At 38.7% G+C, this 144,179-nt stretch overlaps 4 protein-coding genes across 8 annotated transcripts; 2 read left to right on the top strand and 2 right to left on the bottom strand.

Moving 5' to 3' along the window:
- The first annotated feature begins 10,492 nt into the window (after positions 1-10,492).
- On the top strand, positions 10,493-24,375 carry NMU (neuromedin U). Of its 2 annotated transcripts, XM_021555851.2 has the most exons (10): positions 10,493-10,649; positions 13,571-13,629; positions 16,870-16,917; positions 17,016-17,075; positions 17,655-17,684; positions 17,790-17,840; positions 19,841-19,915; positions 22,046-22,099; positions 23,408-23,447; positions 24,043-24,375. In XM_021555851.2, the coding sequence occupies exons 1-9, from the start codon at positions 10,508-10,510 to the stop codon at positions 23,441-23,443; spliced, it is 555 nt and encodes a 184-aa protein (XP_021411526.1). In that variant the 5' UTR covers positions 10,493-10,507; the 3' UTR covers positions 23,444-23,447; positions 24,043-24,375. The 2 variants fall into 2 exon arrangements, with proteins under 2 accessions (XP_021411526.1, XP_077638703.1); XM_077782577.1 differs by lacking the exon at positions 19,841-19,915.
- An 8,537-nt stretch (positions 24,376-32,912) lies between these two features.
- On the top strand, positions 32,913-97,088 carry CLOCK (clock circadian regulator). 4 transcript variants are annotated; one of them, XM_021530535.3, is made up of 24 exons: positions 32,913-33,023; positions 43,057-43,158; positions 45,259-45,345; positions 61,017-61,128; positions 63,390-63,480; positions 65,193-65,252; positions 65,668-65,816; positions 69,906-69,997; positions 71,328-71,417; positions 72,718-72,838; positions 74,244-74,357; positions 76,786-76,904; positions 80,596-80,678; positions 80,902-81,008; positions 81,452-81,599; positions 81,813-81,888; positions 82,785-82,926; positions 83,248-83,348; positions 84,245-84,334; positions 86,594-86,752; positions 87,994-88,152; positions 89,200-89,411; positions 89,700-89,976; positions 91,562-97,088. In XM_021530535.3, the coding sequence occupies exons 5-24, from the start codon at positions 63,461-63,463 to the stop codon at positions 91,736-91,738; spliced, it is 2,496 nt and encodes an 831-aa protein (XP_021386210.1). In that variant the 5' UTR covers positions 32,913-33,023; positions 43,057-43,158; positions 45,259-45,345; positions 61,017-61,128; positions 63,390-63,460; the 3' UTR covers positions 91,739-97,088. The 4 variants fall into 4 exon arrangements, with proteins under 4 accessions (XP_021386210.1, XP_021386123.1, XP_021386040.1 ...); XM_021530448.3 differs by having other exon boundaries at positions 32,914-33,023; positions 86,606-86,752; positions 87,946-88,152; XM_021530365.3 differs by having other exon boundaries at positions 32,915-33,023; positions 43,057-43,149; positions 87,946-88,152.
- Positions 97,089-101,076: 3,988 nt separating this feature from the next.
- TMEM165 (transmembrane protein 165) lies at positions 101,077-110,351 on the bottom strand. The gene is made up of 6 exons (XM_021555838.3): positions 110,181-110,351; positions 108,395-108,620; positions 105,873-106,048; positions 105,086-105,268; positions 102,880-102,985; positions 101,077-101,954 (listed from the first exon to the last, which is right to left on the bottom strand). Exons 1-6 carry the CDS (start codon positions 110,349-110,351, stop codon positions 101,878-101,880), a joined length of 939 nt encoding a protein of 312 aa, XP_021411513.1. The 3' UTR covers positions 101,077-101,877.
- An 878-nt stretch (positions 110,352-111,229) lies between these two features.
- Positions 111,230-117,913, bottom strand: SRD5A3 (steroid 5 alpha-reductase 3). The gene is made up of 5 exons (XM_031504747.1): positions 117,705-117,913; positions 114,747-114,898; positions 114,168-114,362; positions 112,970-113,092; positions 111,230-112,557 (listed from the first exon to the last, which is right to left on the bottom strand). The coding sequence occupies exons 1-5, from the start codon at positions 117,911-117,913 to the stop codon at positions 112,298-112,300; spliced, it is 939 nt and encodes a 312-aa protein (XP_031360607.1). The 3' UTR covers positions 111,230-112,297.
- Between the last annotated feature and the right edge of the window lie 26,266 nt (positions 117,914-144,179).

Here is a 144,179-nt window from a genome sequence, read left to right as displayed (position 1 = left end):
ACTTCTTGAATAGCATTATAACGCATATTGTTATAGCCTCAATTTCCAACCATTATTCCCCACAGGTGTTACATATCTGAAAATACAACTGAAGTATAAAAGCTCATTTTAAACTCCTACATCACAATCCTACTGCTTTTTAAATGGCTAGAACACAGCATTATATTCAAGTTCCTCGGGTTTGGACTGTAATCATCCCACTGTCTCCTTGACAACGTAAGGAACATCAAGCAATTCAGAAAAGGAGAGTCACAGTGCAAAAGGTTGCAGCCCTTATAAAAGACATTCCAAAGACTGATCTACCCAGAGAAGAGACATCAACTCATAGTTGACTTTTAGTATCAGCTGACTTCAGGAAGATTATTTTTCAAATTTTTTTTCTGTGGGATGGAGATTATGTAAAAGTAACCTGATCACCTGATATGTCTGCAGCAGCAAAAGAAGAAAGATGTGCTTTTACATTGTTACTGAAAGATTAGAAATACTTATAAGTAATTAGACATAGTGAGAAAGTGATAGATTGGTTTGAGACTTTAACCAAATTTTTCATGCTTCCTGAGTACACTCATTTCTAAGATTGTTCTTTTTCTGAACAAAGTTTGTATTCAGATGGTGAAAATCTTTATGTAATGCCCATTGGGGAGGTTTAGATTGAATATTAGGGAGAGTTTCTTCACTGAATATATTTCTGAGCACTGGAACAAGCTGCTTAGGGAAGTGATGGAGTCACAATCCCCAGAGGTATTTAAAAGCAGTGTGGATGGGGCACATAGGGACATGGTTTAGTGCTGGGTTAACATTGGTCTCAGTCTCAAAGATCTTTTCCTAAGTGATTCTGTGTATTGTAATCCAGATTGAATCAGGACTGATAAACTGAAAAAGACATAGAGGCTGAAAAAACATCTTCAATCTTCTATCTACCATGTAAGTGAAATGATTTGCAGGTACAGGAGGGTGCAGTTGTGGACATGTCAAAGAGTCATACATAGCTGGAGACATGTCAAGGAATCCCAGAGAAAAGACTTGTATGTTTGGGGCTGCAGGAAGGGAAACTGCCACAATAGAGGAAAAGGTGGGAAAAAATAAAAATCAAACAAAAGAACATTTATTTTCAAACAATAAATGTATCATAAAACAGTATCCTTAGTTTTAGAATATTCTTCTATTTGTTGCACAGGCATAACATATATATTACAGCTGCTTTATGACAGTAACCAATTCAGATTTTTAAACAGGAGGAAAGAGTGAGTCACCCACAGTATATGGAATTAAGCCTATATAAGCATTAAGACTAAGTGTCCTTTAGCTAGGAAAGACTCTAAGTCTGTCTAACACACAGAGCATTTACAATATTTCAGTTCTTTAATCTGGAAATGCGCAGTTTGATTTGAATAAATTCAAAATGTCTGGGGTGTGTTACTTTTTGTGGAAGATGATATCCCAGCTCCCACTTCTGAATCGAACTTTAAGAAGACAGAAAAATTACCACTTCAATCTCAAAACAGGAGAAAAGATTAAGACAGAAAGCTTTGAAATCATGCCATCCCTGTTGGGCGGGAGGGAGGGAGGAAAGGAAGGAAGGAAGGAAGGAAGGAAGGAAGGAAGGAAGGAAGGAAGGAAGGAAGGAAGGAAGGAGGGAGGGAGGGAGGAAGGCAGGAAGGAAGGCAGGAAGGAAGGCAGGAAGGAAGGAAGGAAGGAAGGAAGGAAGGAAGGAAGGAAGGAAGGAAGGTTGGGGGGAGGTTTTGATCCCTTATTCCTTTTTTTGCCTGTTATAGCTAAGTAATGTAGAGTGTGTGTGGTGGTTCATGGACTTCTCTTGTAGTTGATAGAGGAAGGGTATAAGCTTCTACATTTTAAAACCAAGACAAGGCATTCAAACCACACTGGCTGTCCTTGTTGGCCGTTGATGAATAATTTCTACTCTGTTCTCTGTTCTTGGGAGAAGTAGGTAACACATCCTCTGTTTTACCTTCCTTCTTGGGGCACACCAGGAGTGGTTAATCTCTTTAAGTACCTGTTCCTGTAGAAGTACTATCCTCCACAAATATTTTTGTCCACAGCACTGGAAAGTTTCAGAGGAACATAGTCAGAAAAGGAGGCAGGGCATGGCATTGTGTTCTTCAATGAAAACAGAAACAGTCTGGGCAATTGGACTGGGGAATATTTCCATGTAATTTCTGTGGGCTCTCACTTTCATCATCGAAAAATATTACTTCTCATTTGAATTTGGGTTATCATGTTGCGTGATCCTGCACAGGGTGATGACTGCATAATAAAAAGTCAATTTCATAATACAGGGCAGTTCACCCTTTGGCTGCCCATGCCTTCATATATCTGCCCAGGACTTTGTTCAGCTTTGAGTCACATGCTTAAACTCTAGTTTAAGGTGTCAGAGCTGGTGCTGGCCATTAAGGAAAGCCATTCCTGATGTTCGTTGCTTTGCTGCATCAGATCCAAAATTTCTGCTGCTATTTGGCAGGAAGATGGAGAAAAACCTCTGTATGCAACACAGAATATTGTATATGCAATATTCTTTGTAGAAAATTCTGCAAAACATCTGTTCTACCAAAAAAAAAAAGGCACAAAAATTCTATATGCAGCAATAAATACTGTATATAGATACAGAGAAAAACTCTGCATAGATTATTATATATAGAGTTCAGCCCTAAGCCACCAGGCTGTAAGATTACCTGGAGCTAAACTTCACCTAGTGTAATTTCATATAAGTCCCCTGAAACCTGTCCATAGCATAACCGTGTGGTTCATTCAACAAAGCACCTGAACTTTTTTTTTCCTTTTAATATTTTTCAAAATCAGAAGATTCAGATCGTTTGTCACAAGGAACTATCACCAGGAGCTGTCAGGTCATGTATGTCTAGAAAAATGCCTAGTGAAATGTTAGCTTTCCAACCCTGACATACACTGCAGCTGTAGCTTTAGAATAAAAATTTCCAGAACAGAATATGTTAACGATTGGCTCAGTCTCATTTTAAAGTTAGTGTAGCTCCATTAGTTCTCTTTTTCACCTGTGACAAACCAGAGAAACAGAGCAGTAGATGCTCTTTCCTAAGGGACTGACAGACTGAAAAACCACTGTACATACTCTATACCTGTCATTCAAATGGAAATTGTATTTCCATTTAAAAGTCTATTACTTTATTAGAGTGCAATAAATGTGTTTTCATTAGTTGTGATCTCCGGTCTCTGTCTTTCACTTCTAATGTGTTTTCTTTGGTGACATTTTTTTCTTGTCAGGGAAAGGTCGTGACATTTCAAGGTGTTCACTTCCTGAAGCATGACTTCTTCAAGTAATGAGATGCAGCTGACCTGTCAGTAAAAATCTGCCACAGTGAAAACAAGCCTGGCAAAAGCAGAGCTCAGAAGCACCAACTCAAGGTCACTCCTGATGGAGCTGATGGCTGCCCATGTTCTCTGTGTTATTAGAAGACTGCCCAGAAAGGACAAAACCCCCAGGAATATGTGTCACTGAGTGCTGTTATTATTTGAACCTCTGTTTTCAAGCATCCCCTTAATTTGCATAGTGATTCAAGATCAGGCAAACTTTGTTTCATTTAAACCTGAAATCATGTTAACTTTAAATGTCAAAAATTGTTGTAAAGAAATTTTGGTTCCTTAATGAGTATAAATAGATTTCAGACTGCGTATGAAGTGACCTGACTGAAATTCTTAGGCCTTTTTACCATGGTTGTTGCTCAGGAGTGCAACTGAAAACTTTAATCTCAAAGGGAAGTCTCTTCAATGCTGTAATCTCAGAGGGAAGTTTCTTTAATGCTGGCATCTCCAGAATGTAAATCAAAAGTAGATTTGGGCCTGACTGAAATAGTTGGTTGTTTTCTGCCCCAATTTTCTTGTTGTAGAAAAGTTGTATATAGTTTTTATTCTGATTTAACAGTGCTTTGCATTCTCTTTTCACCTGGGAAGGACTATGTTACATTATTCTACAAAAACATGCTCAGCCCAGGGTGAGTCTGAAAATAACCTTCACACGTCCCCTTTGTGCCAATAGATGCAGAAATTATAAACTATCTTCTGGAGAGAGGAGTGTGGTCTAGCCTTTTTAACTCCTAGACAATGTGCTTTCTAGTAATATTTGTTAAATAACCCTTTCTGATAATTTCATCATGTCTCCTCAAGAAAGGACAACATTTTACCAAGTATTTATTTTTGCCTATTATGCAGAATTATGTATTTCAGCCTTCTTCCATTTTAGGGGCTGTGCTTTAGGCTCATAATTTTTCTTTTCATAAATTGCTGTCAGTTTTCAGCCCATTTGAAAAAAAAAGTCTGTATTTTTAAGCATTAACTTCTTGAATTGATTTATTCTTTTTATTGGACTTATTTATTCTTTTTATTGGACTTCCCAACTTTGTTATTTTATTTGAGTTGTTCTGTCATACTTGATTTCTGCAGCGTTCATAGATCATATTCACCAACAGAAACAAATTGCTTTTTAAAATCTGATATCATCAGTAAAACTGGATGTTTTTTATAGTGTTATAATGTATATATTTGAGGATTTCTTTTGTCTGGGAAGACAGCAATATGAAATCAGAATTAAAAGAATTTAGGAATGATAATTTCATTTGTGTTGACTGATTTTTTTCTTGAAGAATATGACAGTGTCATGCTCCTCCTTAAAGACAATTAAAACTAGTTTGTCCTAAATTTCTAAGTGCATTTAAAAAATTCTCCAAAAACAAAACCATGTCTTTCTCCTGGCATTAATCAATTTTTAGCCTATTACAATATGTTAAAACATTAAGTTACTATACTTTTTATAGCCCTTGTGGACCCACTTCCATTATAAGAATAAGAAATAGTGATCCTACTCACTCCAGGGCTGTCATTTGAGATGGAGAGTGCAAGAGTGGTGCAAACAGTTGGGTTTTATTTGCTGTTATGGGGAGAGCTGTATTACTACTGTATTACTACTGCTCACTCATAGCAGTAGTAATGACCTGTATTATTCATCATTTGCAAATGTTTCTTCCTGATAAGTAGCATTTTTATAAGGAAAGTGACCTTCAGTTTTTTCCTGGAAATAACTGTGTGACCCATCATGTACTATGAGCTGCCAGATTTATAATGAGAGGGTTTTCAACAAAATCTGGAAGGAGTAGGCAAGGATGCTGAACTGATCATCAGTGATATATTTGATCAATCTGCACAGAAAACAATTCCATTTTTAAGATAATAAAGAATGTGGTGTGTGTAAAACATTTGTGTAATTCCTAAGTTGCAGTTTATTATTTATTGTAAAGCCATTGAAAAGTTTGCGTGTCTGATAATGGTGTCTCAGATTAGACACCTTACAAAGCCCTCCTTATGATAGACTCCAAAAAACACAAAAGTAGGAAAAGAGAAATTTCTTTAGTTTTGAGGGGAAAGACCCCACTGATGGGTTTTGGCATTCTTCTGCATTCACTGGTTGGTACAATGAAAAAAAAAATAGTTGCATGCAGGCCTTGTACAAGAGTAATAGCCTGCACAATAAGGTGCCTTGCTGATTAACCCACTGTAAGAGCAGCTCTGAGGTGCTGGGATAAGAATGAGGGGATTGGTAGAATTGGGGTTTTGTTTATGATTATTTAGTCATAACAAAATCTATGAATTTATCTTCATTTTCTGCTCTATTAATAAATACAATTTCTAAGTAAATCTGACATGAGCCAAGTGCTCTGGTCTTAGGAAGACAGTGAGCAGATGAACAGGACAAACAACAGACTACTGGGATTCCATTGCTTCACAGTCTGGCAGAGAATCTCTGAACGATTCAAACTGGAAGACACTCAAAGGATTTTAGTCCAAATTTTTCCAAATTATTTCCTTTTGGTCTTTTCCTTCAAACTCTCAAGCAAGTGCTTACATGTTGCATCCATGCAAAGAAATTCCTGCAGCTGGCATTAGTTGTACCTCACTAGGAAGCTGAGAGGAAACTTTTGGTGAAGTACTAGAGTTTAGACAGTGTACCAAATTTAGACCTGGATTATATTTTTTTTTTCTGGAGCCAATGACAATTCAAAACTTTTGGCAAAATATGAACTTTATAAACCAAATTTTCAGGATTCCTTCCTTTCTGCTGGATTTATGTGCATATTGTGGAAAAATTACACAAAACCATTGTGAGGTCATGATATGAGTTTGTCTCTCATTACAAGATAAATGATCCCATTGTAAGCCCAACTCATCTCACAGGAGTGTGGAAGGGAAAATGACATTTTCTAAGTGTTGTTACTCATCTCCTTTCACTCTCTATTTTCTTGCTTAAGGTCTTTTCAGTTAATAAAACCTCTAGATTCTGAAAGCAATATTGAGGAGAGAAAAGTTGAGATGAGAGTATCTTGAAGATTAGCCTTTTTCAAAAAAAAATTGTGCGACTATACTTCTTACATAGTAATTATAGTAGATAATTATTCCTTTCTTTTGAACAGAATTTTTTTTTTCTACAATCATCAGGACTTCATAAAACAATAATCTCTTCTGTTTCTAGTCCCATGCTTGTATAGAATAAATAATGAATGCTGGTGGAAAATATGGAAAATGGTGTGAGTTTGGTGGAGAAAGGTTTATCATCTGTTTATGGCCTGTTCTCATTCATTTATGACCTGTTCCACTTTTAAAACAAACTCAAGTCCATAAAAATTGCACATTTATTCTGGGTATTCACAGGTAGTCATAATTTTTGAAAGATTAGCATGTTTTTTCTGAATTTAGTTACTGTCATCAGATTTTCTTTAGTCATTAAAGGTTTCAGTCATCTCTCTTTTACACCAGGAATTTTTTATGCAAAATATTCTGTAACTCTTGAAGAGAGCTCTGAACATTTGCTGTAATCAGTCCCATCACTGTTCCCTAGTGGAGTCTCTCAGCACAGTGGCTGGGTTTTCTGTCCTCATTTCCAGTAGTTCAGGCAAGATCTAGTTCATTAGAGGGTCATTTATGTTTTACTTATTCATAAAGGAAGAGCTGAGGCATCATCTTAGATAAAGTATAAAAGGAATTTTTTGAGAAAATACAGGGTCTATCATGCCCAATATGACTTGGGTTTTGTTGTTTGCGTTCTATTTGTAGGGAGACATCCCTAAAGACTACTACTGACTGATTGTCTCTTTGTGTTAGGCCAACACTGTAATAAAAGCTCATTTAGAGATGCTTATTCTTCAATTGAGACTCCAGTGACTTTTCTTTATGGATCTTTTTCTGTTCTGACACAAACTCTCTATTCATTATTACCAATAAAAGGAGAAAATACCTTGAAGGAGAACAGTATCTGAGCAGCCATTAATTAGTTTTTGAGACTTTCTTACACAAAATTTAATTCTCTAGAACATAAAAAAGGCAATTTGCCCATTGTACAGAAGGACTAACAAGCTATTAATGGACCCATCTGAAGTTGTGAGAAGCATCCTCATGCTTGCACACAGCGAGCCATTTCAAGCACTCTCCAGTAAGTTTGAAATACATTGATGAAGAAAATGCAGTATGGATAAAAGCACTCAGAGTGCTTGTGTTCAGATGTAGGAAGAATGATTTCTCACCATTTTTATTAAATTAAAGTCATAGAAAAACCAGCATGCATTGACCTCTTCAGAGGCAGCACGTGCATGCATGCAGCAAGGGGATTCAGTGACATACCTCCTGACCCTGCCTTTGCACAAACAGGGAAGATGATGTTTTCACATACTCAGCTCTTTGATTTCCTTTCCACTAGCCATAATTAGCATTTATTCAAACAACATTAGAATGAGCATAAATATTTCAAAGAAGCTAATTACAGCATCCAAAACATCCTCTAAGCTATTCGTTTAATGAGGATATGTTTTGTTCCCGCAATAGTGTAACATTAATTTCATCAAGCTATTAAACAAAACAAAACCAGATACAATAAAGAAAGATGTATTTTTTCTCCTGTTTACAAGAATGCTTACTTGAATTTTGGTGAGTTCCTTGAATAAAGGTGACTGTCATAAACCATACAAGCTTCCTATAAACTCAGATTCAAGCTTGGTGATGTTGCTCTGTCAAAATTTGCAGCAATTTCAGTAGAAATATTATTTTGGTATAATATATAGTCTGACCTTAGTGCAAATATACATTTTTGTTAGACGTTATATTGTTTTTTCTAATATATTACAAGGAGGATTATAACTATTCCCAAATCAGATTACCTTACCCACGTATCAGGAAATGCAATTTTTTTCTTTTAATGGTAATTGGAGGACCAGAAGTTTTCTACCTGGAAATTTTTTTCCATAATCTTCAAAATCTCCTGATATGTTTTTGTGCAAGTGGTCTCAGCAAAATTTTTCAGTTTCCAGTATTAAAACACACTATGCAAAAATGCAGCTTCTGGGCTAATCAAAAACCTTTCACCTGACACTAGTTTAATTCAAGATCTTTTCTTCAGTATTCTTAAAACACTCTGCACCATTCAACAGGTGCAGAATATTTACAGGTATCCTGTACTCTAATCATAATAGATTGTAATTTATTTTACTTCACCATCTATTAAATATTTAACAAGACTGTAATAATTAAAATGCATAACAAATTAAATCCTTCCTTAGGCTAAAGCTTGGGACACTGATTCATGCAGCTGAGTCAAGATAGATTGGGGAGATATCATTCAGGACTGATGAATTTATGATCATTTTATCAAATAAATATGTTCTGCTTTTATTAATGAAAAACCAGAACTCAATGCAATACCTCAATTAAAACTATTAAAAAAAAAAACCCTTTTAATTACGTAGCTATAAATACAACCATATATGCAAAATACAGGCTTCTTCAGTTTATATGCTGCTCTGATAACTGGCTCTCCATTGACACGGGGATTAGCTCTGTCCACAGACATATAAAGGAAAGCTTTGCTACTGAATCTGAGAGAGAAGATGCTTCTATTACTAAAAGAATTTTACAGCATCTTATCATGCTGCTTGGCAATGCTTTTGCAATTCTGATGGCCTATCAAAGTATCCAGGGTGGCAGAGCCCACTTTTTTCACATACATCTGATAAAGGTGAAGGAAAAGAGCAGAGACCAATGCTATGGCTATAAATCAAAGTTTTGCTTTGTTTCACAGTAACCACAAGTGCTCTTGTCAGGCAGATTTACCCCACCACATACTATTTAGCCCCCCAGTCAAAACCCACTGAAATGGTAAAAAAGAACTGCAAGTTGTTACAGAAAATGACAACCTCTACTATTGCGCTATTGCCTCATTGCTGGACTGTGATGTACTAATTTCCTTAGGAAACAATGCAACCAAGAGAAAAAAATATGAATGTAAAAAGAAGGGAAAACAAATCATAAAGATAGACTCTAAACTGGGATCTCCCATCCGGGAACCATCTCTGTAGCATCGGAGCAGCGCCTCAGCTGCGCAGGACCTTCCTGGAGCACATGGGAGAAAGCAGAGACAGTCAGACATGTGCCACACTTCCAAGTCAGACCTTGCTGCTGGGCTCGGTGTGAGGAACAGGTCAGCACCAGCATGAGCATCTTGCTCACTCTTGGCAGCGGTGATCATCACTTGTTGGATCTGACAGCAGGAGGAACGGCAGACTTGGGTAACCACTCTGGTAAGCCAGACCTTGCTGAGCTTCAGAGATGGCTGGACTAAACTGCCCGAGTGCCTTAACAGATCTGGAGACTGTGTACTTTTGACTGTCATCGATTGTCAGTCATTCTTTCATTATCTACAGGCACAAATAACAATTGGACCAAGGTCCGCAGCTGCATTATAAGTAAAATACCTTGCTAAGCACAGTATTAAGATTTTAACAGCTAAATATTACCATATGCTGAGTTCTGTTTCATGGTGTGGCATTGTGTGTATTGAAGGCATAGGAAAAGTCTGGAGGCAGTCACACCTTTGAAGCCGGGGAGTCTCCAGAAAATGTAGTGACCAGTCAGCAGAGACAGAGGGGTGCCCTTCCCCAGAGCCACCGACAGCTTCTCCCACATGCAAGCTTCACGAAGCTTACTGCTAAGTTCAGCCAGCTGGGGGCAAATCAGCTAGAAGGCTCGATTTACCCGCTTTAAATCACGCCTCTTCTCCCCCGCGCATCGGGCTGGGTCGGTGTCTGAGCACCCTTCGCCGCCCCGTCTCATCGCTCGGAACGCCCAGGGCAGTGCGGGAGCGCTACCTGCCGCGCCAGCCGCCGCGGCTCCCGCCGGGCTCCGGGGGACTAGCCGCGGCTTTCTTTGTTGAGGAGGGGCTTTGCTAAAGGGCGTGGAGCCTGGCCAGCGCCTCGGCTCCGTGCCGAGCAGGGACCCCGCGGCACGGCGCGGGCTCCAGCGGCGCAGCGGCGGGGCGGAGCGGGCTGAGTCACCCGGCGCCGGCCCCGGGGGGAGCGGGCAGCCCTCCGAGCCGGGCTGGGGCTGGGCCACGTGTCGGGGGGATTTAAAAAGTTGGGGCAGGGAGCGAGGCCATGCCCAGAAGAGCGGCTGGCAGAGCGGCGGCGGCGGGAGCTCGGCGGACATGGGACCCCTGTGCCACCCTCGGCCCGCCGCGGCCGCCCCCGGGCGCAGCCCGCGGCAGGCAGCGGACGGCGCGGCGCTGCCCGGCTCCCCGCTGCTGCTCCTCTGCCTTCTCCTCGCTTCCTCCGTTTCTGCTTGCAGAGGTGAGGCTCGTCCCGCTCGCAATCCCGTCCTGGCCGCCAGCTCTGCCCATTATCGGGGAGCAGGGTGCCCGCAGCCTGCCAGCCTTGCGGGGCAGCCCCTGGGCGCTGCTCCGGGGATGGGTCTGGGGGCTTCTTCCCGTGTCCCGGCAGGGTTACCCTGTCCTGGCAAAACACTCCAGCACCTTGGGAAACGAGGGCTTTTGTTGAAAGAGATGTAATTTTAAGTATTATTTACTCTGATTTTAAAAGGTAAGAAAAGACATGGGACAACATGTGTCACAAAATTGCAGGACAAATTAGGACCCTCTGTCACTCATTCCAACCTATAAATATCGCTATATTTATCAGGTGAGGAATCCTGAAAGTTGCTATTTTTGTAGCAGGGGGCTCTTGTGAAACATCCAACGGACTGTTTAACAAACCATACTCTCTTTTCGACTCTATTTTCCCACCTCAGATAGATTAGCTGCTTACAGCTTGTAAAGTAATGTAACAAAACGCCGTGCAAGGACCATTTCTATTTTGTTTGTATTTCATTTGTGTGATTTGCTTTAGTTGTGAGGGTTTTTTTCCTGCTTTGTTGTTTTTTGTTTTTTGTTTTTTTGTTTTTTTGTTTTTTGTTTTTTTGTTTTTTGTTTTTTTTTAATATCAATAACCAAAGAAATCTAATGGCAGCATACTTAATATGTTAAAAAGAAGTTCGGAAGATGTGGAAGAGCAGAGGGAAGGAAGAGGAGCACAATGGAGGGCAGTGGCACAGAGTATTTCACTGTTCTCACACAAATGATTGCAGGAGCTTGTTTAGGGATGCAGTGGAGGGAAGAGAAAATGTAAGAAGATGTGAGTCCCAGGCTGCGCATCTGGCATTCTACTGCCTTGAAATAAACTGAATTTTTTAAAGATGGCAGAATTGAAGGATAGGACAGCAAATGTGCTGTTGACAATGTTGATTTTGTAGAAAGATTTCCTCCTCTGTGTTCCCTTTAAATAGGATTCTTTTCTTCAATAGCACATGCTTCTCTTCTCTTTTCTTCTCTTCTCTTCTCTTCTCTTCTCTTCTCTTCTCTTCTCTTCTCTTCTCTTCTCTTCTCTTCTCTTCTCTTCTCTTCTCTTCTTTCTCTTCTCTTTCTTGCCTTCTTTCCCCCCCCCCCCCCCCAATTCTCCCTATGGTTTTGTGCTGTATATTGAAAAAAAACCTTAATATTTCACTGTGTGTGCTGATGTGGAAATGAATGAAGTCCTGTAGGTACTGCAGCCCTGTTCTGAATGGGGTGATGAAGGAACACTGTTCAGTCTTTGGAGGAACACAGTCCTAGGTTCACAAAATAGATGGGATTTCTTATGAAATAAAAATTTCTGAATATGTAGAGTAGGGTAAAGGAAAGTGAGGAGTGGGAAATAGTTTATCTTCTCTGTCCAGAAGTTTATGCTACAGGCCAAAAAAATGGAGAAAGTTATAATACTCAGGCTTTCCTGCTTGTTGCCCTAAGGTTTACTAATGCATGCAAATGAATTTCTTTAGGTCTCCCTGAAAATCCTTGGGAGCCAGTCAATTGCAGAATTGGTGTTCAGAGATAGGCAGGCAATGCTCTGATGGGGAAGGTGTGCTAATTTGAAAAGATTGCCCTGTCCCACTCTTTTAACTAGGATACTAATCTCAGCTAGTGCTCCAGTTTGAATACACTAATTTAAGAGCAGAAGACAACGTAAGACAACTGTAGCACCTTTAATTTATTTGGCATTTTTCTTTGAAATGAAACAAATAATTGGAAATCAGTTTCCTTGTTATGTGAACAACTCAGAGATTTTTTTAAAAATAACATTTCTATATAGTGTGAAATTAAGATCCCCTCTAATTCTTTCTTGGGGCAAAGCAAGCATCCATAAAAATTGGTTGCCTCAAGTCTGTGCCAGTACAAAAATGTGGTTTTGAAATTCATCCCATTCCATTAATGTCTGGAACTAACTACTGTTGTGATTATTGTTATCAGGGGTAAATGTAAAACAAATAACATGATGGCATTTATTCCCTGCTCCCTGGACACTCTAGCTAGGTCTAGAGGTCCAGCACCAGTTTTCCTCTCATGGGAGTTACAGCACATCCCCTCACTGACATCACTGCGTGGTGTGTGACAGACTCACAATTTGGTGATGATCATTTCTGTTATTTACAGAGACTCTAACAGTACACTGCTATCAGAAATACACTGCCAGGTAAAATAGCAATGTGGTAAGAGGGACATTCTGGACATTGAGCTGGAAGGGATACTGGGACAGTGACTTCCATGTCTACAGCCTGGGTGGGTAGAGATAGAGAAAGGAGATCCCCCAAGTTAAGCACAGCTTCACTGCATTTTTATGCAATTAAGAACACATTTAATGTACTAAGGGACAAGCTTTTCCACATCGTATATTCAAGACAGAGGAAACGAATCCAGTTACAGATGAACTGTCTATCACCTTGTCAAAACATGTTCATATCATGGGCACTATTTATATGCAATCGTACATTACGTAGTGCATGTTCAATTCTGCAGCTGTAGCATACAAGAAGGCAAGAAGTAGAGTCCAGATCTTCAACTCACAGTGCATGCACTGGAGGTGAGCAGAGCTCTCAGAAAGCTCAAGGTAGTAGGAACTGGAATGTGATTTTCTGAGTAGGTCTCAGTGAGGCCTAAGTAACCTCCACACAGTTTATTGTTATTATGTGAATGCCCATATCTGCTGTGAATTGTGAAAAAGCATCCTGTTGTGTTGCTGAAATAGAGCAGGCAAAAGCCACAGAGCACCCAGGTCACAGACTTCCTTGGGCCAAGCAGCTCTCGGCCTCTGCAGTTAATAATTGTGCTAGGTACATCTGATGTGGGACACACAAATGACCTTTGCTGTACAGCATTGCTAAGCACAGTTTGTGCTTCCAGGTGCACCAATGCCATCCCAAGCACTCACATCAGATGAGGATATGCAGCTGTTGAAAGAGGTAAGCATCATCTGCCATGTGGTATCCTCACATTTCTTCTCTGCCCATGCTTGCTACAGTCCCACCTCTCTATCCAGTCTTTCTCTTGCACGGAGTTCAGCTGTATTTTCTTCCACTACGTCTTCCTGTATGTCTCCTATCCTGGCATCAGCAAAGAGGTGAAATATTTATTTTTCCAGGTATTCTGAACAGTTGCTTCAGGAGGATGTTGGTACTAAGTGCTGAGATGTCATTCTGAGAGGAGACTGTCTTGTCTCAATGGAGAGCTATATTTGATAACTGTCAATGACCAGGCAGACACTGTCCCTGGAAGCATCACAGTGTCCCTCACATCTGGTAGCTTTATAGTCTGTACGTGATACTCAGGAATTGTTTCAACTCATCCAATCTTCTTGCATCCTCTGTTCTGCACACAAGGTTGGGACACTGTTCAATCCTATCCTAGCCTCTCAATGTACTAGGTAAAGGACAATGTACTGTGTCAATTAGCCCCTCTAACATTTGGCTACTGATGGTATCATAACTTCCACTGTCGTCTCTGAAATGAAAGTTTGTTGAGTGTGACGCATGTGTTAACACAGGCTCTTCCCTGCCCTTTTGGAACAGATGGAGTGGCAGGGCATAATATGTGGAGAGGGTTTATCCTGCAACTTGCATGCCCTGGTGTTGCTGCAACTGTCAACTGTTGTGTTGACATTTAATTTAGTAGCTTTTGATAACATTGGAAAATAAGTGACTCATCAAGGGGGCAGATACAGAGAGTAAATTTCTTCTGATTGGGACAATTATAGGAGACTGTCATCTCCCCACAGCTCCTATTGGACATGGTGACTCAAAACCTAACCTATTCTAGACTGGCACTTGAATGTTCCTAGTGATGCTTATCACCCAGGAAAAAAATGGTCTCTTGGGATGTAAGATCCTGATAACTATAAGGGGTTTTTGAAAATTAGTTATTTACATTCTGTATTAAAAAAGCTATTTTATACATTTCTGCATGTCTTGATAAGATTTGCTAGCTGTAAGATTTGTCCTTGTGGTACCTGGAAGCGAAGATAAAGGTCCTGTAGATTTCAATGAAGAAAATGGTATGCATAAGATACTCATTTTTTTTTTTGATTTTGTAACAGAAGCAATATAAAACTTACTACTAGAACTAGGATTATGCTGGACTGGAAAGGGTCTAAAGAAAGAGAATTAGATATACAGTCACATACCCTAAATCAGCATAATTACTCACTCATACTAGGTCACTGGGGTTTCATAATGTGCAAGTAAGTAATAATTCTTCCCTCTTTGCTACTTTACTAGTAGATCACTGATGAGAAACCCTGCCTCTAAATAAAACTAGTATGTTCCAGGAATGGCTTTGGGTTTATAAATTTGAGAACTTTGTAACTAAGTATTTTGTTTCATTACTTGTCTCTTACTTCCTTTTGTTTCTTTATGTTAATTAAGCAACCCCAAGCAACTTGCAATCTTCTACCCTCAGGCCGCATTTCTGAGACAGGAAAGAAAATTTTGGAGAAGAAGCATAAAAGACAGAAAATACAAATTTTTTAAAAAGTACTTAACAGAAATTGTGGCTTTTCCTCAGCCCTTGCTTTGTCTGTGAAGGTTTTAGCTGAAAGATACCATTGTGTTGAACACAAAGCAGTATTTGGCTTGTTCTGCTACTGAATTACAGTAGATCCCTGTGTCAAGTAAATAAACAAATAAAAACCAAGCCCAAACAGTCCCCAAGAGGAAACAGCCCTTTTTTTAACACAAGCTTCCAAAATTACTTCAGCTTGATTTTATTTCATTCATTGCTGACTTTTTCCTCTACACTTTCTTACCCTGAAACTAGTGAAGCTGAACTAATACACTCAAACACGTGCAAGATGAAGGAAAAAGTGAACAGAGAGGATGTGTTAGCAACAAAACCTATTTGAAAAGGGAATCCTGTTATTAGTTTTAGCTATTAGTTTTTCCACTATGTCTGCTAATGCTTTCTCATAGATTGTCTCTGGAGAAATGAATCATCTCCTGCTCTGAAGTGCTCAGATAAGCATTATTTTTTTTAATTTCTTTTTTCCTTTAATGTTTTCTTTGCTAATGCATGTTGCTTAGTGCTTTCTTTCTATAAAAAAAATTCAAGAACAATTGCATTGCCTGCTCTATCAAAAAAAACCCCAAAAGCCACTATGTTTTTTATGCAGCCTGTGAACAACTTGAGTGGCAAAGATTTTTTTTTTATCTAACACTACCAAATATTACATGGAAAAAAAATAGCATGTACTGATGGAGGTCACTATGATACAACTTTGAAGTTACTTAAAAAAATTGTAAGTTGCTTTTTGTCATCATTATTAAACTGTGCAACTTCAGTTGCAGTGCTGGGGACTTTTCCTTACAGAATACTCTGAGCTTTCAGTGCTGGTAATATTAGTTCCCTGAACTCAAATACCTTTTATTCAATTTCTTATTCCTCCCCTATTAATAACTCTACTAAAAATTAGTCAGTATTACATTATTCTTTCATCTTGGAAAGGGGACAGGAGGATATAATTGATACAAGGTTATGAACCGCAGGGAGAGGATGGGTAGGAAGCACTTGTTTGGTACTTCTTCCAAGAAAAGATCATGACAGCACTGAATGAAAAGAGCTTTGAAAAGACTGCTGAAGACAAATAGTAGTGGTGTTTCACACAGTGTTTTGGAAATTTCTGGCACAAATTGAGTGGTGTGCATAAGATGTGCCAGCTCATATCATAATTACTCAAGGGATGCATGTGCCATATGCTTGTAGGGATGCTGTAATCCAATTGAAAGAGTTGTGTTTGAGGATTGATCCTTGAATCCTTTGCCTTAGTTTTGTCACTTTCTTCACAGTTGTGTATAATTCAAAGACATTGCAGAAGAGATTCAAGTTCATAGTTCAGGCCCCAGATGCTTACAATCATAACTTAAAATATGTCTTAGTCTGAGAAGTTTGCGCTTAAGAGGGGTATGTCACAGATGTATATGTTTGTTCAGGTCAAGCAAGTATAAGTTTGTTGCTGTTGTTTTCTTTTCTTTCATGGTTAAGGCACTTTCCCCCTTTGAATGCAAGGTATTTAATGAATGGACCTATAAGGATGCCTTACAGTAGGCAAGCTTCCCATGCCATTAGCTGCATTTAGCTTTTTCTGAAAATATGCATATTTCACTTGTTTTTATTAATCTGACTTCCTAAAAAACCTGTGTGAACCCTTACAGATAGATGATGCATGTTCTGCTTACCTGTCCACAGATTCTCAGCCTCAGGTGAGTCAGACAGAGGTTACTCTACTCTTTGGATACTGTTTGTTATATATAGTAGAATTGGAAGTGTGATACATAAGTTCCCGTTTTCTTTGCATTAGGTATCCAGTACACTGGAAGAACTTTGTTTTTTGATCATGGGATTTCTCCAGAAACCACAGGTAACACACGCTTTGTGTGTGTTAGCATTGCTTACCTAGACTGCTTAGCATTTTTGAAGCCTGATCTCTCACTGTGCCATTGTCTACAATGAATTCTGAGGACCCAGTATGCAAAGTGTCATTCAGCACTGGAATTACTTCTATCAGTTTTTACTCTGAAATGCCATGTGCCAGAATGTAACATCTTGTAAAGACAACAGGAATACATCAATGTTTGGAAAATTATCTCCAGGTTGAGTACAAGGTGTTAGGTGTTTTTATTGCTCTAGATTAGAAAAACTATGAATTCTCAACAGACAAAGAAATTTACCCAATGAAGAAATGTACTCAGGAGAGTCTGGGGATGAACAAGGGAACATCTCCTAAACACATCTAACTCTTCTAGAGCAGAGTAATCAATGCTCTCTATAGAGTTTGAAATGATTAGTTAGATTGATATGCAAAGACATATAATACACCCGCCAAGGAAGAAGGATATTTCAACCTAGTGCTGAAAAGATTATGTATTTAATCAAAATTATCCATCGTTCTTTTTATTTTAATGAATAAAAGTCTTTTTACCAACTATTATTCCCACAGGATTTAGATGAGAAAGACAACACCAAAAGGGTAAGATGTCTATATATGTCCTACAATCACTAAAAAAAGGCAAGAAAATCATGGAACTCTTGCCCTGCTTTGTAGTAAAACCCCACTTTTAATTTTTTTGAACAGTTCTTATTTCATTATTCTAAGACTCATGACTCGGGCAACTCAGACGTCATGGTAAGTGGCATAGCACCTCCTTATGAGTGAGTACATGTGTGCTTGCATACAAAACCAAGGCAATATTCCTTTTTGCAGTAGTCTCTCCAGCTGTATAGCAAGCTCAGGGCTGGGAGTTGCATGTTTACAGTACAGAAGGTGTTTTAATAATATAGGAGAGAATGATCAGTACTGTACAGATGTGGGAAAAAAATCTAACAAACTCAATAAATCATTCATGGAATTCCAAGTGAATCTTAATCTTGCAGTTTTAAATTTTAAGAATGACATCAAATACTTTTTTCAGGTATTGGAACATAGCACATTCAGTGATACAATGTGCACTTACAGGACCTGAGAACATGACCATAACTATTACATACTCTTGAAAGCATTTTTATTAATTTTTAATTAAACTATATTAATTTGCACATGTCATAAATATATAGAGGCAAAATAGTATTTAAGTCTCACTTGAACTTTGGATTATATTTTGAATGAAAAATATAGTTTAAACCATGGCCAAGAATTGTTGCTCAAAAAGTATTCTCATAAACCAACAAGCCAAGTACATGATCCATTCTCACTTCCGAAGTGCAAACATATTCTGTTATCTGTGTGCATCTATGGGCCATAAGATTTTGAGAGAGTTAAACATATTCATATTTTCTTGTTTCTTACCAATCATTCTTACATGCCAATGCCCATTTCTGCCTTGTTCTTTACATTTTTCCAGAAATATGTGGTGTATTTCCTAGAAAATGACATTGCTTATATTGGTGTCAATGTTTTCATGCTACAGCTGCTTTGGATGCTTTAATGGTAATTAAGACACAGTGAAAAAAGCTATTTCTGTTGCTGCTCCTGCTCAAAAGTTTACTGCATTCCACTGCGCCACCATCCTGAATACCTTTGCTGCTGCTCCCAGAGATTACCATTCTCTCACTTTTGGTTTCGCTGTTAAGATGACAATTTTCTAGCCATTTTCAGAGATACTTAGGTGAGGTCCATCATTCCTCAGATTTTTAAGCTCTCTCCACTGGCTGCAAGACACAGCCCAAGTGGACAGCTGGGATGTTCAATAACTACTTCAATCACCTCAGATTTCTACATTTTTTAGGTATTATGATCCCATATTGCTTACCTTAGGCAACTAGCACAAAATTGGCTACAAAGAAACAAATTATTTTTGCCTATTAAGTCCAATAACACTTTGGTAACTCTAGTTACTCCATATATTACAATTCTCAGAAGTATTGTAGTAAAAATGCATTTTTTTAAAAAAATACATTTATATGAGTTTAAGGTTTAAATTGGCTAATGGAACACAGGTTTTTTTATAATTTATTTCTTCCTGAGGACCTCTCTCCAAAATCCCACATAGCTGTGTTTTTTCAAGGTGAGTACTTTGCACACAGTGCCACTGTGCATAATTAGGCTGTCTGCAAGCTTAAAGTCTTGTTGAACAAAAGGAATTTCATTATTAGAGCTTAGATAGAATGACCAGTGTAATGGTTACAAATGTCTCTTGAGAATGGATTTCTACTGTACACTGTCATGTAGCAAAAAATACAGGGGTTTTTGTTGCCATCTATTTTGAAGTAAAATAAACTTCTCAGTACAACAGGGGTTGAAGCTGCTAACTTCCATTGTAGAAAATTCTAGAAGTGTTAGTAGGAACACTGTGTGGAAATATTCTCAGTACCACTCATAGAGACTGAACAAAGTCTGAGTAATTCCAGGAGTCTGTAAAGGGTTCTGAACTTTCAATTAGTAAAGGTGAGGATACATAGCTTTTCCCTCCATCACTCTGTGTAGTGTAAATATAAATGTTGATTTCTGTTTGTTGTCAAGTCAAAACATAAAAAAAAAAGTTTTCAATTAATAAGTTTCTCAAGTCTTCAGTCCTTTATTGGTCCATGCTTGGTCCACGAGACAATATTGCAGAAAGAGACATTTTTTTTGCATCATAAGGACCAAATTTCACTGTTGCTCATGTATGTGTGTTCGTGTCCTCTCAGTCATCTGTCCTGCATCCTTTACTGCAACTCGTTCCTCACCTTAATGAGAGAAGACTGAAGAGATACAAACTGGACGTATGTAAACTGAAAATCTGCATGCTTATGTTCTTATGCTTTGTGATTCATTAGCTTTTCTAAACATGCCCTTGTAGACCTTTCTGCTTATATGTTTTGGTTGGACTACCCAAATCTCGATGTCACACAATGTGCTTCAGGAAGGATCATCTTGTTGCTGATCTTTTTTCTTCCTCATATTGGGAAGAAAAACAGAACCTGCTGTAAATAAACACACCCACCTCTCTCCCTGACTAGATAAGGAACTGAAAAGGTGGATGGGTGAAGGAGAAAACATGCTCTATTAAATTCATTTTTTCTCTCCAATTTGAAACAGCACCAGATTTTTTCACGGCTTTGATTCCTCTTGAGCTACAGCCTGCCTGATAGGATATGATCCAAGAAAGAAGACTCAAGCATTATTTGGGCTAGTCAATATAAGAGACTGGGCAAAATGTCTTCTAAAGGGCAGGCATTAAAATAAAACTCTAAGTAATCATACATCTTCATTAATACATTTATTTCTGTATACATATATACATGCAGGTTTGTGAACAAACTTGTGTATTTATTACGGCAGTTTTAACATCTGCAAACCCTTAGTAATTTAGAAGGCAGGTGTTACAAAAATTGCAGATTGTTCGCTTCAGCTGTTTACATAATACCAAACTTCTGGTATGAACTTCAACAAGAACACGTAATCCTTAAGGAGGGTATGGTTGTAAGAGGAAAATGACATTAACATAAATCACAATTTTTCACTCATAGTTTTACTCTTGACTACTTTTCTGTTCTGGATGAATTTCTTAATCTTGCAACAGCTGCCTATTTTGTTCCTGTTTTCAGTTTTTTTCACACATTGAATAGAAGAAGTAGAAAATATTACATATGAATACCATAAGACTCAAATAGCAATGTACAGAAAAATTTTTACCCTTTTGAAATATAAAAAATTATAGTAGTGATCAGATTATAAATCCAAGATGGATGTTTCAAATGCAGATAATGCTAGCATGAGAAGGACAATAGAAATAAAAATCATACAGATGTTCTGTGTACAGTAAGAAATTGAGTACAATGCTATATGTGATGAACTGAAGTCAGAATTAAAATCAGTTCTCTAAAATAATGTATAGTTAAAACTCTACTTCCTTTGAAAGCTTCCCTGGATTGAACCTGCTTCTGTAGTTTGGAAATGATGGGAGTCATCCTGTTTTACACAATTGTCACAGCATTAGAAGAGAGCAGATGTGATTCCTTTCTATGACACTTCACCTTCTGATATTTACCCAAGAGATCACAGCACCCCAATTTTTAGTTGAGAAATACCCCCATTGCTAAATAAAAGCCCTCTTCATTTTAATGTTCTGGTAAGCATAATATTGAGACTATTTTATTTCTCAAATTTCTTGTCTCCCCACCTGCAGGACAGACATATCACTCCTCTCTGATACCAACAGAAGCAAATAAAACACTGTGATTAAGCTTATGTGTTCTCTAATCATGAAGGTCTCATTAAAGCAACTGGATACCTCATGCTTTGTACTTGTTACATTTAAATAGAATTTCTATTTTCTTCATCATTTGTTAGCCTCCTTGCTATATGATCACTAGGCAGCTGTTTCACCCTGAGTGCAGTATGGGCAAGATAGACTATCCCAAGTACTGCTCTTTGGGTGTTATTGTGAGAGGCATGGCTATGGTACATCTTTGGGAACAGTCTGGCATCTCATTCCTGGGAGAAGCCCAAGTATTTCTGATATTTAAACTTTGTAATTTTTGTCCTCCTGCAAGATGCAAAAAGCAACTCTGTCTGCAGAGATGGCTATCATGAAGACATTCTTGTTGTGCCTGGGTAATGAACCCTGGAAAATCAGAGGCAAAGGCTGTTCATCATTCCTAGTACCACTCAAAAGCAATCTCACCTGACCTAAATCTTCAAGTGGAATTTGGCTCCATTCATAGGTTCTCTTCTATTTCTATATGACAACATAAACTTTGTGTTACTGACATGGAGAAATGCACATAAAGCATTTAAGGAGTAAGACTGCATGTAGCACTGAAGAAATATTTTTTATATATACATAAATAACCTCTCTGTATGTACTAATTTACAGCTGTAGATATAATTTAAAATATTTTTTTCTTCAGGAAGAACTCCAAGGACCTGGAGGGATTCAAAGCAGAGGCTACTTCTTCTACAGGGTATATATATTTTTTTCTTTTTGTTACGTGGTGGAAGTTAAAAAAAAAAAAGGATAGAAATAACCAAATTATAGAAGGAATTACTGTGATTAAGGATACTTTTTTCAGTTAGACCATTCCACCCTACAGTACATCTCCAGGTCCACTCCTGACATTTCCTTGTATTAAAATTGTAGGAATTTTTTAAAAAGCATATTCCTAGGTTTGTGTGTATATGATACCATTCTATGCCTTAAGAAGTCATTGGTTATTTCATATCTATTTGTCAGAGAAAGTTCTAGAAAATATGGCATCTTGGAAAATCTTTGTAAAGCATTGTTCAACAGGGTATGTTTGCACATGATATAAATATGATCCCATGCTTACACACTGTGCTAGGTCTGACTTTACCATTTTCCTTCTGTTTTGACCAGTAAGGTATGAAACTAGATACAGAAATTCTCATGAGACTGACTCCACTATGTTCATCTTGTACACCATAGAGCCTTTTTACTTCACTTTAGCAAAATTGAGAAGGTGGCATGTCAGAAGTTTGAATAGTTCTCTTGATTTTGGTTAGTATTTCTACTTAAATAAGAAAGAGGCTGATGGCTTTAAATAAAAGTCTGGCTAGGGCTGTATTTGATGATCTTAAAGGTCTTTTTTCAAACTAAATTATTCTATAATTCAAATGAAAACACCACAGATTTGTATAGTTACATTTCTTATGTATCAGGCTTGGATCCTTAGAATTGTTATGACTGGCCGAAGTTATGGGTAATATTAACATTGGTGCATTCATGCTTCCAGAGTAAAAGACAAATCCTTTTTAAGTCCAGGAAGAAATTTTTTATCAGCTTTAGTCCCTGTAAGACGCCGCAGTGAAAGGAGAGAAAGTCCTTGCTTATATCAAAGAATACAGTCTAAAAAGAAAATCATTGAGGGTGTCATGTATTTGTTTGTAAATAGCAACAAGCACTTATAATGTAATAATTATAACAGTCAGAAAACACATTTTAAGAAAATGCAAAAAGAATAAGTGAAGTCACTCTTGAAGTGACTTCTTATGGCTTTCTCCGCTATATAAAATCATACAAGATGGAAAATTCATTCTTCAAATCAATATGCAGTAAATTTTAGTATGTAATTCTCCTCCAGAGGTAGATACAGATTACACAATAACTTATCTTAGGTATGTCTTTGACAACAATTATAACGATACTACTGAGAAATTCACTAATTTCTATATACACCAAGTTGTTTAGAGCTTTGTTACTAAATCCTGTCAGTTTTACAGAATATATAACTTACTGAATATTTGTCTTTCAGCCACGTAATGGAAGGAGATCAGTGGATTTCCGCTAAGGAGGTATGTATTTATTTAATGCTTTTGATCATGATCTATATGTAAATTAGTTCATTTTTATCTAAATAGACCATGATATTTTTGTTCAGAAGTTGTCACAGAAAGCCTTTAACTGTGTAATCAGCTTAGATTTCCACCCACAAACTTTCCCCAGATGTGTTAAATACACTTAGATATATTAATTACACTTACCTTCATACGAAGTGAACAGAAGCTGTAGGTATTCAGTTCCCAGAACAGAGAGCACAGAGGTGTTTCAGGCAGCAAGAAATGGAAAATATCCCAAGTTTGTAAACAATTTGGAAAGTACTGATGATGACAAGTAAGTCTAAGAAAGAACTGAGTCAACTACATGTCAAAAGAATGCTGAGAAGTAAACTGACATCCTGAATGTAATTCCCTAATCTCACAAAGATAAAAAAGCTCACTCTGAAACCGAGTGCAACTTCAAGATTTCATTTCAATGCCTGCAACTATTTGGAGAGATGTAAAAATGTAGACCAATATGTTTTCTAATGTATTTTATTCTGCCATAATTTTCAAGTCTTATATCAACTTAGAGTCATATCAACAGCTAATACTCTATCTTATTTTTCAGGATTATAGATTCCTGATTTAGAACTAAAACTGCAGGAATGCTGAGTACATGGACATACTGTTTTCCTTACAGTAATTATTTGTCATTAATGTACAATTAGAAATCACTCAAATGTAAATATTCTTAAACCAGATTATGTTAAGAAGGTCTTTACTATCTTGATTATATTAAAAGCATATTAAAATTATTTGTTTCCTAGTGTTATGATGTTTGCAACCACATGTAATTCAACTGTAAAAGAGTCATTGCTTGCTAGCAACAGACATTGCCTCTGTTAAGTAAATTTTCCCTTCTAAATAAAGGCCCTCAGCCAGACAGTTGTTTTAATGAGAATGTTTGCAATCAAGACTACTGTGCTTTTTCCAGAATATGTTGTGATTTGTGTGTTTCACCATCTGGGAAAAAAAAAAAAAAGATAATCTCTTTTGCCTTAATAAAAGGAACCTGAACAAGTTGCATCTTTTGAAGAAATATTGTGACTTTGATTCAACTAAAATATAATGGCATGCTTTTCTAGCTGTTAAGAACGCAGATGCACCATGGTTTTCATTTAGAAGAAGACTTAATTGGAACTGGGGTCACAATTCACTTGAAAATTCAAGTGCTTTTGATGGAGATTGAAAGAAACTCTACGCAGAAGCATAAGTTAGCCTTACAATCTTCCCAGCTTACCTCACCGAGTTTATTTTCACAACAAAATTTTGTTAAATTATGTTGTTGAGGTTGTAATTATATTGAAAGTGACTAATCATTCAGAACTAGATGATAAAAGTCCCTTCCAACCCAAACCATTCCGTGCTTCTATGACTCAGTTTAGAAGTGGGCTGAAGTTTTTAACATTGTATTGGCAGGTCATGGTTTGAATTGGCCTCAGCATTACTACTCCTACTTTTGCACTTTTGGATGAGCAATAAAACTTCAGAAGGTAGCTGGAAAAATTATGGCCTCAGAGGAAGCCAGATTGAGAAGAACTTTTCCTCTTCTTGTCCACTTGTTTTTGCTCTTCATTTTAATAATTAACATTTCTTAAAATAACATTCGTTCAATATTTATAATTTAATTTTAATTATTTTCACTTGGTTGCTTTAAAAAGGATTCTGAATTAAACATACAATGCATACAGGTGTAGTGAGAGGTATCTATCCAGATTAGCAGTGCACATGTCACTATTGTCTATGTACATGCTCCTAAAAAAATAAACTCAGAATCTTTTGAATAGTAATGTCTGCTGACTGACACAACTGCCTTCTTTCACTTTCCACTCTTTTGCCATCAGATAGCACCCACATTACTGTCCTACTTCTTCCTGATTGCCAGTGGCACAGAGAAACAGTTTACACCATATTTTGCTTTGATGTTCTGTTAGAGCAAAATTATTTACTCTGAAATCTGGATATTTAAAAGAAAGTGTTGAACAGGCCACCGTGGAAACCACTGTTACATATCCTCAGTGGAGCTGAAGATACACTGGGCCACAGTGTGTTTGGAGGTGTGCTATGTTTGAAGTGTTACAGTCTCAACATTTGTCCAAATTACACAAGTAGGGCTCATTCTCTTTCTGCCTGATTAAAAGGTACCCCACACTCTGCCTCACCAAAGACAACTCTGCCACACTAAAGACACTTTCTGTCAGTCTTTAGGACTTTGTGCAATGACGATAAATATTCACATAAAGAAGTTCTGAATCCCATTTTCTCTCTCCTGTTTTGGATAGTTTTCTGTGCATTTCAAGCCAGAAAGAATGTACAATTGGTTGTGGGTATCCCTTTTCTCTCATGTGCACAAGAAAAAGAGGAAAAACAATACCTTGTCATGCATGGTTCCAGTTTTGTGATAGATAATGTTTTGCATATGGGATACATGCCCCCCATATGAGGGTGGCATGCCATTAAAGAAGAAAACTGTATTTTAGTACTGGAATCAAACTGTTCAAAATTTTTAATTGATGAAGTAATTAATTTGACTATTATGAGCAAAATACTTTTTTTCTTCTAGCATAGCACTCATTTCTGGTACAATATGGTTTCTAAATATACTACTGTAATAAAATGCAATTTCTTATTAATTACTATAGTAATTACTATAGTTTCACTATATAATACACTAAAATTGTTGTGCTGTAGTGGTGGTAGCTGCAGAACCACAGCATCACAGAACGGGTCAGGCTGGGAGGGAAACGGGGTCATCAGGTCCAGCACCCTTGCTCCAGCAGGGTCACTCCAGAGCACATGGCACAGGATTGTATCTGGCCAGTTCTTGACTATCACCAGTGAGGGACACTCCACAACCTCTCTGGGCAATCTGAGAGCACAGCCAGCCACACAGTAAAGAAGTTCTTCCTCACATTCAAGTGGAACTTCCTGTGCATCAGTTTCTTTCCATTGTCTCTTCTGCTATTGCTTGGCCCCCTGACAAGAACTTGGCTTGGTTCCATCCTCTGACATGCTCCCTGCTGACACTTAGAGACATTGATGAGGTTCTGTCAACAGGTCCCCTCTGAGTTTTCTCCTCTTGAGCCTGACCACGCCCATTGCCTCAGCCTTTCCTCATAAGAGAGATACTCCAGTCAATAAACTTGTGTGGTTGTAAAAGCCAGCTGTGGATCCCTAATAAACAGCTATTGTGTTTGGTTTGCTTCTTATTCAAGGTAGATTTTAATGACTTATCTATTTCATACTTCAAGAAAATGTTAATTTGAAGTTTATATTGAAGGAAAGCTCAGGGGAGTCTATAAATACCTGAATGGAGGGTATAAAGTGAACAGAACCAAGTTGTTTCCAGTGGTGCCCTACGACAGGACCAGAAGACATGGGCACAAACTGAAACGCTGGAGGCTCCCTCTGAATACCAGAAAACAATTTTTTTACTGTTACTTTTTTTACTGAGGGAAAACAACTGAAATGTTGCATAGGCTTCTTCCGTGGTGATGTTCCAAAGCTGTCTGGACATGGACAGTCTGCCCAAGGTTGATGCTACTTGAGCTGGAGGGTTGACTCAGGTGACCTCCCTTCCAAGCCCAGCCAGGCTACAATTCTGGAAATCTGTGATACACAGCACACTGTTCTTAGGCACAACCGTGACACAATCAACCTCATTCAACTATTTAATAGGACTAAACTGATCATTTTACTTACAGTAGCAGAGTCTATTTGCTTATGAATTTGGGTTCAGAAAACTTTGGCACCTTATAGCGACTTCAGCAATTGTTGTTAATACCAGACATTCACATGTATATTTTTGTACATATTTAACAAGTTTCTCTGCTGAGTTCTGCCCAGCATTGTATTGTAACTAAGAAAAATGAGGCATGCAGTTTACACAAAATAAAAAAGCTAATGTGATCAAAATATTTCCTCTGTCTAGATTCTACCCGTACTTACTGCTGATGAATTTTTAAAATTACTAAAATAATTCTAGGACTAACACACTGTATCTAGTAATGTACTCTCAGAAAAAGAAAATAATTAACATAAATATGTGGGAGTTGTGAACCAAAACTATAATGCATTGTTCCTAGAGTATAATAACATTGTACATTTATTATTTCTTTTTTATTTTTGGTGAAAAGCACTTCCACAGTGGCTTTCAGTTCCTGTAATTAACAGCTGCTTTTAGTTCAACAAGTTTCATTATTTTATTTTCCACCTTGCAAGTATTTTTATAGACAAAGACTGCCATCTACTGACGTTACATTTGAGTTTTCATTGATTATTTTACAACTGTTTTTTTAACTGCCAGCAGAGGTACTGTAATTCCTCCTTAAACTAATCTCATATTCAGAATCACACAAATATTTAGTACCTGCTCTAATGTTTTCTTGTTTCATCTCAAATGATAAATGCTTGTACAATTTGTTTGTTACTCAAGTTTCACAAATCTGATACTGATGAATTAAGAAAATTAATTCTGGTGTTATATTATTGAACAAAGATTGGCATAGATACCTTTCTAGCTCTAAAATGTTGACTGTGAGCCCAAGAATTACTCAAATAATTTAAGTAATTGCGTTGCACTAGATATTATTGTAAAATGCATGTAAAATGTTGCAAAGATGCCTATTATTATTTTTACTCTCTAATTAAGCAGCAGCTCTTGCAGGAATGGAAATGTCTTCAGAGGAAGCAAAAGTATGTGAAGCTAAGAGAAAGTTGTGGAAAGCAGTATGTGAAAGAAGTTTACAAATGCTCCAGAGGATGTTTGGGCTATGATTAATCTTTATTGGTCAAGGTAATTACATTCTTGCATAAGATGTAGAATACTTCAACACAAAGAACTGAACTAGCACTTTTTAAAAAATCTAGAAAAATTAAATAAGAGTGGCTAATGAAATAGCAATTTCTTAGAAACAATGGAATCATAGCGCATCTGACCTACTCGATTTGTTAATTCACTTTGTGAGAGTTAATTGTTCACTTTTGTTCAAATACATGGAAGATTTCTTTTGCTGTGCATGTTTATCACCATGTATGTAACCTTACTGAGAGCTCTGGGTTTCACTAAGAAAGTGGTGTCCATTGTTTTCACTTTCTTTTCTCAGCAGGAGTGGTCTAACAGGATTATTCTACCTTTATTTCTCCTTTGACGTGAACAAATCAAAAGCCCATCAGAAAAAGTCTCAGTTACGTAAACTGAGGAAAGCTGGGGGACTTGTTAATTTATCGATGGCCCTGTAAATTCTCAGATGGTAGCAGAAGTTGTGACAGGATGCAGCAGAAATGTCAAAGGACTCCCATGATTGGTTCTGTGTATGTTAGCAATTCTATCAGATGTTTTTGAAAAACACTGAGAATTAGTACAGAATGTATAATCATATTTTAGATTCAGACCAGTTTTAGATTCAGCCTGGTTAGAAACTCTCCTTTCTCTCTGACTGAACTGAGAATACCCATACAGTTTTATCTTTTCCTTCAAGTATTTTGGGAGGGGGTTTCTTCTCAATTGTCAGGAATCAAATATTTTTTCCAGGAGCAAAAGGAATAGGACAACCAAATGAAATTGTTAGAATTACAGTAATTTAAATTTCAAGATCTGAAGAGAGAAACCAGTGGCCTTTCTTGATTTTAATTTGATTTATATAATGGAGAAGCAATTCTATATTTTACCATTGCATAAATAAGAGCCTCTGAGGAAATTTGTAATCCCTTAGGAATGAGTATCCACAAAAATCCTCATGACAAAACTGGATCACCTGCCTTTGACCTCCAAGGTCCACAGGCCACGCCAGCTGATTTAACTTCAGTCAGATTCAAAAGATCCTAATTGCTCAAAGGCCTGGAGGGGAACAAAAAATCCCTGTTGGTTTTGGCATTTTCTGTGTCCGTGTTTTCTTCATTTCCTGGTTGATTTTTGGGGTTTATATAGATTGTATTTTAAATAGTAACTATGAAAATAATGAACATGGTAAGACATGCTAAAAATAAAAATATACAAAGGTTTCCCCGATGTTACTTAGGGAATGGAGAAGTATTTAGATGTTAAATTAAAATCTAGTTTAAATAAAGTAGAATGTATGTTACAGATTCAAAAACATTATTTAAATTCTACAATGGACAAAATCAGTTTTAAAAACTTAGTGAGGAATGAAACTGAGGTACAGTGCCTGAAGTGTCTGGTAGCTTTACTAACATATTTCTTAGACTGTGCCTGCTATGTTTTTTTACTTCAACAGCTCTTTAAATCATAATGATCTTGGAAGAAGCTAAATAAAATTTGTCCTGCAATTCTTATAACAAATTAAAGTAGAAGCAGACTATAGGATAGAAGACTTGTGCTCTTCAAATGCTTTAATAACTTCAGTTATTTTACACATCATTTACACCACAACTGTCATTATATTTCCTTATTCTTTTTCAGTATCCCAATGTGTTTACTGGTTAATGAACACCTCAAACTGCTGGCCTGAAAGTTTCCAGAAGGCAAGTTTCTCAAAGCCATTGTAAACTGCTGCACTCAGAATTACAAGGTGTTTAGCCACAGTATTTGTATATAAACTGGTGAAATACAAGGCAGGTTCATTGGGATAGCTAAACAAGGGGGAGGAGATCTAAAGTCCACTTCTTAAAAGTTGAAAAGGTATTTGATTATTTTTGAAGGGAAAAAAGAATCTGAAAAAAAGGCAAATAACTTGCATAAGATTTACATAATTCTGTGGTAAGAATATTGCCTAGGCACGGTATTTTGCAATTTCATGGTAAGATATTTTACTGAGATAAAAACATGTATTGCTTGAAAAAAAATTAATTAAGATCATGTGTTCTGACATAAGTTAGTTCAAATACGGTTTTCTACCCCTTTGGTAAGCCTATTGGTGGATACCTACTGGCAGATACCACTGCTGGAAGCTTTTATTTTCCAGATTCAGAGATAACTAGTAGAAGCATTTCAGAGACAACGGCTTATGTGCCGTTATCTGCCACTTCAAACTAGAACGCTAGCTAGTAGTTTTAAATGTAAATAGGTCATCAGGGACTTTAGATACGACTGCACAGTCCCTTCAAGTATCAAAGTTGGCTGCTATAAAAGCAGCATTGCTTCCTCTCAGCTGCCAGCCTCCCTCCCACTACTGTGGCTGCTGCAAGGGACAGTGTGTGACAGTGGAAGCAGATGCAACAGGAAAAGAGCCAAACATCCCCCTTTGGTGACCCTGCCTTTGTTCAACCAAAGTGATCACACGGTTGTAATAAAAGCCATCAGATGTGACAAAGCAGCAGCAAAATCCAAGGTAATCTGCAGGTTAAAACCAGATGTTTCTGGTACTGAGTCATTTACACTGTTTGGCAGAAAAGGCTCCAGGAATATTAGCCAACCCTGCTTTGCAAGGGTTATGTGGATTGTGACAGGATTTCAAGTTAACATCCGCTCATTTTAGTATTCTGGAGTGATGTGAAATTTAGTTTTGGTACCAGTTTCCTATAAGAGATCCTCTTTTGAACAGGCCAGTGTGGATCAAAAAGGAGCACACTAAGCAGGTGGTCATTCTGTGGCTCTGAAGTACATTATGCAGGACAGCAATGGCATTTCTCTAGGAAATACGGCTATTAGTTAATGGAAGTGCATTGGAAATGTCTCCATTTCCAGCTCAATGGAGTCCAACCGTTCACCAATTCACAAAAGATCTGCTGCTCCTAATTTGGCATTGTTTAAAAGTTGTGTTTGCTTTCACAGTCTGTGAGTGAACCACAACTACCATTACACAGCAAAGCCACACTGATGGCAAGAGCAGAGCAATAGTATTTCTAGAAGAATAGTTCATAAAACCACCACACCATCTCTAAGCTGTTCTGCTCCTTCAGGATCCTACAAAATACTGCCAAAAGAAAAGCAGCATTAAAAAAATGACCTTGCTTAGGCCACAGCTTTGGCAGAAAATGCAAATGTGCATCATCTCCACAGCTGTGTTGCTTGTTTTGATCTTGTCAAAGAATAATTTGTCACTGCAACATTGCAGTGAGTAGGTGTTATGCTCCTATTCATGCAAGGTGTGAAGAGATAGTGCAGCACCCCTTCTTCTGAAGAATTACCACTGCTTATTAAAGATCTTCTGGAAAATTCAATAGATACAGCGCAAAGTTATTTGTAGCCTCCTGGTTTCTTTGCCATATTCTAGTTCTGATAAATAAGCATTTTTGGTGAAAATATTCCTGCATTTTTTCCTTGATATTCCAATCCTACCCTATTGTCTCTACTACATTTTATCATAAGTGTTATCCTTTGTGCATAAGATAGTATAATTATCTTTCCTTATGCCACATTTTCCTCAACTGAAAGCTAAAATTAGAGTATTGTGAATCAGAAACAAAAATAAACAGTTTTGCTAATGTTTTTCAGAATTCTTCCAGTGGAAAAGCTTATGGTCAGCTCTTTGGGAGCTTTACTGGTAAAGAAGCTCCTGTCCCTACAGTATCTTTGCACTAGACTTTGGTCACGATTGTGAATCAAATGGGGAAACTGAACTACCTGAAAAGTAACCCAGAAAGAAATCCATGACAATTTGCAGTCAAGTTCTTTATTTTATTCTAGACATAAACACGAATTAAACTTATACAGATACTTTTAAATACATTGCTATTCAGATACCAATTAAAAAATAAAATCCTTTTAACTGTGAGAAAAAAATTTGGATTACTTACACAATTTTACTTCTAAGCGTTTTATATTACAAAAAACGACTCGCCACAATGTTTTGCTGCAGGCATAGCAGGTTTATATTTAAATATTATGGAACTGTATTAAAAGCCTCGTACGTACAAAAGGGTTGAGGCAAACACGTCTGGTCTCTGCCGCTCTGGGAATTTCTCCGCTTTATGCACAGGAAAGAACAAACCACGGACCTCCGCTGGGACGGGTTCGTTGAACCCCTAAATACCTCGGGACGCATTTCCCGGACAGGACCCGGGATGTCGCTCGTTCCGCTTTCGGAACACGCGTGCGACGGCGTTCTGCGCCGGGTTCACGGTGCCGGCGGGGAAGCGGCTGCGTTCAGCGAGCCCGTTCCGCGGGCTCGGCGGGCGGCGCCCCGTCCGCCGCCATTTCCCGCGCCCCGGGGTGAGGCCAGGCGAGGTGAGCCGAGGTCAAGGAGGCGCGCGCCCACCGCGCCTGCGCGGCGCGCGCAGCCCTCCCCCGCCCCCCCGCGCGCCAGGCGAGGCGCGCGCGCAGAGCGGGGATCGCCGCCCCGCCGTGCCGTTCCTGCGCACGCGCGGCGGAGGCGGCGGCGGCGGCCCCGGGCTGCCGCGGGTTGCAGTACGCGCCGGCGCACGCGCGGTGGCGCGAGGCGCCGCGGCGGCCGGCGGCGGTGGGGGCTCGGCGGCGCAGGCGCGGTGGTGTCGGGGGGACTCCCGGGCCCGGGTGCTGCCGTGCCGCCGCCGGAGGAGCGGGAGCAGCAGGTTCAGTCAGGCAGTGCCGGCGGGCGGCGGGCGCGGGGCTGCGCGCGTGGAGCGGCGCTCGCCGGGGCAGGCAGGCGGGCAGCGGCAGCGCGGGGCCAGGTGAGCAGCGAGCGCGGCGCGGGGCGGTGCGGGCGGACCCGCCGGGGCCCGGTGTGCGCTGGCGAGGGGAAGGCGGGGGCGCGGCGCGGAGGAAGTTTGACAGCGCCGGCGTGTGTCTCCCGCCGCGAACCGGGGGGCGGGAGTGCAGCGGCTGCCCTTGGGCGGGCACGGCCGCGGCCGGGGGCGGGGGGCGCTCGCGGGGCACCCGCTAGGCCCGGTGACCCACTTTGCTCCTGTCACAACTCCGGGGCGCGGCGGGAGCGCCGCCCGCCTGGCCCCGCGCCCGCGGACCGGGCCGGGCGGGCGCGGGACTCCCCGGCATCCCGCGGGCCGGGCTGCGCCGGGCCGAGCAGGGCTGCGGGCGGCGCCTCCCCCCGCGGCCCCTGCGCCGCCGCTCCGCGGGGCGGTTCGTCCCGCGGGAGCCGGGGGGCGCGCCCGGGCCCGCCGCCCCACGCGCGGGGGAGGTTCCGGCGGCGGCCCCGCAGCGCGGGTGTTGACACGGCGGGCGGGCGGCGGTCGGTGCCCGCCCGGCCCCGGGCCCTCCCCGCGGCGGGACAGCTCCGCGGGGCCTCGGGCTCCGGGCGGTGGCGAGAGCGTGCCCCGCGCTCTCCCTGCGGCAGGTGGGCTGCAGCTGCGGGGTTACGTATGCACTTCGTAGGCTTTTAATTTTCCCTTTGTTTTTGGGTTACGATAACTTTATTGCGATAACCGCAACGTGTTCACGCTCGTAAAACCTGAGGGATTCTCAGTATACCCCGGTCCTTTTTCGAGTTACTGCGGCCTTAAAGTCAGTCTCTTTAATGCTCCGTGCATGCAGGTGTGAAATACGAGCAGCGAGGGACTGGAAATCCATGGTACTTCAGTTTTGTGTTTGGGTTAAGTTGGATCACGATTTTTCGTTGGTTTCAATTTCAAGTTCCAGATATTTTAGGCCTCGGTATAAATTGGAAATGTTTGGTTTTTTTCCATGGGGAGTAGTGCTTGTGAACTAATCAAATATATTTGCAGTAAGATTTTTGTATACCTGTTTTCATATGCTAAAGAGATAACCTACCAAGAGGCATAGGGGAAATCAGGTATGGTTTTGGCTGGAATATGTAACTCTATGTAGACGCAGAGTGGCCGATCATAGAACCTGATGCTCTAAATCCTTAAAGTAGGTATTTTTACTTCAATGACTGGTTGACAAGCAGTGCTTTTGGTGGCAGTATTGACTTGACCTGGTCTGCCTCTTCCTTGCTCCAGCTGCACCAGCACAACGGTTCTTGGAAATCGGTCCTGTAACTAGCTTGAGGAAATGATCCAGGTTAAAATTGACTACCTAGGTTTTGTGTTTTTGTTTTTTCTTTTTAACGTGGTTATAGTTAACCTATATAATTTCTCTGGCTAACAGGTGTAACAGGAGGCAAGAGGATTGTTTAAGCAAATACTCTAGAGAAAGAAGTACTTGAGAAATACAGCTCGACTGTGGTAGTCCTGGCAAAGTTCAGTATGAACAGTTGCAGTTGTTTCACAATGTTCAGTTTTACAGAAATAATATTGACTTTGTTTATAAATATCTGTGGGATTTGGGCCTGTTATTTGAAAATGGACAGCATTTGATTGTTGTAATAGGGAGATTCTAGTTGAAAGTAATTTTGCTTTTAATTTTTTTTATAAGTTAAACTATTAATTTTCATATGTATCCACTTAAGACACTTTCTCAAACTTGCTACAGATGCTGCTTTCAGATTACCAGACAAAATGTATTTGGTTTAGGTTTTTGTAGAATATGGCAAGTTTATCTGAGAATTTTGTTGGTAAGGCAAGGGTTACTGCTTCTTAACAAACAATTCAAACAGGGAAAAAAACCCCAAACTTCCGGGTTGATATTTAATAGTTTCAGGTGCCATTCAGCCATGTCTTGTTTTTTATTTCTTCCGCTTCATGCTCTTACATGGAAAAGTTTTAACACATTTAGGTAAAATAAAAGAATGTGAGGAAAGGAGTATGTTTTTGTTACTAATGCTCTTCTAAGGACCTCCAAACCTCTGCTGTAGGTAGCTTTGCTCTCTTTGTACTAAGCAATTTTAAAACTCAGTGGTAATTACCTTAAATTTTATTTGCAGTGTTGGTTAATTAGCTTCTTGGTATAGAATTTCATGGAAGTCATGAATCTTTGTGGTTGGATTGGTCTTGTAAAATAAATTGTTGCTTTTAAGAGCTTTAGGCTTTTGCTTTCCCTCCCCCCGCCCCGATTTTAAATTTCTGAGAAAAGTTGAAGGTATTAAGTGATAGTAGAGGTATTGCCCCTCACCTTCTCCACATGTTCTTTATATTAAATGTTTTTCAACTTGGAAAGTTGTGGGGTTTTTTTTATTAAAAACAAATAAACTTGTATTGAAAAGTTTTGTGAATCAAAAATGCAGTTTTCTTTACTAGGTAATTTCCTCATTTGAAAGGAGCTTCTTTTTTATCTACGCTTTCCTTCAGGAGATACATATAATTTGTTGTCAGTGCCTCATGGTTTCAGCCTAGTTTTATAATGAAGACTATGGATAGCTCTCCTCTTGAAGTAGAAAATTATCATCCTAATACAGTTTTTAATACAAAATATAATTCAGAAGAATTGGAATTACAGCTGAAAGGTGCCTTTTCATCACACTGTCATGAATTAGTTTTGCTCGAGACAAAGACTTTGGTAGATCTCTGAAGTGAAGAAAAGTTTATTTTAGTGTTTCAGCCTTTTGAAAGCACTAGCTTCTCTATGAGCACTGCAAACTGAAGGCTGAGTGTGAAAGCAGGTGTAGAACTGTTTCTGAGGATTATGAGGTGATGTTAGTAGGTACTGGCATAGCAAAGTCAGTAGTGATTGTTCCTGCCATTCTTAATTTCTGTTTATTTACTTTGCAAAGTATATTTAACCTTTCAGTGTTAATGAACTGGTTCACCACTGAAGGGGTGGCACAAGATCAGGAGTCACCAGGCTGTTGGAGGAGCAGTAGCTGGTTTTGAGTAGCTTTATCTCTAGAGGACAAAAAAAGTGTGAGACTACAGATAGTTGCCAAACCATTCAACTGTTTCTCTCATCTTAAGCTAATACTGAATTATTGTTAGTAGTGTTGATTTTAATAATTTGGATTTAGTGATCTTTCAGTATAAAAAGACGTGTTGGAAGCACACCTTCAGTCCCTCAGCAGAATCTGAAATGAAAGGTGTCAGTGTCTCTCTATAACTCTGGCACAAGTAAATTTGGGTAGATCCTAGGAAGGTACATCATTAATTCTGTGGGTGGTCCATCTGGGGAAAGGAACTTACTAGTATAGTTGGTTGTTTTATTAGCTCAATCTGTGTAATACTTTGAAACTCTGACAGACATTACACTGTTTATTTGTTGTAGGACTTAAAAGGTGTGAAATGCAAAATCACGGAAGAGAAAGGAGACTCAGGGTTAATGCAGCTGCCCTGAAGGATTGAATTCTCTATCCTTACTGCTGCCACAAAATTCCTTTGTAATGTAAAAGCCACTTTAATTTTGGTATACCTCATCTCTGACTGTTTTAATTTATAGTCTTAGTGTTCTCTTACCATACTTTTTGTGTGTATTATAAATTCTTCATTATGGCCACTTTTAGAACATATAATCATATAGATAAAACGTTTTGGTCTTCTGTGGTTGTCATATGCTTAATATTATGTGGAAATAACAAGGCTTCATGGATTCTTTCAACAATTTAGAGCTGCACGCTTTGGACTCTTTCCAACTGTTACATTTTGTCATTAAAATCAGTGAATAAGTTTTCTTATTCTGTACTGATGTTCTGAGTGTATTATGAAATCATCATTAATAGTATTAATATTTTATTAAATATATCCTTAAAAATTAATTATGTATATGAGATTCAAGAGTGATAATGACTTATATTTGGAGTGTGATGCCTTTGAAGCTTAGTAGATACTATGGGCCTACCTCATATTCATGATAAAAATGTAGCCAAATTAGGAATAAATGTGGCTACTTCAATGCTTTGCTCTTAAAACTGTGTGTGTGATCATCTCAGAGTATGTGAGAAGGCTTCAGTTTTGAAGCTAATGTCATTTTACTGATAATGACAGTCTGGTACCATGAGATAAATGGTGTTAGACTATTATCCTTTTGTTAAAACAGAACACTTCTTGGAGTAAGACAGCTCCAATTAAAGTGGGTTTTTAAAATAAATATATGTGACATAATTATTCTACAGAGGTCTTTCTAGAATTCCACTAAAAAGGACATTTGCAGGTACCTCTGAGATGGTTTTTTTAATGTATTTTATTTTGGTATATGGCCAGATCCATAAAATAACATGGAGGAGTCAGAATTGATTTAGATGGATTTTGTGTGTTCAGCCCCAGATAAAATTGGTATCTATTAGAGGTTTCTAAGTTTTCACTAGTAAATTTTTCCAAAGTTGAACGCTGAAATTTTGTTCTCATTCATATTTTCCAGAATCTTATCATAACCCAGCATCTTGGCATCTAAATCTGTTTACTATTCATAAATTAGGCAATCTGTAAATTAGGCCTTCACTTGTTCAAAGGCATGTTCAAACCACACCTCAGGCACACCTATGGAATTGGACTTGGACCAAAACCTTGTGGTGACTCTCCCTTTTGTTCAGAAGCACAAAGGAGTGAGGAGGAAGAGGTTTTGTTCATACCTCCTGTTAATAAAAAGAAACGCCCAAAATAAACAACAAACCAACAAAACTCCAAAGCCTGGAACCCCACTTTTCCTTGTGGACAAGATGAGTAAAGTCTAATTGGGCTAAATAGTTATAGTAGGACATTTGTTTTCTTGGAGGAAAAGGAGATTTTATAAATGCCTATATTCTGGCCTGTGTTCCATTTAAAATGTTGAATGCCGTTACAAACTGGAACGCAAGAATTACATGTCTTGTTTGCTGCCCTGGAGAAGCATGGGTACTTCTGGTGCTGCTCTGTCCAGTAAAGCTTTACTTTTTATTTTTGCTTCCATATTCTGAAAATTGCCACTGAAATGAAAAGTTAGGAGTTGATGCATCTTCCCAGTGTGATGCAGAGCCTGCCGAGATACTAGGGTTTAAACCCTGTTTGGTAGACTAGAGATTGGCTTTCCAGTTTCTGTGATCTATGCTGTAAACCTGTGCTGCTGGACAAAATGAGAGCACATCTTTTTCCTCCTGCTGGCATGTTCAAAGAATATATTACTCCTGCTTTGAGGGGAAAAGCTTAACTGTGTGCATGACAAGGACAGGGACCAGGATTGTGAGTACTAACCTTACCTATGTCCTCGGCCTCCAGAAACAGCTGAAGGCAAAATACTGTGTTCACTTGTTACTTACATAGTTTGCATCTCTGTTAACTTCTGAAAAAATCTTGCTGAATTATGCAACTCTTTCTGGCTTTGGTACTTAAGAATTGCAGATCCATTTTGTAGATCCTTTTGTATGGAATCCCCTTTTTGTGCCCTGTTTTAGTGAAGCCTGTGCTGCTTTGTGGTCTACTACAGCCAGAGCAGGCCACAGAAGTTGCTACCCACGCTGCATAACAGTGGTCTTTCTGTGGGACACTTAGAAAAGGAGGATACCTGGGAATGGGCTGATCATCATGATGATGTCAGAATTTTAAGTACTTTGTAGCAGGGAGTAGTATTGCTAGTGACCTCATCTACAAGAGTTTTTAGCTTGCAGCACCACAAGTTTGCGAGTGTATCTCCATGGCTTGCAGAAGAATGATCCAGATCCCATAAGCATATCATTATCTGCTGAACCAGTAGATCTACAGAAGGTTTCAGCACTTTGTTCATTGGGGCAAGTATTTGTGAACATAGAGGCTGGGCTGGCTGGTAAGAAGTGGTTCCTGTGGGAGGTTAATGTGTGAGTTTCCTAATGTACATTAGAAACGCTGAGGAAATATATATATTTTTACATCTTAAATTGCGATCTTAATGAAAGTATGAGGTACTAAGCTGCCTAATAAAAAGGTACTTCAAAACACATTGATACAACTAATTTAATATTTCAAATTCTGAGAATCCTTCTGCTGTTACAAATAAAACAGAAGTCTCCATTTTTATGTTTGAGTAAAGTTTTTAATGAAGTAGTTAGTAATAGTTTCTGGCATTTAAGGGCATTTGAAGTGTTTGGTGGCTATTTCATTGCATGTTAAATGTAATGTCAGTGACTGCCTGCTGAGTTTTGCCTATTACTGACGCACACCTTGGCAGAACAGTGTTCCAAGAGTTTAGAGGTTGCTGTTGAGAACATGGTTGTGAATACAGAGAATGTAGACTCCTGCTGGTGTGCAAAGGTAGAAGGCATGTAATTTTTCAAATTATTCTTGCTAGAGATATGTTAAATGCTTGGATTTTCACCAGTCATCCAAAAACCTCAAGATACATTAGGAGAAGAAAACTGTCTTGTTTCATGTGGTAACTTCCCCACCTTAATTCCCCAAAGCTTAATTTGAAACCTGTATTTGAAGTTGTAAAAAGATAAAAAGTATGTTGCCAAGAGCTGCTTATTTCTTTGGCTCAATAAACAGCTAGGAAATTTTCCTCGATTAAAAGCTGTAGGGAGTTGCCTTTTTTAAAGCCTGATTTCCTAAGAAAATGTGATTTGTGCTTTTTCCTTGTTTTCTCTCATTCTTTCCTTATATATTCACCAGTAGCTTTTGAAATAGTTGATTAGTTGTAGCCATGTTTGTAGGAGGGATGGAAATCACAGACTGTAATGTTACAACAGATTTTGGGAAAATGGGCAAGCTGGGTAGAGAGAAATGTGTCACTGCCCTCTCTTGAGAGACGCATAATGCAGTGGGATTTTGGTACTGACCTGTTTTTTCAGCATGCACTTGGGTCTGTGTTGGATAGGAGAGCAGGAGTTGTGTCATCAGGGCTTGAGGAGACAGGAAGAATATTGGGCTGTTTTGGAAAGGGAGAGGGACCAACAATATCATACTATGACACTATCGTAAAATAATATTTTTTTGTCAGCATAAGAACAAAAGACAGTATTTTCCAAATCAGATTTCCAGTAAGCCCACTCCTGTGTCTTGTAACACAGTGTTACTTGTTGAAAAGCAGGAACTGAATTTATGTCGAGAATGTCATTTCTCAGCTTCTTTCCTGTCTGGTCTGTATGCCTGTATTTGCATTATTTATTAATCATAATAAACAGCAGACTGAAATCAACTTGGAGATTTTTATTAAGTCTTAATAGAGAAATGTAGGATGTCCTGCTGGTTAGTTTAGAAAAACTGAAAATCTTAGTAATGGTAAAAGTGAAGAAAACTTTATTAGCTTGTGCTGCTTTCATTTCTAGAGAATTCTCTGCTGTATAATATGAAATGTACTTGTCAAGCCTCATAATCTTCACAAATTTTAATTTATTGATTTCAAGTATTAAAATGGTTCATTTAAAAAATATCATAGCAGACTGCAATTATAGGTGTTTTTTGACTTGTGCTTATTTTAAAGTAGTTTTCATAGTTACAACAAATACTCCAAAGGAAACAGGGTTTTCCTCTACTGTGAGTAGAAAAGCAACTAGCAGCATGAATCACAGCTTCCAAGAACTGTCAGAAGAGAAATGCAGATTCTCTCTCTCTCTCTCTCACACACACACACACACTTTCCTGACAGTTTTACTGTAGTAATGTGATTTAATAAAGTTTTCTTGCCATCCACAGCAGCAACATCCATTATGTGTAATCATGCTACTGCTAGCAGTTGTGTGTTTGAGAACTACTATTCAGAGGTAATATGGTAGTTCCACTGATAGTTCTCTAACATCTCAGCAATTTTACATATATTTTTCTGGAAGTGTTTGTGTTGTTAAAATGTTCTACTTCTACTATATTTTCTATAGTCTTTTTTTTTTTTCCAGCTCAGAAGCATTAGCTAAACATTTTGTGTTGCCCTAGGCTTTTCATGATGTTTCATAGATAATAAGATAGAGTTTCAGCCTTGAGAAGCTTGTGATCTGAATTTCACTGACATAGAAAATGGTGACAATGACCTCAGAAAGGGGGACAAGGATTCAAGTTAATAAGCAAGTCATAGTGAGTGAACTAAACCAATTCTCATTCTAAGAAGATGATAAGATAGATCAGCAATGAGTAATAAGAGAATACAGAAGCATAAGACAGCATAAAGCAAGTCCAAATAATATACAAGTTTGGAGGAAAGAAGCAAAATATTTTGCAGGATCTGGAAAGCATTATGAAATCAGAAAGTAGTCTGGATCAAGAGGAAGAGTAGCTAGGAAGTTTTATGAAATAGAGCAGGAAAAAGATCTCTAGAAACTTAAAAATTATGTTGATGGGTTAACTCTTCAGAAGAAAAAAAAATAGACAGTAAAAGAATTTGAGAATATGCTGTTTTGATCGTTTGACAGAGAGGTTAGGACATAAATTCTAGTATTAAGATTTTTTTTTTTAAACTATTTAAGAAATTTACCTGTCATTTGAACTTGCTTTTAAATTGAGTAGCAAAACAACAGGCACCTGTGCCTGAAAACTTCATCTCCGGAATTCCTCTTGCTCTATCACTACCTTCTATTACACACTATTTTTCTACAAGCTGGAGGACTTCATATGAACTTCAATACAATTGAGAGTGGGGTTATAGAAGTTTTTAACATCAATGGTGATTGACATCCTACCATTTTATCTAAGTCAAAAGGATCACAAACTTTTTTCACTAAAATAACTGAAATAGCTTTTCCAAATTACTTAAGTTTGTAGTGACTTTATATAGACAATTAGATTTGTGATTGGTTTAGATTGAGTTACATTAAACTTTATGTTGCCAACAGAGGAATAAAAAATAATCTTTCATAAACTGGCATAGATTTTAAAAAAAATCTTAACTTCCTGCCCTGTAGAATATGTTTGCCATTTCTTGTCTACCTGCTGGTATTTGATTCAAATAATTGATTTCTAACATTTCATATTTCATTTGACCACTTAGAAAAATAGATATGTAGGTGATAGTGGTCTGAGTTTCTTATCCCATTAGACTTGGCAGTAGATCTTCCTCAAACATTGACATTCTTCTTCCCCAGGCTGCCAGCTTCTTTCTATGTTATATGTACTGGGGGACAAGGGGATAAAGAACAGGAGTTTAGAAGTTACTTTGTTTTGATTATTTTATGTCAAAGGAAATCCATCAATCCTTGCATACAATGGAAGAGAATAGATTTAGGTATGCCTTAAAGGATATGCTTTGCCACATGGGAGTGCTGAATAGAAAATAGCAACAGTGGGTCATTAGGAGTAGATTTTTCCAGCAGGATTATCATCAGTTAGATGGTATTACCAGGTTGGCATGTTAAAATACAGCATGGTGTGTAGGAATAGAGAATTAATGATCTGTAGCAGGTGGGGAGCTCTTTCTTCATTGAATAAGTAGAGTGTTCATGTATAAAAATCTCTGTTGCATTGTTAGCTTTTGCTCAGCACATCTTAATGAAATTGGTTTTATATTAGTGAGGAGAGTTTGATTAGTGAGGGGAGTTTGATCAGTGAGAGGAGTCTCGTGCTGTTGTGTGCTGTGTTTTCTGGGAGTTTCAGGTTGTGTTCTGAGATACTCATGTGTCCTGTTTGAACCATAGTACACACAGTTAAGATTTTATTGATGCAGTTTCTTTCCAGAAGTTTGAATAGTGTATTATTAATGTTCTGCAAGGTATAATACAATCCAATGCAGTAATTGTAATATTAATGTTTTGTAGACATTTTTACATCTGTAAATTTCATGTTACCATTGGGCTATTGCATTTGTCTCATGGGTTTGGATTTCAGACAATGCTCTGTAAAAGGTGATGTGCAATGTTGAAGTTCTCCTTTACAAGTATTTACATCATTCTGTTGAATAGAAAAATTAGAAATTGATTTTTTTTACAATTTAAAGATGCATATTAAATTACTGAAACGGCAGGAGAGAAAACAGAATAATCAAGGGCTCATCGACAAAAAGATTTTCGAACAGATTAATTTGCATTAAACTATGGGGTTTTTTGTTGTTTTTCAGAAGACAGTGCCAAAGAATACTTTTACTCAGATGACATCACATTTGAACTACTAATGCTACCCGCCCACTCTACAAGGAACAATGTATTTCTAGGTAATTTAAGTAAGTATGTAGATATTATTGCTACTAGAACAGTAATGCTTTAAACAGAAACAACACTTTTTCAACCTCAGGCAAGGTAGACATTCCACTTCAATTTGAGATTTAAATTAATGGTGTGTGTGGGCAAGAATGAACTTCAAATAAGCTTTTTATAAGCTTTTATCCTGTACACTGTAGCATGGAATGAAACAACTGAACTATACCTGAGCTGCCTTGGAATCTAGAAGGAAGAAAAACCCAGTTTGTATGAAGGCACTGTCCTCAGCAATGCAGCATGCTAATTTGGCATGTGGATTCTGGAGACTAAATAATATCTCTCCCAGGGATGTGTTGCAGTGAATGAGCATATGTACTGCCATGCTCACTGCTTTTCTGAGTGTTTTTTTGTTTGTTTGTTTGGATTTTTTGTGTGGTGTGGGGTGTTTGTTTTGTTTTGGATTTTTGTTTTTTGATATATGCTCTTATTGAGGTGACTTAATACCCATTCATGTAAGGATATAACAGAAAAATGCATCTTAATGGGTTCAAGTACCACTGTATCTGTTCACATGTCACGTTATTTATGGAAGGGTTGCTTCTCCCTGCTTCCTTGATTGGACACTGTGTACTGTCCAGCTGAGGATGGGCTGGGAGGTGCAAATTTTCATCTTTGCAAGATTTGTCCATGTTGTAGCTTGCAATTAGGTTGCTGATTGCTTTGTGTATCACACAGAGAGAAGCACAGAACAGCAGGGTATTTTATTTATGGTTCAACTTTTGAGCAACAAAGGGATTTTGATTCAGTATATCATGAGGATCATGACCATGGCCCGCTGTAGACTTCATGTGTTTTTATGTTTTCTCTTTCTAAGTAGGTGTTATTTTTCAAATGTTCTGTTGTTTTTTTGACTGGGTCAAAACATACACTTTTATACTGGGGAAAAAAAACCCCAATAAATTGATCTGTGTGTATAGAACTGACATTGAGCCAATCTTGCTGAAATGGGATTATTTTGTCCTGCTGGCAGAAAGCCTTCCTGTATTCCTAGTGGCGTTTAATGCATCAGAGGTGCTTGGTCATACATGAAGTATGGTCATGAATGGAATCACAGGCACCAGTACTTGTAGTTAATGATGCTTGACACTTCCTGTTCCAGAACCCTGGTTTTGGTTGCTTATAATTTACTAAGACTTAAGTTACTGTTATATGTCTTCTTCACCTAAAATTTGACCAAACATCAGGTTGTGACCAAGAATAAGTTTAGAAGGAAGAACATACTGTTTTCTTGATGCAAAATGCAATGAAAATCTTGCCACTGGAAAAGTAAAGCACCTGCATATGCTGGAGCAAGCACTGAAGGTTTTAGGAGAAACAAATCGTTATGCTGCAATACTTTTTTCTGCTGTCCCACTTACATTAGGCAGCATGATAGATTTCTGAAAATATGTTTTGTGCCAGTTTAATGAATTTCCTAAATCCATTTCATCTGTCCAAATCAGATGAGGTAGATATGTTCCAAATCCTTTTAGTCATAAGCAGACAGGGCTACTGAGCATGTTCTGACTGGACTGTGAGAAGTAAACAGGTCTAATCTCCTTGCCTCCATTGTAATGTCAGATACTAACACTGAGTAAGATGATTTTCTTCTGCACTCTTTGTGCTTTTCCTTAACATTATCATGCATGTGCTGTTGATTTGGTCCTTCAAATTCTGCTTCAGCAGCATATTTTCATAACTGTTGTCAGTTTTTTTCATTCAGTTTTTCTCTATTCTTTGCTTTTTCTCTTTATTGCTACTCTAATATTCACGAGATCAATATTTTATCATAATAAAATTGATCTTTTTGGACAGTGCAGGTGTGTGTGGTTAAAAGGTATGAAATACTTTTTTAGCATCCTGAAAACCTCTAAAAGTTGTGCATCTTTGATACTGCTTTTCAAGTAAAATTTTTAAAACATGAAGACCATATTTGTTCTGAAATGGAAAGGCAATATAATATAATTAAAACTTTCAGATTATGTACATATGAAAATTTATATAGTGTTGTCTTTCTTAAAATGCAGTTTTTCTTTAAGAATTGCTCTAAAGAGATCTGATTTTTTTGTTTTCATCTAATATAGCAAATGTAGAGAGAAGCCCATTCTTTCATTTGCGAAATCTTCTGGAAATTTATTTGGATCTTGTATACTGAACATCAGTAAAACTAGGTGAGTCTGAATCATTTGGTTATTCTAAGCAACTAATGAATTAATTGTATGCGGAAAAAAAAGGTTAAAAAAATCCTATTTGTAATTTACAGTTCCAGGAGAAACTCTGGCATATCACCTAAAATCTAGAGGATTAAAGTATTACATAAATTACACATCACAGAAAATAAAGACCAGTGATTAAGCAATATATTCCTGGCTTTTACATCTAAGGTAAAAAGCTGTGTATACACCAAATGTATTTTATCTAGTATTTCTTTATTAAAGTTCTTGCATTCCATAGATTCCTTGATTAGCTTCCCTTAGTATTTCTTTGTTCCTGGGGCTGTTCTCTGAGATGATGTTCAGAACCAGGCTAATTTCAGTCTTACGATAGACTAATATTCCTGTGTCATTAATCTGATTTTTGTCAATTCCCATAGTTGATTAACACAGGATTTAGAGATCAGTCTGAGTTACTGCAGTAAGCCCACGATCATCTTTACCCCTTTTAGATTTTGTTTGAGTTAGGGCAAGTTAAATGACAGTAGTAGTGCTTACAAACCTGTCTCAGACTATACTATCAGGAAGAAAGCAATTTTTCTGTCTAAAAGTTCAGAGATGCAAGAATATTTACTTTTCCCTCACTGTATTTAATAGCACAGGTAATAGGAGGAAATGAATAAATAAATGCGAGAAAGGCTGAAAGAAATAAGGTAGAAACAAGAAGCGAAGTAAAATATTTGGAGTGAGAAAACAGGACATAAAAAATGAAGTAAACAAGCAAAGAAAAGAGAAATGAAGCCTAAGGAGTAGGGATACCTAGATTTATGTCTTCTGCTGAATTCTGGCACAGGAGATAAATTTTTTTGTGGAAGCCATTAAATGGTCTTTCATCATGATTTTGGTGTTCAATTGTGAGGAATTTTTCTGAAGTCTTTCAGTGCCATCAAGTAGTCTGTTTGTGATGTGACATCTCTTTTGATTAGTTTGGTTTGAAAAGGTACGGTATAACTCCAATGTATACATTGCAATTGTGATTTGGATTATTAAAACAGCTTTGGAGAAAATCTCACTGTTGTGTCCCCTTACCACTTGCTTGGCTCAGTGTGTTTGAACTACATTCCTTTCTCAGAAGACTAGTCTGTGAGTTATGCTGTAGATGCAAAGTACTGTTCACTCTCTACTAGGGACATGGAGTTCTGCATCAATCATGAAATTCCTGGAAAAATTTGAATGGTCCATGTGATAGTGATGTTTGCTTCTGGAGACCAGATGAAATCTAATCCAAAATAAACCCTCTTCAACAGCTAGAATAGGAGTGTCAGGACCAGCTGCTTTGATCTACTGATCCATTTCTACGGTTTCAGATTACTTTCTAATGGGGACGGAGCCATACTTGTTCACTTTGGTTATAGGTCAGTAGATGAGGGCAGCGAACCTCTAAGATATGTATCTATGCTGCAAGTCCAGCCATGAGTTTGGTTGCTGATTTAGAAAAATTTTGAAGTGCCAGAAATACTTTTTTTCAATTTTTGTAATATAAACTGTGTCTATGAAGCACATAAATATTATAAACGACAGTGGTTCAAATGACTAAATCATAAATGCCTTTTATAATTCTGATGGATTTTCTGATGGATTAGTTTGCTTATATTTTTAAACTGTTAAACAGAGGAGTCTTCTGTTTCATTTAATTTTAAAATTTTTATATAGAATTTGAAAATATGTATGCTTCCCATGCCAAATGTTTTGCTTGAGCTGCTCATCTACATTGATAAAACCCCAAGACCAGTGTTTTATGGCAATCATTAAGTAACAGCAAGACAAAAAATGAAAAAGAGATGGTCTTTGGAAGTTTTTGCAGTTATTACTCTTTTTGGTCTTTTAGCTGTCATGAATCATGACAGATTTTTTGGCCTGGAATGAATTCCTCAGTTGTTAAGGTGTTGAAAATCTGAGTAATATTTAGGTGCTGGTGTTAAATAGCTTTATCTTGAAATAGCAGTTGAAAGAGTACTCTCCATCTGCCCTGTTAAATTTTAAGTTCAGAGTTTCCCAAGATTTTTACATGCTTAACTGTAGTATAATATCTCACATATCTAAGCCAGTAATTAGTACTAAATTAAGCTATGTTTCTTGTTTATTAGGTCTTTGCAGAATCTCGACTTTGGCTTTGAGCATTTTTTCCAGAAAATTTCCAACATTCAAATAAATTTCTGTTGATAGGGATGTTTAAACTTACAGTCTTTTAATATAATCATTAAAATCCACCTGAAACTATTAAGCTTGTAACAGCATAAGTAGCAGCAGCATTTGAAACTGTCTGAAAAAAAATCACTGGCTTTAATAAAAACAGTTATTTGCAGAATTATTTAATTTGTTCAAAATTGATATATAAGCCTCAATTTAAAATGAGGAAAAATGTTGAGAGTCAAAATGTGAGTTGTAAGCCAGTAAGTTCTGAAGACTACCTCATTATGTAATCTTGCCTTAAGAATATTTCACTGTTATGTGGAAGTGCTCTGTTTGTGTTTTTTTTAGTGAGTTTAGTATAAGCAAACTGTTTCAAGCTTTAATGTGTGCTTCAGTACAATACAGCTATTTTCCTTACCCTGTTAGCACATGGACTGAATGTAAAATTCATGTTAGTTTCAGAATTTCTTGTGAATATTGATAACTTTTGGTGTCCCATTCCTCAGTACCATTGCTTCATAGGCCACTAGCAAGATCCTAGGTCTTTAAAACTATTCTCGCAATGTAGTGAGCAGAAGGGAATTAAATTAAACCTAATTGTAATTTTGGCTTTTGATAACTGATACATTAATTGTAAATTGAAATAGCTATAATATTTTTATAAATATTTCTTAGTGCTGCTTTTAGGGACTTAGGTGCTGGATGATCAGGTTTTGTTAATTGAGTAAAGAGCTGTATGAGGGATAGAACCACCCACTGTGAAGGGGCCTTGATTTCCAGCAGGGAAAGTCTCTGATGGTGAGAGTGACTGCCAGAGTGACTCCTGAATGGTCAGACAGGGGATGTTCCTTAATGTTGGGATCTTAAGAGTGCAGAGATGACTTTGAGGGGCAGGAAATAAGTAGTCAAAAACAAGTATCTTGATACACAGAAATAATGTTCTATGAAAGAAAAATTTGGGAATTGTAGAGGATAAAATTAAAAAACTGAGGAAAGGAGATTAAAGTTACACAAATGTAGCAAGTGTGGTCCTAAGTAGTTGATACGCTTTTTATGTTGGATATTATAGATGGTTAAAAGGACTAGTAGCTCTCGCAGAAATAACTTTGAGGACTCATTTGAAACTTTGTAGGATTTATGTGGGATGTCAGGATAGAATCTGAATTTCCAAAATAGAAAAAGTTGCTGAGTTTGTGACCTTTTCCCCACCCTTAATCTAATCCTGAAAATTCTTAAATATTGTAGCTGCAAAGTTTTTAAGAGCTTGGTGTAGAATTTCCTGATACGTTGTGTTTTTCAGTCGATATCGTGATCTTAAAGTATTTTTGAAGGAATGGGAGACACATGACAGAATTTTGCTATGAGCATTGAATTAGTTTGTAATGTATTAAAAGCCTTCATTATAAAAATTCCCTATGACTGAAGAGTAATATTCTCATCATAATTAATCAACTTAATTTACAATTAAATTGACTGGAGCCAATATTTTGAAGGTGATACTGATATATGAGAAGAAGGAATTTGTTATTTGTCTTTTGCTGTTTCTCTGGTGACTCTCAGAAGGTGATTTCTGTAGGTTTTCAGGACTTAGCTTAGGACAAGCTCTGAAAGTTTCAGAGGAGGGAGTGCATGCTTCTACTGCTCAGGAGAATGAAGAAAAAGTGAGAAAATTAATTATCTACATAAATAGATAATGTTTTAGAAACACAGACTGTTAAAAATGTTAAATGTTAGTGTTACTTTAAACTACTTTTCTTTGAGCTTTGTTTCCTGAACAATCAGAAATTCAGTTGTCTTCAGTGCTCTAATATTTGAATTAAGTAAAGTTACTCTTCCTTTATTTCCTTATAAGAATATATGCAAAATGATGACAGTAAAATTAAATTAAATTTGGAGTTGATTTTATATAATTTTTTAATATTGCTGCATTGCTGTTTCTGTTTAGCTCATACAGCACTATTGTCTTTTGCTTCAATAATGTGTCATCTTTTCTACCTGAACAAGTCCAATATGACTAGATGCTGGCTGGTTCCATTTCATTTGATTTTTGCTTGTAGCAGGGTAGTAAAAAGATACTTAGCATCTATACCCAAAGTGGTTACTGACTTCCAAAAGTTTATAGGGAAAACAAAACCAAACTTGTTTTTGTCTTAGTTTTATTTGTTCTTTAGCCAAAACAAGAGTTATTTCCTCTCTGTATCAATTACAAAACTCTTCTGGTTTGTTGCTTTTTTGGGAGTTGTGTTATGTTGGTTTGGTTGGTTGGATTTGTTTGTTTATTTGTTTGGGGTTTTTTTGAGGGGGTTGTCCCCTTTCCCTTTTAAGGTTTTGTATATGAAATACTTGTCCTTTATCTCAAGTCTTGCAATCACTGTAATTCCAGTTGAGCCCAGATTCTTCTGTTGAAAGTTCTGACAAAAGAGTAACTCCAGTGTTTTCTTTAGTGAAATTAAAATCTGGAATTCTGCAAGTATAGTTTTGAGGATCTTTTTACAGTATAAGTTTGTTTTTTCAGCAACAGGTAGTTGTATTGAGGGATAAACTGAAGGATCTGGCAGACACTACTGTAATTCTAGAAAATAGTTCTTCTTTTAAAGCTTGTTAGCTGTAGGAATATAATAGTTAACATGCTAATACAGACGTATGTTTTGCCACATATTCTTTGGATAGAATCATAGGCTTGGTTTGGAAGAGACCTTGGAGATCATCTAGTTCCAGTCCCGCTCGCCCATGAATAGGGAATGCCATTCACCTGATCAGGTTGCTCAGGGTCACATCTAACCTGGCTTTGAGCACTTCCAGGCACAGACCATCCACAACTTTTCTGGAAAACCTGTTCCACTTTCTGAATCAAGGATTCCTTCCAAATATCTAATCTAAATCTTTGGTCTTTTAGTTTTAAACTGTTGCTCCTTGTTCTGTGTCTGCTTGTGTAAAAAATTGCTCTCCCTCTTTCTTAGAAGTCCCCTTCAAGTACTGGAAGGCTGCAGTGAGGTTTCTGTGGAGCCGTCTCTGCTTTAGGCTGGAGAACCTCAGCTCTCTCAGCCTGTCTTCCATAGGAGAGGTGCTCCAGTCTTCTGATCATCTTTGTGGCCTCCTTTGAGCCTGCTCTAACAGGTCCATGTCTTTCTTGTGTTTTGGATGTGAGAGCTGGATAGTCACCCCTTGTCACTGGCCTTGATCTGGACATAGTCCATTTAAATTTGTGTCTCTCCAATGTAGTGAAAAGGGTCTTGTGTGGGACCACATCAGACTCTTACAGAAGTCTATAGTTAGATGACATTGGTTGGTCCTCACCTTGTCAGCTGTTGCTCCATCATAGGAGGCCACCAGATTGGTCAGGCACAATTTGCCCTTAGTAAAGCTGTGCTGGCTGTCTCTGATCACCTGCTTGTGTTGTATGTGCCTTAAAATTGCTTCCATGATCTTTCCAGACACAGAGATGAGACTCATTGTTCTGTGTTCCCCAGATCTTCATTTCTTGCTTTCTAAAAAAATAGGACTGATGTTTCGGTTTTTCCAGTCAACAGGGTTTTTGTGTGACTGCCATGGCTTTTCAGATATGATGGAGAGTGGCATGGCAACAACATCTCATCAGGTCCCATAGCAGTTTCATCAAGTGGTCCCAAACCTGCTCTTCTTTTACAGTGGAAATACACTGAAATGACCATCTGCTAGTGCTTCCTGTATTTTGTTTTGTCCCTTTTTCAGCTACCTCATTAGTTTTCCTTTTGTTACCACTTTGTGGTCTCCAAAATTATGTGCAGGACTTCTGGGGAAAGTGGTGGGTGGAGGTAGGGAGGAGGAGGAGCTGCCTGTTGGGTATTTTTTTACTTGGACTGCACTTCAGTGTTGTAGCTTAAAATTTTCCAACTGTCTCATTTTATGGAAATGTGAAGTCTCACTTCTTTAATTTTGAAGATGCTTTCCAGTGAGTTACACTGCCTACTCCATTTTTCAGGCAGGCAGACTGTCCACTCTTCACAAGAGCTTTACAGAATAATTTAGCTGTGCATGAGTCACACATGCTGGGAAATTTAGGAACCAGAAGCACTTCCACAGCTGCACAGATCATGGATTGTGCAATCAACTTGTAAAAAGTAAAGTGGTGACTAGCACTAAATATTTTTAGAACTGTTTTACTTACATGTATGCATTTCTATGTGATACAGATAATTAAGTTTCAAATAAAACACTGGCTTTCTAAAACACCTGTCATATGTTCTTGGGTGTTGCTGTTAGCAACTGTAGTGAATTAAAAAAAAAATTAATGTCCATTTGGTATACCTGCACAATTGTGTTACAAATAGCTACTGTTGATATAAATCATTCATCAAATTCTTTTAGTTTCAGATTATTAATTTAGAGGAATATCCTTGTATAAGTATCTGTACTGAGGATCATCCTAAAACCATCCAAGTTCATGCTAATTAACGTGCTGTTTGATAAATAGGTTGACAACTAAGCAACACATCAGGTATATATATTTACATTTTGCTTGAGATTCCCATTGACTGTAATTTGAGTTCTGGTTTTGTTTTCATATCCAGAAGCTGACCTGTGAGTCTGGATCACTATATAAGAATAAGTTGCATTCTACCCAGAAGTTTAATTTCTCATGGATTGTCATGTGAGAGGCAGCAGTGCATGGGAGATTAAAGATGTGTCCTTTAAATATGATGCAGGCTTCTCAGGTAGTAACTACAGTGCTCGTTTCTTTGAGCACAAGTTTGAATCTTGTTTTTCCTAATTTTGCTCTCTAGTTGTGATTTAACACGTGATATACGTCAGCATGAAATTCCACTGTTGCCAAAAGATGTCTAACCTGGTGATTTGCTGCTTCCCCTTCCTCTGTGCCAATACAGCTTTTGAGCAGTCATGGTAAAACAAATGTAGTTGATTTAGCTGAATGAAACAATATTTGGGTTAGTTTGGGGCTGGACCATTTTTTAGCCTCTGTTGACTGATCACATATTAATGATAGCTGAAGAGAGGAAATTTAATGTGGCCAGAGAAATGATCAAAGGCTAACATTACAGAAACTTCTGGCTTGATCAAGGAGATTGGTAAAAGTGCTTCTAGGATGTGAAGTGCTTGGTCTCTGTAGCCATGTAGTTACCTTTGTGGTCTGTGGGTATTGCTCTTGCTATCTTTCATGTGGTAATTCGTAATCTGTGGACAGATTCAGAGGAAGTAGTCTTACTTCTCCCACATTCTAGGTTAATACCCTGACCATGGGTTAGGAATTAATATTTGTCTCCTATATAGAGAAAATCAACCAAGAAAAGAGGGCAAAACAAAACAAGCAAAAAACCCCCCAACAAAACAAAACCACCTACAAAAATCCCTCGAGTTCATTTTATCTAGTTGTCTGGCATTTTTTTTTAGTTGTCTGGAACTGGTGTGCCAGTTCCCCTCTGACCCCTCCCATCACTTTTTCATGTGGGTATAACTAAGAAGCGTTAAGATGTTTCTGGATGTGCTAGTTAATTGTACCTTTAAGGAGTAAGTTCATGATATAAAATAATTTGATGACACTTAAAACTGATTTAAGACTCATAAACTGTGTCCTTTATGGACTGTAAAGGGCAAGGATGAAGCAGGGAAGCAAGTAAGACTACAGCCACAGACTTCAGGGATCTTCTTGAAAGAATCCCATGGTATTCAAGCATGACTCCTTTAAGGCTCAAGAACAGTGAGCAAGAAGTTGGACAAAGGGGCAGGAGACCTGCATGAATGAATAAAATACTGTTATAATTTTTCGAGTGTAACCAGGAAATACACAGGAGTGTTGCAGTAATAATAACAACTTCTAAACTTAAGCTTGCATTTATATCAACACAAAACAGCAATTTTGCATGTAATGGAAGAAGAATTTCCTTGGTGTTATCTTGCTTTGAATGTGTAATAATTATGTCTGTTGAAATTGAAAGTTAATTTTCTCCAGAACAGTTTTCAAAAAGTAGTTGACTTTCTGTATCTGTTATTCTTTCATTATTTCGGTATAGGAAAACCAATGTTTGATTCTTTAGTCTGTCTCATTTCTTGGTGAATTACCATGTTTATTTTCCAGTGTAGGAATATTTTTGAAGGAAGGAGAGACACATGACAGAATTAAATGTTTAATAAATTTTTCTTCTTTGGTTTGATTTGTTAGGATTCTTCATAATATTTTTGCTTTGATGGAAATGTGAAATACCATTTTACAAAAAATGATTGTTAAACTAACATTTGTGTCTGATAAAAACATCTAAAATTTATAATGCTCAATTTCATAAATATTCACATTTTTAATTGGATTAATTATATCAAAGTGTTTTTAACTCCAGGGTAGATATCTTGATAGTGTATTTTAAAGTATTTTCTTTAAGTTTCTGTTAATATTGAGAAATCATCAAGTGAAGATTTTTTTATTGTCTGATAACTTTATTCTGTAGAAAAACAATTATTTGTACATAGTAAATAATTTTATGGGATACTTATAATATTCAGTAGGAATTTAAACTTCAGAATGTGTGTATGGAATTTTTTCACCTTTTGAACTTCTGGAAAAAACGTGTCAATTGTCTGCCTTCTCAGTTCTAAGGGCTGGAAGAAGGAAGCTGGATTTTATTTGTTCATTGTGAATTGTGCTAAGTTTATAAGGGTTGTGTTAGAAAATAGCAGATTGCAGATTTTAGACCATCTATAACACTTTTTTCCTCAGCACAGTGAGCTTTAATTTAGGATCTGTTCTTCAACTGGCTAGCTGACTACAGGTTTTATCTTCCCAGCATTCCATTAAAAGAAATGGAGATTTACATAGGGATGTGAAAGTTTTTCTTTTTGAATTGTAACACTAACAGGTTAGTAATTAGCTTCTCCTGACTTGCGCACCTGTTGTGAAGTACTGGTTTTGTGTTGAGCACCATTTAAAGGGACCGTAGGTGTACTTTTAAGCCAGACTTGATTATGAAATATATATTGTATTTTAGATGTGGAAACACAACACATACTCAAGTCTAACCCAGGGTACGGTGTTTACTTCATGTTTTAAAACCAGGAATGATAGATGTAGCTAAGATATTACTGCTCTTTATAGAGGGGTACTGCTTCTTAGCTCTGCCAATTTTCAAAGATAGATGGAGCCACACTTCTAAAAGCATTCTTTATTATTCTGTTCTTATTAAAACTGTGTGATATATGTGTTCTTTTAAACACATAGTTTCACAAATCTGCTTCAGTGTGTGGCCAGAGCTAAAGGAGTGTGCACCTTCAGTGAGAGCCAAAGAAGGGTGGGGCCTTAAAAAAATGGGAGCAAGTGGGATGCTAACGTGTAGCCACTGTCTTCTTTTGTACAGACTAGTTGCACATGATTTGCAAACATTATTTCTGCCATGCACTCCTACAGCTTTGTTATTGAAGGAAGGGAGTCTCTTGTAAGTAACTGTATACAAATGACAGAGAAAATATTTTAAATGAGACTACAGAAGAATAACATCTGGTTTTGGTGGCTAGGTTCTTAAATGCTGCCTTTCAAATTTATCTTATAAACTTGGGTTTGTACTATTTCTTATTGTCCTTTTTGTTTTTCTCATTTGGGGAGTTTGTTTATTGACGACTCTGAAAATTTGTATCACTTTATTTTAGTATCTTTGTTAGCAATTTGATGGAGGCACATAAACAACACCTTAGGTGTTTAGAGGTGTAGTTAGGTGGAATCTTGGAAGGCAAAGGTAATACAGGCAGCCTGGAAAGGGATGGAGGGAAAAAAAGCCTTGTAAGTGCTTCAGTACCCCACAGCTAAGGACCAATTATTAGATACCTAGCAACCTGCTGAGTGCTTTCCTGGTCACTCCCAGGGAGCTGGAGGGAAGCCAGGCTTAGGCCAAGAGCCCAGATTGCTAGAGAATTCCTGATGAGGTGGCAGGTCTGAGGATATTTTGAGAAGTCAGTTTGGTGAGTCAGAGACCAGATCTGTGGGGTACATAGGCAAGTGTGGGCCAGGTTCAAATGTATCATAAAATAGTTTATGTTGGAAGGCACTGTAAAGATAATCTGGTTTCAATGTTTTCCTTTTTCCAGTCACCTGGAACTTAGCTTGATTGCTATTAATTTTTAAATATTATGGAGAATGGCTGTGCAAATACATCAGCCAGTTCCTTCAGGACTCCGGGATGCATCTATCAGGTGTCATGGACTTAATGTATAATCAGCTTCCTCAGGTGATCATGAATCTGATCTTCTCTTACAGTGGAAGAGACTTGGTTCCTCTAGTTTCTGTCTTGCAGTCCATCCATTTAAGATGGAGGTTGCAAGCCAAAAAAAAAAAGTTGTTGAGTACCGTAGCCATCTCCTCATCCATTGTTACCAGTTTACCAGCCTTGTTTAGTGGGTGTGTACACCTTCTTTGACATTCCTTTCCTGATTATTATACCTATAGATGTTCATGTTACTCTTTGCATCCCTTGTCAAGTTCAGCTCCAGCTTTGCCATGGCCTTCCTCGTCCCATTCCTTCACAACTGGGCTGCATCCCTCTACTCTTCCTGGGATACCTTTCCTGGGACAGAGTAGAGGGATGCATTTATGCCTTGCCCTTTACTTTGGCCAGCAGTCGCTTCTCATCCTTGCAACACTCTTGTGTTCCTTGCCTGATTTCTTGTGCCTGGAGATCATTAGCTCTTGTGCTCTCTGGAGGACATCCTTACAGATCTGCCAGCTCTGTTGCTCTCCCTTGTCCCAGAGGGCAGTTTCCCTGGGGTTGGTATTGGCTAGCTCCAGAGGCCTAACTTTACTGCTCAACTGATTCACATCCCTCAGGAAAACTCCACCTGTGTGTAATCACTGTAGCCCAGGTCTGAGGCTTATTAGAGCTTTCTTACATGCATCTTCACTGCAGTCTGGGCTAAGATTAGGGAGCTGCACTGTATCAGGAGGGAGCTGTGTTGAGTAAGGGGAAAGAGACTGTGGAGAAAGGTAGAAGAGTGGCTGCAGAACAGCTGGTCAAGCAGAGATCAGCCAAAATGATCTGGAGCAAAGGAGTGTTTTCTTTTTTGTGAGCTAGAGAAATGGAAATTGCAAACTGTGGTCAGTCCCAAGTCCTAGAGAAATCTCTCTCTTGATGGTGAGACAGTCATACGTGAAGCATGCAGGAGAGAATTGCCTTTTCCCATCATCCTCATAATTCATTTTTCTATGAAAATTTTATTTGCAGTGACTCTTGAACATATTTGTTTGAGCAGCTTGTTTAGGTCCATTACCTTGTCAGGGAGTAGACCAGGGCACATCTGTGTGACAAACCATTTCTAAGAACTTAACCTGTCTTCACCTCTCTTGTCATGTTTTCTGCTACTCAGGGTGATCTGTAGCCTCTTGTAGCTGCTGTGGACTGTATATGATGGTACACAAATAGTATGCACTCTTTGAGAGGTCATTATAACTCAACTAAATTGGTGATATCGCTAACTAGGACCATTACAGGCCTTCTAATAGGCATTTAATCTCTCCTGTCGGCTGCTTCTTGGACTTACCCTCTTACCAAAAGTGCTTCAGTAGCAAACATGAGACTGCCATTCAGGTATAGCAGATATGAGACTGCCATTCAAGTAATGGCAACCCACACCACCAGTCTTCTGTTCTACTGCACTTTCTCCACTCTATATCCTTGAGTACTCCTTGAAAAGGTGATGGACCTAAGGAAGCTGCTTATCCACAGCAGACTACTCATGGCCACTCACAAATTTTCCTATTAAAAGCCATCTGGGATCCATTCATGCTAGAAGCAGCCCTCTCATTGTTTGTCCTCTGAAGTACTGGAAGATGAACACCTGCTGCTATAGCATGTTTTATCTCAGAAAGTGACATTTCTAGGATGTGTCATCTCTTTTGTGCAAGCACGGACCAAAAACTAGTTTGTTGGTGTGATAGAGGAAAGCTTGGAGTATGTGACTATTCCCAGCTGCTGGAATAACCTGTTCAGCTGCAAAGTTTGATGAGAGTTCCTTGAAGTTCCTTTTAGGCCCATATTTTGATTTTTTTTCCAATTGCCCGTTCTTTTTGAGGTAAAAAAGGAGACATGTCAGTTTCAAAAAGATAGTATTTTCACAGACAGCCTTTGATTAGCAAGAAAAGATTAATCAGTCATTACCCTAATTTGCTTTCTGCTGGTGTATATACCATTGCAAGCAAAGGATCAACTGACTTGGAACCTGCTTGCTCATTCTATTAGACCGGACGATATGTGATTAGAGAGCAAGTGCTTATGGTTTACCTGTCTAAAAATCTCTTGCTCTACAAAACACTATGGTTTCTGCAGAGAAACTAAACCATAGTGTTTTGTAGAGCAAGAGATTTTTAGACTCCCCTCTACCCCACCTCCAAAAAAGAGAAAGATAAAGAAAAAAATATCTGGGCTGGAGGTAATGCAGTGAAGCAAAAAGCAAAATGGAAAATATGAGTGATAGTGATGTGCTATTCTGGGCAGGAGATAATGGCTGGATCTCTGTTTGCCCTAATTATGGTATAATGTCCTAGTAGAGTAAAACCCTAGAAATTCATTATCCAAATGATCAAAGCTCATTGAAAGGAGTATCAGGAAGGTTTGTAATTATCTTCAGAATCTCTATAATGAACTGGGCTTCTGATGCTGTGCTTACATTGGGAGTCAGGTTCTGCTCAGCTGTTTGCTCAGTGTGATGTTTCTGCTCTTGGTCTTTCTTACCCTGATGGGTGATTAGTGTTAAGAGCTCTGCAGAGCACTGGGTGCTGTGGCTTTGATTCTTTAAACAAGATCTTCTCTACAGCTAATCCTCAATGATTTTAATAACTAGTTTGCTCCCCTGGCAAAATTGGATTATAGCACAGAAATCAGGTTGTATTAAAGAAATTAATCAGTTTCTGTTTGAAGAAACTGTAGTTTTGGAAAACCGTATCACTTCATATGTTCTTCCTATGATAATCTTTGTGTGAAATTATTTGTTTTAATAATACAAGCCACCTCACATTATTTCTCAGGGTGGTATTATGCAAAATCATATAAGTATTACTTGTATGCTATGACATAAATTTTACATAAATAAAGGCTTTCATATAAAAATATTTTTTACAGTATAAGGGCAATACTTACTCCTCCTCAAAAATATTTGTCAGTGTTACCATTACAGTGAAGTCCTGGAGACATAGGGATTTCAGTTACTGGCTCTATATGGGCAATGCATGCACCATTGTCCCACTCATTTTTCAGTCCAGTCCTGACAGAACATCTGTCATTATCAAGACTGTACTGTAATTTCATAATTTGTTCAATCTTTGAATTTGTTTCCAATATTTAATATTACCGATGTGCATTCCAATATTGATAATAAAATTGGACTGAAGGTACTGAAATTATTTCAGTCTAAAAAATTGAATTTTTTATCAGATGGTGTGAACTTTATTACCTTAGGTTGTAATACGACTTTTTACACTGTAACTTATTCAGAACCTTTTTTATTTGGCCAAACAATGACTTGGGACCCCAATAACTTATTCCATGAGTAATGTCAGCATAGTGCAGAACTTGCAGAATTGCTTGTTTTTGTAATTTTTCTACAGATTGAGCAATTTTGCACATCCATGGCAGCAGCTAAGATTTTTGGTTGAGGACCTCAGCTTCCTTTAAGATACTAAGTTTCTAGCCACCTTGGTTACAGAAAAGCTGGGAAACATGCCTGAATGTGTTCAAAATGCAGTGTCAAGCAACAGACACTATGATTTATTCTTAAAAAAAAAAAAAATAATGAGTTGTGGAGACAGAATGATGACCTTTGAACACTTGTGGCTGCCAGTGCTGGCATGTAGGCGTTTTAACCTTTCTGCTGGCTTTCACATGCATGCCATTTCTACTGAGTTAGAGATCTGTGTGGTTTTGGCAACAAAAGCTTTTCCACTGTGTTTTGCTTCTCTTTTAGTCTGACTTAAGCTTGCTTGTGTTCTTTTATGATATACGCATATCCCTCTCCTACTCTTCTTAAAATCCCTTTTTGAAATATGTGTCGGAGTTCCCTTTTTTGACATTAGAAAAGATGGTTCTGTGATTAAAACCTGTGATGTTTGTCTTAAGCGTGTAATCGTGATTTAAAAGAAATGCACCTCTACATACTGCAGAGAGGAGGTCTAAAATCTTCATCATTAGAAGATGTCTAAAATTTTCATCATTAACAGAACTCTGTTAGGGTGAGAGCTGGCAGAGTTGTTCCACTCCAAGCAGCTTAAAAACACTGGTTTCATGTTACAAACTTCCATGGGACTCTTTGTCACTATTAATGTTTGCACTTGTCAAATAGAATAAAACAGAATAGGAGAGGAGGCTGTAAACACCTAAAAAACTAGGTCAATGGGCCAGCAGGTTATTTGGCCAGACAGGAACGAGTGGCTTCATTGAATCACACTATAATTGTTTTTCTCCTGTTGGCAGATTGTTCTGCTATGCTTTAACTTTCTATGTTAATGTTTGCATCTGTATTTTAACCACTTGAGAACCTCTTTTAGGTGCAGAAGGCACTCTAACTTTTCAAATCAAATAAGTGGTAATTCTGGTGTTTTCCATAAATATCGTCAATGAATTTGCAAGTAGTAAAACCTTAGTTTGTAGATTCCATCTTCCTTTTTAGACTTCAAATATACTTTAAAATAACATTTTTCAGAACTGAAAGAAGTACGTATTATGGTGAATTTGTTTTATTTTAAGAACAGTAAGCAAGGCAGATAGAAACAGGGATGAGGGAAAAAGCCTGATTTCATGTAGCTTGAAAATGTGGAAAGCGGCATGGTTCAAGGGAAGTAACTGTAAATGAAAAGTAATGGTATAAAGAGACTGAAAGTAGGCAATCACTTATGTCGGTGCTGAGTTCTTGTTTAGAAGTGCAGTTGTGAAGCAAGTTTGTGATACATTCTGGGAATTGATTTTGAAGTAGGTTTTGAAACGGAGAGTTAATGGCTGTGTTTGAGGGAGAAGCAATGGGCAACTGGGCAACTTTGCTAGTTGTCAACAGCAGCAGCATTCTGCACATGCTGGAGTCCTGAGAATAACAATTTTGGAGATTTGGAGAGCAGAAGATGTAGCAGAGCCAGAAGAGACCTTAATAAGAACTTCAGTGAAAAGATATTTAAACAATGGGGTATAAATACACTTTGAATGTAATAAGTGGATATGAAGATGTAGATGATAGGAATGATACCAAATTGAAATGGTGTTTTCACTTGGTGATACCAAAGTGAAAAGGACATCAAGGCTAAAGATAGGCCAAAAATGATATCTTAAAGCCAAGGTAAAACTGTGTCAGAATATCCGCTTATCAAGAACTTTTAAGCAGTGTCAATTCAGATAGTAAAATACTTGAGCTATTTTTGATAAGGATAATACTGTATTTAGAAATTACTCTCATTAAAACAAATTCTTATCTTTATTAAAAAATGAAGAAGTAGATAATTTTTAAACTCATGGATTTTAAAGCTCTCCATTGTTATTTTTTGACAGTTCGGAATTTATTTTCTGCGGAAGAGGATACCTCTTAACTCCACATTGTTCTTCACAAGAACCAGGTTTTGTCCCTAAACCTCATACTTCAACAAGTCCCAAAGCGTTAAAGGTAAAACTGTGTTCTTATAATTGGTAAGATTCCCATGGCATTCAGTTATCAGCACTGACAGGCTGAGTAGCAGTGTTAAGTAGTGTATTTTGCTCTCCAGAACATGACTGAATTTGGATCTTAGAAAGTAGACATAGTCCTTTATTTACCTAGTGTTTATTTTCAACTTGACTGGTTTTGGTGGCATTATCTCTGCAGTCTTATCCTTGGCATGTATAAGCACTGAGAGTGTTCAGTGTCTTGCAAATTTGGATGCAAAGACAGAAGGTTCAGACCTTGAAAGATGAGAAACCAGTGTATTACAGGTACATTTCCTGTACTTTTCAGTACTTTAAACTATTTGTCTTGGATACCAGGTCTAGGTTGCCTGTTCTAACATAGGATTTATATATTGTAATGAATGATTTTGTTGAATTCTGGGAATTGAGTGTTCTGTTAAAGTGAAAAATACTGACTTTTAAATTCTGTTTCTGCATAATTAGTATGTCAGTTATGTCACAAGTAAAAGTTTTTTGTATTTAGCTGTACAAGTGCTTTTCTTTTGCAGATTAGGGAAAGTGTATGATTTGTCTTACACAATTTGATAGTGCTCCCGATGCCTATAATTTTAGATACCATTTTTGTATAAAAATTAACACAAGTGTAATTAGTGGATAGCTATATTACTGCTTACCATGTAAGTTAAATGAAAACAAGTTTATAGCTTTTGTCTTGATTGCAAACTTAGTTCTGTGCCAGTTATGATAGTCAGCTTTTACTGCTGAGCAATCTATCTCTTGCTGCACAGTTTTGACAAAAATTCAAACAGATTACTTCCTCATAATTTATTTTTCTTGTGCCATTTATGGCTGGTTTTCAAATGGCTCAACTCTGTTATTTGGCCAACTAATTTGAGGAATTTAACTTGTCAGTATGGCCAATGCAGTTGTTATTTTGAAGAACTTGAGGGAAGAAGTGGTTTGCTGCCCATATGTCTTCATAGCACTAGATTTTGGAGGGTGAAGGCAAGGCAAAGGTGTTCTATGCTAATTGAAGAAGTTGGGCATTTGGGCAGAAACACCTTGTCATGTGCCTTGAAAGAGATTCTGCTGCAGCACAGCTCTCCCATTTACTTTCCTGCTGCACTCAAGTTATGAAACTTTGTGGTGAAAATGCTATTCTTGTGAAATAAACACACACAGTATGTGGCTGTTGTAGATGCAGAGATAGTTTAGTTGAATCACAAGCATTCTTCCTGAGTTCCCTCATCAGGCATTTGCTGCTGTATTTCTTGTGGTATTGACACTGCAAGTTCCACTGATTTTAATACTCTCAGAAACAAATAAATCTTTTTCAGAAAATATTGAGTCACTAAATGGACTAATATCATCTTCTTTGAAATAAATAGCCTTTTTAGTATTAAGTTTGTAGCCTACTAAAAATTCCAGAAGGTTGGCAAGTTCAGTTCATGTAAAACTTCCTGCATGCAGTTGTTCCCTAATCACTGCCACTGTTACAATCTTGCTGGTCCATTTGACCAGCTTCTGAAAACTGACTTTTCATATGAAAGAAACAGGTTTAATTCTATTGTTTTATGTTTGAATTTAGCCTTTTCATAACCTGTGTTATATTCCTTCTCTCACTATTAATATTTCATTCACATTCTTAACTCAAAGTCAAATGCTCATCTGGAAAACCAAAAACTTCCTGTCATGAGTGACTGCTTTAAGAAACGATCAGATTAAATTTCTCACAGTACAGAGATCATATTCTGATTGGTATCTTCTTGTTATCTTTTCACATGTCTGTGATAAAAATGTGCTCAAGAAAAAGTACAGTAAGAATAGATTATAGTTGTGCTATAATCTATCATATAGCCCAAGTTGTAAAGCTTTCTGTTTGCACTGTTTCTAAATAGAATGTACTGCTAAGTGTATTTAACATCTGTTCAGCCTTCAAACTTATGAGGGTTCTTTAGGAAAAAGTTAAAATTAAAATTAAGAGCTGTATTGAATTCAGAGTCATAAAAAGGTTTGTACTGATTTAGTACAGACTTATTTACTGTAGCCTTTGATAATGTTCTCTTGAACTCTGTCATGTAAAATGAGATGTTAAGGGCCAGGTTATGCTGGAAATGGAGACTGCTTTAGAGAAGGTAGGAGGGCAGAGCAGAAGGTTGGAAGAGAGGGAGGATTAGGAGCAAATGAAAATGTCAGTATGCTCTAACAAAGAACTCATTTTTTTCCCTCAGTCACATTTTGATATTTTTTCTTCTCTTACAGGCAGGCGTACAAATGTCTACCACAAGACTAAAGTGTGATATGTTAAGTTTTTTACCATAAGCACCCATAAAATGAGCTCCATTGCAGACAGGTATGTTAACAGATAAGGGAGAATTTTGGGAGAATTACTGTTCAGTTCTTTCTTTAATAGTATTTTTTGTACTGTTAATATATTTAGATGTTACCTTACACAAAAATTAAAGAGTGAGGTTTTGGTTATTTTTGACAAAGTTAATTTGGTAGTTATTAGATGTGTCATTTTGTAGTCAATGGAAATAGTGATTTTAATTGCTTGAGGTTAATCTTAAAATGCATTAGTTGTTTTCAGCCATGGAACAACATCTGTGCAAGTTGAGCTGATTTTGAAGGTTTACTTGAACTTTTAATTTTTTGAGTACTTCAGTTTTTGATTAAGAAAAGCCAATGCATTTAAATGATTAGTGTTAGTGTAGATAGTAAAGTGACCTGTTAACCTATTTCAAGGGAAAAGTAATAGCTGAGGTATGTTTTCTACTTGATTCTATGAGTTGCGCTCTCTTAGCAGCTTAGGTGAACATCTGTACTTAATATCCTGTGGTATATTACCATGGTAATGGTATATTACCATTTTTGAGACTTCAGGAAATTAAACTTGTATCTAATTTATGTCAAGTTAAACACAATTTAAAAAAAGAATAAAAGCAGAAGGTAAAATTTACATGCTTGTCTAACTTGTCAATACTTCTAGTGAAATTGTGTGGCATCTCACTGAAACTTCAGCCTTTTAAATATATGAATTGCTTCTAAAAGCTTGATGTTAATGTAGTAGCATACAAAATACTAACTTCATAACATCACTAGTTATCATAATGTACAGTACAATTGTCTATACAGTACAATTGGTTGATAAATCAAGAGAGGTGAGGTAAGCATTTTAGAAAGATTACTTGGCTTAAAGGAAGTAAATATGAGGATAAGAAATTCCAGGATAGACACACAGAGGTCAGTATGGACAGCACTAAATAGGCTGAAAGCAGGGAGAAGTTAGAGAAATAATATGTCAAAGTCCATTATACAGCAGTTTTGGAAAACAGAAAAACAGTTTTGACTTGACTTTCAACACAAAGGAAGTGAAACAAAGGAATTGTATGAAGGATACTGAGGCATCTTCAAAGGGAAACACATTCTTATTTTGGTATTTTTAACACCTCTTTAGCAGTAGATGGACAGTTGTCAAGCTAAGAAAATGATGTGATACTTATTGAGGAAGCAAATATAAATAATTGCTGTATAACATTGAAGTAATTATGTATTTATAAAATTACATATGTGGATGAAGTATAGCATATTCCTTAGCTCTTGCCCACTAATAGTATTTCAGAATTTAAGAAAAATACATTTTCAGTAACTGGAATAGAAATTGCCAGTAAGTAAAAATAAATTCCATTTGTCCTCTCCCATGTTTTCAAAAGGGTAAGGTAATGCAAGTAATCCAAGAAGACAGAAAACCAAATTTAAGCGTTGTTCAATTAAGTGATTGTATAGGGCTGTAAGTTTTGAGAAACAGTCCAAGAATCCTTTGAGTTGTGTCAGAAACAGAAGTTTATTTTTTCTTCAGTAAAGTGCAAGCAGAACATAGAAGACTTAGCTTCAGGTTACTGATGATAGTCCTTGTGAGACATCACAGTAAAACAGTTGCTTTCTTGGTGTAATGGAGATGATGATGGTGAACAGTCAGATCTTTCCCCTTCCTCCTTCTTTGTGATTGGACTTCAAAGGAGAGGAATTTCCACTCCAACATTTATTTCTTTTTGTTTCTTTCAGAAATGACGGAAGCATTTTTGATGGGCTGGTGGAAGAAGATGACAAAGATAAAGCAAAAAGGTAAATTTCAAAGTTGCTTGAAGCTAAGAAATGTCCTATACTTGTACACTTTAACTTATTACTGTGATTTCTAAACAATAAAAAGGTTACTCTTACAAATAAATGTGTTACTCAACAGCATTTCTTCTACTGCGGTTTTTCAGATATATTGTATATTTATAATTGTGGTTCAGTTATCTGTGTTTTAAAAAGGGTTTTTGTAAAAGGACTTTATTCCAAAGGCTTTGCTGCACTGTTCCTTGAGGAGGAAGCCATTCTTCAAAAATACTGTCTGAGATAGAGAGTAGGTGTTTTTGTGACAGTTATCACAGCAGAAATTCTTAAGGAGCTGTTTGCTTCAGGAACTTGGCAGTAGTATGCAGCTTATAAGAAAGTCTCATAGCTTTTATCAAACATTTTCTAATTTGCTTTTCAGGGTGTCTAGAAACAAGTCCGAAAAGAAACGTCGAGATCAGTTTAATGTACTTATCAAAGAGTTGGGTTCCATGCTTCCAGGTAATGCTCGGAAGATGGATAAATCCACTGTGCTGCAGAAGAGCATTGACTTTTTACGGAAGCACAAAGGTAACAACAGATGTTATTTATAAATTCTTAATTTTTCTAAGTAATACTCAATTATTACATAAAATATTTACAGATTTGCAGCTTCTTTAAGGAATTTGTCAAAAAGATGTGAAGTGCTTCTGGAGAAGGATATTTTAAAGATCATCTAAGTTGCAGGAGTATACCTGTATTTCTGCTAATAATAAAAGCCAGTTCTATTTGTTCTGTCCTGGAGTTGTCAAATCTGTTTCACAAAGAGAAGATTTGTTTTTGAAATAACTTCAAAGTTTTTTGTTCTGGACAGATGTTGGTGCAAGTTGCTTCATAGGAAAACTGCTGATTAATTTCAGTGAGAATACTTGCTGGAAATACTTATTTGGTTATTTAGATAAGCCTGTATTGAATAGTTGATTAGTCTCTCTGGGTTCTACATGAAGCAAGATAAATCACTGAAAAGCTAGTCCAAGAGAAGTTAGTTCTCCTTGTCATGTCAAATGCCTACACAACTGGCTGCTTAAACAAAAGTGATAAGGCAATAGGGCATTGTGGTTTCCAGCAGTGTTTCTGGGTTGGTTGCTTGACAAGAAAAAGTGAAATACAAGGGCATAGAGACCAGGAATATGGGCATTTTGGCATTTTTTTTCCTTTTTAGCTGGGAAAAAATGACAGGAAAATCTATAAATACTTATAGCTAAACTTTTAAAATGTACACATGGATGGATAAGCCACTGAGTGTATTTGTGCGTGCGTATGTTGTTCTTCAAAGGTCATGTGAAATGTCAAAATTATCAATATCCTTGAACATCCTTGCTATGCTTTGTTCCTCTGGCTGTTTGCATCAGCTGATGGTGGGATGTACCCAGATACGCTGTACTGAAGTTTGTTATAGGTTGTTATTTCTGTCATGAAAAAATTCTTCCACCAAGTGTATGCTTTTTTATGGCTGTTAGATATTATATATATATATAAAAAAAAAAACCCTGTTCCTGCTCCTACACTTGTTCTTAATATGGCACCTTGTGGTTCACACTGCCAAAAATAAGATGAAAGCTGAAGAAAATGGACTCTCTTGCTAATGAAATAATTTCCTTGGGTAATTTTTTGGAATACATACTAACTAGAAACCAGTAGGATCAAAAGAAGTAACTATAAGGTTATAAAATAAGTGAAACTATTAAGTGAATGAATAGTTATGAAATTATCAACAGTATGTGTGTCAATCAATTTAAGGTATGAGAAATCTTTTTTCATGCCCTAGCACGTCTCTTCCATTAGTGTTATGTTACCATTAACACCAAATGTGTACTGAATATTGCTATTTAAATTGTAAACATAAATGAAATGAAAAAGGATGGGGGTATAATTCATATGAGAATTCATAGGTTTGGGGCTTTTCGTTCCAATTAAATATTGATTTTTCTGTTTAGATTTTCTGAGTACATGTGTCTCATAACAAAAAGAGAAGCAGTATGAAGGCCCCTCTTCTGTACAATTCAGTTCTTTAGGTTCTAAGGCCTTTGTGAAAATCGGTTCAGTTTCAAAATTATTTTATCTTGGTGATTCCTGAAACAAAACATAGAATGCTGAACAAATGTGTGTCAGCCAGCCAGCAGCACCATATTATTTTTTTCTTTAAAGTGCTGTCTGAGATTTGATTTTTTAATAAAGGGGCACAAGCAGCTCTGGAGATGGTTGCCTTTTAAGGCATGGCACTTCTGTCCTTCACTTGGTGTGACAGAATGCATCTCTGTGTGATTGCACATATCATATTAAGTTCCCTAAAGCTCTAGCTGCCAGTCCTTACTAGCATTGCTGTGCAGTGTTTTACATTAAAATGTTTTTGGACAAAATGTTGGCAAAGTTCAGAAGACTATTTTATCTTCTGAAGTGCTTGGATATATTACAATAAATCTAAATGACCTACCAATAAATGGATTATTCAGAACTAAGTAACTGCTATTTGGTTGAAATCCTACTGTGTTCAGTCACCAGGATTTAACTGCATTGCTTCTGTTTCTTTCTGGACTATCTCCACATTATCCAAGCCAGGTACTATCTGAATTGGTTGTTGGCCAGTGTGGATTCTGTTTCTCACTGGAAAAATACAGGAGGGTAAACGCACTAAAATTGTATCACTGGGAACTTCTCTTTGACTGATACTGCCTGTCATCTTTCTTTGAATTTGGAAACAATAAATTATTTTAAAATTATTAAATACTGAGGAATTTAGCTGCAGGTAGGATAATTGCAGGTAGTAGACTGATACTCCTACAACCCACAGAGAAATGGTACTGATCTTGGCTTGGCTAGTAGTTTCTTTTGAGAATTCTCAGTGCTGGTGTAGAGTTACTTCAGATACAGACCTTGAAGACTGAAGTTTAATGTGCAAGTTTGGTTATGCTCTTTCTGTTATCTAGCTCAGGAATGTAACCTTACTGTCATTTTTCTGTGAGTGCAACCTTCTGAATTTCTAGGCATTTCTCTGAAGGTACTAAGTGAAACAGGTTCTTTCTATTGCTTTGGCTCTGTTTGCCTGTATCATACTTGCCCTACTGATGGAAAATGTAAAACAGCACCTATACTTCTGGTGTTTCAGAATGGTTTCTTAAAGGCATGAACTTCAGCTTTTATTTAGCATAAATCCATTCTAGTGCAAAAGACAGTCTTTTTAATTCTGGAGTAGGATGGTTATAAGGGCCAGAATGAGCCAATGAATCAGACTTTTCCAGTTTAAAGTGAAGATTATCTGTGTTCTGAGGAATGAATGCACTAAGTTCCTGGAATTCTGCCTCCACTTTGGTGGCAGAGCTTTTCATTTCTGTGTGCTTTGACTTGCCCTTCAGTGTTCAGTATCTTTGTGCTGACTGAAAAGCTACATTTGAGGTTATACTTAGGTTTTCTTTATCCTGCAGCCCACTCTTTCTGCTTTAGTAAATACTGCATTTCAAAACAGATTGGAAGTGCCTGATTAATTTATATGTTTTGTGAGCTCTGATAATTGGAAAGTCTTATTTGTTGTTTTTTTCACCTCTTCTTGCAGCTTTCCACTTTTGCCAGTTTCTTGCATGACGTTGCTGTTGTTTGCTGTTCTTTTAGTTAAGTCTAAAGCTCTTTTGTAACGTTTTCCCCCTTCAGTGTGGTAAACAAAATTACAAACTGCTCCAGCCCTTTGCATATTTTAACTCAATTCCAGGTTTTCTGGCTCTTTAAACCATCTGAACTAAAACTCTAGCTTATGATCTTTGTACAGATTTGTCTTTTAAAAATAAAAAAACTTAAAGAATTGGTTTGGTTCTTTTGATTTGTCTAAATACTTCATTACTTGTCCAGCACTTTTGTGATGTTCTTGTTATTCATCAAAACTGAAGTGCTGTGAGGTCTTGCTTTTTGTTGTTTCAGTTATCAGTTGATAAGGAGGCATCACTTTCAGAACCCAGGGTCAGGCTATGCTTAGCAGCTGTTGATTCTCTCACCTGTATATGGAAGTTAATCTACGTACTTCTCAACTCCTTCAGGAATCTCTGCTTACGATTCATCTATGTCCAAATTTATCTGTATGTTTGTAACAGGCAGGAATTCTAGAGTAGAGTCTGTAATAAGCACTTAACAATCTTTGAAAAACTACTCTTTTTAAAGTGTAACCAGAAAAGAGCAGGAAGTAGAGAAAAGACAATGACAATTTTTGTGCAAGGGCTAGAATGACAAGGATTTGCTAAGATACTTGAGCATTAGCCATTTAAATTACATAAACAGATCAGGAATTTTGGCTTTCTAAACCTTTGTAAACAACACTCTTAATATAACATTTGATTATAATCTCAGAGGAAAAAGTAGTATATTTTTTCATTATCAAAGTCCATTACTTCAGTATTACTTGGAGCCTGGCAAGACTGTAGCACAAACTGGTTGAAGGAAAGAGAAAATAAATTTAATAATGCCATGGGAGAAGACATTTATTTTCGTTTTAGGGAGCAATATCTGTATGTAATGAATAAACAACAGAGGAAGCTGCAGAACTTTCTGCTGTTTCTTAACTGTGTATATGTAGTTTGAGAAAAAAATGGCTTTTGGAAGTATTAATCCTTATACTGGGTATGTGTTTGATTGTAGAAATTACTGCACAATCAGATGCCAGTGAAATTCGACAGGACTGGAAACCGACATTCCTTAGTAATGAAGAGTTCACACAGTTAATGTTAGAGGTATATTATTTCTGTTTTTCTGTGAGTAGAATAATTCCTCACTAGGAGTAATTCCATTAAGAAATTTTTCAGTTTGATGACATACCTTTTTATTCTCATATTTGGGTTGTAACTGTATGTTTTAATGAAGATAAACCATCAAAATTCCAATCTAGTCAGAGTTTCAGAATTTTTTTTCAGAAGAGCAAATTTACTCTGAACTACATTTTCAGTTAAATAAACATAGTAACAGAGCAGGTCTGTAGATGAATGTGTTTACTGTCCTAGTGGATATTTTAAATTATCAACATAAGGAAGGTACTAGAGAGAGAATTGATATACGTAAGTTAAAATCCTAATTACTAAAAAGATATAACATATCCATGTAATTTGTGAGCAATAAGTGTTTAATTTCTTTACTTGCCATACTTTCCCAAACTGGTGTGAGAGCATTACTTTGCTGAAGATTACATGAATAGTTGCAAAACTACAGAAAGAAACTTTAAGTATAAGCTATTTTTTCATTATAAATGATCATAAGTCAATTTTGTCTTCTTAGTGAAACAATTTTTAATAATAATAGTTAAATGAAAAATACTACAAATTAACAAACACTTAATTTTCATTCCATAGTTAAAACTTTGCTTTGATGCACAGATACAAAAAACGTTCTGGGTTTTGGTATTGAAAAAAAAATTTAAAAAAAAAATCCTCTGATAAGAGAGGTTTTTTTCTAAGAGCTTTAAAATTTCCTGTTTCAAAATACTGTTCTGTCATGTTTTTGTTGGTAGTTTTCAACTGAAACGTTGTGTTGTATTCAGAGGAAAGAAATTTGAGTTCTGTAGAAGATAAGGCAGCCAGAATGGTATCTCACATGTTTCAAGTCTCAATAAAATCTCACTACAAGCTTCTTTCTTTGAGATTGGGAATACTGAGATTTTTGAAATACTAAAATTCATTGGTTTTGCTGACTATTTTAGTTGTTCTTATCATGGTTTTCCCACATATTTTTGCTTTTGTTTCTAGCTCATTTTTATGAGCTTTCTGATGTCTGAAATGATGATGGAATTAAAAATAACAGGCAGGCAGAGTGGGAGTTGGGGAAAACAGTGGCTGTCTATATATGTACTTGCTTCTGAAACCACAGATTATTTAACAACAGAACAGTATGGAAATGGTAATGCTTTTAGTGTAAAAATAAGATTAAGGATTTTTAGTAGGGAAAGACATTGCCATTTCTGTAATAAACTAAAGTAAAATTGGTCTGTATTATTTTCTGTATTGTATATGGCTTAAAATTTTTGGTATGCGGTTTCTTTTTTATTTAACTGCCCATTATGTTTAATTTCAGGCTCTTGATGGTTTTTTTTTAGCAATTATGACAGATGGAAATATAATATATGTGTCTGAAAGTATAACTCCCTTACTTGAACATTTGCCAGTAAGTAATAAATTGCTTTCAGTAACATATCAGTTTGTCTGTGGTTGATTGGTGTTCTGATATAAGTACTAATTAATTGTTGACCTTATTGGCATTGTAGAACAGATGTATGCTTTGTTTTAATGTTTCTGTTTTTTCTTCAGCATAACTGCTTCCTCCTGGTCTGTCTTCTATATTAAACATTTCCTTTGGAAATGCAGAATGCAGTCAGCACTTTATTAGAAAGGATTATGAAGTGCCTAGCATCAGTTTCAGTGTAACTGAAGTAACACAGTTGATTTCAGGAGAGAGACCCTTGGGAGAACACAGCTTCTACATGAGTCAGAAGATTATGACAAAAGATTTAAATAATCGATTTTTTTTTTAACTGCTTTTTTTACTTCTTTCTTAGCAAAGCACACTGATAAATACATTGCTGCTGGTTCTGCTTTTTAAGTTCAGTATATACTTTTGGGTTTATCATATACACTTATCTTTAATCTGGGTGACATAGCTCACTGGTAGGTGCAACATTCTAGTTGTTAATGTTACCTTTGAATAGTGTTATTCTGAAGTGAGGCAAATTCATTAGCGTAAGCAATTGATGAGTTAAATTGAGTGCTTTTCTAGAAGAGAAGGACACATTCTCTTTAAAGGCAAGTTGTCTTGCTGTAGTAAGAGACAGAATTATTTTAAGGTATGCATGATAACAGTCTGAGAATTTTAAAAATATGCAGGTAATTGTGATTTTTATTTTTTCTTTTAGTAGAATTTGCCAGGTTCTCATAGGCACATTTGTTTCTGGCTTTTAGGTGTGATTTATGAATTCTAAACATATATTTTATGATTCCTCTTTTCTGAATACTTTACCAAATGCATTTATGCATGTAGTAGTTATTCAGTTTTGCTGCATCCATCTCTGTTTTTCACAATTTTGTGTACATAGCTGTGGAACTGATTATAAAATACAGTAACTGAAATTCATCCTCACCCAGCAGCTCACTCACTCATCACCCCTCAGTGGGACGGGGGAGGCAACTGGAAGGGTAAAAGTGAGAAAAATCATGGGTTGAAATAAAGACAATTTAATAGGCAAAGCAAAAGCCATGTATGCAAACGAATCAAAGCAAGGAATTAATTTACCACTTCCCATGGGGCAGGCATATCAAAGTGAGTTTTTTTCTTGGAAAGTATTAATATGTATTCCAGCAGGTGGCTTTGTTGAGTATGTAGTGAACCATGAAATTGTTTTGCATTAAAATAGTAGGCTTTGTGACATTGTACAACTTTAATTAATGCTTACTAAATCTTTTTCTTTCAGTCTGATCTTGTGGATCAGAGTGTATTTAATTTTATCCCAGAGGGGGAACATTCAGAAATTTATAAAATATTGTCTTCTCATCTGCTGGAAAGTGATTCCTTGACACCGGAATACTTAAAATGTAAGTAGTTATTTTGGGCTAACCCCTGTAGGCAGCTCAACCCCATACAGCCACTCACTCACTCACTCCTCTCAGTTGGATGAGCAAAGAATCAGAAGATTAAAAGTGAGCAAACTTGTGGGTTGTGATAAAGGCAGGTGAAGTCAAAAGCTGTCTGCACAAGCAAAGCAAAATAAGGAATTTGTTTGCTCCGTCTGGTCGGTAGGCAGTTGTTCATCTGTCTCTAGGAAAGCAGGGCTATGTCATGTATGATAATTACTTGGGAAGACAAATGGCATAAACCCAGATGTCTCCCCCTTCTTCCTTTACCTAGCTTTTATTGCTGAGCACAGTGCCATACAGTATGGAATATCCCTTAGTTCAGCTCTCCCTGCTGTGTCCTTCCCAGATGCTGGTGCACCCCCAGCCTCCCCACCAGCAGGGCAGAGTGAGATAAAGAGAAGGCCTTTGCACTGTGGAAGTGCTGCTTGCTGAGCAGTAACAGACACATTCCTGTCCTAACAGCACTGTTCTAGTGAAAATCCAAAACAGAGCACTGTGTGAGCTGCTATGGAGAAAGTTAACCCTATTCCAGATAAAACCAGTACAGTACTTGTGTTAAAACTCTCTACTTGGAATTAAACAAGTTCTTCTACTGTTATTTAGGAAGTATACTTCAGCCCTGAAGAACAGAAGTGTTACTTTGTGTCACCCTTGCTCTTGAGTAGAATTTTCAACATTAGGTAGCCTTTCAGTCTACAAATTTTCTGTGTGTCAGAAATGTTCATTTTGTTTATAGAGCTTCTATTTAGACAGTTTTAGCAGTTGACAAGTATAAATGCATAGCAGCCTAATGGAGTTTGGGATCATGTGCTTCAGTGAACTTAAGTTCAGGGCATTTTCTTTAATACAGCTCTAGCTATCAGAGGTTTTCATGTCACTAATATTCAAGCCCTTTCTGCACAAAATCTAAAGGAGTTCTTTATGTTAGTTACTGTCATGCTGGTTAAAAGCAGACACTATTGATGCCTTTTGATTTTACCCTTTATACTTTTCAAATCCTGTACTGTACTAGTGCGTAACTCTAAACTCCATATAAAGTGTTAGTTAACTGTTGGTCAGACAAAACAATCCCTCTGGGCCTAAGATTCAAGGACACCACGGTGTCAGGCCCCGAAAATTGTAAAGAAAAGTGAAATTGGGTGTACCTGTTTGAAGGCCTTCAGTAAATACTTTATTCTCTTAATCTTGTCTAGCCTCCATTCTAGGTAGCCACTCCAAGGCATCACTGTAGCCAGATGTAATCACTACACTTACAGTACCTCAATTGTATTCAGCTTAATTATTGCTGCTTTTCATTTCATGTTTCATGTGTGCTTCATCAGTCAAGCATATAGCCTATTACTTTGTTTATTTCTTTTTCTAGCAAAAAATCAGCTAGAATTCTGTTGCCATATGCTGCGAGGAACAATAGATCCAAAAGAGCAGCCCACATACGAATATGTAAAATTTATAGGAAATTTCAAGTGTTTGAATCATGGTAAGTAATTTCAGCAGTGTTGGAATCAAATATGTAGGCAGCTCCACAGCTAAACTGGCTTGGGGCCGTGGTGCAAAATGTAGGTGAACTAAAATCGGGCTTTCAAAAGAAGATCTTGAAACAATTTTATCACTTCTATATTGGTGTAATGGAAAAGAAGAAAAACTGCCTATCATGTATTACAGGTCTGTGTATTTGAATGCAAAATGTAGTAATTGTGCTTAATACTTTAAATTAAAGAAAATGGGTATTTTGTAAAACATTGTTTAAAGGAATGTGAGAGAAATTTAAGCAAATGCTTTAATGTAAAGAGTCTGAATTCAGTTCAGCATAAGCCATATTTAAGCAGGTGACTAACTTGAAGATTAGTGGTACTGAGTACCTGCAGTTCTCATTACAGAGGCAACTGGAAAATGTAGGTTATCTCCCCATTTCAGTTCTGTGCATTCACTTGGCAGGAATTACCACTCAGATGAGTGGGTGAGCCACATGGTTTTCTGCATTGTGTTCCTACTCCCGTCCATTGAAATTATTTTTATTAGCTATGTATAATACTCTTTCTCTGTACTGCATCTCTAATCTCTTTGGCCAGGCTGTGCTGTTTTCTTGAGAAGCCTGTTTATTTGTCCAAGTGGGTTCTGCAGTGTGATCAGTGATAGCTTCTGAGAAAGCTCACCCAAAAGTATTATGAAAACCAGTATGTTGTAAATAAATCTGTGGGGTTTTTTATCTGGTACCACTGTTTCTCTGACATAATGGGAAGAGGTTGAGTCTTAATGCAAATGCAGTTATGTAATATTATAGTAGAGACAAGAAACAGTCCTGAAAAGGCCAAATATCATGTTAGTCTTGGAATGAGGAGTTGGGAAACTGCAGACCTATTGGTTGCAATTCAATATTTGGAAATACTCTGCAACAAATAATTAAACTGTGTATGAGTTTCAGGAAGGTAGCAGGGAATTGAATGGCAGCCGCTGTGGATTTTTTAAGTAGAAGTAGCATCAAATCAGTTCAGCTTCATCTACTAAAAAGTAACACACTCTGTGGATAAGAGCATAAAGCACAAATGAATGATGGACTTTTAAAATATGTTTTTGTTATCATATTCTGTTCTCACAAATGTGTAAAGGAAGCACATGTTAATTGAAATTCCTGGAGGGTAGCTGCAGAAACTGATTGGAAAAGTTATCAGTGTTCACCATCAAAGTGCAATTTTAATTGACAACTTCTGGATTTGATCACTATTTTCATTAATGTTATGAACAATGGAACATAGTTTGCAGTTATGAAATAATCCACTAAAAACAAGAGAATAATTCATCCTGAAAATTAGAAAAGAAATTACTTTGTTCTAAAAACCCAGAAAAATTGAGAAAAAATACAAGTTACTACATTTAGGAATATCAAACTCTATGAGCAGGAATGGTTGCAGCCAGCTACATAGCAGTCCTTTAGGAAAAGGAGTTAATGTGGAATGTAAACTGAACAAGACTAAATCACCATGACCAGCCACCAAGCTGAGAATATCCAAAAGCCTTTCTAAAATACAGTCTAAATCACATGAAATAATCCCATTGCACACTTTGCACAAGACAAAATAAACTCTGAAGAGCAAAGGACAAAAGCTAAGATAGAAATGAAAGAAACTGCTTCTTTTCTTTCTGATGGAAAGAGCAAGGAGCTGCAAGATGAAACTACATGAAGAAACTTCAGTAGGACTTCTAATCTAGAGCCGAATTTTGAAACCAGTTGGGCTTCCAAAAGCCTCACAGTGTTTTGAAATCACCATCTCTAGACCTCAATAAATATAAACTAAATTGGTAACTGCTGGAAATAAGGTTTATCTGTTTCGAGGTCTAGTCCATCCTTTGTCTCCTTTTGATTTCATCTCTATGATTCAATAAGTGGAATTTCTTCTCAGCTGAGTATCCTGATTCTTTCACTTCCATAATTGTGCCTTTACTTGCTATGTCGTCAGCATGTGTTGCTTAAATGTGATGGAAAGTCTAGAAAATAAATACTTACTGCAGAGTTCAAAAGAAAAAATTAGCCAAACCTGATACAAAAGATAAAATATGAAAATATTTTTGAAGAAAGTGTACTCTGGTCATTTTTACCAGTTAGCAAGGATTAGAACTGTTACTAGTTCCTTAAAAATGCTTTATCAGTAATAATATAATATTAACAGTAGTTTTAGTTCTTTGAGAAAGTTACTTGATGGTTGTGTTCCCATTACCACTATGTAACTACTTCTGCTACTGTGGTACTATTCCTGTATAAGTGTAGATATAGAACACTTTTTTTAATGCCTGTTAAGTTACAAGCAAACCACAGATAAGTATTGGGCCACTTATCTTCTGATATTGCTGCCATTTTCCTCCATACTTGTATTGTCATGTGTGTTGTCATCTCCTCTCTCTGCCCTCAGTTCCCAACTCAGCGCACAATGGTTTTGAAGGAACTATTCAGAGATCACACCGGCCTTCATATGAAGAGAAAGTTTGCTTTGTAGCCACAGTTAGATTAGCTACACCTCAATTTATCAAGGTATGTACAAATGAAATCACTTTTATATCACTCTTAAATGGACTCTGAATGGAAAAACTTCAGTGAGAATGCACACATTTAAAATACTAATGAAAACCGTAAGGAATTCTATTATATGAAATGGAAAGTGTCTGTTTCTTACTTCAAATAAACGAAGTTTTATGCAAAGTATCAAAGTTGTGGTGGACAGTAATTTTAAATAGTAACATAAAAGAGAAAAGTGCAAGAAATAAATTTCTAAGAAGTCCACAGGAATATAATTTAGCAAGATGAACTTTAACAATACAAAAGATTATGCTGAGATTACACTTTCACTGGAGAAATGATTGATTTTTGTTGAAACTTGGATGTGAATTTTTTGTTGCTGGTGGTCTTTCTGCAGTTTGACACAAGTAAATCTTGGAGGGCTTAATGAAAGCCCTTACATTACTTGTCAGTGATGAAGAGTTGGGTTTGAGGTAATAGAAATCTTTTGTTTCAATGTAGTTATTCAGAAACTCAGTGATTTAAACATAACATTTTGCTTAGCTGCTAATGTACAATGGGAAGGTGCCTTTCCATGTTTAGAATTGAATGCATGTAATACTTGTAGTTCAGTAAGTGTGTTTCTCTCCAAAACCTGTCAAAATAAATACTCAGGATAAGTGCAGTATAGTCTGTGATTGTGATTCTGATTCTATGTTTCATGCAAATATATGAATCAAGGTTCAGGACAGTCTGCTATGTAACGTTTGTTTCTGCAATTCAGCTGTAAAGTAATGCCATGAAATGTATGTGGCCCGATGTTAAACTGCTGTCTGTAGTACAAGAACTCTGAACATTTAAACATTCTGCCTCTTAAGTTTAAAGCACTGATGTCTTAAGCTGAAGACTGTTGGTGGTAGCTTCAAAAGGCACAGTTTATATACTTTGCACTTCAAAAGCATTGTAGGGAGCCTTTGGAGAAATCATATAAACTTCAGTTCTGTCAGGCTGAATAGGAATTTTGTCTCTCCAGACTGTATGCCAGAGAAAGTTTATTCTTTCTGAGGCTATGGAAATCTTTTATGTGACACTTCTTCCCATGCAGGTCTAAAAGTTATTCTTCCTGTTATGGCTGCAGTTGGTAGATATGTTATATGTGGGGTTTTTGCTTCATGAAATAATTGTGGAAAAAAAGACTAACTTAACATTTACAATTGCTCTTGTCTTTTAAAGTGTGACTGTTCATAGTAAAACTTCTATATTTCCTACTTCTGGAAGCTGAGGAACATCTATTTATGATCTTCAAGTGTCTCAGTCTCCTGTGGGCTAAAGCCTTACAGATTATACTCTGGCCAAAGTTTAATTCCTGTCCTTGAACCTCTGAGCCCTTAGGGCCCAAGGAAGTTTCCATGTTACAGAATGTTTCAGATCCTCCTGAGACTTTCAACTAATGCTGTTTATTTGGGAAATCTTTTAAAGGGGGCTTACATTAAAGACTTGATACCTTGTGTTATTACTGGGGCTAGCATTGACTAGACTTTAACAAATGGGTGTATGTCAGGAATTTTACAATGCCAGTAACTTCACTAACAAATGTGTGATGCAGCCAGTAAGGAGGTGTGTGTTTCAATACTTGCCTTATTTAAGGTAGCACATTCCTGCTCATCTATCACTTACACTCTTTCTTTCAGTTGGTATATGGTTTTTGGTATATGATTTTTTTTAATATTATTTTTTCTCAAATGTAATTTCTCAGGATATGCAATGCTTGTTGGCACCTTTAAAGTTCACGTTTTTATTTTATGCTTATGACTCTACCACTTCTGCAACAAAACATGTCACAAATTTTGCTTCCTAGTGAAGGCATTTGGTTGTACACATTCTTTAAAACATTTGTCTTGCATTTTGGCTAGTTGATGATTTTATCCTATCAAGAAGGCAGGATTAATCCAGCCAAAAGGATTTTACCAGAATACTTTTTGTTACAAATGAAAGTCCTTTCTTTTCTAGATGCCTTGTTGACAACTTCAACAAGACGCCTTGTTGAACAAGCTGGCTTCTGCCCAGGGGTATTTTACAGTGGAATATCTGCAAATCACTAATATAAATGCATTGAGTAATTGGATACTAACCTGCTGCCATTTCCTCTCTAACCATTATGTTTTTACTCTGGTTTTACTGCCTGCACTTCAGTGATTTTTACTTTTCGTTTTGACTTGTGCCAAAATATTTAGATCAGAAGAAGCAACAAATCAAAAGTATATCACAAGGATATACTCTTGCTCTGTCATTTTTCTTACTTTGAATGATGCTTTATTAAATGCTGTAATTTTAGAAAAGTAGATGAGCTTTGGGTTCTAGGGGTAGTTTCAGGTTTGAAGCTTAAGTCTTGTTGACTGGAGCTCACATCAACAGTCGTAAATTTATGCCCAGAGTTGTTTAGTTCATTGCCTTCATCTAATTCATCCATCATTCCATCATTTTCTAAGTCATTGTCTTCAGATCTTACAGTGATGATTGTGAGGAAAAAACATTGCCTAGGTATGGTCACTTTTTCCTTTTATAAAAAGAAAACTTGGATCTATTTGAAAAACTGTAAAGTATGCAATTAAACTCATTGGATTATAACCTGAAAGAATGTAAAGTGGTCCCTCTGTTGGTCTTCTACTGTATTTTTCTGCAGGACTGCTTTAGTTACAGATGTTTGCAGGGCACCTGTGTGCTTGCCTGTCCACACTGGTTGTATTCTGCCAGTGTAGCAGCAGCTTCCACATTGCAGTCTTTAGGATTAGGAAACTCTTGTACCTGATCATCAATAGATTCCACTGTGTTCCTGGCACTGGGAACACCATTGCAAGCTCCTACAAATGACAAATGTGTGCAGGTATCAACAAAAGAATTATTTACTTATCTCGTAATTTTAATGTAATTTTCTGAGGGATGTATTTGTATCCATGTATTCTATCATCTATCTTCCTTCTTGTAAGGCAGTACTAGAGAAGTTTGCGCAAGGATTGGCTGGCTTGGGGTGCTTGGTGTTGAGACTGTCTCTGCATGAGACACAATACTCAGTGGGACATCCTTCCCTTTCTTGAAAGGGACAGTAGAAGTTGATTGAATAATGTTCTGAATACATTTGAGTGGAATACATTCAGAATTATGTGCAGAATACCTTTAGATTTTGTTGTAATGAAAGTACAGCCATTCTCTTACTTTTCATGAGTTCTAAACATAAGAATATTTGTAGTACATGTCTGTTCACTCAAAGGGATTTAGAATACTTTTGGTTCACTAAAGGGAAGAATCATATTCCTAAAGTCAGAGTAATGTGATCATCTTACTAAAGTTGGGTTTTATCCATTATAAACACAGACCATAATCAGACTGGTGGGAGTATTTAATCTCTTCTTTTGCGTGTTACAATTTAGAAGTATAACTGCAGGAACTATGGATTTCTGTTTGTAGTACTGTGTTTGAGTTTAGTCTTATGACATGGTTAGTCCATTTAAATCAACCAAGCATCAGTTTGGCACAGTTGAGATTAGATTCAGATTAGATTCTACCTCAGTACTGTGCATCTAAACAAGCAAAACCAATGAAGCTGTCTAAAAATAACATTATAACTATTGTGGAATTATCTACTAACTTGAGGTATGTCTGAATTTTGAAAGAGCTTAGGTACTAGATTAGAGCAATTTTAAGGGATTCTTATTTTTTTCCTTTTTAGGAAATGTGCACTGTTGAAGAACCCAATGAAGAGTTCACATCTAGACACAGCTTAGAATGGAAGTTCTTATTCTTGGATCACAGGTGCAGTTCCTTCTGTGTAGTAGCAATAGCATCTGAATCACAGTGGTGGCTGTAGTATTTGGAGTTCACTAATCTGCATTGACTACTATAGCTTGTGTTGGGTTTAATTTTTTAATTTTCTTTGGAGCACATGCTGTAAACAAGAAAGCTTATGTAATTAATTCTGATTTGTTTGAGATTCCTTCATGAGTGTGAAAATAACATTGATTTATTTATTAATTAGGGCACCTCCGATAATAGGTTATCTTCCATTTGAAGTTTTGGGAACATCAGGCTATGATTATTATCATGTGGATGATCTGGATAATCTGGCAAAATGTCATGAGCATTGTGAGTATAACTAAGTCATTAAAATGAGCAAATTTGTTAAATTGAACAACTGTTCTGGTAAAATGTGATATTTTGAGTGGTGTCTTTACTCCCATTTGTTTGACATTATTATATTGCTGTTCCATATTTTTTTCCTTTTGACACAGAACTACAAAACAGATTTAACTTTGTCTTGCACTTCTGGGGTTTCATTGTGGTAAATTGAAATGCGCAGCTCTATGACTAATACTTTTCCAGTTCTTCCAATGGCATTTAAAAGGCTTTATAATGTTGATAAGTGCAAAAGCTGGTGAAAAATTTTCAAACCTGTTATTGGTCATTGTCTTAATTCTGGATTTAGACATGGGTTTGGGCTATAGGAACTTGGGAAATAATACTCTTTTTATGTAATTGGTGTATTTACAATCTGGCAAGACAGTAAACTTTATTCTTCATCTTTATAGTAATGCAGTATGGGAAAGGGAAGTCATGTTACTACAGATTCCTTACAAAGGGACAACAGTGGATTTGGCTGCAAACTCATTACTATATCACGTATCACCAGTGGAATTCCAGGCCAGAGTTTATTGTCTGTACGCACACTGTTGTGAGGTAGGTTGCTTTTTAAACTATCCTCCCAGTCCTAAATTATGGGAGCTATGTGGATGGGATTTTGGAGGTAGAGAAATTATAGCAGTGTGAAGAACCACTGGAAAACTTCTTGAGATACTTTATAAGCAAGATTGGTTTGAGGAGTTTGGTCTTTGAGTTGTATTTTCTAAATCATTCCACAATGTAGTAGTAATTCTTGGTTTGTTCTTCTAGTTATGCAGAAGTTAGAGCAGAAAGACGACGAGAACTTGGTATTGAGGAATCTCTCCCAGAGATAACAGCAGATAAAGTGAGTATTTTACATAATTGTATTTTACATTTTCACATACTAAAAATAATATGCAAGCAAATATACAATAGCAAAAAGGGTTTTATCCCATTTGTCCCCAAATGAAGTAATTGTTTGATCTCTAAATAATGTGACTATTTAAAATGATCAAAGAAGTTTAGAAAGAGTGTTTAACTGTACTCTACCTATAACACCCTTCTCAGTGATTAATGTTCATGTAGTTAAAATAGTTACAACACCTGTAAGTTTTTGTTAAGATCTGATTTCTGCAGCATTAGATTCCTAAATAAATGGTCTTTCTGACTGGAAGTACCCATAATCTGAAAAACCAAGGTGAACACATTGACAAGAAATTCACAATAGGAAAGTAGAAGCTGTTTAATTGTATGACTCTGTCTAACTTCTTCAAAGTATACAAAATTAATTTTGAATTAATGTCTTTGTAAGCTCAATGAGTCTTATCAGCTTGTAGAGATGATCTGGCATGTTATATATAGTGTGAGTTCAGAAATGTTTTCCTTTGGCAGTTTCACAAGTTTCATTTGTCAGTACTTCTAATGGAATGAACTCATCCTTTCTCAAAAGAATAAGCAGTTGACTCATTACAGTGTTGTTCAGAGTGAATTGAGTGGCTACAGAAGGAGCTCAGCTCAGTAGTCAGTTTGTAGCCTAAATCTGTGTGCATTTTGGTCTTAGGCTTATATAGCTGTGGTTTCCAAGGATAAAAGCCTCAAATGGAAACAGAGCTTACAGCCATCAAACAGGCCACTACTTCTGCATGGTCACCTGTGTAAGGGAGTTGATTAGAAACAAAAAGGTCTGAGATATTTTCTAACAGAAATATGCATTGTGTGCTGGATTAGATAAATAATTGTGGTTCATGTCTGTCTCTGCAGAGTCAGGATTCTGGGTCTGACAATCACATAAACACAGTGAGTCTCAAAGAAGCACTGGAAAGGTTTGATACCAGCCCCACACCTTCTGCTTCCTCCAGGAGTTCAAGAAAATCTTCACATACTGCAGTATCGGATCATTCATGTAAGTACCAACTACTGAAAACAGAATTGCTTTCCTAATGAGGCTTTTCTCTACTTAATTCTATTAAATACATAACTGGCAGTTAATAATAATTTTATGATGGTTCAGAGATCTGCAGACTACTCTGAAAAAGACCTTTACTTCTAGAATACAATATGAGATATGAGTATAATATTTCTATCAGATTGCACTACTCGTGGGTAGTCAGGGGAAAAAAAAGTCCAAGCCTTTACAGATTTTCTTATTAATTAAAAGCTTCCTGTAATTAGATTATTGCATTACAGAATTGTTTCTTTCTGTTCTAACTCTCAACATTGTCAGCAACACCAACTAAAATGACAGTGGACACTAGCACTCCTCCAAGGCAAGGCTTATCTGGTCATGAAAAGACTGCACAAAGAAGATCATCTCTGAGCAGTCAGGTAACTTCAGAGAAGAATATAGTACTTAAACAGTGGCGTTCACCTTTAAAAACTATTATTAAATCCATATAAGCTTTGTTTTATTTCTTCTAAAAACATAGTGTAAACTTTAATTTCTCTTAGAATACATCTCTTAGAATTGCGTCATCAGTATGCAACTTAGATATACTAGATTTTATAGGAATACAATAATTAAGCATATATGTATTTAGGTTTTTTCATTAGGATTTGAAAGAATATGAATGGATCTCTGCTTTCACTCACACAGAACTTCTTTCTGTGATTCTGGATTTTTAATCTACAAACACACACACACACACACACATGTATACATATGTATGTATGCATGTATGTATGTAAAATTGCCAGTGTAATGATGTTTGTGTCCCTATAGAGAACCGCAAATTTATGACTGAGAATATTAGTGAATCTTCCATACCCTTTCTGAAATCTTGGTAGTATAAGAAATTGTCATACCTCATGTGCTTGGTGCTCATTTTCACGTTGAACTGATGCATTCACTTCATAAACAGAATGCTTATTAAAATATGTATTTCTAAAAATCGTTAGTGTAAGAACAAATCAAAGGTGTTAGCTTCCAAACTTACTGAAATTAAGACTTCTGAAATACTTGTAGTTGTAATTTCTGTTTTATACCTACTGCTTGTATATATTTTTAACAGTGGAAAAATTATGTTTATATTATGTAGATAATCAATTGCTTGTGTTTTCTTAATTCTCTAATAATTAAGTTTAGATATTTTGGGAAACAATTTACTAGTTTCTAGTATATGTTCATATGATGCTGTTTTGAATTTGACTCTTTAAAGAAATACTTCATGTCAAGTATGAAGTTGATTCTTTTATGATTATGGAACAATTTTTTTTAATCCTAGTCTTTAAGCTCACAGTCTCTTGGACAACCAGTAACACAGCCAGCAATATCTCAGCCTGCAACTTTACAGCTCCAGTCTGGAATGACTCAGGTATGGATAACTAGATTTATTGTTTATTATTTTTTAAACAGACTTATTTTCCTAGAGAACAGCATTTTCCTGGAGTAATGTGCGCCCTTGGCTTGGGTGTATGCACTGTTCACTGAGAGAAAAACAGCTTGGATGGCCAGGCCGGAGAGTGGTGGTGAATGGAGTTACATCCACCTGACAGCTAATATTTGGGATTCCAGAGGGCTCAGTACTAGGGCCAGTCCAGTTTAATAAATTTATTGATAATATGGACAAAGGGATTGAGGTCACCATCAGTGAGTTTGCAGATGACACCCAGATGGGTGAGAGTGTTGATCTGCTGGAGGGCAGGAAGGCTCTGCAGAGGGATCTGGACAGGCTGGATTGACAGGCTGAGGTTCAACAAGTCCAAGTGTCAGGTCCCAACCTTGGGTCACAACAACCCCATGAAGCATTACAGGCTGAGGTAAGAGTGGCTGGAAAGTTGCCCAGCAGTAAAGGGCCTGGGGTTAATGGTGACAGGGGCTGAACATGAACCAGTGAGTGCCCAGGTGGCCAAGAAGGCCAGTGGCACCCTGGCCTGTGTCAGCAATGGTGTGGCCAGCAGGACCAGGACAATGATTGTCCCCTGTGCTCAGCACTGGTGATGATGCACCTCAAGTGTTCAGTTTTAAGACCCTCTCTGCAAGAAGGACATTTAGGGGCTGGAGCAAGTCCATAGAAGAGCAGTGGAGCTGGTGAAAGGGTCTGGAATATGAATCAGACAAGGAGTGGCTGAGGGAGCTGGGTTCATTTAGCCTGGAGAAGAGGCTCAGGGGAGACCCAAGGAAAGGAGGTTGTAGTCATGTGAGTGTTGGTCTCTTCTCTGAGGTAACAGGAACAGAGTGAGAGAAAATGGTCTTAAGTTGCACCAGGAAAGGTTTAGATGGTATATGAGGAAAAATTTCTTTACAGAAAGGGTTGCCAGTCATTGGAACAGGCTTCAAGTTGTGGGCACAGGCTGACCAGGGAATTGGTGGAGTCACCATCCCTGAGGGTATTTAGAAGCCATGTAGATGTAGCATTTAGGGACATGGTTTAGTGTTGGACTTGGCAGTGCTAGGTTAGTGGCTATCCTTGATGATTTTGAAGGTCTTTTTCATCATAAACAATTCTCTGCTTCTGTATTCTGAATATAATGGTAAATTCTAATTTAGAAATTGAGTCCTTTGGTGCCAAATTATTCTACTGTAATGAGAAAATTCTGTAATTTGACACTTTTGCTATGTTTTTTTCTTCCTGTTATTTGTGTGGCTATAGTTTTCAAACTTGTGCATTAGTAAGATAGACATAAAAACAGTTAAAGCTAAAATATTTTAGGGCATGAATTTAAAAATCCATCAACTCGGCTGGCAGCTTTCAGGCATATGCTTATAACACAAGGCTGCTTGATCTGTGAAATGCTTCTGCGTAGTAAGAGCAGGATATAGGTATCAAAAGGTCATACTGACTTGGGGCCTATAGCAGATGTCTGAGGAAGAACAGAAGTGGCAAATAGTTTCTCTGTGGGCTCAGCCTTCACCTTTTTGTGACTTAAGGTATTCCCAAGTTATTTGTATGTTTTAGCTCTGGGTGAATCTTTTTTTCTAAACTGCCACAATTATAATTTTTAACATGAGAGACCTTTAACATCTATAGTACCATGTAAATTACTAAGGCTACACACACATATAAATGTGCTTGTGGTTTGGACACCAGTCAATTTCTTGTGCTATGGAGTTTATTTAGTTCACCAATTCTCATGCATCAATTAAATGTTGATTCTGTGATGTTTTCATACTCATGAATTGGTCCTCAGATTATGGTTTATTAGCAACTTAAAGAGCAATGCTTGATTTCTTTGCCTCTGTAGAGGACTGTGGGACTCAGATTCAGTCAAAGAAAGAAACTGAGAGTTTCTAGCCAGGCAGAGGCCTGGGAAAGAGCTGGAGAGAATGTAAATAATTCTTTATCTCTCTTGTTCTTCACATTGTTTATAGTTAAGTTCTAGCACTGTGCGTCAAGCACTCTGCACCAATGCTGTGGATTGTTTTCACTTCAGAACCAATGGATTTGGTCCTTGCAAAGCTCTGTATAAAAGAGCAGTGTACTTTAAATAAATCGGAGTTTTACTCCCAGCAGCCTTCTGAGTCAGAGTCTATTCATTCCCATCCTGCCTTGACAGTGACAGAGGACTGTACTTACCTCTGTTGAATAAAATGTAATTTTTGCTCAGCTTTTAATTTATTCGTTGCACTACAGCCTGTGTTTCAGTTTTCAGCTCAATTGGGAGCTATGCAGCACCTAAAGGACCAGCTAGAACAAAGAACACGCATGATAGAGGCAAATATTCATCGGCAGCAGGAAGAGTTGCGTAAGATTCAAGAGCAGCTTCAAATTGTTCATGGTCAAGGACTCCAGGTGAGTTCATCTATCACTTATAGGTTTCATCTCTAGAGAATTCCAGCATCTGAAATGTGTCTTGGACACCTAATTGCACAACATGATCTTCCATATTCCCTGTCAGTTGCCACCTGGGCCTAATATGTCTAAAATCCATAGTATCTGAAGCTGCTGTTCCAGCTGCTGTTTTGCTTTGGAATGTATCTGAAAATGCCCCAGTGTTGAGCAGGCCAAGCCTAACTTATAACTTAACCTAATTAAATGTAAAAGGATGGAGTGGTTGTTAATTCTTGCAAAGTTTTGCAGCCATTAGAATATTAAATTGCAGGATCTGTTTTTAGCAGATCTTTTAGCCCTGAAGATGTTAAATCCATGCTTCTTTGTTTCTTAAACTGTCCTATCAGGCTGAATGGCTCTACTTTGCATGGTAAACTTGAAGGAGTTAGTGAGCCAGAAAGACAGGATGTCTAGAGGGTGCATTACCCTATTGGGTTTTTCTAGTTAAAAGACAAAAAAAACCTGATCACCTCAAACTAAGAAACATTTTAAGGAGGTAATTTAATATTTTCAGTCTGGATTGTGACTAAAGAATAGAAAAAATACTTCTGGAAGTATTGAGTATGTTGCTTAAATTCTGTTGGAAGAGTAGGAGTTTTTGGCATGTGCCATTTTCAGTGTTGTGTGATATTTCGTGTAAAGATGCCAGCAGTTGGGTGCCTTATCCATGTCTCAAAAGGAGAGATTCACAGCTCTCCTTTCCATACAGTTGTTCAGGAATGTGAAAACTAGAAAAAAAACTTCAGTGATGCACATTCTGCCTTATTGTAGGCTTGGGCGTAACTTCTTGTGAAGAACTTAATATTTTTGTGCTGAATATGTTTATTACAACAGTGTTGAAAAGGTCAGTTATAGTCATTATGATCTCCTGATTGTCAGGGAAGATCACATTCTTGGTGCTATGCCTGGATCTAGTAATTCAGAGATCTTCTGATTTAGTGTTACTGAGGAAGGTCCTACAAAAATAAGTGTCATCTCAAATATGTTTTGTCTTTAGATAGTTGTAGACTGCATTACTGGTTAGTCTCTAAATAGTGCCTTTTAAGAACCAATAGTGAATGTTAATGCTTAGAACTGTGGAAATCAGGATTCTGATTCTTACCAGATAAAGTTGAGTCTGAATACTGACCGTATAACTTGTGGAATTTTTTAAGATGTTCTTGCAGCAGTCAGCTTCTGGACTCAACTTTGGTTCTGTGCAGCTTCCTTCTGGAAATTCTTCAACTGTTCAGCAGCTTACGCCAATAAACATGCAAGGTCAAGTTGTTCAGACTAATCAGACTCAAAGTGGGATGAACACAGGCCATATAAATACTCCACACATGATACAGCAGCAGCCTTTGCAGAGTACTGCAACACAGGTAAAATTCTATTATTGATTTTACTGGGTACTATATTTGCTCAAAACCACAGCTGAAAGACAACAGCTTCCCTGACATCCATCCCCCTGTTATGAATGAGTGTTTGAGATTGCTTAAAAAATCATTGTCAAGGGTATAATCAAAAGCCTGATTTAATATTAAGTGGCAGCACGACAAAGTTTGTTGGCAAGATTCACTCTACTATTTACAGGGCAGTTAAGGCACAATAAGGAAAAAACAAGCAGCAACAAAACCAAACAAAATCCATGCAATCAAAACAGAAGTGAGCTGAGACCTATCTAGGGGAATGTGTGTGTGTTTCAGTGCATGTGACAAAGGACAGCAAGGGCAAAGATAAAAAGGAACATGGCCTAAAAGCTTAACAGCACTCAACTTATACATTAAAACTAACAATATAATGAAGAAACAGCTCTTAACTTATTCCATTAACTTAACCGTAACAATTTAGCAGAGGCATAACACTCAACAGCATGTATCCCCACAGAAGCTGTTTCTACATGATAAACATTTCTAATGTGTTTGACCATTATGTGTATGGAGACTCTGTATACATCTGATTTCTGTGGCCACCCTCCTCTGTACCCTTTTCCACATTCTGTACTTCCTTTTGAGATTTGTGAAGAGGCAGACTCTAGTGATGCATTTTACCATCTCAGCAGTAGGCTAGTTCCAAACTTTCAAGTAAGAAATTCTTGATATTATGTGCACAGTTTAGTCCAAGTTGGGCACAGAGATGCGAAAGGAGTAAAATTATAATTCTGAATAAAGAGTATGCAAGTAGCTGAAAAATTCAGGGGAAAAAAATAACCTGAACAGGAAAAGAAGTTAATATAAGAGATTCAGATGTCTGAGGTCCTGTCTCACTCTTTAAGTCCCCAGTCAGTAGAAATACCTGTATACTTTGAATTAAGAATTGATTTGAATAGAAAAAAACTTGATAGTTTGAAGTATGGGCAGTGACAGTGAGGAGAACAGCTGTAGTACCCCTGGCTATTTTCAACTTACTATCTCAAAATTTCTTTTCAGCATAATCAACAAAATGTACTTAGTGGACACAATCAACAGTCTTCTCTTGCCAGTCAGTCACAGAACACAGTGTCAGCACCTTTGTACAACACTATGGTGATTTCTCAGCCAACAGCAGGAAATGTGGTGCAGGTTCCCTCTAGCTTACCACAGACCAACAACCAACAACAGGCTGCTGCAGTAACCACTTTTACACAGGACAGACAAATCAGGTAAATCAAGACCTATATTTAAGATGACTTTTTATAATGGTATGCTTATGCAGCTGTACCATATACGAAAGGAACTTAGCATTAAAGAGATTGTGTGATTCGTGTTTCAACCGTATGGATGCAGCCCTTGAAATTAAACTGCCCAAAGTAACATGTTTGCAGGCTTATCAAAACCTATGTTGTTACAGCAAAATATGGCTTTGAGAAATCTGCCTTTCTTAAGTGTATGTGATGCTTCATATATTTTGTTTTCCTGAAGGGACTCAAAATATCTTTTTCTATTAACAGATTTTCTCAAGGTCAGCAACTTGTAACAAAACTTGTCACAGCCCCAGTAGCATGTGGAGCGGTAATGGTACCAAGTACTATGTTTATGGGACAGGTGGTGACAGCTTATCCCACTTTTGCTGCCCAACAGCAGCAGACACAGACTTTGTCAATAACACAACAGCAGCAGCAGCAGCAGCAACAGCAGCAAAGTCAGCAGGACCATCAGCAGCAGCTCACCACAGTGCAACAACCAGCTCAGTCACAGCTGACCCAGCACCCCCAGCAGTTCCTACAGGTAATGAATGTAGAGCTGTCTACAAATTTTCCCAAGTCCTGGCACTTTCAGCATTGCTAGTTTATCCAGGGGTGCTTTACCTGAAAACAAAGCACTTAAAATAAGCCCAGTGCATGAGGTAAGTTTATTCTGTAGCTGTTCTCTAAGATCCTATTACTTAAAGGAGAAGTGGTCTTTCCTGCAGTGGTACTCCATGCCTTGTCCTGTGTTTTTACATCTTTTTCCCTTTGAATTGCTGCTCTTAATTGGCTGGGGGGTGAAAAACCAGATGTTTGCTTTAGAACAGCTTACATTTTCTTTCATTAACTTTACTAACATGTAAAGTAAGGTATGAGAGATGATAGTTGGTCTGTCATAGTTGGATAGTAGCACACAGCCCAAAGCAAGACATTTCCCAATAATGTGAGGCATGAAATTCTGTCTAGGCTACAGGGGAGGCTGAGCAGCAAGTAACTTTGTAAGCAGAGAGTAGGGAAGAACCTTGTTTTTGTGGAGAAAGAAGAGAGATTGAATCAAAACAGAAGGAAGACAAACCCAAGGAGTTTAGAAATAGGAAATCTCTAAAAGAAACAGAAGGTAGAAGAAATTGATGAGGAAATCTGTTGCCATTTGTTGATTCCAATTGATTGCTGGAACATGGGTCACCTAGCATCTGGAGTCAGTGAAGGAGATGAAGTGGTGGCTAGAACACTGGAGAGGCTGTTTAGCAGGTTGGTAGTGTCTGTATTTCTGTTTCTAAATTTAAAAGTTTATACAATTTTGACTTGTGATGAAACAGATATGTGAAGTATAAAGATCTCAAAAGGTCTGTTCCTACTCTGGAATTTTGGTCTAGGCAAAAGTCCAGTATTTTTAATACAAACTACTGAAGTGCTAGAATTAGAAGTGAAGCAAATACTCTTTAAAAAGGACAAAAGTACCTTTTCTGCTTCTGTTCACTAGGGCATCTTACAGTCTGATTGTGTAGGTGGAGCAGTTGATGTACTTTCTCTCTGCTTCAGAACATTTCAGGATTGAGATGTCCTAGTGCATTTGTACCCATGCTTCATTATTTTTATTCAGTAATTTTTTAATTTTTTTTGTATTCTAAGAAGAATACTGTTAAAACTAAGTGCCATTTCCTGTAGTAATAAGTCTCCTTCAAAGGGGATGTTTGGGTCTGCAAATGCACCATTTTCTTTGACTGTGCATTCTGTCTGTGGCAATTAAATGTAATCTGTGCCAAATCATGTACTATTTTTTCATTTGACTGCAAGGACAGCTACCTACACTTACTCAAATAGATTCTTTACGCCCTGCTATGCTTTTGTGGTGAAGACAAATTGCCATATATTCCTACTATCACCGCAGAAATTCCAAAGACCAAATTACAGCTGCTTTATTAACTGTTCAGATGCGCTGGTTAAATGTATTAGTATGAACAAATTCTTCCATTGTTTGCTGGCTTAATCTGAAGCTTATTTTGATTGAACCCTTATGTTAAAAAAAAAAAAAAAAAAAAGGTAAAAAAAAAGGTAAAAAGCACCTAGCCCCATGTTTCCCAGTGCAATAGGAAAAATAATATTTTTCTATTTTTGTGTTTTAGACATCCAGGTTACTTCATGGGAATCAGTCGGCTCAGCTTATTCTCTCTGCTGCTTTCCCACTACAACAAAGCACTTTCACTCAGTCCCACCACCAGCAACATCAGTCTCAGCAGCAGCAGCTGTCACGACACAGAACTGACAAGATGACTGATCCCTCCAAAGTTCAGCCACAGTAGTGTGGGCGCTGCCTCTTTTTGAAGCAAACTGCCAGGAGGGGCTGCCTCACAAACAGTTGCACTGAAGCTACAGAGGTAACAGTAGGAAGGCTTTCTAAGCACCATGGCTTTGAGATCTACTTCTAACTTCTGGAATCTGTTAAGGAAAGCCACAAGATGATGATGGGGACATGGCCAACTTTGAGCGTTGCCCCGGTTTCTGTGTTCTAAAGGATTTGCTGCCATGTTGTAATTTGTCCAGGTGAAATCTCCAAATGTGACTGAAAAGAGAGTAATGCTGAAAATATTGGTATTTTTATCAACCCTGTACATTTTTAAAGTATTAAAATGGACATGGAGCAATTGTTTTGAATTAGCAGGAAAAAATGCCAGAAATATAGTCCAAAAACCATCTAATTTTTTTTCAGATGATTACAGGACAGTAAATATTTTGAAAATGTTGTGTGAAATCCAGTTCTCTGTTGTACAGATGCTGTAAAATATTGTGTATATGTCTGCATAAAAGGAGAAAGAGCAAAATATTTTATATGATGCATGAAAATGTAATCTGTTATTTGTAGGTTTGAATATGTTTCCCTAAATTCTCACGCCATACTCAGACTAATGTTTTCTTCTGTTCTACCCTTTTGTTTACAACATGATGCATCATTATTTTCACCTTTAATGTGGGCACAAGTCTCTTGTTTGTGCTTTGTCTGTGATGTCAGGTCTGTTTGGTGAGGTATAGTGTGTTGGTTAGTTGACTGCTTGAAGTTAAATTATTGATGAAGCTGTTTGAACTGGTGATCATGCATCAGGGTTCAGGACATTCAGATTCATAAATATCATCCATCATTTCATAATGAATTCATCATTTTATTTGAAAAATAGGAATTTGCACTGCTTTCTTGCGGATGGTTTGGAATTTTATTCCCCAAAGCTATCTTTTGATATAGTTCATAGTTGGAAATATTTATGTAAAAGGTTTAAAAAAAATGACAGTAATTTTCAAGAATGTTTCAGTTATAGGAGTAATTTGCACAAAAATATATTTACATTTAATAACCTTTTGGGCACTTTTTAACCACTTTCTCTGTGGTGAGAATTGTAACTTGTTAAACCATGTTGGAATCTTTTTATTCTCCTTCAAAAATTAGTCAGAACTAATTCAGGGTCATTTTAACAACAACAACAAAACCCATAGTGCCTTGATTTTAATTCAGGTGATAACGTTGAACATCTTGAATTACAATGTCTTGAATCTGTAACCATTTTCAATTTTGAAGTCTTAGCACATTGTCAACCAATCCTGTGTATCTACTTCATAGATATTTCTGTATTGTGTTAATTTTAAAAGTGGTCTGAGTTGAGACCATGAATATTTTTGACTGGTACTCCCCCTCAGACAGTAGCCAGAAATACAGGAGTCTCAACAATCTCAGATCTTTAAGGTAATACTAGTTTAAAAAAAAAAAAAAGTAAACCTTAAAAGACAGGACTCCTTTTGCAGAAGGTAGAATAATAAGCTGATTTTTTTAAAAAATCATTTTTGGAAGCATTTAAAGTGTGTTTTGGGGGAGATCATGATTGCATTTAACACTACCAGCTATTGATTTAAGAGCTATCACTGAACTAAGACTTCAGAAGGCAACTTCACTTTATAAAGAAAATAAAAAGTTCCAACAGATATGTGCTATTTAAGTAAACGTTGGTAGATTTTTAAGGTACTAGTTTGTGGAAACCAGAAATTCAGAGGAAAATTAATAAATGCTGATAGATCTGATAATTAATTAGAAACAAAACAGTAAAAGCAGTTAAAACTAGTGCTAGGGAGAGAAAGCTGGATTAATCTTGAATACTATGGAGGAGTTGAATGAATGTAATGAAATGGTGATGGTCTGTTTTGTACTGTGGAACAGTTTGATTGTACTACTGGATGAACCAAACCCACAGGAGGTAATACCAGTTTAGCCAAGCCTTTGATGCTGTTGGTTACGTTTTGGGGCCAGCCTTTGCCTCTGCACATGTCCCAGCATTAGACCTTTGTTATTCCCCAGTCATAAAGCAAGTGCTTGGCACCAAAAAGCCAAGCAGTGAACAAGGAAGGAGAGTGTGAGAAACACAGTACCAAAGAGAATCTGATTGCTCTCTGCTCCAAGAAGCCAGTTGCAACCTGGAGCAAGGAACAGATGCCAATACCAAACATAGCAAGGAACACATTCCCTTCTTTAAAGGGATTTCTGGCATTCTTCAGACTGGGATAATTGTCAGAGACCTGTTTCTGTAACTTTCTATGTAAAGAAATCCTGCCTTGCTATGCTATCCCTACCACTCCATTCCACCTGTTTCTATATGAAGCTGCATTGACTAGAGGTCTGTGCTATCACTTCTTTGCCTAATGGAAAATAGGTTAGATACAAATTTCTTTAACCAATTACAATAAAAATATAGTGCTAAAAAAGAAAACTGGGAGAGCTTTAATAGTTAGAACTATTGAATAGTGATAAAATAGGTGTATTAAGCTATTATACTGAGAATTACAGAAATTAGAGATACCAGCCAGACAATTAATGATGCAGCTTTTTATATAAAAAAATTTCAACTTCCCATTCTCCCCCCTCCAGATACTCTGGTGTGTTGCAATAAGTCTGTCAGTAAAAAGGCTAAACTAAGGAGAGAGGAATTAGATGATGGGATAGCGTGGCTGCGAAAGAGAATAGAGAAACATATGCTTTGTAGCCTCAGAGAGAGGTCATTCAATTACAGAACTACCAGCTAGTAGAAGATGGGGAAATTCTAAGGAACTGGAAAAATACAGCACACATTTGAAGAATTCCTGATGTGAATCAGGCAAACTTTACAAAGGCAAGTGTGTAGAACTTAATCCAGATTGTGTGCAAGTATGGAGATGCTTTGTTCACAGGTAGTGACTAAAAAGTGTATATTTAACAGGTCTGGAGTTTCCCCTGTTGTTGAATTAATTGCTGAACTGTCCTTGAGTTTTATTGAGAAGAGGACCAGGCTGTTGCCTCTTTCTTAATCAGCCTTTTGCTTCTGCCTGACTCATTTACTACAGACTTACTTGCAACATCCTGATAAATAGCACGACAATGAATGCAATGATGCTGCAGATTCTGGAGCAGAAATGTTGCAGAATGACTCTGACAGAAGGGAAGGGGTCTGTTAAGGGGAGGATTGTATTTGTGAAGAAACAGGCTGGTGATACATAATGGAGTGAAGAAGACGGCATTTGCACAGAGTTTAGGAGACAGACATTGTCTGCAATGGGTGAGGCTTTGAAGAAAAGTGTCTGCGATAACTTCAGAGAGAAAAGAGATTATAGCTATTTTTATATTATATTTAATATATATTATATTTGTATATAAATATGAAAGGATTCTAGTAGGAGCTCTCCATATGCCTTCCACTTCATCTAGAAGGTTTACCTTCTGCACTACAGTTCCAGTGTGTCACCACCTTCTGTGGGCATCTTGCCTACTGCCAAACACCAAAATTAGTAACCCAGCATCCTTACAAGAAATAGGTTTCATTTGAGCTTTATGTAAAAATGAATAAAGTAAAGATATATCAGGCAGTTTTTCACAGGAAAAAGAAATTATCTTAAGACTTAAATAGCACTTTCTCTTTTTGGTTGGTTTGTTTTGGGGTTTTTTTGTTTTTTTTTTGTTTTTTTTTTTTTTTAAAGTAATAACAAGCACTTTACTGAAAAGACTATTTGAAAAACAGTTTATTTCTTTAGTCAGTGAAACTGTTAAAAAGGGGGCGCATCAAGGAATAACACATAAAACTGTCGAGACATTTCTGGAAAATGTTTCTTTTTTGTGGTGATCCTTTGAGGTTTAAAGTGCAGGATTAAAAAGGCTTCTAAAACTGGTTGCCTTTGTGTTTTATATGGCCAGGGGAAGGGATTACAGATGATAGCTTCCTTGGAAGGAGGCTTTTTAAGTTGCACAGTTGCCTATGAGAGAGAATCATCTGGAGGCTAATTTGCCTGCTCAATAATTCTAAGTGTCCCTTAGGATTATAAATTGTGTGAAAATGTTCTGAAGGTTTAAAGATGTGGCCTTTTTCAAATGTTAAAGTTGATTCAAGAATCATTTATATTTTCAGAGATTTAACCCAGGTATTGTTATGAGTGTTTTAAATGTCACGGCATCAGGAGATGTCAAATGTGTCAGATTCATAAGCTTCTCTATTTGAAATAATTATTAAAATTAGATGTACAGTCAGAGGGCTGGAAAATGGTTATTTTGATTAAAAGGGAAAAGAGACTACTTTTAATAATTAACCTTTTATTTTTTTACTTATCCCTGGTGGAAAAAATTGAAGAGAATGAAATTAATTTGGATTAAAAAAGACATATTTAAACAAATCATAGTAGATGAGACAACTGTGAGAGAACATTTGAAATTGTCTTGGTTGTCCATGAGACTGGGTAGTTGCTTTTTCACTACCATCATTTTTAACACTACATTCCTTATATTTTTCTTTTTTTGTCTTTTTTAAACAGGTGATTTTAAACTCTGCGATACTTCATGCTATGCCATCTGCATGAATTTTGCCAGCATGATACGCTATATTCAAAGAACGTATGCCTAAATAAAAAGGAGAGGGGGGAACAAAACACTGTGTCTGAAAAAAATATTTTATGGCCTAATAACAGAGACCCCAGCTATGACTGAGAGATGCTGCATTAATAGACAATCAATCAATGGGTAATTATTTATGAAACACTTTTGGGAATGGTCTTAAAGATGTAACTGCTTTGAAAGCAGTTGGTGAGCTGTCTTTTTCTAACAAGAAAGGTAAAAGATATTTATTTTCAAATATATCAGATTGAATTTTAAGTTTTTAAGCAGTGTTGATTTCACAGTGTCTTGGGTTTCAGTTTTGTTTTGTATTTTTTTAACTGGCATTAGATTTATATACGTAAAAGAAAACAAACAGAAAAACCCTAGTGCCGTTCATATTGACGTCAGGAAATGTAGATACAGTTCCCTGGTGTTCATGTGACCATTACTAACTGTCAATTTTTTAACTGAATAAATGTAACTCATTTAAAATTTTGCTTTCTGTAGCTTCTAAGGTTCTAGAGGTTTTTTTCTGAGTTGCTTGATGTCAGTTTTATCCAAGTTTCACAGTGAAGCGCTCTTACCCTTCCCACGACTGTACCAAAGGCACTCTCTCTCCCCCACCCACAGAACTGACTTGTGAGAAGTTGCTTGATATCACTTTTATCTTCTCTCCCCTACCCAGACAAATGACTTGTGAGATTTCAGTAAAAATGCATACTGTATTTTTTCCTTGTCTTCTCTCTGTATCTCTTTATAAACTGATGCCCCACTCTAAAGGCTAGAGACCTCTGATTTGTGTATTTACATTACTGCCTTGGAATTTACTTACACAGCACGTGATTTAGTGTGCACGACTTAAAATTGCTTTCATGCCTTAATGTCTACAGTTCCTGTTCTTGCCAAAGGATGGAGCAGCACTGCAGCACGTTTGGTTGGGCAGAGCCCTCCTCTCATTTTCTGTCATGGGCAAAACACCCCTCTCTTTAAATTGGTGCCACTCCCCTCCCAGGCTATTTCTTCTGATGGTGAAATATCAAAGAACTGTATTTTAAAAGGAGTAGAGATGGTCTGAAATGTTGGCTGTGCCACTGAGCAAGGAAGCAGAGACTTGCATTTAGCTGCAAGCACAACTTGTTGAGAGCATGTTGCTCCTGCCTAGAAGAGCTGTGTGATAGTATGTAACCTGTCAGGGTGGTTTGACCCTCTTTTAACTCATCAAAGTGTAAACATTAATAATTCCAAATGAATTAAATGTTCAGGGAAAGGAGGGTGGTAGGAGAATTGTGTAATTGAAACTGAATGCCTGGAGAAAACGATAAATACACTTAGCCATTTTTCCAGTCTGCAGTTTTTCTGTAATATCACACTGGATGTCCAGAGGAAGATACTGATCTTTTGCCTTTGAGAATTATATAATAACTTGTGCAAGCTGTATATTACTTCTATATTGCATGAGGGCCCTATGCCCCAGGAGTGAAACAAAATCAGCTGTAGAAGTGCTGTAGCTGTAGTTAAGAACTGTCACCACCCATCAATGATAAGACTGAGAGAATGTAGCAAGCAATATTGTCAATTTTCTTAAACTTTGGAAAGAGCAGTACATTTTTCTATAAACTTACGGTGGTGAAGAGTGGTAATTACAACTTTGCCACACCTGAAGCAATCCTGTTAAGTGGTATTTTGCTGTCATGCAAGCTTGAAAACAAAACCCATGTTTATAAGAAAATGAAGCTATTAAGTACTTGTAAAGATTAGCAATCCAAAGGTTAGTTGCACTTCTGACTCTCAGGCACTAGTGATATAAATTCCAGATTTCAGCTCTTTGAGGGCACCATAAAATAGCAAGAGCATTACTAGCATTCTTAGTAGCATAATCTCTATCACTGTCAGACCCTTTACAAGTACCTTCTCCCTTGGGAAGGAAAAGGAAGTAATCCCAAAGAAACATAGAGCTATCTTAGTGCCCACGTCAATAGGAAATGCTACAGAAATGACCCTGCATCTCCATTAGCAGAAGCCTGTAGCTGTAACTTCCCAAGGGTGCTGACTTCAGGGACCATACAAGGTCATGTCTGGAAAAATGCCACGTCAGTACAGCAAGTGCCATTATGTCATTATTTCCATGGCTCTGGAAATTAATAATAACTCAGATTATATTAGGATGAAACAGTCTGATCCTCTTGGTTTAAGATCTGATTTTGTTTTTTAAATACACAGTATCTGGGACAAACATGGCAGTACAAACACTGAACTACCAACCTCTTTCTAGAAACAAAACCACTCACATAAATCCAGTGGCAGTGTTGCAGAGCCAGCCTGAGCAGGAGGGGCAGCTGAGGTGAGGGACAGCCTATACGGCAGCAGGCTGCGTCTTGCAGTGCTTAGGGAACACAGCCCCTCTCTCACTTCCAGGTTTTCCAGCTTGGTGTCTGACTCACAGATCTTAAAAGAGCAAGCCCAGGCACCAGCCCAGCACACACACACCTGCTGGCATTACCTTAGGAAGAGTAGGCTTGCTGGCAATGTGGTCCTGTACTTTGGTTCCACAGGTTTCCTTTGAAAAACTTTGTCCTGGCAGGATGGAAGATTAGTTTACTTTGGTCTTGGCTTATTGCACTTTGCCATATACAGAGTAATAAGACAGGCTTTATCTAAGGATTGGGAATAGGCACCTTTGAAAATAGCAATCACAAGCTTTTCTCATTGTAAACATCTCAGTTGATGTGAGAATTTTCCATCCCAGTAGAACTGACCATCATCTCCATTTCTCTTGTGTGTGGAAGTGAGGAATTGCTGGCAGTGTGCACTCACAAGCCTCTGCTTGTGCAGTGTGCAGTCAGAGCTAAAAATTCCTTCTTTAGATGTTTCTTTTGAGGTTCCTTTGGCAGCAGCTGCAATCAGCTGCATCTCACCCAGCAGGGAGAGCTGCAGGATGGATGGAAACCTCCAGTGGACAGTTACCCATTTCACATTCTCCAGCTACAAAATAACAAGAAAGCAAATAGGATTGTGGCAATCAAGGCTTCAGCTGAATACATTATATATAAATGCCCACACACTCTATATTGCTTGTATCTCAAGTATCCAGGTACTTTGAGACAGAGCAGCAGCAAACCCCTCTTGCCGGCAATGTGCTACAAGAAGTCTGATAAAAACTGCTAAAATCCCAGCCCCTGAATCAGCCAACAGGTGAGAGCTGCCCAGGGTGCAAGTCCTTTGAGACACTGTGGAGGGATAAGGCCAAGTGTGTCTGCTGTGCTGGAAACTGCACAGCAGACACAGCACTGCTAAGAATCTGTCACTGGACCCCTCTATCACCTTCAGCAGGCTTTCCTTATGTCCCAGCTCGATTCTTTAAACTGTAAAAAATTCCAACAGGCACTTGGCAATATTAAATCACTGTCACTAGCAGTTACTACTGAAGGAGCTTTCAAAGCTTTTACTACAGTTTCACGAGCTATCTAATTTCACGCTAGACTTCCAACAAGTCAATGTTCGTGCTTTAAAAAGAAAATTAAAGGTACTCTAACATCACTATTCAAACTAACCTGCCTAGCTGATCTTTGAGAGCAGCCAAATACATTGCTATGACTGGGCTTACATCTGTGTAAGTTTGTAATAGTAAAATATAGATGTGGAAGTTGCAGAGGTTTGTTCTGCAACTTAACACTCACCTCTACAAAAAACGTCTTGAAGAGCTTCATTCTTCTATTGATCCTATGATCTTAGCTGTTCATACCAAAAACAGCATTAAGCAGCACATACAAACTTTGGGAAGCTTCTACAATTACAGCATGGTAAACTGGGTTGGCCTTTCGGGTTTTGAGGAAAAAAATTCCCTATCTTTTCCCAATTACATTTCTATTCCTAAAAAGAAGTATCAGTTGGCACCACAGTTACCCTGCCTGGGACAGATCTGTATGAACATCCAGTGCCAGCACTTCTGATAACAAAAAGAGAAGCTGTCCCACAAACAGAAGTTTAGGCTCTTCCTTGTAGATCCCTGTACTGCCTTGTTTTAACACAACCTCTGCTACAAATGCACTCCCTACAGGAGATGAAACTCATCATCAACAGTGTGGGTCCTCAGACTGTGGGAAAGAAGAGGCTACAGGTTTTGGCTACAAAGTTTGCTTCAAAAGAAAAAAAAAAAAAAACCAACCCAAAAAACAACCCAAAAAAACCCTAAACCACCAAACTATACAGTTCCTTTGGGCCAAGATGAACATGTAGATCTGCATCCCAAAATGGCAGCGTTTTCATAGCAGTGCCATGCCACTGTGTGTGCCTGGCTACAGTCAATGCTACAGTCTTAAGAGTTTGAGAAATGTGGCATTAAGGGTTTTCTGGAAAGAGAAACATAAGAGAAGGATTAGGGGCTGCTGTTTCTGATCTACAAATGGAATGGTCAAATCTGTAATGCTCCACTAGTACTTCAGCTTCAAAAAGGCAGATGAGTAATATTAGAAACCATATCTACTATCTTCCAAGACTTCTACAAGATAGATCTTCATGAGTTATACAGGCTCAGAATCCAAATCACTGTTGGATAGCACAGATAAGCATGTATTTCTGCAATCCATGTGTCTTCAGTGCTCAACATTTTCAAAGGCTTCGTAACACTGGCATTTATCAGTAACTACAATAAATTTGGTAAACTTTCCTCACCTAAAGTAGGATTATGCAGGCTTACCTACATAATCACTAGGTAAACCTTTGCAGGAATTATGGCAGCCATCAAAACCAAACTGAAAATAACACAAATTGAGACACTATGTTTTATTAATACTCTTCCAGATTACATTTCTATTCCTAGAAAGAAAAATCAGGAATACATCTAAACCTAGAATTCCATTACTGCTTAGTCCTGGGAATAGAACATGGTTAAGTTGGACCACTTCATTACTTTCTGTATATCTTAATATTAAAAAAAAAAAAGTCAAATACTAGCTCCAGCCAGATTGCATATTGAACAGTAGGTTGTTAATCACCCCACATCAACTTCCTGATAAAAATCCCTGATTAAGAAGTTTTCCCTCTAAATTAAGTTTATAACATTCTCTGTTGGTTGGTTCAGCCACTGGATGGCATAAGAACTGGTCCCAGGTTTCTTGTTGCTTAGATTATCCAGCCTCAGGTGCACCATGGAACCACCATCTTTGGAGGTGGAGCCAGCAGTTTTCTCCTTCAGTCTGCTTCAAGAAGCCTCAACAATCAGCTCTTGAAAAGACAGGAAAGGTGGTTGTGTGTATCAGAGGAAGAGAAGAGGAATTCTCAATACTTCAGAGAGTAGATCCTTGAACTCAGCTAAGCCAGGTCCAGCAAGTGAGAAAACCACTCAAATCCCACCATGGGAGCAGGCACCACAGCACAAACAAACCAGACAATAAGCAGATCTCCACTGCAGAAGCTGTCCATAAATGCATCAGTCCCATGAATCATCCACTATAAAAAGTTCAGTGTCTCATCTTCAGCATTAACTAGAATTCTGTACATTATATACAAAAATGCACAAGGGTAACTGCTTGATGCTTCCAATCCTTGTTCTTTTACAGCAATGAAAAGTTAAAAACCAGAGTCTGGACTTATAAATAGTGCAGAAAATGCAAATGCTAAGAAGACAATGCCTCCTATGATTGTCACTGAAAAGAAAACACAAAACAAGAAGAAATTAGATATCAAAAAGTAATTATCTTCCATGACACATTCCAGACATTATTTTTTTAAAATGTCTGATTCTCAAATAACCTTACTTAATTCATGCTACAAGCACTGGATGTTGTTTTTAGCTCAGTATTGGGATGCCCATATGCCAACCCACTGTCCAACTGCATCTCCAAGAATATATTCTGGCCCACAGAAGGAAGCTTTGTTTTAATCATTACCTGAGCCAGTATAAAACTAGGTTAACACCTGCTGTTGAGTATTTGGCTGTACAGCAGAAAATAGGATAGGATATTCTCATGCCAGAGCAAGCCATCAATTGTGACTGACATATATTTAGCATTTTTTGTACACTTTAGGCAACTGCACTGAAAGTATAAAAAAACATTAACTGCTTGCAGTAGCCATAATCTGCTAGAGGCTGGGAAAGAATTCTGGGAAAGCACCAATCTATAAGTTACCCAACTCTTTAAACAAATTAATGTGCTAGAAGGAACTTTGGTTTAACCTAAGGCTGTTTCTGTGGCTCAAGATCCACATTGTACTTGGAGCATATGAAACCACTGTTTGATTAAAATTTTGTCACCAATTTCCTCGGCAAACAAACACAACAGAGTGCACGTTTCACTTTTAGCAGTGAAGTTGGTTTTGTAGCACCTCTGCAACTGCAGAACAAACATTCTGAATGAACATATATTCTCCTAAAAGAATAGCTCATAGTGAAGCAAAATGAGGTGGGATGTAAGACAGACTCAAAAAAAATCCCCAAATACCTAAAACAAACCACCATTTTTTATGAGTTTTCCAAAAGTTTCAAGAAATACTGTTCCCAAGCATACAGCTCTTTACACCACAAACATTACCAGCATTACATTTTTTTGGCTGGAGTGAGTTTTCACTTACCAGTCCTAACAGAAATTTTTTGTGCTATCATTCTCCCTCCAATAACTGCCAAACCAGTGCATAGGCAATGTCCCACTGTTCCTCCTACTGCCACACCATAAGGGTCCTAACGGGGAAAAAAAGCACAAAGGGTTAAATCATTTTCATCACTGTTGAAAACCACTAGTCCTACAACAACCTCAGAGCAGTGCTTTGATTCCCTGCTTGCAGACTGTCAAGCATGGAGGATACTATCTGGTGGTTTCTTTGCTCTGCTGTTCAGCACTGTCTTAAAGACTAGTAAGAGTGAACATCAGCTGGTGAGACAGACTTAAATCCAGCCTAAGACAGGATCATATACCATGTTTCATCCATGTAGCATTTTTAAGTTGTTAATTACAGATCTAGAAATCACTCTACTGTAGTTAAACCAATAAGCAACCTCTAGAGGAAAGGTAGCAGCTGTTGAAAAAAACAGCATCAGCTGAAGAACACCAACCTATCTACAAAGAGCAAAATAAGTCCCTGAACTGCAAAATAAAGCTTTCAGGAGCTACAACATTCCAAGTTCTTTGCCCTCCTTCACCCACTTGTGCTCCACACTCTGCCCCACTCCATCATCCAAAGCGGGAGGCATAAGCATGAAAGACCTGAAGTCCAGAGAATAATAAATTATTTTATAATTTACTGTCAACAACAGCTTTTCACATTACTGAATAACAAGCAGTTCCTCAGTGTGTGAACAACTGCACTACATAAAAAGGTTTCTCAGATCATCTTAAAAATTGCACAGCTAAGGACAGCATATGTCCCCTGCTCATCTCTACGTGACACTTTTAGTTCCAAGAGGGGAAAAAAAAAAAGCTGCTGCCATCACCTAAGGAATGCATGAAACCTCAAAGAGACGAACAGCAAAACTGTCTAAGAAATTCTGTGGTTTGAAGACAACACTCACTAGCCCAAAAGAACAAAAACCACAAGCCAGTGAGAAAAGGTGGCAAGCACCAATCAGGTGGCACGTTGGAAAGCACCAAGAAGTGCACGAAGAAGCAGGGCTGGGCCAGCAGAACAAACAGGCCCCTAGGAGCAGGACCCAGAGTCCCTGGATATCCCTACAGCCAGCAATTACCTATACAGCCCTCACAGGCAGAAGGTGGATCCCCCCAGTCCATTATAATTATTCACTGATTTTGAAAGAGAGTATCAAGATCCCTTCATTTTTTGTTTGGTAGCTCTCTTATGAACAGTTCATATTCTACAGGTACAGCCCACAGGTTTTAATCACAATGCTTAGCACTTTACAAACCAGACTAGAATCTGACAGACACTTCTTAAGGGGACACTTAGGAAATGCAAACCAGAAGTCAACATTCCCCTGTAAAAAGATGGGCTTAAGCAACTTGCCTAGCAAATTGGGCAGAGGCTGTAGTGCTTCCTTTTTTTCCAAGAACAATGAGGTCATCCTCTCCTGCTTTTAGCTCTAAACACCTTCCCTACACTGTAACAGAGACAAGAGGTTCCTGTAGGTTACAGCCTCCTTCATTACACAGCCCTGATTTATCCCTAGGAAATGTCTGAAAGTGCACCTGAAAGAAGCAGGAGTCCTAGGGAAAAAAATGTAAATTATCTCAACGCATGAAAGAGCATAGGCAAGCTACTTATGTTTATTAAAAGCTTGACTATAAGCCTTCCTCTTCCTTTAAGTGTAATACAGTTATATACACTAATCACCACAATGAATATAGTTTAATTTACAGCATTACTTAGTGCCCAGGAGTTTAGATTTCATTGTCCTTCTATACACTGTACCATATTAACTCATTTTTAAAAAGAGGTATCTGAGAAAGTTATCTTTCTAATAGTTTAAAGCTTGATGGAATGGAAGTATCTTTCAAAGTTACCCAGTTAAAACTGAATGACCACAAAGAGCAAAGAAACATCTCTTCTGTAACATCTCTCAACACTATAACAAACCCCAATTGCTGTCAGCTGCATGACATAAAGCAGCTATTTCCAGAAATTCCAAGCAGTCCCAATCATGTAACAGTAGTTTTAATACTACGCAGAGCTTCAGTGCATTTACTATCAGGTCTTGACACAAACTACGTAAGGCATATCGAGGCAGCAGCTGTGAATCTGATACCTCCTGTAAGAGTATTTTGTCACTTACCTCTCTATGGGCAACGCAAAGAAGGCAAAAGAACAGCAGGGATTCTGCAACACTCACCTCTCTGGCAGCCAAGACTATGGTTGTTAATTGGGAACGATCGCCCCATTCTGCTAAAAATGTTAAAGTAAAAGCTTGAACAAAGATTGGTGAAATAAAGTGTAGCCACTTCTTCTGAGGTATAGTAGTGCCTGGCCCAGATTCCACATCTCCTGGCCCATTTAACAGTTTAGTTCTCTGAAGCTGTGGAGGTCAAGGGCAAAAAAAAAAAAAGAAAAAAAAAGAAATAACCATAAAATTAAAAATGTCATCCAAACAACCCAGAAACAATAAAGCTAGACATTTCATTTCTAGAATGTTATTAGCCACTGCCTGCTGCATTATCAACACATTTATAGCTTCACCATTACAAAAAAAATAGCTAAGTATAAGCACATATATATCTGTGTGGAAATATACACATATATATAGTTGTAATCAGCTCTAGCCTTTGATTATTGTCCATCTTGTACTGCTTACAAAAAAAGTGTCTGACTATAAAAAGAAGTAAAAGTAGAGCCAAAAATAAACTGTTCATGTCCTCTCTGTTAGCAATGCATTAAAAACACGTCAAAAACACCCATGCTAAGCAGAAGGTCCCTTCTCTCCTAAGAAGCCAGGCTTGCCACAGGACTGGAATCACCTGCTGAAAGAGCCTCCAGGGCTTCCATCCCATCTACCACACATTTTCTGCGTCAGTTTATCAGTCACAGACACAGCTGAACACCCCAAACATGGCAGTGCTGCTCTGCAGCTTTGCAGCTGTAATCTTCCACCAGCTGTAACTAACAGCAATTTCATGACTTACTTCCTCATCTTTTTTTTTAATTTCTGCTTGAACTTCCTCCAGCTCTTCCTGACCTTCGTCTGGACTCATTTTCAAGCCTTCCCGAAGCATTCGGATGCCAAAGATTGCAAACAGTGCTGTTGATACATAGTATGTGTACACACGAGGAATAACCGTGGTGGCATAGCCAAACAAAACTGAAAAGAAAGCAAATGTGTCATTAAAAAAAATAAGCATGAGGATCATAATTATTTTCCCCATATCTAAGAAATGCTTGCTAGCAATGTTAGCAATCCAAATATCCACTGATAAATAAATACTGCATCTTCTGTTAGCTTTGTATAATTTTCTATGTTTTTGGAAGATAACATGCTAGAAGCTCCAACCATTACTGGTTATGACAGAGACTGAAGTCCACTAAGACACAGACAATGCACTCCAGCCAAAGCTGAGGTGCTGCTGCTCCTGAGAGCCAGTCCAAACAACATTATCTTTCCTATCAAGGTCTATGCAAGTCCTGTCTTTCTCCATACACACCATTAAACTACCATCTGTAATTGTGTTAGTCATAGTATATCCCAGTTAATTCCATTTACATGTTGGATAGCATCTCTTTCCAATCATTTAATTTATCAGATAAAGTTAGAACAAGATTTTCAACAAGGTAAATCTACCAGGCATATCTACAAATTATCCAGCTGGGTGAATCCATGTCTTCCTTTGCCAAGTAAACATTACTATTCCCTTGTCCCTCATATTCCCCACATACACACAATGTGATCAACTTTGATCTTTCTTTATTTCAAAGGCAGATCCCATTTAGAGACTGAAAAGCAACCTTCACAGTCCATCTTTTAGAGGTATTGAGGGTGATTAAACTAAGCCAAAACTAGTTCTTAAACAAGAAATAGGTATCCAGTACAAAGTACTTAGTTTTCACAAAGTAAGACCACTTAGCATTTTTTGACAGAAAAAGGCCTATATAAATGGGAAGAAATAAAAAGTCCACACCAACCATTCAAGATTGTTTGGACCATGCACTCACAAGTGTTTCTGCTACTTTATTCCACAAGCAATTAGCTAAAAGGAAGCATATTGACACTTGTGCTTTCTGTACACACCTTTTTAGTTGAATAATGCACTCAGAAGTTACTACATGATCTAGAAATAATTCTGCACTGCCACTACCAGAAGTAAGAAGACCAGAATCAATCAGCCTTATTACTCATAAACAAAGTACATATGTACACATATAGCAGTATTATTTGCAAAGCTAAATAAACCAGCAGTTAAACTAAACTTCTTTAAAAAGATTGCAAATACTGCAGTAACACAATGCAAGAAAGGCAGACAAAAAGGCTTTTCCCTAGCATTTCTTACATATATAAGCATAGACAGAGTGAAATAATCAGAACTGAATTTGAATTTCAATCAGAATTGAAAAAATAACCCAAGTAGATTATTTGAAACTAAAGAGTTTAAGTGAGTATGTCTTCATGAAATGAAGGTGGGCAACCCCCCCAGGAATTTCCAAACTCAACTTGTATAAACAAGAGCAAGAGAAAGAAGAAGGAAAGGGTGTGGGGGAGGAAGAACCAAACAACAAACAAGTTCCTTTCTGAAAAGGGAATAAATAATTGGGAATCTCAAAACTGGGGGATAAAAGCAGAAAAGAAAGCTTTTATGAGAAAGCATTAAGAAAGGTTTGAAGAAAGAATTTGTATAGAAAAAGAGGGCCATAATGGGCAGGAGAAATTACACACAATGCAAGTGGAAACCGCTCTAACTAAAGCTGCAATAATCGCAGCAGTGTACACAGCAACAGCTACACACCCAAAAACCATTCACAGAAACACTTGCCAAGCAGCCTGCAGCAGTGAACTGGCTGTCTCCAGCATGTATAAACCAATCACCACTATTTCAAGTATTTCTGAAATGTGCATGTTTAGAAGTGAGCACACAGACAAACTCTGTGTTGCATCTGATGTACCTGAAGGCTGCTCCATTTTAAAATCACAGCTACATAAGTGCCCATGGCTACAGGTTCCTCAAGTGCCACCTGATACCTTATTTCCTTCTCCCACCCCTCCATCTTCCACTTACGCAGCTCCCAGCACAAATCCAAACAGTATGTGTGCAGGACTACCAGACAGATGAGGAAAATGTGTCATCATACAAAGAATCTTTTGCCTTAGGAGGAAAAACAGAAGCCACTCCCACATTCCCTTTAGGCACACTAATTTAACAGGAGCAAAAAAAAAAAAGTAAACCAGTCCAAAAATCAATGGAAGTGCTTACACCCTCCATCTCATTCCCCTTCCTTAAACTCCAGTTGAAGCCTAGGGAACACAAAGACTTAATTATAGAAAAGAGCCTGAATACTCCATCTGAGATGCCATCCTCCACAGGAAAAACTTCACACTCTCCTCAAAACAGAAAACTGCATATACATATTACCTGCATTCCAAATATGGTTTTTTGATAAATACATACCCATCACTTCTTAACAGATAAAACAAAACAGAAAAAAGCAGAGTGCTAACCTGATAAACACGTCATCAGTCCCAGGGCAAGCATAGCACCAGCCAGTACGGTCAGACGGTTGTAGCGCATGGCCATGATGGCTGCGATGAAGAAGGTCTTGTCCCCCAGCTCTGACACGATGATGACCGATATAGCAGCCACGAAGGCATGAATAAAACCCAAGTTAGTCTTGTCAGCTGACTCTTCACTGACAATGTGGACTGGAGCAACTAGAGAGGAGCCTTTCTGTAAGAAGTGGGGGGAGAGAGAAAAAGACAAAACAAATCCTCATCATTTAGGCTTGAATGCTTAGTACACAGAAATACAAAGCCGTGTATTTCTCCTGTCATACCATGCTGTGTAGAGTGACATTTTAAGCAGATACACCTCTCAGGCTCATGAATGATCGTTAACTAGGTCCTGGCTGCCACCCACTTCTAATTGCTGCTAAGGCACTTGGAAAGAGGATCCTGCTGATTATTAAAACATTACTTCACCGTGCACACTATTACCAGAACATGAGAACCACCATTACAACAAAACATGGTCAGCTCAGGTCCAATATTGCTGTCTTTAAAATCCCTACCCATTTTATCACCTTAATCGTGAACAGTTTTCTGATATGAGTATTAGTAAGTACTTCAAAATAAAATTGGGCAACTATGACACCTTAGGAAAAAAAGCCCACTCAAAAATGGTCAGGATAATTTTCTTCCCTTGCAAAATCTTTGCATCTAAGATGAATTAAAATTTCATAGATTCATAGAATGGGTTGGGTTGGGCAGAACCTTAGCAATCATCTGGTTTTAAGACTCCTGCAGTAGGCAGGAACATTTTTCACTAGACCAGATTGCTCAGAGCTCCATCCAACCTGGCCTTGAACACCCAGGGATGGGGCATCTACAATTTCCAGTGCCTAACCCCTCTCACATGAAAGAATTTATTCCTATTACCTAGCCTACATTTCTCCTCTTTGCATTGAGCCCAAGCCAAATTTTGTGCCAGTTTTCATCAGCTTCTTCTGCACTTGCTCTGTGTTTGCTGAAAACTAACTCTCCAATGGTGAAGCCAGACCAGCACGCTCCAGTTCCCATTAACTAACCTAGATGTTTACTTCTACAGAGTGTGAGATATCTGCGATCAAAAGCAAGGTCCAAGACCTCTACAGCGATGTTCACATCCCTGACCAGGATGGCTGAGAAAGCTTGTTCCAGCACATCCACCAGCAGAGACAGCCCGCAGCGTGTTTTGACACGACGGCTTCCCAGCATTCCGCTTTCAGCAGTGCTCCAAGTTTCCTGGTGCTGCTATTTAGCTCCCACGCTCTGTGTGACACGCTGACTTCCCGGAGCTCCTTCACTTTTTGCAGCGCTCTATGTTCTGGTTTGTGTATGTGAAACCTGGCATGCGCTACACCAAGCCACATGTCAGGCATTTTTCCATCCCTCTGTGTGACCAGTGGAACTAGAATCCCTCACCGAGAACACTGTTTAATAAGTTTTAACGCAAAGGAATTGATACTAATTGTTGAGAGACAAAAACCTGGCAGCTTTGGAATAGCAACAAAGCCTGCTTTCAGATGCTTCTGCGGGGGAAAGAGAGCACTGACCCCTTTCCCATGTCGGACACAGATGTTCCTCTTTCAGCAGAAAAAGGGAAAGATGCGGCGGCCCCGCGGCTCTCCTTTTTTCTGCTAAAAGCGGTGATTTCGGAGCCCGACGGCCTCCGGAAGGCGCAGCGCGGCGCCGGCCGAGCGCTGCCGCGGGGGCACAGCGCGGGCAGCCGGCGCGGCCCGTCCCGCCTCACCTCAGCCCGCGGCTCCGCTCCCTGCGCCGCCGGCGGCGGCGGCGGCTCCTTCTTCCTGCCGGGCTCTTCCTCGGGAGCGGCGCGGAGCCGCGCCGGGGCCGCCAGCAGCAGCGCGGCCGCCAGCAGCAGCGCGGCGACCCGCGGGAGCGGCGGCAGCGGCGGGGACCCCATGGCGGCCGAGCGCGGAGCCGGGGGCGGCGCGAGCCCCGGTGCGGGCCCCGCCCCTCCCGCGCTCCCGGCAAAGGCGGCTGCGCGGCGCGGCCCTGCCCGTGCGGGGCTCCTGCGGCACGGCACGGGCAGCGCCTGCGTGAGGCCGCGGAAGTACCGCATGGGAACGGCCCGGACGCGTCTCGGTTGCTGGCCGAGCGCACAGCAGCGCTCCGTGTATGCGTGACCACAGAACGGGTCGGGATGACCACAGCGGCCATCCCGTCCGACCCCCTCCCAGGCACGGCCACCCCGAGCACACGGCACGGGGCTGTGTGCACCCTGTGCCGGCAGCTCAACACCTCCCCTGAGGGAGACTCCACAGCCTGTCTGGGAAACCTGCTCCAGTGCTCCGTCACCTGCACAGTAAATAAGTTCTAGCTCACATTCAGATAGAACTTCCTGTGCATCAGTTTCTGCCCGTTGCCTTTTGTCCCGTTGGCTGGCACCACCAAGGCAAGCCTAAATCCATCCTCTTGGCACCACCCCCGCCTTTAGATACTTGTAGACGTTGATGAGTTCCCCTCTCAGTCTTTTCTTGAGGATGAACAGGCCCGGCTTCCTCCACCTTTTGTGTAAAAGAGATGCCCCAATCCCATAACCATCTCTGTTGCCCTTACTGGACCTGCTCCAGGAGCCCCATCCCTCTCCCGAACTTAGGAGCCCGGAACTTGACACAGCACTCCAGGTGAAGCTCTCGTTAGGGACCCCAGGATAGCTGTGTGCCCTGATGCTCTCCCCAGAGCAAGGACAGAAATGTGCTTCCTGAGGAGCTATAAAGTGATTGCTCGTGTTTTTTCAAATACATAAGCTCAATTTTGAAAACCCATACAAAATAGAAACAGGGTGTAACAAGCTTTTAATTAGGCAATTCCCAAGATATACTTCAGTGCATAAAAATACTTCTAATATACAAAATAACGTGCTGAAACACCAGCACCCATATCACTTCATCACACAAACTGATCATTCACACCAGTATCATGAGAAGGACCAAAATATTCAATAGTTAAGTGCAAAAAAAGTCCCTGTGCTGAGTGACATCATCTCCCCAGTAAAGAATTTCTTTGCAACGCTTGTCAGGTACTGTTTTCTGTGTGTGCTCTGCCTTGGCAGTTCATTGTATCTGTTTAGAAACCAGTGTAGCTGTGGTCATGGTCATCCTGCACAGCTGTCCCCTCTAACACACGAGGGACTCCAATAAGCCACTATAAAGACAACAGAACCACAACAAAGAACATTAATTTTCTGCAAATTCTCTTCTACTGTCTTTTTAGTCAGAGGACCTTCCACCATTTTCTCAGTATAGGGATAAACAGTCTTCATCAATGAACGACCACTTTGGTGCAGAAGAGACAATGCAGCGAATGGGTCTGTTTAATTCCACTGCTGAGCATGAGTCATTCTTCCACTGCAGCTTTCTCCATTGCTTTTTGTGCTTACCAATGTAAAGCAGTGGCTGGTTTTCAATGTCACCAGGGAAGCACAGAAAGATACACAATTTGCCTCCTTCTGAAGTGATTCAAAGAAAAGAGACTTGGAAAGAAATACACTTAAATATTAGTCAAGAAATGAAATACAGTAGTTCAATGATTCCTTCCTTTCAATAGTTCTTTTCACATTTGAGCTTGCTGCACAACAGCAGGTGTTTTATGCGTAAGATATAATTATTAAAAAGACACAATTATCATCTCTCCACTTTGAATTAAGGTCTTCAGTAAATCTTTTTTAGCTTGCATGATATGCACAGACCTTACATTTCCTCAGAAATTGGTGACATGATGAGATTATCATTAAAATTATGGGCTTTTGAGGTAGAATTAGAGAAAGTGTGCAACTTTACCTTGGTTTTAATAAATAATTTTCTCTTATATTCCCAGTTTTCATGAAAATACTTTAGAAAAAATTCTCTAAAAAACAAGCGGTATAAATGCTTTTCGATGCTTTGGGTAGGAGCTAAAATTTTTCTGATAAAACTCATGACACAAAACAGCAGCCAGTGCCTGGTTAAAAAGAACATACATCACTACACACCACCATGTCACATTGTGAATTCCAAGTGTGATGGCCATAGAAATATATATGAGGAGCTCTGCAAAATAATGAGGGCAAGAGACGCTCTCAAACCAGTCTCCGAAAGGTACACTGTGGCTCACACTCACAACTTTTCCTGCAAGCAAACAGAAAGAAATTAATTGGGAAGATGCATTAAACAAACTCTTCTTCTCACAATTACAGAACAATATGTTCATTAATCATCATCATCCACCTCCATCTGATCTGGGAGCTTTACACTTAATGAAATAAGATCCCACCTCTGGCTGTGCAAACACAGAGTACGGAAAGCATGTCTATCCTTTAGATGTTGGAAGACAGAGCTTCATTTTAAGTTTTACAGAACTATATATACAGACATACCACACCCTCTTCCCCCAGTTCAGCCATCCAAACAGCCTAATTTAATCTACACACTACAGGAACTGAGAAACACTCATGTTTAAGGCATTAGAAGCTACAGCCGCCTATTGAAACAACCAGAAAAAATACCTAAGTGAATAGTTCAAAGAAATTAAACATCTTACCTGTTCTGCTTTTTCTAAGATTAGCTAGAATTGCAAGGCATCTGTGTTGGTGAAGAGAGGCCCAAATGTACATCATAACTCCTATGACGTGATACCAGCAGATCTGCACAGAAAGCTTTTTTCCTGAATGAAAACATGTTTTATTAATATATGGCCAGGAAGTAACTTCCCAAGCATTGTCCCAAAACACTATATACATTTTTTCAAATGTTACTGTCTTACAAAATTCTAGTAGTGAGCCTCTAATTCCTTGAAAGAGACTTTGAAATCCTCTATTATTTGAGTGCCCAGGTAGTAGCTCATTTCCCTTGACTGCTCTATACTAAAATACCTAGTTATTAATCCAGCATCTAGAAATACAGATGTACAACAACACATAACTGGTAGTCTAAGACCTCAAGATTCAACACTGTTTGTAATTATTATTATCCTGATTAAACAGTTGTCATGGCCCAGGTCAACATGCAAGCACACAGTTGTCTTCCTCACAGCAATACACGTACATACACACACATATATCCACATACTACACCCTGCCTGACATGGTTCAAAGTGCTTAAAAACTTCACCAAACTTGGTAATGACTGCCTCGCAAAAATTAATCACAGGAGGGGTGTTACAGCCAGCTGACGGTTCGTCTGTGCAGGGGATTAGCAGCTCAGTTGTGAGACCAAATGGAATATGTTGGTAGAAACAAGTTATATAATACAAATTTCTCAGTACTAATGGAAGAACATTGCAGTACCAAAGGAAAGAACACACTGCCTGAGTCAAGGCAGAGCAGTGGCAAGTTCTCCATGGAAGAAAAAGGAGGTGGCCAAGACAGCATTGCAGACTCAGCTTGCAGGAAAGCTTACAACAAAAAAAACTCCTCTTCAGTTTGAGAACTGAAGTTGTATAGTGGCATTTGAGAACTAGTACCTATTACTGTCCTTCACAAAGCATATTATCTATATCCTTTCAGCAAATAACTGTGATGGTTAACATGAAAGTGTGTCCCTGTTTGTGTTTGTGTATAATGCTGGTTGATTGCATGATATACTGAAATGTAATTACTTTGAACTATGCCAGGAAGTACTTTTATGTCTCATCAGTTAACACACTTCTCATACAAGCAGCTCTCTGTGAAACTATTTGCCACAATGGAAACAATTGAGAGCAAAACTGCATCTTTGATGATAACTAAGCAGGCACTTACCATTCCTGACATTAGTAGGCACTTGACACAGCACAGTTGAGCCAACAGCAATGTAGTAACCAAGTCCAAAGCAATACTGCACAATATGAATGACACCACTGGAAAACACGCTGATCCAGAGGCATTCTGCAAGTCTTCGACAGCTATGCAGCCAAAGGAGCAAGAGAACCAGGAGCGCAGAGAAGTGCTCACTATCTGCTTACAGATAAAAACCAGCAACTTTGAAATAAACTGGAAAATTTAACCCTGACAGTGCTTCAAAAAGACTGTTGTTCCCTCTTCCCACAGCAGAATTTTACCCTCATTTTAAATTAACTGGGAAAAATATTTTTACAGGTGAGGCACTGCAGAGCAAGATTTCTTCCAGTATGTGCCAGTGGTCTTTTCTATTAAAAGGACTGCTGAAAGCCAGTACATCCATAAATATTTCTATCTTCAATAATGAGAAAGGTACTTGGTGTACCAGGAAAGTAATTTGGAGCATAGTTGAAAAGCAACCAATGAAGTAGCACTTGGATAAAAATTCAGTATTCAAATGTTTTATTTATATGGCTACATTATAATATCTGGAATACTTGCCCATGTCCTTGTTCTGAGAATCTCTGCCAAGAGCATGGTGCATGTCCTGAATCCATGATGGGAATGACTCTCCAAGGAACTCAGCTCGGAAAAGACAGACCAGCAGAAAACCATTCCAGAACACAGAAACCACATAAAAGTGAGTGAACCACCTGCGGAAACAAAAAAGGGTTTTCATTAATGTTCTCATCATTCCTTGGATATGTAGCTGCAGGACATGCTTATCTGATGGGGAGTACATTCCATTTTGGTGCCCACATCAAATGTCCAATTAGAGAACTCAGGACTTCAGTGGTACCAAGCAGGAATAACCTTAATACGTTTTACCCCAGTGAAATGCTGCCTGGAATAACCTTTAACTTAGAACTTAGCTTACCTTACTAACCATAGTTGCACTAAAGAGGAGACAGTATAATCCACACACTGCCTCAAGGCTTGCTTACAACTAATTGTGATATACATTTTATTTATAATTTTCACCACTCAAAGCACATCCAGATTAGTTTTCTGCTTTTTTCCAAGCTGCTGCACCTCACAGTACTCCCACTTTTCCAAGTTCCAGTGGGTGCATTACATGACATGTTAAAATTCATCGAAGGAATTCAGAAGTAATTACACTGCTCTACATTAAAATATCTTGTTCTTCTGTAAATTCAAGGTCTGCAACGATCATATAGAAAAAAAGCAATGACCATCAACACTGCTGGGTGATTACAAGGCAAGACACACGTTTGGTTTTTTTAAGAAAACAAAGAATCTCCCAACTCCGTAATGCACTTGTAAAAGCATATTGTGCATTACCAAAATGTAAGACATGACAGTCAAGGCAGGTAACGGGGCTGAGTTAAACAGCCTGCAGCTGTTTACAATATCCAGCAATATACAGCTGTTTATAATATCCAAATCAAACTAGGTGATCCAGTATGTCCTTTTGCTTTTAAAATAAGAAGCCCTTCTGGCAGTGAAGAAAAATCAGGACTTCTGGAAACATCTATGAAGAGATAAAATATGTTCCACAGGAAGATGCTGATGACCATGACTTGACAATATAACTATAGGTAAAAAACTACAGTATAACTGTATAGTCAAGTGAAGACCATATTTCTGTTGAACATGCAAACACTTCTCTTGGGGCACTGAAGGGGTACAACACCCTTGCTTAGTGAAACCAACCACCCCTCCCAGAGGAGCTCAGGCATCTCTCACGAGCACAGAAGAGATCAAGTCAGAATCACAATGGCAACAAGCATCCCTACATGCTACAGAGCACCTTGCCCATTAGCAGCTGGCTTTCCCTATAGATTAGGACTTCTCCTCAGTTCTTTCTCCTACAAAGCAGAAACTGCAACTGCTAATTCGCAATACCAGAATTAAAATTTAACCCCCTTCCCTCACTTTCTAAGATAAACATAATTTGTATATTGATAAAAATTCACCATCACCTCCAGGTTTCAAGCTCTTTCCCTGCAGTCCTGTTACTCAGTTGACTCATATCTTGTCACTTGCCCGGAAACTTTCTCCACACCTTGATTTTTGCTACCAACACACAAACAAGCCCTGGCAACTTAAAAGAGACACACCCTTCGAGCTTTCAGCAATTCTAATTACACTGGGGATATATCTCACTCACAGATCAAACCAGCACTGTGGTAAGTACACGTGTCATCCGTCCTCAAGATGAGGAATTCTCACTATTTGCCAAACTAACCTGAAATGTAACACAACATTTTACAGTAAAGAATGGCAAAGTTAAAAACAAGCCCAGGCTAGTGAAAACACAATGCTCGTATGGAAACAAGACAGAGATGAAAAAGAATAGAAAATGCCTCGGTGGATCTTCTTTATTCCTCCAGGTAGAAGTGTTATGGATTCACGGATTAACTAAAAGAATTGCTCTGTACATGTTGAGACCTTGAGACCAATTCCCTGAAAAAGCACATTCTTCAGACACCAATCTCCCTAAGGAAGGGGTGTTGGGAAACTTCTGTTGGAGAAAGGTCAACTCAGACAAGAACTTGCAGTACACAGTGATTAAGACAAAGCCTTTATGAATCCTTATTTTCATTCAGGGTACTGCACATTTTAAAAATATCCCTGGGTATTTTCTGAAGCCTGATAACCAAGATACTACATTACAAACTTTCCATGAATAACATGCTACGTCACAAAACTTTAAACTTTTGAAATGTGTCAGAGATTGTTACAATAGGGGAGATCAGATCTTCACCCTAAGTAGCCTCCCAGTCCTGTCCTGCCGGCCTTGCAAGATCCTGTCTGACCTACGTTCAAGTCAAAGACTAGTTTTAGTCATGAATCTCAGCTAATTAAAAAATAAGAAATCCCATAATATATAAAACCAGAAATATATAAAAAGCTGTAAAGGCGGGGGGAGAGGCCTGCCTCCTTTTATGATTTCACTGCACATCTATTTAATTATTTCATTTCTTTAAACATATACATATATTTAATTTCGTTTCATCAAACATCTGTTAAAATGGATTTGGATAACGCAGTGGTTCTTTTGCCTTACCGGAGACTGTTCATGCAAAGTCTAGATTGCTATGTTCCCATGCTATCATTAGCCGCATTTCAAAAAGAAACTTTCAAGGAAGAAGGCAATGACTGCGGACTGCTGTAAAACAGTCGACTGCAGCATATTTACTCAGGATTCCACGTTCCCAGGTGCCTGACCTGAGTCTTGCAGGGAGGTTTGCTTTGGAGACCTCGCATGCGACTGGGATTCAAGGGATTAGGTTTTTGTTCCGACTTGGAACACACGGATTCTGCATGACCGCTCGCGGTCTCTAGGCCCCTCGGTTTCCCATTTGCAGAACCAGAGCAACACCTTACAACACAGCCGAGCCCAGCTCTGTGAAAGCCCGCTCTGCCCTCGGCGTGCGCCGCTTGCTCCGGCCGCGACCTCAGCCGCGCCATCGCCGCTGAGGCACCGCCCCTCACCTCTTGGGCACCTGCAGCAGCCGCAGCCAGCCCGGGAGCTGCCCGCACCCGCGCTTCGTCTTCCCGTAGCGAATGAGGTCCTGGAAGAGGCCGGAGATCGCCAGGCCGAGGCCAGCGTGCCGCGGCGCCGGGGCCCGCCGGAGCAGCAGCAGCGCCGCCAGGAAGGCGGCAGCCAGCAGGGCCCAGGCGGCGGCCAGCGCCGCCAGCATCGCCCCGGCCCCGCCCCGGCCCGCCCCGGCCGCGGCGCTGTCCCTTCCGCTTCCCGTGCCCGGGAAGAGCGGGGCCCCTGGGCAGCGAGCGGCTCCGCGGGGCCCGGCCCTGCGGCTGCGCTGTCTGCTGGCTTCAGCCGAGCCCTGCAGGCCGCTCCCCGCGGTACCCTCCTGGGAAAGCTGGCAGTGGTGTTCCCCGGGGATGAGTGTTGAGCACAGTCCTGTTGAATGTCATTATTGTTGATCTGTATGAGGGAGTAAGTGTACCCCCTCATGAATTTACTCACCCCTGGGAGTGAGTATATTATTGAGTAGCGTCAAGAGTTCCTGCTGGAGAGCAGGAAGACTGCAGAGGGATCTGGACAGGGAGGATCCTTTGGATAAGACTGTGGTTCAACAAGGCCAAGTGCTGGATCCAGCACTTGAGTCACAACAACCCCCTGCAGTGCTACAGGCTGGGGGAAGAGTGGCTGGAAAGCTGCCCAGCAGAAAAGGACCTGGCGGTGCTGGTCAGCAGTGGCTGAACATGAGCCAGCCGTGCCCAGGTGGCCAAGAAGGCCAGTGGCACCCTGGCCTGTGTCAGCAAAGTGTGGCCAGCAGAACCAGGACAGTGATTGTCCCCTTGTACTCAGCACTGGTGAGGCCACGCCTCGAGTGCTGTGTTCATTTCTGGGCCCTTCACTACAAGAATGACATTGAGGTGCAAATGTTATATTTTACCAATGTACCTTACTAAGCAGAGGTATAAACCCTGCCAAGACTATTTTGAGATCTGACCACATTAATCAAGCCTATCAGTGAATCCTTCAAAGCAGCACATGCATTGCTGAAGCACTCATGACATCAGTAACATTGGGAAAAAAATCATCACTGAAGTTCATATTTCCTGCTAAAACGTGTTTGTAGCTCTCTGGTTCTATCTGCACGACAGGTTATAATAAGTATGTTTAATTCAGTATCATTTATGTCAATGCTTGGCGCTCAGTCTAATTCTCCTGTCAGTTCTGTATAGCTGAAACCTAAATTTGGTTCAAGGATTTCATGGCCAAATGGTTTTGGTAATTAGCAGGAGATAAATATATCATACAGGTGGGTGTAAATCTTTGGAGAGTGAGAGGAAGGAGCTGACCACGTGGATAATTTCCCAGCTGGTGAGAGCAGGGGGAAGGGAGCATGCCTAGGCTGTGCTGGGCAGGAGGTAGGATGTGATCATCCCTGCTTCCCAGCCCTGCAGCTGGGGAGCTCAGTCAGCAGCTGCCTTGCCATGCTTATCTCTGCATTCCACACAAAGCCATATTTCCAAAGTACTGCTGTGGTGACTGGCTCCAGCAGAGCAAGGCATGTGTAAGCAAGGAGCAGCCATGCCTGCTTTGCAAACAGTGATGGCTCAGGAGCTGTCTGTGACAGCCTGCAGGTCACAGCTGCAATGTGCTTCTGTAGGTCCTGACCTGAGGCACACTGTCTTCTTGTACTGCACATTCTGCTCAGCTGGACATGGTCCACTCTTGCATTGAGTCTCTCTGAAACACAGCAGATGTACCTCTTTCTCTTCAGCCTCATCTCCCTTTTGACACAAAAAGGTGAAACGTCCCAGACTTGTCTCTGCAGTCCTTTTACACCTTTTACTCCTTTTACAGCTTCCACAAGACAGGTAAGACAAGGGCCAGCCTAAGACAATGGTCTAGCCTATAAAGCAAATCCTTCCTTGTCTGAGCAGCAAAAATTTGAAATAGCTTTGCTCACCAATTTTGGTGGCCAGTGCAGTTGCTATTTTCATGAAATCATGGTCTAAAGACTCCTGGCTGGGTGTATGACATGGCTCTGCAACAGTGTGAGTGGATCCTTGGCTTCCATGGTGCTCAAGATACATTTTTGGTAGAGTTTGGGCTTTGAGGATGTTTGTAAAGTGAAGGACAAGGAATGTGGATGTTACAGTGCCCATGAGACAGTGAAGGCCAGAGTGCCTACAGGTGTGCTGCTGGGGAATAGGTCTGGTGTACGACAGCAGGACAGTCCCACATACCCAAAGACATGCAGTGCATCTTGCCATGTTCCCATTTAGGGTGACAGGTACTCAACTTTTTGGCACTTCCATAATCTTCCAAATTTATCTAACCCAGCACCTTGGAGGTACGGCTCTCATGGAGGTCAGTGAACTATCAAATATTTAATATCAAATAACTCTTTCATGAGCTAAGCTTTAAGGAATGAAGATGAGGAATCTTTTAGGTGTGGGTACGAGTGTATGAGGCACTATTTCTACATGGCAAGCTGTGTTGCTAGCTGTGGTGTGTTGATTGCAGTGTTACTAGCAGCAAAGCCAGGCAAAGAGGTTTTAGTAGTCATGGCCCAACTGTTGTTCTGCACTCTACCAGGACACAAAGGTGGGAAGGAAGAGAATCAGTGTTTGAGAAAACTGCAGCTGTGACAGGTAGAACAGGTCTCTTAATATCTTAACAATCACCTTCAGCACAGATGCCACGTGGGATTTCCTATGGGGCAAATAAGAGCCCCAGCATGAATGCTGTGCCCCTGGACTAACCCATGGCAGCTATCATGTGCAGAAGCATAAAGGAAGGTGTTGTGGGGCACAATGTTTTTGTCAACACTTACTCAGAAATTACTTTAACCTACTATGAAAGGGTCACAGAGTCCACCTGTCAGCAACACTTCCCCAAGCTCCATAGTGTCCCTGCAAGTTATTGCCACTGCTGTAATCATGGTAAAACCTACAGGTTGTAGGTGTCAGATTTAATAATGAAAGAATTGCAATGATTTGTGTTTGTACTTGAATCCTTCCTTTGCTTGTGGGTGCTGTCCCTTTTCCTGCTATAATGCAGAGCAGATTAAAGTTACACAGGAAGATTCTAGACACCAGATGGATCATTTGGAAAAGCTGGTGGTCTGCAGAGGGCTGTGGAGTTGTGTCCCTGAGGCTTTCTCGATCACACAGTCAATGTTTCCTGGATGCCCAAGGCACCCTCCACACCAGCTGGCTCCAGCCATGGCTGTTGCTGCAGGAAAGCGGGATCCAACCTCCAGTGTGGTCAGCTTGTTGGCTATTTCCTCAGAGTTCAGATAATTGGAGGAAGAAGGGAAGGAATACAGCTGTGTGGCTGGGAAATCGTTTGAAGGGAAGAGGAATCAGTAGTTGCTTGTCTTAAATATACTGTCTGCATTTATAATTTCAAGCTAAATTGAGATGAAGATGTAAGTTCTACGCTGCTACTGCTCATAATGTGTAAATAGTTTGCACAGCAGTAAGAGACAGCCTTTCTTTCTGGGACTTTTTCCCCCAGTGCTGTACAATTGTGGCCAATTGTGTGACACCATGTGCTGTGACTCCGCTTTTTAGGCGAGTAACTCCCTCCAGGTGGCACCAGCACTCTTCGGTTTCCGAAACCCGCTCGTCCTACGCTGGGCTCCGGCTCCTGCTGCCCGCGAGTGCCCCGAGCGTTCCTCCAGCATCCTCCGGCATCCTCCGGCATCCTCCCAACAGCAACGCTGCGGGGCTCCCACCTCGCATTCCATCTTGAGGGGTGGAGTTCAACTTACCTAACTTTATCCATCTGAAAATTAGGTAAATAGATGAAACTATTTGTGTGGGTTCCTGATATAACTGATGGAGACAGATATCTCCAGAGTGACAGTTTTTTTCTTCCTGAGCATGGATGTCTCAGCTATTGAGCTGTATTGTCCTGTCTGCTGAAGAGCCACTTGAGGGAAAGAGAAAGTTAGAGGATCCAGATAAAAGTGGGTATAAATTATTTATGCTCCTGGATCTAGAGTTGGTTTGATGAGTGTCATGCAAAGAGGTTTTCACTTAGTTAAAAAAAAAACTTTTTCACAAAAGCCAGGTCAGGCAGGAGAGTTATCTGTAAATGTAACTGCTTTTTGTTGCCTGCCTGCCTCAGACAGTTTATAGGCTTCTGTGAGACATCACTTATAATAAAACTTACTAGGTTTTAGTATATGGAGAATGGAGAAAGTGCCTGGAAAGATGGTGTGCAAAACCAGAGAAGGAGGATCAAGGCTTGGCTGAACTATATAGGAAAAGATGGAGAAGTCAGACAAGAGCTCAAATTTCTGTGTCACAGAGCTGGACTTGTGTGGGCCACCATGGACCAGAACGTCTGATAGAGCTTAATGAAATGCTTGTAGGGTGTGGGACAGGAAAGCTCTGCTTGGAGATTTTCAACTCAGGCAATCATATTATTCAAAGGAATTTGTCTGCGTGAGGGGCAAAAATCAGCATCATTTACTGGCCAGCCCACAGCAGATTTCACTGCAACTCCAGACTCAACTAGACTTAGCCACCTATATTATATAGTGGTTTGGGGTTTTGTTCCATTTATAAGGAAGAGTAGGGAAATTATTCAGTTACTCAGATACTTTTTGCTGGTTGCTTTGTTCAGAATTTTCTTTCCAACAAATATTTTTGTTTGCCAATGAAGCCCAAAAGCTTTGTGAGCTAAACAGCTACAGTTAGGTTTATTGGTAATCTCTGAGACAGGATTCAATGTGAATTTAGCCGAAATAAAATCCTGAAAGTAGAATTAGAGGTCACAGTCTTTCAGACTTTTATCAAAATGCTTAAAGTCAGTACAGTTGAGGATTTTAAAATCTAGACACTTGTTTATAGGATGTAATGAGCTGTATTTAATTGGTTGGTATTAATTGATCTAGAAACCTTAGCTGTCAAAATATTCTTTGATTCAACTAATTAACACAATGGGATAAAGTCATACATTTCTGTAATTTGTGGGCAAGTAAACCAAGAAATCCATCAGATTGCTGCATTTTGAAGTTTAAAGTGCTAGCCTGTGTCTACTGGTTTTGATCACTGGCAGAATATACTGAGATGCTGTGGCCAAGCAAACATAAATCACAGAGCACAAAAACCCAACACTTAGAGATGTGAGAAACTTACACTGAAATGCACTTCCCCCCATTCAAGGGATGACTATGTGCCCTTGGCTTTCAAATTATAAAATGTGAGTGTTTCCACTAGCTGGTAGAAAGCAGAAGTTCTCATCTCTGATAAGATGAGAGCTCCTGTTCAGGATTGGTGCCGTGCTGCTGGGATAAACACTGTTATATTTGTATAGATCTTCATTCATAATTCATGCACAGGAATCCATAGACTTCAAGGTGTGACTTCTTCATGTCTTAGAGCCAGTTACTAAGATACATGATTTATTCACCATTCAGCTATAGTATTTGTTGAGTTTTCACCAAACACAGTTAGCCAGTATCTTGCCAACATAGTCAACTTGGAATCTGAGACAGTTTGGAGTTTCACCCTGGGAATTAAAGCAGCTTTATTCAGCTCATATGATATGGTATTGATCTGAGATTGGTAATGTGCTGTGAAGGCTAAGTCTGGGCAAGTTGTTGTTTGCTATAGGAACTGGCATCTGGATTTTTGAGAAACTATCATTATCTAAGGAAGTTTGTAAGGGAGAAAAAGCTCATAATTATTACTTGAATTATTTTGATTTTAAATATAGCTTAATGAAAAGTAAATACACCTTTACTTAAGATTATAAGTAAGTTATGGTTTAAATGAGAGCAGGGAAGGTAACTTAAAATTCTCAGGAACGAGTACTTAATAATTATTTTGTCAAAGGGCACTGGTCCATGCTACAACCACAGGGCTTGGCAGGGGCAGAATTCAGGTCCTAAGAGTAGCAAAGAATTATCTAACTGTACAAAAATCCTCAAAAGACTCATCTCTGTCTTCTGTATATTTTTTATTTATTTAGAAATCTGCCAGAACATATTTGCTTGCAGAATAATCAGGATTTTCCTGGAATAGACAGATTGCATTCAGGCATGGGTTCAAAAATAAAAGTTTCTTCCTGAGATTCTTTTTGAAACTTTCAGACTCAAATACAAGGTATGAGCATTGAGGCACTAACTGCCTGCCAAAGGAGAAAGACCAAGGCTGATAAAAGTAATGGAGGGCAGTTAGCTGTCTCAGGGATATCAGCTGAAGAAGAAAAGCTCTAAATAGACTTGGCAGGCAATAAGAAAGGTAATAACATTTGTAGCTCACAATTGGGAAGAATCAAAATTCCCTCAAGGAAACAGACCATTTCTATGCTGCTTTATACACTCCATGAAAATGGATGACATTGGTGGGCTTTTCCTACACCCTCTGGGACTATGAATGGAAAGTATTTTAATGCTGGTACCTGTTTAATAAGAATAATCTCAGAAACAGAAGGAATTATAGGACATTTGTGGTGGACTAAGAGAATGATATTACTGAGTAGCAGAAGCACCTTCTCAACTGGGCATTATCTGGAGTGGATACCTCTTCCTTTGTATGGGAGCTATAGAAAGTAAGGCAAACATTAGATTTGAAAATGCCAGGCTGCTGCCCTGCTCCAGAATGCAGATGTGTAATTTTTCCCTATGTTGTCAGTGCTCTGTCATAGCATGAAGTCATAGGCTAAATTCATGCATCTGCTCATAGTTACTGGTGATCCTGCCTTGGGAAAGATGCAGAGACTCAATGAACCCTTATTGTCTGTGACCTGTGACAAGAAAGAAATTCAGGTTTTCAGCTACTAAGTACAGTGAACAGCTGTAAAAACAGCTGTAGAAAATAATTTGTGTTGCTAAAGGTAAACATGTCATGAGGGAAATGAAAGCTGCTGATGAATATTCATTTTTTTTTCATTTATCCTTATTGTATAAATATAACTTGGGAAAATTAACTCTTCCTGATTAACTAATTTAGTGTAATATTGAAAAGAATTTAACATCTTCACTTTCTTATTAATGCTGCATTGCTACAAAGGGCAAAAAAGATGCAAGGTGTATGCTAATAGTATATGATTTGTACTTCAAACTGCTAAGTTACCTTAGCAGGACTTGATCCTAACTACAACTGAGCTCAGCCTTTCAGTCTGATGTCATAAATGAGGCAAAACCAGCATAGTGCTGGCTTTGCAGTATTTTCAATTGAAGGTGCAATAGAATGGGATTTTATTCAAAGGAAATGAATTTTATCTGTAGCTTTTGTTACAAGTCCCAGTCTAGTTCTGAATGAAATCTGGAGTGAGAAGGGAATCAGTTTCACTTTAGCTCCCATGTCTTTTATTCTGTCAAACCCTTTGCTGTGTACTTCTTCAATTGCTGGCATGTGCTTAAGTTTTGTACTCCTTTTTGCCAGCTGTTTGATTTGTCTTGCTTTTTTAATTCATTTTTTTCAGTAACAGATTTTTAGGGGATTTTTCCCTTGGTGTGCTTACTGACTGAAAATCTCTAGTAAATATTCATCAAGAAAGTGTTACGTTAATAATTTTCTCAATAAATATTTATTAGAGACTTAACACTACAAATGCCAGTACACTTGTGATAAATACTGGCTTCAGCTGAGAGAGAAACAGTGCCTGAAGGGCACTGCATGCTGCAGGCATGTTCAGATGCAGCCAATCAGTGACAAATATCTGGTGATTTTTAGGTAGAAGAGCTGAGATTTCCTTACCTACCAAGTCTGTCATACACATAATGGCATAGGATTAGCTTCTGAGCTGGGGGCACAGAATTAAGAGGCAAATAATTTAAAATGGCAGCAGAAAACTAGAGGAGCTGGGGGCTGGCATTGGTTTTAAAGCACTTTGGAAAATACACTGTATCTTCTCCCAGTGCAAACAATCTTCTGGATTTGATAGATACGTGAGAAGCCAGAGGGACTTCTTATGATCCAGCTAGACAAGCATGTTGGTGTCCATTTCATTGGCATCTCCGTGTATGGCTGGAAAAATAATTTTCAAAAGAGCCCTGGAAGTGTTAAAGTAAATGAAAGGTCATCCACAAGTTAATTACTTGTAGTGCCTTACCTGTGTATTTGCACTGACACATGCTGCTCTGCTGCTCTCTGAACTAAGAGCTAGAAAAATAAACAGTTATGAGTGGGTAGATGTGATTGAGGCAGGGGCGTCTCTGATGATAAATAATCCCAGCCCCTGCGTTCAGATACTGCGAGCAGCTTTGGCTAGCGGCACGACTTGCTTGCCAGACCCATTGTGTGATTCATCTCGGTTCAGCAGCCCAGACAGCAGTTAATAAACATTCTTATTGTCCGGACTCAAAACAAGCCGAGGTCACATGGGGCTGGCACTGTTACCTAGGAGGAGATGCAGGCTGTGCTCTCCAGACTGCTGTTTTCTTGGCTGTTTTAATGAAATCTTATCCTGACAGGTTTCAAACCCCTTGGACTGAAGCAATGAGATGACTGTCAGAGCAATAGGGATGTACTATTTGCATGTGCTTCTGGTCTTTGTGCCAGGAACTCAGAGCAATGTGCCAAGAGCTCAGAGCAATGTGCTGCTTTACCGTAGCTCTGCTGAGCTTTACATACAGAATACTATTCCTTATGAAATCACTTCTGAAGCAGTTAGAGAAGGACGAGAGAGAGAGAGATGAAAACCACAGTGATTTGTACCACTATGTAAACAATTTAGGTTTTCCTTTCCAACTGTGCAGCCCATGGGTGTGAGGAGAAATATAGCCAGATCATGAAACCTTCTAGGCTAGCTTGTCTGAGCCAGTGCACAGGTTAGACAGGGCACAGGACAATAAGTGATAAACACCTCTCCTTAACTGCCACTCATTTACACCATGTCAGAGGGGTAGTAGTGGCCCTGTCTCCACTGTCATTAGCAGCGATGTAAGGACATAAGTCCTGGGCATCCTGCATGGTGGGTCTGGGCTTGATGGACTAGCCTGAGAAGGTGTGCAAATGTTGCTGGCCAAGAGGACAGACTGTGGCCTGTCAGAGCTCTAACTGGGCAAGAGAGTTCTTTGCTCAGTTCCTTGTTCCCTGATTCCTTTAAATTCAGTCATCTTGCAGCTGACTTAGGTCTTCTTTCAGGAGTCCCTCCCTATTCAGCAAGGGATTAAACACAAGCTTCAGTGGCTTTGCTGAACAGGGATAGAGTTAAGCTCAGGATCTTCCTGATATTTATTCACAATAGTCAGAGGTCTGACTGTCATGAGCAGTGTATGTAAGAACTGTGAATGCCCATTGAATGGCCAGCCTGCTCCTGTCACTCCTGGATTTTGTTGTGACCACCAGCGCAACAGTCATGCAGAGCCCCTCTGCTTGCCCTCAGCCCCTGCCTGACCAGGTGTCTGGAGATGGCAGCATTTACTTTCTCCTTACCTCTGTAAAAATCAGTTTTAGCAGTATCTTGTCTGCCTTCCAGTTCTTAGTGATCAGAAGGTTTGATGGAAACTTTTGGACTCAGCACTTACTGTCAAGGTTGCCTGTGGTTGAATTAAATTCCTGACCTGCTCATAAGCTCCCCAGAAATTTATTCTGGCTGAGGAAATGCAGTTTTTAATTTCACCCCAATACAGACAGTTTTAGCCTACTAAATTCTCTAGTTCACCTCCAAATTGAATCAACATCTTTTGTTTAGCTTGAGGATTTAAGGAAAAGCATAGATAATTCCCAGTGACCCATGCTGAAGTGATGTAGTGGAGAGGCAATTTCAGTGTTTGTCACACCTAAAAATGCAATGACAGTGGATGATTTTCTCTGCTCAGTTCCTTACTTTTGCATGCAGCATTTGTTTCCACTTAGATCTAAAGAGGCTTGGAAAGTGATCTGATGAATTAGAAGACACTACTTAGGAGGAAATGAAAATAAATCTTTGCAGCTCTCTGTTGCTTCTTCAAGCCTTTCTGTGACTAGAACTAGGCTGTTATTGTACAGGATTTTTGAGATGCCAGGGAAGGAAAAACAAAGGGATTTCTGTGCGGCATGAAGATTTCCACCCTGGGGTTCTGGATTCCTGTTTGTGGGGCTGACGCGGTGCTACCCCGCTGCTGTCCACCAGCAGCCCAGAGCCCTTGCCCGTGGCCAGGGCTGGATCTCACCTTGCCAGAGCCCCAAGCTGGCCTGTACCAAAACTCTGCTGTGCTCCCACAAGAACAAAAGAGAATGATTTCTTCATTTGGTGATGGAAATGAAGAACAGGCATACATCTCAGGAAGTAATAGCACTGCTTCTTACCTCCATTCACTGCTTTGGATATCAAACAAGACTGGTGAGTCCTGCAGCCAGGCTGGCCTGCATGGGACCGCATTGCGCTAGTCTGAACATGCCATGCTACTGCTAAGGTTCTAATGAAGTCTGTTACTATAGCTTTTTAATGTGTGTCCTTCTAGAAATCTCCCTCTCTCTTTCTCTCTCCATGTCTCTTTTTTCTTCTTTATTTTTTTCCTCCCAACTGTACAGGAAATGTTTTGGAAGGGAGAGTCAAGAGACTTAAGTCTGGAATTTTTATGTACACCAGAAACTTAAATGTGTGGTTCAAGCTGATAAACTCGCCACACCTCTTTCTGTTTTCATTATAGACTTATTACAAATATCTGGCTTGGAACCTTGATTTATGGTCTGAACAAAAGGAATATAGGTGGTAGAGACATGAAAAGCTAAATCTCTGGAGGAGATTTACTTTTGGATTGCTTCTTAATGAAACAGAATAACAGAAAATATCAGAACACTAATTTTTTAAATGTTTGTGTTTAAGGAAACTGTTGAACATTAGTGATGCCATGTATAAAATATCACCTCTATTGTTTTATGCCTGAGTTGAAATTGCCTATAGAGTGCAGCCCTGAGTTTCTCATAGCATTTCAGTTTGTATTGCTCTCAACTGCAGGTTTTTGCAGAAAAAGCACCAGCAAGCACAGAGACCTTATAGGGTATTTTTAAACAAGAGCTGGCCAAAATTTCTCAATGGTGCATTTAGGAGCATTTTTTTTTTAATTCACTTCCTGTGGAATGTTTTGTGAAAATGTGTATATTGCCATGATGTTTAACTGAGAAAAGAATAATCAATAATTTCTGTTTATCTTTTATTTTTCCTGTATATGGCACTTAAAATAATTCTAATCAAAATGAGTCTTTGTGACTTTTTTTCAGTTTTGACAACGACAAACTCAAAGTCTCTGTGGACATAAAGGACACCTTCATCCCCAGCAAAGGCATGGGACTTCCATGAAAGTTTGACCTAGAACATCTTTTAGGAAAAAAAAAAAAAAAAAAAAGGACATTTACTCTTGACTTAAAATTTTTCAGTGGTAGAGAATTCCCAAATTCTCACAAATTTTGGTAAGTTTTTCCAGTGATTAGTTATCCTTACACCAAAGAGCTTGCACTTTTATTTCTAAAGTGAATATGTGTGGCTTCAACTTTTCACACTATGGACTTATTATAATTTGGTCTCCTACAGATTAAAATATCCAGCTTGTAGGCTCTCAACACATGTGTGTGCACCTATGATCAAATCATCTCTGTTCTGATTTTTTTATTTAAATAAGAACTACCACTGGTATCTGTCCATGAAAGGCATATGTCCTTTATGGTTGTTCTTTATGGCAGGGTTGCTCCTCGACTGCAAGTACCAGAACAAATCCCACTGTTCTGGCAACAATTTAACCCATGACACATAAAGAAGATATCTAATCTTTCTACTCAGTACATATTATATGACCAAGAATTGCACAGAGCATCCTGTTGCAAGAGGATTCAGTACTTTATATATACCTGATACAGATTAATTTGAATGACAGTGTGTTCATGTGGTCCGCCTAATTGTCTGGTTTGAAACCTCAAAGTTTTTGCGTGTCAAAATCACATGGCACTGAAAATGCATGAGGATAATTTTGTGAAGTCAGTAGGTTTCTCTGTGTTCCCATATAACATATGATGTTCTTGGTCCGCTTTGAGGGTTATTTTGCCTAGAATGGAGCTCTTTGCCTTTGGAAAAGGGGATTTTAGAAAGTAGAGACACTGACTCAAGCTACCATTATAAAAAAATGAATGCTCTAAGTCCATATATTTCAGCATCTAATTGCGCAGATAAATTAAGATTTACTTTCTACATTGAAGCTAGAAGATCTGGGATGAGGAACTTGCAGGTTTGGCCTGTCATCATGTCAATGACTGGTAATCTTACCATTACCAATCTTACCATGTCCTCAGAGTAGGTGAGAGTTAATGGTCACTGGGTGTCCCATGTGAAAGGAACTATTGAGTCTTATAACTACAAATAATGCTCACCATGGTACTGCCATCATGGCTGTTCTTCGCAGGCACTTTTCCTAAGGACTAAGTAAGCAATCCAGGGCCAAAATAACTGCAGAGACAGACCTACCCATTCATCCCCATCAGGATGTCTACCAGAAAAGAAATGGGACACCTCATCAGGAACAGGTGGGGAATTTATGCTGCTCCTAGCCAAGTTATCATTCCCTTGTGGCTGAATAAGATATTTGCTGCCAGCTCTTTCAAGAGCACTAAATTAACTTAAAAAAAAAAAAATCATGTCTGTATCCAAATGTAAACAGGTTATCTCTAGACCCTAACAAATGAGATTGTGGCAAAGAATTATGTAATTCTCAAATTTGACCTCTAGTCAATACAAACCTTCAAGAGTAGCCTCGTCTTTATGGGGATCTACTCCAAGCTTTAAAGCATCCATGGCTCTGGTTTTGTCACGAGCACATAGTAAATGTGTCTAAACATAGCTACTGTGAATGTCTGGAAGTTACCAGTGAAGGCAGAAGCAGCTAATTGAATACAGCACCAGTAGGCATAATGAATGTGCCTTGATTTTAATGTTATGTGGAAGATTTCATATTCAAGTGACTACATTACTATTAATTGCATTGCTTATTCTGAAAATGAAAAAAGTAAAGAATCACTAAAATTACTATGTTAATTTGACTCAAATGAAAGGGATTAAAGGTAGAGGGAAAAATGAAAACAAAACATTACCAAATCCTTTTACTCACTTCATTTGGTAAACAAGATATTTCTGTTCAACTAAAAAGAAATATTGATAATTATAATGTATTGTGCGCTGAGTGAGTATTTTCCATTGCAACAATTATTTTCACTTAGCACGTTAATGTTGACAGAAAAAGACCAAAGGCACCCTTGTGACTTTACCAGCATGTCATAACAAAATGAAGGCTTAACCTGTTTCTGAAGGATTGACTTTCAAGCAGGAAACTGGGCTATTTTGGAAACTTAGCTAATGACACTGTTATTTTTTCTCCTGAGTGATAAGGTTGACGGATACATACCATTTGTATTTTGCTTAATCCTTTTTCTCCCATGCTCAGGACTATCACTTACACCACAGTGTTGATCAATCAATGTATATTAGTATCTAGCTCTACAGACAAATGCTCTTGTTCTGTCGTTTGCAGCTGTAAATTTATTTTGACAGAATTATCTGACACATGGTATCCTTTTTCTCCTTTGGAGAGCTGTAAAGAATAAAATTTTCAGAGGGACCTAGTATAATTAGGTTTCCAAATCTTATGAAATCCTAGGGGTACCAAGTGTTTGTGTGGCCCAGTAGTCCTGGACAATGCAGCCAAAGGCTCATAGGATCTTCCTTTTGCTCCAGAATATTGTCACAATATAATTAGTAGGATAGATTAAGTTTCTATAAAATGTAGAGATGTAAAAGACAATAAATCTACAGATTTATGAGATTTAGAAAGGGTACTAATAACAGTAGCTACTGCAGGTGTTCAAATGTTCCAGTTTTTTTCCCTAAGGTAAACATTTTCAAGCTAGCTCACCAAAATAAACTCTTTCAGTGAGTACACCATAAAGGATATATTTGGATTACAGAGCTCTGCAGTATCAGTGCTTGGCTTCCTTATGGAATTTAAAATACATTTTAACTGATGGTGAAGAATTTCCAGTTTAAGAGAAGAGATCCTCAATAAAAACATGATTTTACCATCACCCAACACTTCTGCAAGGTCACGAGGGCAGATAAACAACTTCCTGCAGCTGTGGCTACATCTGGCACACGACTGAGGCAGAGAGCGTGCTTCACAAAGATAAACATATCAGGTTGTATCTCCATAGTCTCCTACACTTCTGGATAAAGCTTGGGGAACTGAACTTGGCCCTGCAGAGCCAGTGGTAATTAATATCTGAAACTCTGTGCCACTAATTAAGCAAAACATCGCTGCAGTAAGTTTAACCCCCCTACTCCAATAATGTGTGGTGATTGTGGGTAGCATTAGGCCATTGTGCTGCCCCTGAATCCCCACTGTTTTTTCTCACCTGGAGACTGTAGCTTTAGAGGCAGAGAGCTGAAAGAGAAGAAATGACCTGTGGATCTGTGCATGGTCTCTGGGTGAGTGTTGTGTGAGAGCCAGGTAGCAGATCTGCTCCCAAAATTGTCCGATAAGCAATTCTTGCACTGGGGAATGAGTTCCTCATGGCCTTAGGTTTGGGGATGCTGCTGTGTTCCCATGACACATTTTATTAGGCGTTTTTAGAAGATAGTTTCTCTATGGGTTGCTTAAATTCAGTAGACTTGGATGAAGAGGATTTCTAACATATTGTGACTCAGGTGGTTGGGTTTTTCCTCAGAGGCTGTCATGGAACTTTTGGGTGTAGGGTGGGGTAGTTTTTATTTCCTGTATGAGCAAACTGAAATAATTAAATGATTGTCAACTGATCCCAGGTTGAAACTTTTTGGCATATAATACAATGGCACAAGCTAAGTTAGCTTTAACCTGAATAGTAGTAGGTAAAAGGAATTAATGAAATTTTGCATGGTTTTTGTATTTGGATAGTGGAATAATGTTGCACAACTGGATTTCCCTTGTAGCTCTTTGGGCAAATTCTATGTGGGTGTCTTTGCATGTTTCTGGAGGGAAATCCAGTCCTGAAAAGATGCCTTCCTCTCTCCCTGGCCTATCCCAGGAACCCAATTGTCCATAGAGGGCAATCCAGACCCTCCTCTGAGGTAGGGGAGGAATAGACCATGGTCCTCCCTGCTGAGGCTGGGCACCTTATGGAATAGGGAAAGGCATCTGAAAGGGAAGGGCAGGCAGTACCCAGCATTTTTATTATTTTATATATTATATTACATTTTGGTTATTGGTTAAATGGGGTTACACTGATATGGTGGGGTGGTCGCTTAGCCCATGACTGGGAGCTGCAAGCTCTGTACTAGAAGTCCTTGGAGAGCCTGCATCCCAGGTAGTGCCTGGACAAGTCTGTCCATAATGCACCACAGAGGTGGCCCTTGGTGGATGTAACACAGTGGAGGTGCTGGGCAGACACAGAGTTCTTGAGGCAGACTCTTGTCACCTTCTGATTCATGGACCACTCAGCCAGCAGCTGGCAATGGAAGGATCACATACATGTTGTACCAGTCACATCCCTCAAAGAGGAAAAACAGAATTCCTCCTCTGCCCTTAGCATGGTAGCACCAAGGAATAGTGGTTTGGTGGCACAGCTGCCTTCTTACTTATGTGTTGGGAGACACTACTTCATGGCTTGCTTATGTGTTAGGAGATTGCTGGCCTTGTTGGCTGTAGATGGTTCATGATATATTCTGTGACAAAAGTAAAGTTGCTAGGACCTTGGTCCCAAGTATTTTCTATCTGGAACAGTGTAGTTTTTTGTTTGAATTTAATTCAGTTTACCAAATAAAGAAACAAAATGACTGAGTTATAAAACATCTATTTTCTTCAGAAAAGCCCAAGTTCTATAACAAGCCATGCCAGCTAAGTATTTGTCCACAATTCAGCACATCAGAGGGCAAGCTGCAGGAGCTGACAATATACAAACCATTTGACGTTGTGTTTCTACCCTTCTTCCTGGCAGACACCTCTCAGAGATGACAGGGGAGTATCATTTTTACATGACGGTGTTTCTACCAAACTGCTGATAGAGCCCTTCACAAGATCACAGAAGGGTCCGTATCATCTGATTAGCATTTAGAGAAGCTGGTCATCTGGGAGGGAACCGCAGGAGACCACAGACTGCACCCTCAAGGGCTGAGAGAGGAAAGGCTCAATCAGTGGTTGATAAGGCTTAGCAATGATAAATCACAAACAAAACTCCAGGCTTAGGAATTCACAGCACAATCTGTCATGAATTTCCTTCCCTTTCCTCCCTCCCTCCTCAATATCTGATGAGAATTGGACTTTTAAAATGATCTCTGGCAGTACAAGAAACCAAATCAGTGAGAATTGCTGAGATATTCCTGGCTTTGGTTACTTTTCTTAGTGTTCTATTTTATTTTACTCTTTTATATATCTATTTCTTTGGGTGTATGTATGTCTCTGGGTATATTTATGCAATATTGTAATGTTAAAATGCAAAAATCCCACGTGAAAAACACTTGGTAGCAGATTAGAAGCACTTGAAAAGAAGGACATTTGAAATCTGTCTAGGAGTCCCAGTTCCCCACTGAAACACACTGCAAAACCCTTCAAACATTACATCAGAACTGACTTTAAGCAAAAGGAGCTTTTCTACAGGAGGTACTTCTGCTGGGAAGAGTGCTCTGTGCATCAGGTTTTCCAGCATTTCTGAGAAGCTGTCACCGCTCACTCACCCTGCTAGCTGCTCACAGATAGAGTGTGGAGGCACGGGGCTGGAGGCCAGCTGGAGGTTCCTCCTGCCCACTGCGGCTGGGGGGAACATGGAGCACTCCGAGCCTGGGCCATGGGACAGCACATGTGGCTGAGCTCTCTCTGGAATGGCAGCGCTGCTCTAGGTCTGCCCAGGACACTTCTGCTTCGGCACCTCTTCCCCTTGTCAACCATTTCATTGATGAGAAGGAAAGGTGCAGAGATCTTCGGGTCTCCCTTTGCAAAAGAATGGTACAAATAGGACTTAACAGAGTATTCCTCCCTCATTATACACTTACAGTCTCACCTGTACAGCCTCTCTCTTACTTTCAGGGTACAGTGAGCAGGGTAGAAGCAGGCCCTTGCTTTGTCCCTGTCTCTGTGCACAGGAGCCTCCCTGTAGACTGGGAATCCCCTCCCCAGCATCTTTTCCATGTTGCACCTCACAACATGAAGGTTGGAGGCAAATGAGTGCTATTAGATGTCTTTCATACAAACCAGGTCCTCTCTCTCTTCAGGTAGATGCTGGATGAGCAAACCCCTCATGAACAATGTCCCTCCCACCTGCACATCTGCTGCCCCTCACTTCTTCTACTGGAGCACAAGGGGGTGCAGAAGTGGGGTCAAATAATCACATCTTTCCAGTTAAGATAAAATCCAAGGAATAAAAACACTGTTAGAAGGGACTGTGGAGGAACAAAATGGATTTGAGGGGGAATAGTTGCAAAAAGCACACAAGAAAAAAAAAAAAAACAATTCGCTTGGAGAAAATCTTTTGGAAATTGCACATTCACCACTGCCTAGTTTGAGGGTTGGATGGTAAGAACAGCATTGAGCTTCTTACAGAACTGCCCTTTGAAAAACATTAAAATGTTGGCCAGTGAACTTGTGATGAAATCTGTGGGTTTTAACCCTAACCTATGATCCTGGGATATTTTGGAGCACCGTTGCACTGCTTTACTATCTTAGCTGATAGGATGAACTTATGTGCTTTCCAAAGGAAAGTGAGAAAGAAAACTGTTTCCAGAGGGGAACATCAAGGATCTATTTTTATGTTTTACCATATCAAAAATCATTGTTTGACTGCCATGGTCTGCTTTCTACATCTGTAACAATTTCTGCTCTGTAAGAGCAGTAGGATTCCTCCAAGGGATGCAGAGATGCTGACACTGGCCTGATGCTGGTGCTAACAGTGTGTACTGCTTGCTCCTTACTCTTATTAGACAATAACATGTACCCTGGGGTGTCTTCAGGCTTTTGATTAAGCTCCCTGGGATTCCAGCTTTGTAGATGGGCCATTGTAAATGCAGAGGCAGAAGAAAGATGTGACCCCCTCTGCTCCAAGGGTGGTACAACCACCTCTCCCGGCAGGAAATGTTCAGATGCCCTTGATGACAATGGGCAAACAGACAGTGTTTTTGTTTATTTTTTCATAAAGTGCTGATGAACAAATGAGGCAGAGGCATTAAGAAACTCATGCTGTGAGAAGAGATTTGAGTTTATCAGCTGCTTCTTGGCAGTCTAAATTTTACATAGAGTGAGAGTATAAAGCAATCCCTTCCTGAGGTGTGAGACTCTGGAGTTTTATATCATAAATTAGAAGGGAGGAGTGCTTTCCTGAGAGATTTGCTCTCTTCTGAAGTCAGATTTGAATAACATGATTTATTTTCTCTGATTTTCTTTGGTGTAACACAATCATGAGACACAGCACAGCTAGCTAGTCTAGTTGACAGGTAGTAGAGGGTGAGAGGCAGCACCTATGGATAAAGCACAGCCCGGAAATACTGAGGAAGATCTCTAACTAACAGGCTAAGCTTTTCTATTAAACTTCATTCATGTGACAGTCTAATCTTATGTTGAAAGTTTATGTTCAAAACTCAGGCTGGTATTTGTTCTCCCTGAAGGCATCAGAAATGGATCAAAATATAGAATCACAAAGTATTCTGAGTTGGAAGGGACCACAAGGGTCATGGGGTCCAACTCTTAAGTGAATGGCCCATGGGGGGGATCATACAGAATCATGCCTAACAAAAATAGGCAAGAGTGACCCTGAGCGATCACATAATTCACAGGCTGAATTATCTGAGCTGCCAAGTGGTGAGGGCTGAAGGTATCAAATCTCATAGGTGGCACACAAAAGTCTCATTTTTCCTGGTACCATTACCCAGGACATCTTTACCCATTTCAGCACAGAACTCATAGTACATGGCAGATTTGGAAAACATTCTGGAAATTGTTGTGTGAAGCAAAGTGAGATTTTCCCTCCAAAGCATCTATCAGCCAGTGGCAATGCCCTCATGATCTCTTGTAAAAAGGTGATGCCATATGGCAGGAAGCCATTTATCTGGCTTCATTGCTGTAGGGAGTGAAAATTGACAGGACAATGCTATCTGCAGAGCTCATGGAGCTGGGTCAAATCCTGCTTACCTTACTTATGTAAATAGTTCCCTGCATCTCAATTGCTCTGTGTTGTTACAAACTGTCCTGATTTGCACTTTGCAAACTGAGAGCAGAAATTGCTTCCAAACCTTCCAAATGGAGCTTTTCCCTCAAAAACAAAACAAAACAAAACAAAACAAAACAAAACAAAACCCCCAAAAAAACCAACTTTGTCCCGCCCAACCAAGTCATCCACATGACTGCAGACACCCAGTAGTGTTTAACTTCTTTTGAAGTTTTGTTGTGTAATACAGGAGGAAAACCTTCCCTCCCAAGCATAATCCTGTAGTGTAAAATCAGCTTTATATTTATTTATTTTGGCATTCAAGCCATTCTTTTTAATCCATATGTATAAGGTCTTAAGGATTTAGGTCTTCATCTCTTCGTGATTTGCCTTGTATTTTTCACAGTCCCCTACACAAGGGAAGTATTTTTAAGAAATTCCACAGTTTAGGCTTTGCTATTCCTTTATGATGGTTGGAAAGAGAAGGCTGGCGTGGGCAGCAGATGTTTAAACAAAATATTCAGAGGTGGCTTTCTAGACCACACAATCCAGAACTCAAACCTCTTGAATTGTTGCCAAGTCTTCTTCTCAGATTCACCTGAAATATTTTAAAGCTGGTGAAGGTCAGGTCTGAACTTCAGAGTTATCCTGTGTTGCCCCTAGGGAGACCATGCCATACTGCACCTGCCTTTGCAAATAGAGCATTTGTATGGCAAAGAAGCACTGTAAAAAATAAAGAGGGTACAATGGCTAGGAAATTATTCTTGAGCACAGGATCTGCATGTGCAATGAACTTCCCTGCTGTAGTCCTCCTGTGCAGCTGTGGCCAAGCCCCTGGGACTGCAGTTTGTAAATGACAGGGCATGCTATGACTAGATGGGATCACCAGCCCCAGCACTCAGGAGTGTGGTGATCAGCACCTCAGCTTTCACCACTGCACTTCCACCAGTTCACACAACTGGAAACTGGCTTCCACAGCTGGAAGTGCCTGGATGGATCCCAGTCCTGGCAGTGCATAATGCCTGTGTCTCACCCGCAAGGGGCCTGCAGTTGCTCTCTTTCATTGCCTGACACTGCTGGAGCCCAGTTCCTTAATTCTCCATTGCACCAGACAACCCTGACTGGGAAGAGTGAGAAGACTCATGCATAGTCTTGGACTCAGGAACAGACATGTGAACTATAAGTTGATTTTTGAAATGTTTTGCTTAGTTGTTTAAGTATGTATTTCTTCTGAGTAAAATACAAAATATTATCATAAGATGGAGAAATTCAGATGTGCTCATCTGGAATGAAATGCAATCTTGATTTGTTAATTTTGGCATTTGTAAGCCTGTGTGAAGCTGGAAGAAGAGCGATTCCTGCAGATCTGTGTATTGGCCTGGCAGAAGACTAAAGAAATTGAAATAGCATAAAACCTGGGATAGGAATTAGTCTGCCTAAACCCCACACTGATCCTACTTTCTTGGACTGTCTAATGTCTCCACTGATGCCAGACATTTTAAGCATAGTGTTAGCAATCCGCATCCACACTTTTAAGCAATAATCAAATTTCTAGAGATTCCCCCAAAACAGAGTCCCTGTCTGCCCCAGTCTGAAGTAGCCCCTCTACATTGACTACTGGGATAAGCATCCATCCATCTACTTGCTGAGCAGCTGTGGTGAACACAGCCTGCAGCAGCCCTTCAAGGCTGGATGTCCTTCCTCCAGGCACAGGTATCCCCTAGGTATTCTCCCCCTCTTAGGAGCACCCAGGAGAGGCATGAACATGAAACCTGGCCTGAGCAGATCCCCCTTTGGGCAGGCATGCTCTCCCCATGTGGGTGAGAGTCCAATTCGGTAGATGGGACCTGCTTCTGCAGCTTCCTCCTGCCAGGGCCTTTGTAGTATTTAAGAGATCACTTTCAGAGGACTAACTCATCCCTTTCTTCTTTATGTTCAATTGAAGAAACTATCCACATTTGGAGAACTTAACTCTACCAGCATGTATGTAAATTAGACACCTAAATTGGGCAATCAGTAAGTTAAAACATGAAATAACTCTCTGTCTTTTCCATCAGATAAAGATGTTCCACACAGAGTCCCTTGACCTCTAGGTGACCTCTTTCTCCTGGACTTCCATTCTCATCCCTGACAGCATAGCTTCGAGAGAATACTAGAAACAGGCTCAGCAACTACATTTCTCCAGCTCCTATGTACCTATATGAAGAAAGGTAGCACAAGTGTGGTCAACACATTGACTTTAGGTGCATGAATGAGGCTCAGGATTTCTTCTTTTGGAGGTAAATTTGTAATTGACATACATTTCCATGTATCCATAAAATCAAATCTATCTAAATGCAATAGATGTGCACAGCTGAGTCAAGCCTGCAACATATTAAGCTGTGTGCCCTCTGCTATGGTTTTAATTGGTTGCTGTAAATATTTGGAAAGCCTCAACTCCTGAATTCCCCAGCTCTCTAGCTGCTTGTTTTATAAAAAACAATCTAAAATAGAAATACAGAATGGTAATAATTGAGGGAGACCATTCCTGCTGCTAATATTCTAGTTTAATTACGTCACTCTTTGGAAAGATTTATCATGGCTTGTTTTTCTAGAAAAAATGCTCTGAATAATGAAGGAAAAATGTATTCAAAGGGATGAAATTTCTAAATTATAATTTATGTCATATTCATTGTGCTTTGTAACTCTTTGAAAAAAGTTCCATTGTTTGGTGTTATCAGGAATTTCAGTGGGAACTCCCTAGAGAAAGGTGCAGTTGGCTCACTAAAAGGCTTTTCATTTAAAACATTACTGTAGATGGCCCCATACATGAGATAAGAAGGAGGGGTTTTTAAAGAGGAAACAATAAAATATGCCAAAATGTTTTGAAATTATGGTGCTGAGTTGATATTATTTTTTTTATTTCCCTTCCCCCCCCCCCCCAACATTGTCATATGAAGAACATGACATCATATTTTCATCAAATGAACAATACAAATTCAACACTCTGGTAGGAAGGGGAAGTCTTTCTTCCAACCTTTTCGAAACCTGTGATCTGTCAGTAAAAGCAAATATGTTTATAATAGAGTAATTACTTGAAATTTTCTTTACTGCAGAGACATGGACTTTGCTAATTCTTTCTTTCAGGTCCATATCCTTCAGAGCAACAAGAGCTTTCATATTGCAGAAGATGTTCATAGTTTCAGGGAAAAAAGTGATATATAATTAATGATACCTCTCCTGACTTTGTGTTGTGTTTTCATCTGTGCCTCCTTTCTATCACTTTTTTAAAATTACCATTTAATCATAAGCAGCTCATTACTACCATCCCAAAAAAAACAGAATAAAAACATTTCAATATTTTCTACTCCCTTTTCAGCTCTTGGTCCAACCTTGTAACCATACAGCTCAAACCCAATTCTTATAGGCAACTCCTATTTTAACGGCTAATTTCTAATTTTAACCCATCCTGTTTCTTCAAGAGCTTAAATGTTTTATACATTTCTCTGTACAAAGGAGAGAGCATCTTATGCAACCCATTTTCAGTTTGATTTTGCCAAGTCTTAGTGTATCTGTGTGTTACAGAGCTGAAGGAATTAAAAGTGCTTGTGTCATAAATTCCCCATTTAATGTGTTCTTCATTGTATTCATATTTTGCACTGAATTTTTTAGTTCTTGCTTTCTGTTCAAGGCACTCCCACTCATCTCACTTTCTGCCTGAAAATTGAAACTTATGTGAACTGATATGTCAATGTCATTTATGATGATAACTCAAAGAAAAAAAATCCTGTGGATTTTTCAAATTAATGACAGGTTTTGCATAGCTTTGCAGAATAAAAAGATGCAAGAAAATGACTAGTTTTTGTATTTCTATTGTGAGAGAAGCATTTCAGGATTCTCCACCCTATTTGCTCCCAGACTTCTAAAAGTAAGAAGAATACAGTTTTATTTGTTTGGTAGTAGTGGCAATTATTAATATTACATGTTACTACTTGTTGCAAATGTCAGCCCTTTGGATTGATATTGCCCATGCTGGTGGTCTGATAAATAATAATAATAATCATCATCATCATCATCTGCTTTCCAGTCTTAAATGGTGGGGGTTGTTTGGAAAAATAATACTTTTAACATAAAGAGTTAAATTTAAGATGTGTATTGGTCCTGGAAAAAAAAGTGACTTTTTTTTTCAAATTACAAAAATCTGAAAATTAGATCTAGGTGTTATTGCCAAAATCTCAGAAGAGTCTTATCTTGCTGAAGTACCTCTGCTTCAGCTCTTGCCATAGACAACTCTACTCAGCACACGTTACCTGACAGCAGCCAGCCAGGGCAGATTGCACCCAGTTTATTGACTGTTGGTTCCCAAGTTTTAGGGAGTAAGACAGCAGCCAGAAGAAGTGGAAAACTTCATTAAAGCCAGGATTATTTCCACTTGTACATGGACTCCATCTTTCAGAATAAGAAGTGGAATTTAACACTGACTTGATACCTCACTACTCACATGGGTTGAGTAGTGCTTAGGAGTGTCACCAGATCAGACAGCAAGAATTAACATTTGTTCATCCCAAGATCCTCTGGTAGAAAAGATAATTTCATTCCTCAGCATTGCATTAAGATGAGTGATCAATGTAAAGGTTATGCTATTTCTGATAAAACAAGTCTTCCCTCCCCAGAGGTTACTGTTCATGGGGCTTTACTTTTTCATACTGGTAGCACTGCTTCCTTCTTGAACTGAAGAAGATAAATGTGAATGGGAAGGTCAAAGATCATTGGAACAAGAAAATTGAAAAATAATGCTTTTCTTTCTGAGATTGCCACTTTCAATCTATTTCTCAGGGTTTGTTTTTCCCAGCTATATTTTGAAACAGCTTTCTGGATCAGTGACAACTTCCTTGGTGTTGCTCCCAAGTAAAGTCTTTAGCAATTTCTTTGAGTTAAAATCAGTGAGAGAGATAGAAAATGTTGAATGGGAGGAAGAAAACTGTCATTCAACCAGCATAAAAGCCCACTGGTCAAATAATAAGGATAAGTCAGAAAAACAGGAAGAGAAACAAATTCACTTTCATTAGGATAACTGCAGGATTTCACCTGTAATACTATCTTCTTTCCTTGTGTTTGTGTAACTAACTGGCTCCATGTGAGCAAACAGCCCAGCTGATACCTCTTGTGGGGTGTTTGCAGCCAGGCTCATTCCCTTAAGCACACATCTTACATGCTAATTGATTCCACCTTCCCAGAACGGCAGGATTGCACGACGCCAGCCCGCGGCGCGTGTCCATGGCATGCTGTGGGGACCTGCAAAGAGCAGGGAGGAATTTTTAGAGTGCATCTAATGGCCTTTGCTTGCCATTAAGCTGATAAGTGTAAAAATCACTCTCCAGAGAACTTGTGACTCTTAATGGTTTTCACACGATACTTTTGTAACTAAATCATCCCCACATCACCTCCCTGCAGACACAACCTCTGTGTCTGAGCTACAAGGCAGAACCTCTGCTCGATGGACCTCAGTGGCTCTGAAGGGTTTAGCTCAAGGGTTTGTGGTGCTGGAGGATAATGCTTTCCCTGTGCTTCTGTGGTTGCATACCAGGAGATATTTTGTAAAATGTTAAATAATGAGAAGAGTGAATGTGATATAGGACTACAGGAATGAGCAAATCTGCTGTTTGGGATAAAGATGCATCTCAAATGCCTTGCTTTCCTGGGGCTTTACATATATTATTTACTAGGATTAAGAGAGATCCCTCACGTCCTTTTCCTGATTGAACTCAAGTGCCAGTACTCTGGTTCACCTTTAGTGGAATCTGCTTTATGACTTAATTGCAGTAATGCTAAGACATCTGGCAGCAAATACCATACTAAATATGGAGCATGGAGCTGGGTTTTCAATGGCCAGGACAGCTCTCTGTGGTGGGACTGCTGGGATCCAAACAACACAAGTCACAAGGGACCAAAGGAAAACTACTTTAGTGGTAGGAAGTACTGACTTTGGGATCTGTCTAATTGCCTCTTTAAAATGAGGAAAAGAAGAGTAGATGGAGCATGAGTTCTGGACAGGGGTAACAGGATGACAGGAAAACAATGCAAAAGAATTGCCATTTACTAAAAGTTTAATTCTCTGGCTTTATTCTAGCCCCTCTGCAGCTTTTCACTCAAGGCATGGCATCAGCTATGACACAGGTGGAGCAGCACTGGCCACAGTTGCAGAGACATTTCTCTAGAGGATGCCCCAGCAGCTCTTGTGTAGGCAAAGAGACTTGCCAGCATGAGGCCATGTCCTGAGGAGAAGGGGGAGACCTGTGGTGCCAGGGGAGTCAGCAGGCTGAGGAGCAAGTAGGGATGAGCAAGGAGAAAACCCCACTGTGCTGTGAGGGCTGGGTGCTACTGGTCTCCTTTCTTTCTTACCTCTCTCTTTGCACAGCCAAGTGTCTCCTGAAAAGACTTCTGGTTTTTTCCTCCTCTTGTCTTACCTTTCTGCAGTAATATCTAAGGGTTTAGTGGAAGAAAAAACTAACTATACTGTCTTTGTTCTGGAAGAAACACCCTATTTCCAGTCTTTGTTTGGATTACATACATGCCACACGGTGTATCACTCCATGATTATTTTTGCATAACTTGTTCTCCCTGAACTATCAGTTGGTCATATGATAAACTGTATGATTTTTTTAAACTGTATGTCCTTTTTAAGTGATGACAGTATTCTAAATTATAAGATGTTTCTTTTCATTTTGCATGCCAGTACTTCTCTCTTAAGTGCCAGCTTCCAGATTTCTCACAGAATCAATCTTAAACCAAATACTTCTTCCCTGCTCATTGACTGAGAAATTGTGGCCAAGTCTCAGCTGTAAGTGACTTTGCTGTTGGCAATGCACTGCTTAAGGTGGTGAACTCGGCTGGGGGATTCTCTTCCTGCTCTTTGTTTGTACAGTTCCTAGCTGACAGAGGACTGAATCCCTGCTTGGACCCTTTATGCACTATCACATACTAGAAGCAATGGTTCAATTGCTTACTCAGCCTGAGTTTGTTCTTATTTGTGCAAATTGTCAGACAATGTTGCGTGTTATTAACTACAGCCATTAAATGTGTATTTAATTAGCATGTAGAGTTTCTGACAAAACTGTGGCAATGCCAAAGTCAACTATTTTTCCATCCAGCAGTGTATGGCTCACTGGGCACAAAGCATGGGGCTGGGTGTTCACCACTGACAGCTGTAGGCACAGCACCTGTGGTTACCAGTGTCCCCTACCATGGACAGCTGTGTGCCCACCAGGTACTTGCTTGAAATCCTGTGGTTTAGAAACAAGTCAAAACCACTTTTGTGTGACCAGTGCTGGGGTCCACCAAAAGCCTTCAGCGTGTCTCTACTATGTGAAGATTTTCTTTCCTCAGCAATTAATGATCAACTGGTTTTTATGACAC

The sequence above is a fragment of the Lonchura striata genome, chromosome 4 (assembly GCF_046129695.1).
Source record: "Lonchura striata isolate bLonStr1 chromosome 4, bLonStr1.mat, whole genome shotgun sequence".
In the NCBI taxonomy this organism is placed as follows: domain Eukaryota; kingdom Metazoa; phylum Chordata; class Aves; order Passeriformes; family Estrildidae; genus Lonchura; species Lonchura striata.
Note: the sequence above shows the minus strand (reverse complement) of the source record. Positions and strands in the feature narration are given on the sequence as shown.

What these genes read in the sequence shown, in the direction of transcription:
- TMEM165 (XM_021555838.3), bottom strand. Translation starts at nt 110,351, where the DNA reads ATGGGGTCCCCGCCGCTGCCGCCGCTCCCGCGGGTCGCCGCGCTGCTG. An exon ending in ACTGATGACGTGTTTATCAG is followed by an intron (nt 106,049 to 108,394) that starts GTTAGCACTCTG and finishes CTTTCTTTTCAG; the next exon opens with TTTTGTTTGGCTATGCCACC. An exon ending in TTAAAAAAAAAGATGAGGAA is followed by an intron (nt 105,269 to 105,872) that starts GTAAGTCATGAA and finishes TGACCTCCACAG; the next exon opens with CTTCAGAGAACTAAACTGTT.
- SRD5A3 (XM_031504747.1), bottom strand. Translation starts at nt 117,913, where the DNA reads ATGCTGGCGGCGCTGGCCGCCGCCTGGGCCCTGCTGGCTGCCGCCTTC. An exon ending in CTGCTGCAGGTGCCCAAGAG is followed by an intron (nt 114,899 to 117,704) that starts GTGAGGGGCGGT and finishes TTGTTTCCGCAG; the next exon opens with GTGGTTCACTCACTTTTATG. An exon ending in TTCTCAGAACAAGGACATGG is followed by an intron (nt 114,363 to 114,746) that starts GCAAGTATTCCA and finishes ATCTGTAAGCAG; the next exon opens with ATAGTGAGCACTTCTCTGCG.
- CLOCK (XM_021530365.3), top strand. Translation starts at nt 63,461, where the DNA reads ATGAGCTCCATTGCAGACAG. An exon ending in TCACACAGTTAATGTTAGAG is followed by an intron (nt 69,998 to 71,327) that starts GTATATTATTTC and finishes GTTTAATTTCAG; the next exon opens with GCTCTTGATGGTTTTTTTTT. An exon ending in TTTCAAGTGTTTGAATCATG is followed by an intron (nt 74,358 to 76,785) that starts GTAAGTAATTTC and finishes CTCTGCCCTCAG; the next exon opens with TTCCCAACTCAGCGCACAAT.
- NMU (XM_021555851.2), top strand. Translation starts at nt 10,508, where the DNA reads ATGGGACCCCTGTGCCACCCTCGGCCCGCCGCGGCCGCCCCCGGGCGC. An exon ending in CTCCGTTTCTGCTTGCAGAG is followed by an intron (nt 10,650 to 13,570) that starts GTGAGGCTCGTC and finishes TTGTGCTTCCAG; the next exon opens with GTGCACCAATGCCATCCCAA. An exon ending in ATATGCAGCTGTTGAAAGAG is followed by an intron (nt 13,630 to 16,869) that starts GTAAGCATCATC and finishes GAACCCTTACAG; the next exon opens with ATAGATGATGCATGTTCTGC.